General features: G+C 44.8%; 2 protein-coding genes and 2 long non-coding RNA genes across 6 annotated transcripts; 3 read left to right on the top strand and 1 right to left on the bottom strand.

Annotated features, from left to right (window-relative positions):
• The first annotated feature begins 4,735 nt into the window (after window positions 1-4,735).
• LOC125760210 (uncharacterized) lies at window positions 4,736-6,323 on the top strand. Its single transcript, XR_007417840.1, has 2 exons — window positions 4,736-4,987; window positions 6,165-6,323. It is a non-coding gene; the product is annotated as an uncharacterized LOC125760210 (long non-coding RNA).
• A 5,252-nt stretch (window positions 6,324-11,575) lies between these two features.
• On the top strand, window positions 11,576-74,741 carry LOC119372260 (cytochrome P450 3A41). 3 transcript variants are annotated; one of them, XM_037642738.2, is made up of 14 exons: window positions 11,576-11,632; window positions 12,440-12,539; window positions 18,192-18,244; window positions 19,734-19,830; window positions 24,067-24,183; window positions 24,933-25,021; window positions 29,636-29,781; window positions 29,833-29,960; window positions 32,223-32,358; window positions 34,761-34,921; window positions 41,679-41,770; window positions 49,314-49,457; window positions 58,974-59,136; window positions 74,592-74,741. In XM_037642738.2, the coding sequence occupies exons 2-14, from the start codon at window positions 12,528-12,530 to the stop codon at window positions 74,670-74,672; spliced, it is 1,419 nt and encodes a 472-aa protein (XP_037498666.1). In that variant the 5' UTR covers window positions 11,576-11,632; window positions 12,440-12,527; the 3' UTR covers window positions 74,673-74,741. The 3 variants fall into 3 exon arrangements, with proteins under 3 accessions (XP_037498666.1, XP_037498664.1, XP_049275938.1); XM_037642736.2 differs by having other exon boundaries at window positions 11,593-11,820; XM_049419981.1 differs by having other exon boundaries at window positions 11,594-11,738; window positions 12,444-12,539.
• Window positions 74,742-90,437: 15,696 nt separating this feature from the next.
• Window positions 90,438-111,749, bottom strand: LOC119372259 (uncharacterized). The gene is made up of 3 exons (XR_005179493.2): window positions 111,331-111,749; window positions 92,202-92,292; window positions 90,438-91,402 (listed from the first exon to the last, which is right to left on the bottom strand). It is a non-coding gene; the product is annotated as an uncharacterized LOC119372259 (long non-coding RNA).
• An 11,005-nt stretch (window positions 111,750-122,754) lies between these two features.
• On the top strand, window positions 122,755-129,916 carry LOC119372258 (uncharacterized). The gene is made up of 2 exons (XM_037642735.2): window positions 122,755-122,935; window positions 127,839-129,916. The coding sequence occupies exons 1-2, from the start codon at window positions 122,870-122,872 to the stop codon at window positions 129,294-129,296; spliced, it is 1,524 nt and encodes a 507-aa protein (XP_037498663.1). The 5' UTR covers window positions 122,755-122,869; the 3' UTR covers window positions 129,297-129,916.
• The last annotated feature ends 1,802 nt before the right edge of the window (window positions 129,917-131,718 follow it).

Here is a 131,718-nt window from a genome sequence, read left to right as displayed (position 1 = left end):
CCCTTCCGGACGCCCATGACAAGGAGCATTAAGCGGAAGGTCAGAGAGGCGGAGAGGACTTATTGGATGGCAGCGATGGAAAAGAAGCCGGCTCTGAGTAACTACCGAAAGGGAAAAAACGAAATAAGGAGGGAAAGGTTTTATGATAATTCAAGGGGAAGCGCTTTACTGTTTGAAGCAAGGTCGGGCTGCCTTAGAACGCGTAGTTATAAAGCGAGATTCAGTAACGAAGAAGAACAATGTACATGCTGCGGGGGAACTAAGGAAACGATGGAACATGTACTGATTGAATGTGGCAGACATGTCACCGCCCCGTTTTAAAGGGGACGCTCATAGCATCCATCCATCCATCCGTGGAGAAAAAGAACTAGGAGGCTCACTAGTAGTGTAAGCAGTATGTCAACAAAGAGCGTTAAGCGAAAGGTCAGAGAGGCGGAGAGGATTTACTGGATGGCAGCTATGGAGAAAAAACCGGCTTTGAGTAACTACCGAAAGGGCAAAAATGAAATAAGGAGGGAGGCATATTTTACGACAATTCAGTGGGAAGCGCTTTACTGTTTGAAGCGAGATCGGGTTGCCTTAGAACGGGTAGTTATAAAGCGAGATTCAGTAAAGAAGAAGAACAATGCACGTGCTGCGGGGAAGATCAGGTAACGGCGGAGCATGTTCTGATTGAATGTGAAGACATCCACCCAGGTGTACTTTTGGGCACGAGCCTACATAACGCCTTGGGTTTTAGAGACAATGGAAAGCTGAACACACCCGCGATTGAAATAAGTAAGAGACGGTTAGAGTATTGGTGGCAGAAAACTAGAGAGAAAGGACAAAAATAAATATTGGGGAAAAAAATAAGGACATTCTGCCGTAAAGGGCACAGAACGGAGCTGAAAACTTAAGTTTTTTTTTTTTCTGGAGTAAAATAGTTTTAATTGAAGTAAAGACTCTAGGCCAACGCTAAGAAAAAAAAGAGTAAAGGTTTTTTTTTTTTTTTTTTCGAGCCTGGTGGCACACTTGTCCCCGCCCCGTTACAAAGGGGACGCTCATAGCATCCATCCATCCATCCATGCAATGCGCCGCCATGTTTTAGTACCGCCCCCCAACACCAGGCATTCGTCCGGCGCTGCGAGCGAATATCGCGTTCCATGGACGTATAGGAAGTTTCACTCCCCTGGCTAGCTAAGACCCATGACAGCCCATGAGCAGCCTTCTATGAAAGCTTTAGAGATGGGCAAAGCGGCTCACTTGAGTGAGCGGCTCCGAACGGCTCAGCTCACTGAAGTGAACCGGCTCATTTGAACGGCTCACCGGTATCACCGATTCACGGTTCACCTAAATCGACGGAGGAAGGGAAAACAGTAGGAGGGAGAGGAGGCAAGAAGGAGGCTGCCTTCCCCCTCCAGGAAATTCGCGGCGTGCGCTGGTCACTGCTGGATGTCTCCGCTCCCTCGCTTATGCAACCCTCCGCAAAATGTTCTGGAGACGCAATTGAGTGTCACGTGCTTCCTCGTGACTCGGGAAGCCTAGAGTTATATAGAATTTCCGATGGAATCCCAATGATAATGCTTGCTGGGCATATGAACCACGCTCGTACAAGCAATGCTAGCGTTCTCGTCTTCACAGAGTAAATTTGTCAGAAGGGTTATTGTTCGGGCTTGCTTCTCCAATGTATCAAAAATAGTCATGGTGCAACAGAGTAGGCGCCAGTTTTCAGGCACACGTTACTCGCCTGTATCGCGACAGATTACTAATCTCAGTGGCTAAAATAATCCGCAGAAAAAGAAGGGTTTCCCGGGCATACATTGTAGCGCATGCTGCTGTACCCCTGGGTTTGCTATGACCAATTTGATTTTCTCCCACCCGGAACCGCACGTGCGTCATTGTGGAAGCAGCCCCCATGGCATGTGGAGAATGTGCATGCATTAAAAGTCATCGTTAACCTAGTCTAGAGTCACTGTATGTGCTACCTTTAGGTCGCAGAGTAGCGCATTTGCTTTCCAAGTTGGAAGACGCTAGCATGGATGGTGGGCGATTAGGGGGCCTTTCTCTAAGTACCGTTTCGCATTCGTTGCGTCTCTTCCTTCCTTTTTTCTCTAGTCCTGCAAAATCCCTTGTCCTCTTCGCGCTGCGGCATCTTAACGAAAAATTTTGACAGCTGTTCAGCCGCAAGTTCGAAAGCACACCTGGCAGGAATGTCTAAAAATAAGATCAGTTGTAAGTCGGCGCTGGTCCCTTGTTAATTCGTCCCTGTTGCAGCAGTAAACACCCCTTTTGTTACTCCGAAACCCCTTGACTTTTCGAGTAATTGCATTACTGCTAAAGAGTAAAAGAGATTCCTGAGGTGTAAGAAAATACTACGGGGAACCGTTGTATTGTCCCAGATTTTCTTTATTAAAGGAAAAAGAGAAACGCCTCTTTCCAGTACTTGCGTGCTTCGATCACTGTCTTGTGTCGGTACTTGTCTTAAATCAAGCCCTTAATTTTGTCGTGTGTCACTGTGAGTGGACGCCGTCCTCGAAGACGTCCTTGTACCCATTGAAAGCAACAAAGACGTCGAAAAATATCTGTGTGGCCCATTTAAACAGATCAAAACTCAACGTAGTGCGATTATGCCATGATAATTTGTCATCATGCGCCAGGACGAAATAAAATGAATTCCTGTTTCAGGCCAGCATATTATTCGTTTTATTGACGTGCTAATAATGCACGCTCAGAAATGCACTGGAGTGGATTTTATGGGTGACATTTTCGTGACTACCATAAAATCCCGAGCAAGCGCCCCTGCCTGAGCAAGCGCCCCCCTCCCTTCTTCGTGAGATTACAAATATGCGACCTCTTCTACCCTGCCACCATTTTCCCTGTTTCATTGATTGTTTTTATTCGCCCGACAAGGGCGAATGAAAACAGTGAATGCATTCGTATTTAATGAAGCATTGCATTAGCAGCACCGGTGTGCATTCTTTATTTTTATCGGCTCTTCCGCCGCCACCTTGAACTTTAATCCATGACTATCCATGACCGAGCAAGGGCCCCCCACTCCCCTCCGAATCTTGTCGGATTATCCTTCACCGTAGGGGGGTACTTGCTCGGGATTTTACGGTACAGTAAAACGAGGACGTAAACTACGTTCATCTGTTGGTCTTCGACGAGTTGCACCAGCTCACGATGAACTGCCACGTGCACCGCACACAGCTGAAGCCAGGGCTTTACACACAGCGAGCAAGTAGCGCGAGTCTGCCCGCAGCGGCCAACACTCGTCGGCCAGTAAGTGAAAGTGAAACCAATGACGAAACTTCCGTGCACGCCTCTGGATAACAACATGAAGCGGCCGGTGGGCACCCGCGGAGGAAGCCGAAGGCGAGGATGCTGCGACTACGTTGATTGTCCCTTCTCCAATGTTGTTGGCTGCTACCATGGCTGCGACCATGAGGAAGTTATTTCCTTCCTCCATGGCTGCGACTGTTGTAAGCAAGCCCAGGTGAAAATGTGCAACTGGGAATCCAACTGGTTTCAACTGGTATTAACTGGGATCAAATGGTCCCAGTTGCAGTCCAACTGGCCCCAGTTGGAAACGAATGGGTCCCAGTTGATTCCAGTTGCAACTGGTTCCAGTTAGCAGCTGGTCCCAGTTACAACTCAACTGGTTCCAGTTGATTCCAGTTGCAACTGGTTCCAGTTAGCAGCTGTCCCAGTTACAACTCAACTGGTCCCAGTTGATTCCAGTTGCAACTGGTTCCAGTTAGCAGCTGTCCCAGTTACAACTCAACTGGCCACCAATGGGAACCATGACCAGTTGAACTGGAAGCAGCTGGTCCCAGTTGGAAACCCTAACCAGTTACATTGGAAGCAAGTGGTCCCAATTGTGCGCTGCCTAATGGGGTGTTTTACCGAAAATAATGAAAATAGGTGTCTTTCTCGAATAGTCAGGCCTTCACCAAGTGCCCCCCCCCCCAAAAAAAAAAAAAAAAGATTCCTGGCTACGGGCCTGCCTGATATCCAGGCTCCAAATAAACAGTGATTCCGCTTCATTAACCGCGGTTGAGCAGAGCACTCGATCGGCTTCTCATGTTGAAACGAAGATCATGATCGAGCGAGGGTGACGAGACACACGTGGCGCAACGAAAGGGTTTTTCAGCGCCGCTTTATATTTACCGTCGTGGTTAGCACGTAGCTTTTCTAATCATGCCACTTTGATAATCTAATCACGTTAACGTACGCTGTCAGCAACTCGCGCGGCTATAATGTTATAGAAAAACTGCGTGTCGACCACGACAGTACAGTGTCTCCGTACCTGCCCTGCGGTAAACAGGCACTGGTAAAGCACGCTAAAGAAAAATGTGCAAACGCACGATGCTTGCGAATGAATCGACAACACAGCAGCGCCTAAATAGCGAAGGCGTTGTTAAACACCATAGAATAATAACATAGAAACTGCCATGAGACCGCAACCGGCATAGAAACAGCCGATTGACCAAAAAAGTGAACCGGTGCGCGACGTGGCGCCAGAGATGCTGCGTGGTAATTGTTATGAACTTTTTTTTTTCACGTTCCTTGCTTCTACAGAATGTCCTAACCTTAAAAAGAAGCTTTGAATAATATTTAAATTTTACAGCAATTTATGCTAAGCAAGACAAGTAGCGCTATAAAAATACAGGCGAAAATAATGTGGTGCAAACCAGGTGCAAAACGTCGTGCGTCCGGCGCGCCATCCGCGCTCGCCCGATACGAAGACAAGCCGAGCTTGCGGCCAAGCCAGCCAAGCTAAGCCAAATAGTTAACTCGGCGCACGCTTTGTGTAATCTCGGCACGTAAGCCTGCTTACACGGTGTTTGCTTTAGTGTATTTCCGCGACGAGAACGTGAAGGCTATGTTCAACGTGCACCATAAGAACTCAGCCACAAATGTCTTGGATTATGACTCTACAAAGTGGCACCAAGAATAATGGCAAGACGACAAGCTTACGTCAAGGCCCATGTGCTCCGATTGTTCGGTGAGTTGAGTGCATGGTATTTACTCTTATTTAGTCTGTTTGATATTGCCCTTATTTTTTGTATTAAAAACGTGGGACGAAGCAGAAAGATCGGGAAAACAAGTCCCTCGTCCTCCGTCTCTGGTATCTGATGACAGCGAGACCAGCGACGCTTCAGTTCAGACGCTTTAATGGAGGTTGAATTATTGCACACATATATTGTTGCAGTTTGTTGTTGTGTTTGACTCTATGCACAAAGAAACATAAGCGTAGATCAGGGCTGAAGGACCGGTGCCCTGCTCGTGAGTGTAGTTGAAGTCTCGCAAACCCTTTGTGTACTTTATGCTCAGCGTGTGTGTTTTGAGCCAAAAACGCGTTTATCGCCTCTTAATAAAACGCTCTAGTCGATGCGGTGTGTGCGTTGGCGTGCGCACCAATCGGCTTATCAAACTTGTTCAACATAACATCATAAGAACGATATAATTCGTTACAAAATGTGCGTAACATATGTTCATTGGTGCGGTTTATTAATGCTGTTGGCTTAATTGCATAAGCATGTAACATGCAGCACGTGTTTTAGCCAACTCATTGCAGCCTGACTGCTGTGTTGGGCTTGCAACGATATGGAAACTAGGCTGCCTTGACTACAGTCTGTTATATCTTTCTGACTGCCTCATCGTGAATCTACCATAGCTTAATTTAATTACTTCATGCCATCTTTAAGTTGACATTTAGTGGCATGCTCTATGCATAATAGTCACCACCATCCCGAAAAAGATAACCATACAGATTGTAAGTGATTATTGAAATAGTTTGCAGTAATTCAGTGTTAACCACACAATGTATAAGCTTGGGCGAGTTTGCAGTTCATGCTTGGGTGAATCTCAAAGAACACAGGACGCAAGCATGTAGACAGGATAAGGCACCACTCATTTTTTTTCTTTTGCCCTCTCTTCTAATTTCCTTCCTCGGTTGCCGCAAAATTTTGCAGATATGCTGTGTTCTTTTACGCAATAAGCCATAGTTGGGTGTGTAATATTTCACTCAGCCTTTCACAACATTGTGAACATGTGCGGTGAATCACAGGTCTGGATAATTTTTCACTGTACCCCCAACATTGTACACATTGCTATCAAAGTTAAAGTTCAATAAAGAAGTGTTACGGTTTTTCTGATTTCATGGCTCTGTTTATTTTCAGAATTTTGAAGGCATTTCCTCGAGTGCCGCTGCAGCTGCCCGGAAGAAAGTGACACAAGACATAGTTGCCTTGGCAAAATGGTCGCCGACATCATGAAGGGCCAGCATAAGCATTTGTAGTTTTGATTATGAAAATATATTTGAACGTATGCCTCATTCATCCACTGTGATTATCATTGCATGGGCGCTGCTATATTGCAGGCCTTCTGCATGATGACGGGACACCCATGAAACACTTACTCAAGGCTAATTCTAATAGGGCAGAAAAGGACAATAGGACAAGCGGGCAAAAAACAATGACAAGCTGGGACCAGCTGCAGTGGGGAAACAACTGGGACCAGCTACAGTGGGGAAGCAACTGGGACCAGTTGCAGTGGGGACCCAACTGGGATCAGCTGGGACCAGTTGCAGTGGGGACCCAACTGGTCCCCACTGGGAATTGTTCCATAAACCATTTGAACTGGGACCAGTTGGGACCATTTGCATTCCCAGTTGCAAATTTTCACCTGGGAGGAGGTTGTAAGCAAGAACGAAAGGGCAGTTGCTTTCTGTCATCCCCAATAGATGGCGTGAAAGCCAGCGTAGCGTTAAAGTACCTTACGCAGCGTACCACTCTCAAGGAACGCGAACTCGAACGAAGCGGCTCGACCGGTTCAAAGAACAACACCTAGTGGCGTTGGTTCAGCACGGCTCACTGAGCGAGAGAGAACCGGCTACCGACAAATGCACTACTGTACCGCCACCTTAACCCGGCTCATGCGCTCACTGGCTCACCGCTCATCCCCGGCTCTCTGAGCAGTTCGGTACAGCACGGCTCACATTCTGGAGTGGAAGCTCTCGAAACGCCTTGCGAGAGAAAGTGAAGCCGGCTTTTGCCCACCAAAGAGCTCGGAAACATGCTCTTTTCTGGTGGTGCCTTCTTAGAGATCAAGTGGTTTTAATCTGTTGGTGTAAGAGCTACGTTAATTATGAAATAAAAGATCGTTGTTGCTTGGCGATTGATATCCAATAAAATTTGCCACGACTTTCAGGCTTATTTAAGAAAACTAGTAGCACAAAGACACACTTGCTGCAGTATCTGACCCGCAAAAGTTGCCACATTAAACTTCTCTGGCGTGCGTGGAGAACGCTCGCTTTCCTTCGCCAAACGCAACGCCGATGGCTTATCGTGCCCCTACTAAGATGGCGGGTGCAGCCGCCATCTTTTGGTGGGCACGGCTTCACTATTGCGCAATAATCGCCGCTCCAGCAATTTTTTTTTGGGCTCACTGAACAAGCGAGAACCGGCTTTCCCCCTTTCCCAAAGAACCGCCGCTCACTTTTACTGAGCCGCGGATCACCCGCTCTTTAAAAAAAGAGCCGGCTCGCTCCTGAGCGACCCATCTCTAGAAAGCTTGGCAACCAGCTACATTTACCTTGCGCTTTGCTCTGTTGAAGTGGTTGATCGCCCCTACACCATACAGAAAGAAAACTTTCTCTATGCCTTCACTGATAACTGCACAATGCAAACAACCGCACGAGCCGTGTTAGTGGTCTTGGTGCTTATCGCCCAACCACAGTGACCACAGGACAAGACTCCCACGCCAGTCATGAGAAGGTCCATCATTGCTCAGATATGCGACGCAATCATTCGTGCAGCGATCACTCCGACCCATTCCAGAGTTCTCGACTGCCCTCACGGCAACGCAGTTTCCTCATTGCAATGAAACATTCCATGGAGGGTGGAATACTCACCGACAGCAGTGCTCGTCACCTCAACGACAGCAGTGCTCATAGAGATTCAAGTGACGACCACAAATGCAGATAAAATAGAAGCACAATCACTGCAGCAAGAATAGGTTTGATAACGTTACTCAGCAGCCCTTCCTTTGTCGCGTACACCTTTATGTCCGGAACTCAAATTTTCAACTTTACTAATACACAAAGAACAAAAAACTGTGATGGTAACGTCGTCCGCCTAATGTAGCTGTGTCAAGCGCGGCACGGGAACCGGTTTTTGGCGGCGCTCGGCTCGGTTGAGTTGTCAGATAGAGATGGGAAAAGCGGCTCACTTGAGTGAGCGGCTCCGAACGGCTCAGCTCACTTAAGTGAACCGGCTCACTTGAACTATACTTGAACGGCTCACCGGTTCACGGTTCACCCTAAATCGACGAAGGAAGGGAAAACACTAGGAGGGAGAGGAGGCAAAAAGGAGGCTGCCTTCCCCTTCCTGGAATTTCGCGGCGTGCGCTGGTCGTTGCTGGATGCCTCCGCCCCCCCCCCCCCCTTCGCATATGCACCCCTCTGCAAAATGTTCTGGAGACGCACTCTGTCTTGGCAGTCACAAAGTGCCTCCGGGTGCCGAGTCTCCTCCCGGGATCTGACCGTGTTGCCAATGGACGTGCATGGCGTGTCCACGACAGGCGAGGATGCTGCGACTACTAAGCCACCATACGACTACGTTGATTGTCCCTTCTCCAATGTTGTTGGCTGCGACCACTGTAGCTGCGACTGTTGTGAGCAAGGACAAAAGGGCAGTTGCTTTCTGTCATCCCCAATAGATGGCGTGAAAGCCAGCGTAGCGTTAGAGTCACTGGAAAACTTCAGAGTACCGCAAAGGTAGGCTGCACGCGGGCAACATTGGGCGGCGGCGGCCATATCCCTTCCGGACCGTCCGGCGCGTTGGTAGCGTGTGTTGAGAAGTGACCGATCTTTTCGCCTCGATGCCGTGTTACGCTCGGTGTAACTGCAATATGTGTGTGTGTGTTTCTTCAAAAGGATATCAGAAGTGATTTCGAGTCATCGACAGTCATGAATCGACTGCGCGGTAAGCTGTGCGGCGAATGTTGCCATGTGCTCGCGAACTCTCTTCGTGGCTTCATCGGTCTCTTTTCGTTTCACGGCCGGGTGTGTTCGCAAGGTCCGGAGCTGTATAGTTGCATTAGCGTAATGACCGTACGAGATGCCCTTTATTTCGACACTTGGTGAACGTTGACTCTTTGCGCTAGCTTTGCATTCGGTGTTGAGATTCACTTCATAGCGCATTCGAGAACATTATCGAACATCGAGAACATTCAGTATTGTGTCCTTCGACTGATCGCTGACGCATACCTTACTTGCACACCATGCTTGCTGTTCAGCTGGGTGTTATCTGTAATAGAAGTGGTGTGTGTACGGTAAGTGGAAGTTGTGCGTGAAGTATTTGTCTCAGTTCGGAACGCCAGCAGCCGAACGCACGGGCGAATCGGCGTGCGGTAGGTAAGGTGCATTTTATTTTGCGAATACATTGTCATTTCCTAACAGATACATAGAGAATAGGCCATCAAAAATGATTGACGTCACTACTCAGTTGTTTCATTTCCTATTTTTTGTCTCCTTAATATTTCCAACGTTACAGTGCATTTGCAAATATTTTGCTGTGTTCCGACAAAGTTTTTTTTTTTTTTTTTTGGCGTTGCCAGCGCGTAAACAGCTAGGTTTCGGTTGCTGCACTGCTTTTAATTTCAACTTTTTTTTTTCGTAATGCACTCTTGTTAAAACTTCCTCGGCGCAGTGCTTTATCTTATTTTGATCAGAAATAGCACATCCCGAAAATTTTTAACGCGCATGCTACTGCAACACAGTATGTGTATACGAGCTAGGTCTCGCATGAAATCGATTCCCTCAATGCGTGGGAGGATAAGCCGTTTTTTTTTTTTCTTTTTTGCTGTGACCATTTCTCACCCACTAAACAGTATTGTAAGGGTGCGCTCGGCGCAATGCTGCATTAGCAACATTTAAAAAAAATAAAATACGCTGAATAACATTGCCTTATATCAAGTTTATCAACAGAGTTCCACGCTTCAGTTTTGCGCAGTCGCAAATGATCACGCGACAACAATTGCCTTCAAGGTATACAGGAAACAGTTATTATTTTAATAAGTCTTCGATTTCGCTCTCGTGCGTGACACATAACTCGAAATGCACGCACAATCTGTTCAACAGATCGAGATATAAACAGCCGAGCAAATAGAAAGGTATGGATCATGCGAGTATGTAGTTTTCAATATCGCTGAACATAGCGAACCGTAAAGGTGAAGTATCCTGTTGCATGACATCTTTTCCAGCAAGGTTTGTGTAGTTCACTGCAGAAAGCAGTGTTCTTCGAGGGGTGCGAATTCATTCCGCGGCCAACTATGCTGCCACGTACAACGCTCTTTGAGGTTAATGTTTTCCACACGGAATCAGGGGCGTAGCCACGTTAGGGCACACCGGGCCCGTGCCCCCCCCCCCCCGAATTTTTTTTTACCATAGCATACAGAGCAGAAAATGACACTCGACCACATCTACCTGCTCATCCCCACTACAGATCAAGGAGGTGCCCCCCCCCGAAAAAAATTTCTGCCTACGCCCCTGCACGGAATTAAAAAAATATACGAAATTCCCGGAGTAGCTCAGCAACGTTCGGTTACTGGTGAGCTACTCTGTCATCTGCATGACGCGTTTAAAAAAGCGACGAAGTACTTCTAGGGACCGTGGTACTGCTAAATGTCCGGCCGCGCTCTGCATTCAACGCGCCTGCACCCAAAGCGCTTGGAAGGGATATGGCGGCGAGAGGTCTCGTGATGCGAGTAAGCCAATCGCGTCGGCGGCGGCGCGCGGAAAACAGATGCGATACTCTGAAATTTTTCTAGTGACTCTACGTAGCGTACCTCTATCAAGGAACGCGAACGCGAACTCGAACGAAGCGGCTCGACCGGTTCAACGAACAACAGGTTCAACACGGCTCACTGAGCGAGAGAGAACCGGCTACCGACAATGCACTACTGTACCGCCACCTCAACCCGGCTCATGCGTTCACCGGCTCACCGCTCATCCCCGGCTCTCTGAGCATCTGAGCAGATCGGTTCAGCACGGCTCACTGAACGAGAGAGAACTGCGAGAACCGGCTCTCACCCTTTCCCAAAGAACCGCCGCTCACTTTTACTGAGCCGCGGATCACCCGCTCTTTTAAAAGAGCCGCTCAAAAGAGCCGGCTCGCTCCTGAGCGACCCATCTCCATTGTCAGAGTTGATGGGGAAACTGTAGTGACTGTAGGACAAAGAAACAAAACAAAAAGAATACGCGAGGCCTGAGACGTAACGTAGGGGAATCTGACGTGTCATGTCACGTGAGGCGCGGGTGTTTTGAAAACAAATAGCACGCCGAAAACTGCGAACGTGTTCTGTGCTCTACGCCGATGTCGGCGTGCAAACTTCAAGATGACCGAAGCGACACATGCCGTTGCTGTGCTGGTCAGAGCGAAGCGAATGTGTTATGCTTTTCTCCCCCAATTGCAATATGTTTCGTGTGGAGGGGATACGCGCATCTCCCTTCAAATCCGGCCATGAACCGAGAAACGTGATCACATGATCTGAGCCCCGCCTCAACGTTGCCCCGCCTGTCTCCTGGGTTTGTTTTGAAAGCTCGTTGCTTCCTTCGCGCGCGATTGCCGTGCGCATATGAAATAGTGTATGTATGTGTGCGCTCAACTGATTGCCGAGATAGTTGTCTCGCGACTGTGTCGTCGTCCTGTTGTTCTCTGATTCGGGAGACCGTACGCTGGCCTAAATGATGAGTACTACTGCGTCAGTAACGGACTATCTTGGACTGCGAGAAGCTCTATTTTGTGCTTTATTATGTGCCACGGTTATATACTTGTAAGCTTTCCTTTTATCAGATATGTCACAACGTGGCGTGGGGTGAGCCAGGGGCGTAGCCAGTTTTTTGGGTGATGGTGGATATGTGTCCGACATCCTTTATGAATGTTCGTGCGTGTGTTTGTATGTGCGCGCGCAGGGGCGTAGCCAGAAATTTTTTTCGGGGGGGGTTCAACCATACTTTATGTATGTTCGTGCGTGCGTCTGAAAAATTTCGGGGGGGGGGGGGTTGAACCCCCCCAACCCCCCCCTTGGCTACGCCCCTGTGCACGCGTATACATAATGTAAAGATTTGGTGTGTGTGCGCGCGGGGGGGGGGGGGTACCGCTCCCCTGCATGCTACGCCAGTGGTGTGCCGTGTTACATACGCTTAAATATTTCAGAAGCGGCTGCTTTTTCTTTTTACTGCTAGATTGAGGCGCCAGCTGTGATAAATAGGATCTTCGACTAGCAGAAAAATTTTCATGTGGGCTGCTTTCAGCGTGCGGCCATGCATAGCACGCGTTATAATTGATGTCGCATTCTGCGTGAATGAGACTGACGTAGAGGCAGAAAGGTGGATCACTAAAATATAGGGCCTTCTTGCGTGGCATTGTCTTGACTGTGATTGCATTTGCAGGAAGCATCTTCGAAGGTACAATGATTATTGGAAAAAGCAGAATGTCGTGCACGAGGAGTTTGACCTTTCCTGGGCTCCAATTTCCAAGATGCTTGCAAAGGTAATAGCCATATATCCTGTATATCGATGACATTAATGCTCAAACCTTTTGGAAACAGCATTTGCGCTATACATATATATAGTGTTGCTTCGAAATGGGCACCACACTTTGACATGTGCATAAGGTCCGCATGTGGAGTTGTTGATGTTGATCAGGTAGATAATTGCAGGAATAGAATTGCACAAGCAAGCATTAACAATATAGGAATTATAGTTTGTACGGTGTTAAATATGTCTGTATCAGATTATAGCATTTACTTATATTTAATTGGTGTAACAATTGTTTAGCCCACAGCATGCATGCGTACAGTACATCATGCAGCCATTTTATGCTCGTGTTATGTGAATGCGCGCCATTGTATTTATGCACTGAGGAACGTGTTATGTGTGGCACAAATTCAGGTAGGAAACAGAAAGAATGTCTGAAAATCGCGCTAGCTGAAGTTGGTGGGGATTCATCGCAGAAACATTTACAGGCATCCAGACATATAGGTGGCTTGCACGTGATGTCATGGACGTAGCTTCTGAAAGGAACTGGGACTCCACGATGGCGGCTTTGATGACAAACAAGTTGCGTCTGTGTGAGAACGACGCGGCAGCAACATCTCTGTGCGTGATTAAAAAACCTGCATGTGATGTTTTGATAACATTAATGTGACATCGGATGCTTCACGTCCCCACACGCTGGTGCTCCAACATGGCGCTTTTAGTGACGTCAGTGCAAGCCATCTATAGCATAGAGACAGAAAACTCATAGTCTACATTGGTGTTTTCTGTTATCACTTTCTTGTGTGCATGTCTGCACACTTTCTTTTTATTAAGACGCAGCAAGATACGCACAGTGGGCAAATGGCGAACTTCAGCTGAAATTTATTACGCGACTAAACACAAGTGATTGTTGCTATGTGAGCGTGAGCAACTAGGCGCATTATCAAGCATGTTCACCGCACTCTGACAGTGATGATGTGTGCATCGTTACGTGAGGAATGATTCACGAACGCTTCAGCTGCTTGATGGCAACTGCATGGCACAGTACATTTTCATAGTATGGTTGTCGTCCACTTATCATTTATATTAGCAGCTATCGCGGTGTAAGCAGTGCTGATGCAATCTTTGAGACATTATACATGACGCAATACTGTGGGTATATTTCACACTGCATGTAGGCCATGTTAGAGTCATATGTATGTGACAGGGCTGGGCAGCATCGCGATACAAGGATATCGCGATAGTATTTCAGAGATACATTTGAGTATCTGTATTTCTGTATCGAGATACATTTGAAAAATGTATTTGTATCTCAGTAGTGAAATACATTTACAATGTATCGTTTGTATCGTGATACAACGCAGGACACGGGTATCCCGTTACATTTTTTTTTTTTTTGTCGGGAATGAGTTGAGGCGTGTTTCCAAGGGGGCAATGATGTCTTTTTTTTTTATTGTGCCAAGACAAGCAAAGGCGCGCTGCCGGTCGCCGACAGAAAGGGCGCCGATGGTTTCCCCTCATGCGCAGAATGGCCCATATGTGGTAAAGTGCGCGACGCCACAGACGGCAGAATCGCGGAGGCAGTGTTGTCGGCCTCTGCCGACGAAAGTCGCTGTCTTTCAAGGCCAGTGCAGCACGCCTAATTTTTTTCGGGTGGCAAGCCATTACTTCGTGACCCTCCCGCGCAGATACCGCCTTGCAACCGAGGGTTTGCAATGCTTCGTGTGCGTTCAGTTCTCAAAGCGGCGGCACTTCGAAAAGCAGTTCCCGTAGTCGGAAGTGACTAGAAGATGGCTATCTTTGTCGCGCTTTCAGCCACCTCTCCAGCGTGTCGGGGTGCGTTCCTAATTGATCACAAGCGTGAAACTGTCTTTTGTGGTACCTACCAGGCTCCCCCACCGTCGGAGCCGACTTCGCCTGTGGCGGCTTGCTGAAATGGGTGCTGGTAGCGTCGGTGGTGGTGATAGCTTTATTGAAGAGTGACCCTTTCGGCCCAGGCGATGAGTGCTTGCTGTAGTTTCTGATGGGGCGCTCTGAGCAGCTGTACCTGTTTCCACGTCTTTTTAGAAAGCTGGCAGGAGCGACTTGGGAGGGCTTAAACTCTCTCACTCCCAAACAACGTGATTTTAGGAAGCCAATGTATGAATTGTGCAGTTTTGACGTATTGGGTTCCATTGCGCGTAGGTAATTATGGCCAGCGGAATCCTCAGCCGTCTGACTTGGCGCTGACCGGACCAGACGGCTGAGGATCCGAGGATAGAGACCGACTTCAGCTTCTGAACAGACAGAACAACCCACGTGAGGGCGGAAGTGTTTCGGTATCCAGATGACCCGAGAAGAGATATCGCCACGCTGCAGGGCTATCCGGCTATGAAGGCGGAATTTATTCACTATAATACGAATTTGTGCTCGTCTGCAGCGGTAGAGAGACATTTATTCTTTCGCGAGTCTTGTGCTAAGGTCGAACCAACGCTGTCTAGAAGACAGCCTATTTGAGAGGCTCACACAGCAACCTTCTCAGCAAAGCAGATCTTATGTGCAAAATGTAGGCATACTTTTTTCAATTCACTGGAGTTCATTAGTGATTCGAGTGATTTGCTTAGACTGTGCTATTTCTAGCTTAGCTCATTTTGTTGTCACCAAGTATGTCGATTTCGGTGTTTAATGCTTGTTACTCCTGCTGTGAAATAGCGTACTTTTTTATTGCAATTGATACGTGTAACTATGTCATTATTACTAATTATGTACTTTGTAACCCCCTCCCTCTGCAATGTCTTATTGGGGCTGAGGGTACTGTAATAAATTAATAAATAAATAAATAAACTGAAAGTATCAATGCGTTGCAACTTTACTAACAACATTATGGTGCACTTATAGATGTCTTTGCGGAGTATGAGCATCCTTGAAATAAAAAAAAGTATTCCAGTATCTGTATTGCTGTATCTGTATTCCGGAATACTTTTGTCGTCCTATTGCGAAAGTATCTCCGAAATATCCCGTTACGCTAAAGGCAAATGTATCTCAGTATCTGTATTTTAGGCTTCCAGTCCATGTATTTCGATATCTGTATTCCGGAATACTTTTCCGAGTATCTCTGCCCAGCCCTGGTATGTGATAAACAAAGCAACAAAATGCAACGTGAGGCTAAATGTTGTATTGATGCCCCATTAGTCGCTCGATACGGCGCTTTTTGCTTGGACAACTCTGACAAACAGCCGCAACAGAAATTCATGCACAGGAAACAAGCAGTAATTGCTGATCACTAATGTCTGTCTTGTGGATATCTTGGTTGATATCTCGCTCAAGCTTCCATTCTTATGCAGTCTTGTGGATCTTAAGTTGTCAATGCAAAAAAATAAAATGCCAGGCATTGTTCATAGGCTATTATGCCACAGAATTGCTAAAATAGCTTCTTTACAGATTTTTTCTAGCATTTAATTTATTACAAAGCTATTTAAGAGAGATAGAGAGAAGGCATGATGCACACATGTGCATGTTTAAAGGAGATTTTGTGAATCACTCTTTTAGTGAAAATAAACAGCAGAAATCTCTGGAAGTTCCAAATCTATTGCAGCATCTGCATAGTGATAGTTTTGAATAAAACCTTGTACTGATATGGTGGTCAAAGACACTAGGTGCTACCGCTTGTGCACAGCATGTGACATACAGGGTGTTTCAGCTAAAAAGCACCAAGTAATAAAAAAATTAATGTAGGTGATATGCATCTTGAATTGGTGCAATATTGTTCTGAGCCATGTAGAGCACGTCAGGATATTTTTTCCAATCCGCCAAGCTCGGTAATTAACAAGGATTGCTTAATGAACTTTTTAAGTAGTAACTCTGGCAAAAAATCTTCAATACAAAAGTTGTAGCACTTATTGAGAAACATCAGATTTTTTAATCTATTCTAAGAGAACTCCCCTGCTTAATTTTTTCCAGCCTTTCTTTAAAGCACGCGAATTTAGAATACCATGTGATTGCACCGCCTAACGTGCGGTGCTTTTAGTGCCCTCAAATGTAAGTTGAACGAATTATCAAAGGCTGCTCCGCATGGAGGTCGACTGAACAGGCTATCGGTTACTGTTATGGATGTTACGTGATGGCTGGGACGTACTGTCTCAAAAAAAAAAAAATCTTCGAGGATAAAGCGGCCGCCACGTGTGAGTGAATCTTTTATCTCGCTCCTTCGTCACGCTGTGTTTCTTCATTGGTGCGAAAGGAAAAGAAAACAAATGCCTACGCTGTACCGCACGCTGCCTATGGTCTCGTATAAGGCATTTGCACGTGGCGGCCACTTATTCGTTTAGGAAATTTTTTTTTCTTAAAACGGTACGCCCCTTTTCTCGCTTAACGTCCATGCCACAGTCACCGACAGCCCATTCAATCGACCTCTGTGCGTGGAGCAGCTTTTGATAATTCGTTCAACTCACATTTGAGGGCACTGAAAACGCCGCGCGTTATGCGGGCAATCATGTGTTTTTTTTTTTTTTTTTTTTTAAATTCACGCGCTTTAAAGAAAGGCTTGAAAAAAATTAAGCAGCGGAGTTATCTTTGCATAGATTAAAAAATCTGACGTTTCTCAACAAGTGCCACAACTTTTCTATTGAAGATTTTCGCTAGAGTTACTATTTAAAAAGTTCAATAAGTAATCTTTGTTAATTATCGAGCTTGGCGGCTCGGAAGAAATATCCTGATGAGCTCTATATGGCTCAGAAGAACACTGCATCATTTCGAGATGCGTAGCACCTATGTTTGTTTTTAATACTTGGTGCTTTTTAGCTGAAACGCCCTGTATAAGTGCGAGTTGTTCTAAATTATGTGGAGTGTGCATTTTCTTAAATACACGTACGTGAGGAACGTCAGGCCATGCAGTATGTTCATTATGTGCATGCAACACTCAGTGTTAGAGAGAAGGGAGAAATGATGACAATAATTGCGCATGAAGCACAGGAAATAACCATGTGCAAATAGTGTTGAGCACATTTGAAGTGTGCCTGTACACAATCTTGAAGTTAAGGCTGCCAGTTTCAATGATACGACACGCAGCACCTAAGACGGCTAATAAAGCTTCAGTATGAGAAGGTGATGTCGCTTCTTCATGATGGCACATTCACAGTGTTTGACTGTCAGTGCTCACCGGCTGAGCAGCTTTTATGTGCAGCCCTTCAACATCTGCTGCTCCATCCTCACCATGGTGTAAAAATGTACGCTATCAAAATTCAGTCTGAGCACTATGACTACTGTTAAGTGCACATGCTCTAGGTGCAGTCATCGTCAGAATTTTTTTATCTACGAGAGCATTTTCATCGGATTCATAAATTTGCACTTTGCTTTCAGAGACTTATACATGCGCGTAATTTCACAGCACTACGGCTTTATCATGTGTGGTTAGCCGAAGGAAGAACTTGGTAAAATGCTGCTTGTGTTAGTCGATTCCGACCCGCTAACTTTTTGACTTCTCTAAAGAAAAGTATGCTGTCGTGCCTCCCTTGCTTTCGTGTTTATGGAATTTTTACAGATTTTAGAGTTAGCAGGTGGCAGGTATGGCGAGACAGTTCTGCCATGCCAACAGATACTGGCAGTAATTTATGAACTCACTTCATTGCATGTCATTGTTATAGCGAGAACATTGTGCCTTCATACCCTCTCTCTTTTTTTTTTCCAGCCTATACATGAGATTGATATGGACAGGCACAGGAAACATGGAAATATTTTTGGGTATGTATTAGTCTTTATAGTAGCACCAAATAATGCTTACCTGTACTACAGAGAACAGGGCGAAAATAGGGCAAGGATTGGAATCAGTGCTGAAATCCACTTGTTCAATAGCTAATTCTCGTTATAGGAACTATGCTTCTAAAGTATGGTTAAATTTGACCTTCTTGCAACCTCCTTGCTCCGAAAATTTTGGCAGTCGGCTGCACATGCTGCCGATACCTGTTCATCAACTTTTACTCGCGCAGATGTTTTGTTGTCAATGTCCTCACACGCAGTTTGCAAAAGGAGACCCGTTTCATATCTGCATACTCATCAGCAAACTGCCCTCCTCTAATAACAGCCGTTCAAGTTAAAAACAGGTAAAAGCACCGGGCCACTTAATCACACTGGCTAACACTGCAAAACGCTCTTGCGTGTATCACTACTATAGTCGGATACAACTTTAGAAGTCCACGGCAGTTCCTCCTCAAGGGCGGATGCACATGAGCCTGCAGCAATGGGCTGGCACTCTAACGACGAACGTCATGAGCCGGGCACCCGGTAACACCGCCTTCGGAGAACACTATGAGCAAGACTATTTCTTTAGCTGATCAGCTGCCACGCTTCGGTCGTCTGGGCGGGGCCTCTCCAGACTTCTTAAGTTGTATGCGACTGTAGTCACTCTTGCTGGTGGTCTAGGCTTGAATGAATTATAGAATGAACGAACGAATGATTGAATGAAACTTCATTCCATGTTTCAAAAGGAGGAAAGGCGGGAAAAAAACTAGTTTGTAACTTGATAGCTAGTTGGTTTGTTCTGAACTTATAAATGTACTGTGCAATGCAATCACCAAAAAGTGCAGAAAAAAATGATGAAATAAGAAGGACACTATAGGAAATGACTGTATGTCTTTCCTATCACGTTCTTTTTTTTTTTTCTGCACCTTTCAGTGATTGTGTCCCACAGGTCCTTTATGAGTAGTAGCTTGAGTGTGCCAGAAACTTGTGTTGATGCGATTGGAGTTGCCATAATGCATTCACTATGTTCCAATTCACCTGTAGTAAGCTGCACGAGTCGTGTGCACATTAGCTGGCCCCTTCCCCTGAAAATTTTCAATTTTGGATATGTATCCAAACCGTGCATACAAAAACATGCATGAACATACTTGAAGTATGGTTGAAGCCCCCCTCGAAAAAATTTTCTGGCTATGCCACTGTTAGCTGCTATGAATATTGATGGTATTAGTGAAAGTAACAAGCGAGTGAGGACACTGAACCACACAAACAGCCTGTGTTTCAATAGTGGCAATTCCCTGGAACTTAAGGAGGAGTCTCCGCTTGTCTTTTCTTGATTCGTTAACCTTGTCATTCTTTAAAGCTCATGTCGCCGCTTCATTCATACTGTACTTAGCCATCTGTGCTCCTTTCTGTATGTTAAAATATGCCAATGGCACAACATCGCCCCTGTGTTCTGCTGCTTGCATGTTCAACCTGGTCTCTCTTGTTACAGTGCATTTGAAGGACTTCATCCCACGCTATTTTTGTCAGATCCTGATTTAATAAAGCTTGTGCTTGTCAAGCATTTCGATGACTTTCCTGATCGCAGGGTGAGTGCGTCTGGACATTCACAAGGCTTTTGTAGTATATCATGCTTTCAGAAATATTGCTCAGATTAACTAAATTTCGATATCAAACCTTGTTTCCTTGCACTCCTGTCGAAGAACCTTATTTATTAGGTCACATAATTGACGTTCTCAATCAGAATGGTCTGTTGTTCATTTTTCTTACTAAAAATATATTCTCTTCTGTAGGTGTTTGCCACTGTGTTTTCTTATAATAGAGGGGCTTACATAGAGCTCAGAATGCTCCAGAAAAAAAAATTTGTGGATGCTTGTTCAGGTATAAGCAAAGCACTCTGTATGGACATAGCAGTAGCTCATTTCACACATGCGCACATACATACCGTTAACAGGAAAGTCACAGGGCAACACGAGAAAAGAGGAAGATGAAGTGAAAGAATGCATTTGAATGAACGGACTTCCTGTCTCATCAATACGTGTCACTTGTGTAAAAATGTTGAGCGCCACGCAGCTGCATAGGACAGAGGTTGTTTGCCTTTGCTCGGAATAAGCACGACTATTTTTTGTGTGTAGCCTGATTGCATACCCCCACTGGCCTGTGTAGGGACCTCCTGCTTGGCAGTCCACGATATTGAAAAAAAAAAAGGTTTTGATGGCAGAGGGCAGCCACGAAATGGTGCCTACTGGACGAATGCCTGCCGCTTATTTGTTTGAGGATCCTAAGTACATAGCATGCACTGTTACCTGAAGTAATTGTGAAGAGATTTAAAGTAACGAGAAATGGCATTGAAAATGACATGGTCGATGAATATGCTTGCCAACCATGTGTAAGCAGCAGTGACGGTGAGTGAAGATGAGCAGCGAAGTGCGTGGCATGCATAAATGAATAGAACTATTGTGGAATGGACAACATTCGCTATTGTGGTGGTAAGCAGGCGCAGGGGATTATGGTAGATTTTGTGCTTGTAGTCTGAAAAAAAATTTAGACCAAAAGGTTAAGTTTCATGCACGGGCCACACCTCATCAAAATCTTGAAAAAAAAAATGTATACCTTTACACAGGCCTATATGATAATTAGTCATGCTTAATTAATAAACTCAGCTGCATTGATGCAGTGTAAACCAAAAGATGGGAAGCATATGGTTGAGGAGGGTAAGGGATAGGTGGAGAGATGAAATGAAATTTTCAGGTATGTGCAGGACAGGTTTGGTTAGTGATCATTCGGAGAGGAAATTACCCTGTAGTGAACACTGACAGACTGACAATGATGATGTGATGAAACTTCTCAAATATTTTAATCAGAGCAAAAGTAATAAATAACAATAATTGTTGGCATTTAACATCCCAAAACCATATGATATGATTATGAGAGGCGCCATAGTGGAGGACTCTGGAAATTTCAACCACCTGGGTTTCTTTAACGTACACCTAAATCTAATTACACGGGCATCAAGCATTATCGCCTCCATTGAAAACGCGGCTGCTGTGGCTGGTATTCGATCCCACGACCATTGGGTCAGCAGTCGAGCACCGTAACCAACCACCGGGGCAGGTTCAGAGCAAAAGTGTGCGAGAAAATTTAAACCATCCTGAAAAATTCTCAATTGTGCTTTCTGTTGCTCCATTCATGCTGCATGATCAATTTTTCTCAGCTTGAAAGAAAACTCGTCAAGTGTAGAAAGCTTGTCTAGCAACCCAGCGTGTTTTCACATTGGAGGTGAATGCGAGGAGGCGAGTGAGCGCACCTTCTGTTCTGGCGACAACCTTCTGTCGCAGCACAGCCAAAGCTACGAGGGCGGAGCTTCTGCTCATGTGCCAAGTAGTCCGTTCGCGGGCGATTTCGGTTTTGGTTTTGCAAGTGCATCCGACGTGTGTTTTCATGCAAATATTTATGGCTTATGATGTTATTTATGAGATAGTGCTATGAAAGATAGGTTATTATATACTTTAATCGAAAGCCACCACTAGCCCAGATATACTTCTTTGCAGCACTGAAGGAACAAATACCTGGAATCATGGCTCATCCCTTCTGTGAATCACATTATATAACACTAATCTGCTAGCGGTTCAAGTCTGCGTGCAAAGCGAGCACCGTATAGTAATGTGTACATTTTTCTGGGAAAGCTATAGAATATTGTGCATTGTAAAGGAACGCAGGAAGCAGCTTTATTGAAGTGGTTGGTTTTATTTTTGAAAGAAAAAAAGGGTACGGCCAAGCAGGAACTGCGCAATTGGAAATCCTACGCAAAGGCAAGAAACCATTCCCTAAATTTCAGTGCATACAGGGGTCATTTTTCTTCTTTTGGAAATGCAAGAACTTTCTGTATTTCGTCAGGGGACGCGAAGGCGTCGACGGGAAGCAGAAATCTTGGCCATGACTGATCGGGAGTGGGTGTCTCACGTTAGTAATTCCAACCTGGTGAAACGCGCTCCTTACCCCATAGAGTTTCCTACAATTACCTAGAGGGAACTCTGGCGCTGCGATCCTTCAGCCACCATGGGAATGATGGGTAGTACACGGATTTGCGTAATCTTCATGCTTACGGCTTCGAACGCGCTTGTGGCTTTGTTTATTGCTGTGTTTTGGCATTCCTTTCGGACAAAAGAATGGACCGTTGTGAACTTCGTGACCAGATTGGAATTGGTAAGCCTAAAAAGGTTAAAGTGGTGAAGTGGAACTGCTGATTTTGCTGAACTTTGTTTTGCGACAAAGCGGATGTAGGCGACGCGGAAGCAAACGGAGCCGAAAGAACGAAGTTTAGACAAATCCGTGTAATACCCATCATTCCCATGTTGGCTGAAGCGCCCTGCGTTGCAGCTCCCATAGACACTAGTGCCAGAGTTCCCTCTAGTAAATATTGTAGGAAACTCTGTGCCTTACCCGCCATGGTCAAGAATGCTGTTTTGCATAGTCAACCGCACACTAGACATGAACGTGTCTGTTGCCCAGGCCAGCGCCTTGAGAAAAAATAGAGGAGGCGTTGCCCAGGTTACACTGGAAATTTTATCATCATTAATCGCTCTCATCGCCAAGTGCCAAAAACTCCTCCCACTGTAGACGCTGATGGGCAGAGTGTTACGGTACCTGATCTTCAGCGCGATCGTATCAGCAATAGTATGCAACCGAAATACCGACCACGTATGCGATGCAACTTAGGAAATGGGTCATTTACTTTATGTACTGTTTCCAATTGCAGTTTTGCTTTCAAGCAGCTGGTCTTTCTGAAGACTGGCAGGTTGTCGGCGTCACATTCAAGGTGGCTATTGTGATGAGAGACACAGTTGCACTGGTGGTGTCACTTGCACACAACTTCTTTCCCGGTCATTGTATACGGGCAACAAAATATTTCACAACGCACTGCTGTCTTTCTTCCTTTCTGATCAATGAATATGGATCATCTAACGAACATTAGAATAGAAAAAGGACTTACGGTTCGAGCTGAAACCAGCTGGCACGACTGTCATTCACAGGTGAAAGGAAAGTGCAGCACACTTCTGTGGGCAGAGCTTACATGTCTTCTGAGGTTGTAATTGACTATAAGCACATAGGTGGCTCCATGCACTCTGTCTCATGGGTAACCTACAGTGGATGCGAAGACTGGGCAAGACGCAATGATTGATGGCCTTCAAAAATCTGGATTGATGCTCATTGCATGTGATAGTGGTGCATGTGTTCGCTGCTATGGTGAATAAAGTACAGCAGGAAAAGCTGCATGTACACAACATTCACAACGCTCTGCCATTCCCTTCTTTTTCATTTTTTTTGCACAATCCTCTTATAACAATGTCGACTATAACAATGGAATTGTCATGGCACCTAAATATTGTCATGATTGGGTTCAACTGTACCAAGTTATATTGTGCAAGTAACAGTGGCAGATATATGCTTAGTACTTCCAGCTTATGGGGTGAGCCCCCCATACAGCTGGTGCGTCAGTCTAGCTCAAATTCCAGCACTACACTGTCCCCTTGCTTTGTGTCCACACATGTACTGCTGCAAACACGGTAAGCTCAGTTCTGTACGTTGATGGTTTCTCTCCCCAAAATTGGCACTAAGTGAAAGGTTGGCTTTTGCACAAACTGTCGAGGAGGGCAAGCCATTGTAATATAGCACATAATAGTGCCTGTCCATTCGTCTTCGTCCCTTTCTATTGATAATAGCATATGCAAATTAACTATAAAGAAAGTCATCAGAGAAGGAGGTTTAATAAATAATTTTTTTTTCATTGTTCTCATAGTTAATACTTTGTTATAATATTGCAGACTGTCACACTAAACGATCCCATCTTGGACAACATGATGACTGTAGTTTGCGCAAAATGTTGGAGGAAGATTTGCCCGGCTTCAAGTCCTGCCTTCACTGCTGGCAAGCTTCGAAAGGTATTTCCCACTGCACAGGTTTGACGATGTTAGACCTGATCACGAGTCTTATTGTGAACACCGCAATATCAGTGCCACTTATTTATGCACACAAAGAAAGTTATTATTGTGACATTTATTTCGTCTTTCAAATCATGAAACACATGTAGCTGCAGATCAGTTAAAGCATCAGTTAAAGTTTTGAAGTTTTGTCAAGTTTATGGAGCATAGACTCCGTTCGAGAACTTTCTATAGAAACACGCTATTTCATGTCTGGCACAGTTTGAAAAGTGGTTATCCAGCCACTTAAACAACATGGATGGTGTTAAGCAATGTGAAAGAGTATGAAAGATATGAACCTCCTACATGCAACATATTGACACTAAGAACAAAACTCCTGATCATCTACTTTTTAACTAAATTTTCTAAAAAGCCTTACGTATACCCTTTCCACTTGTGACATGGGTCCAATCAGAAGTGCTTCAAGATGTGTCCAATGTGTTTTAAATTGATATGTTCATCAGTGTGTTTGCTTTTGGTGTGCACAATTGCACATACTATATCGTACTGCTGCATCTGGAGGGGGCATTGTTGTGCATATGGGTACAAACAAACCCAATGCCCTGAGAAGGGATGGAGAGAGGTAAAACTCGCTCAGTAAATCAAGGCCCTGTCGCTACTATTACAAAACCCCATGAGACCAGGGTTTACACCACGTTTAACTCAACTCACTCATGGAGGCATTTCACTGACACCTGTTATCATTGCAGATGAGCGCCATAATTCATGACTGTGCCCAAGTTACGTCAGAACACCTGGTGGGACTGGCCAAAGAAGGAAGAGACTTGCACCCTAAAGAGTGAGCGTATTTACCCTTGTTCCTGCTGCAGAATATCGATCGTAGTTAATCCAAGGCAAACTGTAGGCCATTGTGCCAAGTGGGTAGCGCGTGAATTTGTCATTGAAGTATGCATGCCTTGCACGTGACGTCACAGACAGGTGCTCTGCGCTGGAGCCCCAACATGGCGGCCACCGTGACTTTTTTACCTCATTAGAGTGTGTCAGTGCGGAGGCGGACACCCAGGTGTTCGGTCCCCGCGTTCGCTTTCTTTTGTTCGCCAGCTGCGCCAAGGGGATCCCCCAAGATGGCGGCCACGGTGACGTCAGTGCAAGCTATGTATAGAGTGCACACTTTGTAGTGAAACATGAAGTTTGAATGAAACGCATAAGTTAAGACTGGAGTATAGTTGCATTTCCACATATATCGGTGAATGTGGCACTCACTGCCCAAGTTATGGGACTGTGATGTGTTTGCCGATTAGAACATTCCTGTGCTTAGATTTCGGTGCACGTTAAAGAACCATATGTGGTAAAAATTTATCCGGAGTCCCCCATCATGAAGTGCCTCATGACCATATCGTGGTTTTGGCGCGTAAAACCCTGGTAATGATTATTATTATTATTATTATTATTATGCGTCTGCTGGTTCGCCATATTAAGTTGATGTTGCCATACTTACAAGTGCATCATGGTCACCACATTTTGAGTGTCACATATTTAAAGTGTGATAAAGTTTTGCAGTCTCTTAATCACAATTTGCCCGGCAGTAATTTAATATTGTGCCATAAAAAAGGTGTTGGGTTTCTTCAAAAGTGCATAGCAACAACCTAGACTAAGTCAGCGTTTGTCACTAGGACCTACATTGCAACTATTGCAGGAAGTCACCATTTTTCCAATTGGTGCAGATCAAGGTTAGTTACACCCAGCTAGACAAAGCCAATTTTTATTAAAAAGGTGTAGCAATGTGAACTTTCTACACAGCAGTTTGGCAGCTCGTGGCAGGTTCAAAGCCACGAGTGTGCAAATGCTGAAACGGGTATGTGTTGGGTCTGAGTTATGTTTTAGTTCCGGTAAGTGTAGGCAGCAGGTGACAGACAAACAAGTGGTCACTGCAAATGCACCATGCAATTTTGATGCAACTGCTGTTGATGACAGGGAAGGCTCACTGCCAGGATGGCAGCAAAGTGCTGGCAGGATCGTGCCCCTTAGAGGAAAGTAACATTAGGGTTCAATAAAACTTGCTGCTGGGCGAGTTGGTTCATACTTGCAAGGAAAGAATACTGATGCGCACACACATAAAAACACGGACTCAGGAGACTCGGACTAACTTTATTTTTATATAAAGTTAGTTGAAAGTTTGCGCTCGTCAGAGTCTCCTGAGTCCGTGTTTTTATGTGTGTGCGCATCAGTATTCTTTCCTTGCAAGTAACATTAGGGCTTGTGCGTATACTTTTTAACGTTACCGTGTTACTGGAATACCGGATTGCGTTTACCATGTTACCGGAACGCATGTTTTAGAAAAGTTTTAGCTCGCCATATGTAAACGTTTACGTTTGTACGTAAACTTACACCTTTACCATCCCTGCCAACTCTCCCGAATTGTCCGGGAGACTCCCGAATTTGGACCTAATCTCCCAATTGTACAAATGTCATCTCGAATCTCCCGAAAAGTGGCCACCACAGCAGAGGCGGGTTCTTTTCTCTCTTTTTTTTTAAAATCATGCGCGTACGTCAGCCTTTCCTGCTGTAGCGGTGCTGCGGAAGAGCACTCGCCACCACACTTCTATTTCATTGTAACCGTATCGTAGAGTACCGCTGAGTACATTCTAGGCACTGCGCATCTGGGCGAAGGCTGGCCGGCTGGCCGTGAGAAGCGCTCGCCACCGTACCGAAAAAAGGCGAGGGAAAAGGTACAGTCTCAACGGAAAAAGATTGCCAAAATTGCACGGTGGCCGAAGCCGCGGCGCTGCACGAGCGCTCCGATAACGAGACGGCGAGTCTGTCGAACACATTCCATTTTCCAAAGGAGGGGTGGCCGGCAGACCGATGGTAGGTAAGCGGCCCCCATTGTGCTTTGCACTCTCGCTATCGGCGTGCTTGGGAGAAACAGTGCCGCATGTCGCTATCTTGCCGCTCCGGCCACCGTTCAGTTCATTTGCGGCAATCGTTTCCGTTGAGCCTAGCCAGAACTTTTGCGTCTCCATCTTGGCCTCCGCATTTTGTACGCTACGCCGTCTGCCGTGGGGGTTGCGTGTTTCCAGAGTTCAGTTAGAAGGTCGATGACGGCGTCAAAATCAAAGTACTTGCAAGTGTTTCTGGACTCATACACAGCTGGGTTTCCGTGCTTTGTGACTTCGCGGAAAGGTGACAAGTACAGATTCTGTGCCGCGTGCGCCTGTGAACTAATTGCCTGGGCGCCTTCGCAAGTAAAGAAGTTTGGTTCAAGCAGTTCAAAACAAACATCCTTACCCCTTTCTGACGTCGGTCTCCAGTCTCAGTAATTTCTACTATGCAAAAAGAAAAAAACACCTGCCCCCCCGCTGCGGTCTCCCGAATTTTCATGCTGTGAGGTTGGCAGGTATGCTTTACGTTTGTGCAAACCATTAAATAGTGATGATAACTGCATTTAAACTGAATTTAATTTAGATAATATTGAATTACCACTGCGGCAAAATCATAAGAGAGGTTTTTAGCATGTGCAGTATCCCAGTATATGCAAAAGGGTGTAAGAATACTGGGTTACCGGATGATGGTGTCGACATCTTGTGACGCTTCATGCAACAACAGTCATGGACACGTTTGTTTTCATCTGGTGTTTTTGAGGGAAAAAAATGATTAAAAAGCAACTCATTCGTAAGTATGCCGCTGCAAGGCATTTACACTGGAAGTAGAATACACGACGTTTCTGCAATAACAATTTTGTGCTTGCCTGGTTCATCTTAGCCCGGCTAGATGGCACCACCTATCCAGCCTGTCAGGGGCCTCTCATGTTTATGGATTCTGTATTCTAGGTCACTCTAGCTTCGGTAATCTGGCTGAAACAAGGTGGTCACAATTGGCGCGTGCACTTCGGCTTATTTTGACTAGGCAGCTGGAGTCTCCACAAAGCGGATATCGAGAGTAGCCACAAACGAAGGTGGATTTGCGAGATAGGGCCGTAAACATAAAGCCTATCCGGCGAGTAGTTTACGTTCCGTAAAAGTCTACGTTCCGTAAAGGCCCGTGCATGTGCAGATTCCTTCCGGTATCCGGTAACACGGTAACATAAAGAAGTATACGTACAAGCTAAAAGCCCCTATTATCTTCTGAGATAATGAAGTTATCTCATTCACAAATGGCGCACTAGTGGTACAGACGGTTTGCTCCCCTTGTTGAGTTACGCATAGTGAACTTTGTCTATGCTGGCTGCACTTTAGCAGGGTATTCAGTTGCAATTTATCTGGATTTGTAGCTGAACGAAAACCAGTACATAAGTTTTCAAAGAGACACTAATGAGAAAAGTGATTTTTCTTGTAGTATTAGTAAATTACTCTTTAATGATTTGATACCAAAAACACCACGCTTGGTGTGAGAAGGCGCTTGGTAGGCGAGGAAAAGCGCGAAAAGAAACTGCGGGTGGCAATGCCACCTTGAAGTTCCCACACCAGTCGACGCGACGCCATAGATTTTGGGAGTGTCGACTAAACTCAATGTGGTTCCTAATCGGTAAAAATGAAGTACATTGTCTTCTGGGGGAGCCACAGACTTAACATATACCAAGTTTCAGGAAATTTCATTGCGACAATGTGACCAAAATACGAGAAAAGTACTTTGAAATCCGTGCATTCGGCATAGAAAATTTCGGCGGAAAATTTAAAAGTGAAATAGCGACATTGATTTCCTCATCTAATAATAAATCTGTGGTTGTGAGATTAATGATACTAGAGTTTTCAGAGTATACTTTATCAGTCTAAACTGATTTATTATTTCACTTTAGTATCCCTTTAATGTTTGGGAAAGGATGTATATGCACTCAGGTGAGGTGCAAAGTCAGCCACTTTTCACATGAAAAGGCTGAAGACAGTGTGCAGCCTGCTCTGATTGGCTACCATTCAGTCATTCGAGTCAGGCACAAATCATAGTAGCCTCTACACTTCAGTGCATTCATCTGCATAAAAATGCATTAAGCAAAGATTTTAAAAAATGCCCTGTGTTCCTTTAAATGGTTATTTTGAAAGAACTATGCAGTCACTACCATTCCAGCTTTATGAAGGCGGATTGGTTTAGTGATAAACACTGTGAATTTGCAACAAGGCTACTTTAAAATAATGTTTATAGTGGCTGGCCCGTAACATGGTCGAAGTTAAACATTAGAACGGCCACCAACTTCAAATTTGAGCCAACATTCAAATTACAAGAAATTTTTGTTCCTCAATGGACACCTTTTGGGTGATATGAACAATGAACCATAAGTCATGTTGGAATGATTGAGGTCAGATTAATGAGTGTACTGCTGTTTTAGCTTCAAATCATCAGTAGTTTTTCTGCATAAAAAGTGGATACACATTCTTTATCTCTGTATTTTTCTCGTAAAACATTTTGGTAGACCATAGGTAGGCTGATAATACCAATGGTGGTGAATTTGCTTTGACAGATTCTTTGGCCACTACGCCCTCGACGTCATCACAAGATGTGTCCTGAGGGCACGGCTGGGATCTCACACCCCAGAGGCAGATGAGTTTGTTGCCAAGTCACAGGCAGCATTTGCTGTGAAACCTATGCCAGCTCTCGTATTTTTCTGTAAGTACTCGGGTCAGCACACCACAATGCATAACCCATCTCTTCTTGCAGTTTACATCTGGACATTGTTTCCATTCATGACAACGCTGCTCAGGCTGCAAGTCTTCATTCCTGAAACATTCGTCTTCCTTAAAAATTTTTGTGTAAGTGTGATCGAGAAGAGGCAACTGTCATCTGGGGTAAGTCCTTGTTAATGTTGTAAGCAAGTATTGATTGATTGATTGATTGATTGATTGATTGATTGATTGATTGATTGATATAATCAGTTAGTAAGTGAATGAATAAGCCAGTGAGTGAGTGACTGACTGACTGAGTGCTTCTTGTTGATCAGTGCTTAAAGTCAGAGGGGTCTCAGTCAGGGACACCCCCCCCCCCCCCAGTATTGACAAGGGATCTGAGAACCTCCTCCCCCTTTAGGGTTTTGTTTGGGGTTTTGTGATGAAGGGTTTTATGTTTGCTGCATAAATTCCTATTAATATACAGGCTGCTATGTGCACCACAGACAGGTGTTAAAGTCCTTTCATAATAATTAAATGTCATGTTTCTTTGAATAGAGTGTAATCAAAGCATTTTTTCCAAAAATTTCATTTACGTTTACTTAATTTACCACATCTCCATCACACCAGGCTGTCGAGACTGTTCAGAAATCCCACCTTTGTCCTTAACATCATGATTACTATAAAATAGTAGTTTTGCAAATAATACTATACATGCGCTACAAGTGCCGATGTTTCCTTTCACTGTGAGCTGTTTTACTGTAGGTATCCTCATGCACACTGGCAGAGTGTTGGGATTGCTTGTTTCAGAACTGCTTCATGAATTGAGAAAAAAAAGAAAAACGAAATCATCTCCAGAAGTTGTTACGACCATTTGTACAAAAATATTTGTAAAACAAGCTACCTGTTGCCTTTTCTCTCTCCCTTTCCCTCGACACGTTTGCTCAAATTACCCCTTTTCGATGGAGCCAGACTTTGGTGTTGCTGGAACAATGCCAAACAAGGGGACACCTCTCGGTCCTTAATTTTGAAGCAGCAACGTTTTTCAATCTTCGTTGGCTTACTTCTTCAATTGCTGAAAGCTTGGTGGTTCCATGCGCAGTGGGTCTCTGCACTGCATACGGCATAACATTGTTGTGTGATGCAAGAGACACTTAAGCTGGCAGCTGCAAGGAAGACAAAGAGGTGCCTTTGGGTTTTCGGCAAGCCATTTTCCATCTTTGTCTTTCGCAAGCGTGCACATGGAAATACATCATAGCTGGCCTTTTTACACCTGTATTTCTCCATGCTCAATAAAAAGGAAAGCGATTCCTGTTTTTTGCCATAGAGCTCAACATGCTGCATGTTGCACAAGTAACGACACGAAGGGTGAAACTGAGAGTAAGAGCTAGGAGCAACATTTTTAAAACAGCGGCGAACAAACTCGCTTGTAAGATTGAGTCACAGCTGTGTTTTTGCTGTTGTTTTTGACAGCCTGTGAATGGGCTATCAGTAGCAGAGACTGTAGCCAAACCATGCTTGTGGTTTAGAAGGCTGCCAACACTGTTTGAGTTTATTGAGTTTATTGGTGACATAAGGGTTAGTTACATAATAAGTGTATAGAGATGAGGGTCCCAGAATATAAATACTGAAAATGGGACCCTCATCCCGTTTATGTGTGTGATAGCATGTGATAGCATGTGCGTGAGTATGCATGATAGCATGTGTGTGATAGCATGTGTGTGAGTATAGCACATGCATGATAGCATGTGTGTGAGTATGCCATCATTTCTTCAGTACCAGAAAAATAGATTTGCTTCATCGTGTCATTATTTTAAAAGATGAATAATTTTTTTACTTTAAGATCTTGATCTGTCGGTTTTCTCTGGTGTGTAGTCAGGATGAAGCAATGGACGATCTGGATTTCACGCTTTTCTTATTCATTTTTCTATACTTATTCCACATTCCTGAAAATATTCTTCAGTTACAAATCAGCACTTTATGTGCCTGTTTATTTTTTCGGTGTGTGTCCTGTGGCTTATTGGATTCCTGTACTCCCCGCAAGTATGTTTTACCATCTCATCTAATCATTGTCAGCTATTCTGCTGAAGCATGTTTTCGAGGTGTGGACATGCAGGAAATGAGATAGCTGAATGTCTACAGAGAGAATTTTCACCTTGATGGAATGTTATAATGTGGCTTACATGTTTACACGCATGAAATAGTGTGAATGCGATGACCGAGTCCTTTTCTTGCTGATATGCTGCGAATTGCTCCAGCACAGTGAGTTGCATACTGTATGTTCCTTCCTGGGAAAGGTTGAATTTAAGTGTTTCATGTCCTTTTCAATTGATAGCCCTGTGTATAACATTTCTGCGCTCTCCTCGTTATTGTCTTAACCACTGTCATGGAACGGAGCCTTGCGAGATTCATGAAAAAAATAAATGCCACCTTTATTTCTTGCAGAAGCGTCAAGATTTTCTGCAGATGATGGTCGATGCCCAAGGTGTCAAAATGCAAGTGCCAGCTGAGGACCCACTGGATTCTGAAGAGAAGCTGTACAGCCCAGGCACAGTCCAAACTGTCGAGAACAGCACTAAAGGTCGGCAGGATTTGGCAAACTTCTTTATTCATACCTTACAGGCTTATCATATAACATAGCGTGGAGCAAGGGGTGACCACTTCACACACATAAAAGAAGGAAAATGCTGCTATACTACCGTTCTACAGTTTCAACAACATGCAAGGACAAGAGGGACAATGTGTGGCATAAAATAGAGAAACAAGCTGGCACAAGAGAAAAAAAAAGTCGGTTTATTATTGAGAAAGATGCTGCTCATATAAATGTTCATGAAAAAGAGTGTGATTTGTAATGTGCACAATGGCACTAGGAAGGTCGTCCCAAAGTCAATGACACAAGCCAGTCTGATGAGTTTAACGCATTAATTTTTCCAAAAAAACGTAATGTCTCGGTGAAATGTGTCAGCATACATTAGCAGAGTGTAATGTTGGCTGAGTTGGTGCATAGCTTAAGGAAAGATTTGTGGCGCAAACAGAGACTGAGGAGAAAGGTGCTGTCGTCTCTCTGTTTTTCCTTGTCCTCAGTTTACGCCACAAATCTTTTGTTAAGTCAGCTTACTTGGTTCGGAACAAGCTGGTGCTTATAGGAGGCGGCAGGTAATCTTGCAGAGCCTATAAATTCATGCCTTAAATTAAGACGAGAGCAAACAGCGCTAAACACGGGACGGAGAAGAACGACAGACACAAGCGCTGAACTAACAACCACTGGTTTATTGCTTGGATATGCAATATATACGGAAGCACTGCGCAGAATAACAACAAAAACACAGTAACTGTGCAATGCGCAAAGAGGGGTGAGAAGTCATCATAACAGATGCGTCGGCAAAACAGGCTGTCATGTTTTGGACAAGTAATTGAGTTCACACTTATGTAGATAAATGGAAGGAACACTGACGCACGCATTTCCGTGTGTTTGAATGATCGGTTACGAGAGCATGCGTACTCGCTTAATGGATCAGTGCCCAGTCATTTAGCCCAGCACTGCAAAGCACGTGGCTGTCAGCCAATTCTTGAGCGGTGCACCGTTTTGGAAGTGTACAATCAACAAAGAACACATGAGACTAGTGAAGCGCACCATATCCATGCACATGGAAATGTGTGCGTCAGTGTTCCTTCCACTGATCTACATAAGTGTGAACTCAATTACTTGTCCAAAACATGAGAGCCTGTTTTGCCGACGCATCTATTATGATGACTTCTCACCCCTCTTTGAGCATTGCGCAGTTACTGTGTTTTTGTTGTTGTTATTCTGCGCAGTGCTTCCGTATATATTGCATATCCAAGCAATAAACCAGTGGTTGTTAGTTCAGTGCTTGTGTCTGTCGTTCTTCTCCGTCTCGTGTTTAGCGCTGTTTGCTCTCGCCTTAATCGTGTACCAACCAGCCAAGTTAAGCGCACTCATACCTTAAATTGCATGCCAATACGTTGACCTCGCCATAATCAAATGTGGTATCCTTGTTTATGAAATTACGTGTGCCTCGTTTAATCGTGTCACGTAAATGTGTTATGGGGAGGCATCAGAAAATAGTTTAATGCACGATATCTGTGCTGAGACAGCGAACGGTGCCACCACAACATTAATGTTGAACCAGGCAACATCTTGACCTCTTTGTCTGCAAGATAAGTGACTTGTAACATTATCCCCTTGTGTCAAAAGCACTGATCCGATGACAAAAGACTGGATGACAAAAGTTCATTGAGCGCGGGGATGAGTGATGTCCAATTAGTACATGGTAGGGTTTCAGGCAGGCATTGTGAACGGTGTCAGTGCAGGGTTGAGTTGACAGGCATGAAAACAATAGCAGCGGAATGCATAGAATGCAGTTTTGTTTGAAAATGTCATCAAGAGCTTCAAGGTGGTGGAAATTTCAAACAGAATGGATGGCACGGAGAACAACAAGCTTTGGGAACCCACTGATGAGGTGAGCTTGATGATTGACGAGGCCATGAAGGAGGCTGTGAAAGTCACAAGGATGATTGGTCAAACGTATTCATAGCTGGCTAATGAGAGTGTCACATCGTGATAATAAAGTGCATACATATTTAAGAAGGGTAGCAGGTTGTTTCATATTGAATGTAACTCGAATTAATTCACCCTGCTTCGAGTTTTCTATTAATTTGCCCTCACGCTGCAATCTGCTAGCCTACTTGTTAGCTAGGATGGTGCAGAGACCACTGTGGAAAGGAATTGGTCTCAGGTTTGACTCCCAAACCATCGAAAATTTTTCACTAACTGGAAAGCTTTCTTTCTGCGAGATACTTCCTTTGTAGCTTTGTGCGACAAACAGGTGGATGACAATTAATTTTTCCTTTTCGTCAACCTTCTTCCACTTTGTGGGCTTTCACAGAACTGATTTTCCCTATAAGAAATGCATGGAAATGTGTGGCTTTGTCTCACTTTTACATTGCACTCATGCTTTTCAGGGCTCACGGAAGAGGAGGCACTGTCTCAATGCATCGCATTCTTCATCGCTGGCCTAGACACAATCTCTTCAGTCCTGGCGTTCACATCCTACCTCTTGGCCCTGCACCCTGATGTTCAAAAGAAGCTGAGGGCAGAAGTGGATCGCTGCTTCAATGAAAACGTGAGGACCATTGTAGAGAGAAGCTTTCGTTGCCTTTTTCTCAATGTATGACATCCATTGTTCTTTCTTTTCGGGATACATTTATAGTATACAGTAGACTCTCAGTAAACGGAAATCTGTTAAACGGAACTGCTGCTTAAACGGAACAACTGCATCTAATATAATTGGTTTCATATTTGGATTCTGCACTCCTGTTCGTCTCTCAGTAAACGGAACTCCTGTTAAACGGAACACATTTCCTTGGTCCCTTCAGGTTCCATTTAACGAGAGTCTACTGTATATACAGTATGCTAACTCTAGCCAGAGTTTAAAAACATGTCCACGCACTCTCTGATGACGCAACCAAATGCATGTTTCTCACTATTGCATGGAGTAAGTCACACTATTTTTTGTGTGCTGCTTAATTTTCTAATTAGGCAAGTATGATTAATTAAGTCTTGAAGCAACAAAGCTAAAGTTCCAGTGAGAAAGTTGTAGATCGGTTGGTGAAACGTCCAATTAGACAGTTTCTAACTTTCTATTTATTAAGCATTAGTGTTTTTCTGCTTAGTACAGATGCCCGTGAGATAAAATAAAAAAATACCACGTGACATGGCCACGTGACATGCCATGACTCCAATGCTTCCAATGTTCCGCACCCAGAAAACCATAGCATTTGTTCGGGTTGGTTGTGTTGTGTTTTCTGGTGCAAAAGCAACCATGGCTATATTGCGCCAAATGTGCATTTGTTCAGGTGTACTGCTGCTTAAAATGCGACAGCGCAGCGATAGTGGTAGTGGCTGAGAATGCTACGGAGCACTGCAATCATGGCACACAAGTGAGCATGTCATATTGTATATTTTTGTATATTGCGGGCATTTGCAGTAAGCAGGAAAACACTAATATACTTAATAGATAGAAAGTTAGAAACTGTCTAATCGGAAGTCTTGCAGATCGATCTACAGCTTTCCCACTGGAATTTCTTACCCAGGTTTGTTGCTTCGAAAGGTGTTGATTAATCTTGCCTAATTAAGCAATTAGGAAGAACACAAAAAATAGTGTGACTTACTCCATGCAATAGCGAGCAACATGCATTTGGTGGCATTGTCATAGACAGCATCGGTGCATTTTTAAACCCTAATTAGAGTTAGCTGGGGTGCCCTGTATATTGCAGTTACTTAGAAATACTATGAGCACGTAACTAAACAAGACACAAGAAAACAGGGCCAGGCTCATACTACCAACTGAGACTTTGTTGAGAAACAACCACATATATATATACCGTATTTAAACGAATATAGGCCGCCCTCGATTGTAGGCTGACCCCTGAAATTCGTAAGGCCAGAAAAAAAAAGCTTAATTATGGTACTCGAATCTAAGCCGACCCCCCCCACTTTTGCACATCGTGTTTTCGAAAAAAAACATCAGCTTAGATTCGAGTAAATATGGTATACAGATAGATAAAAATTTTGAAAAATAATCGCAATGAGTAAACAGTAACTGCCACGCTTTGCCAAAGCCTGCATCACCTAGCGCACCATGGTTGATCAGTGCCACCTGCAGCATGTGCCAATTCCCAATAACACGAGCTCTTTATCTGACAGGACAATGGAGAGTTTACTAACACAGTACTGGTACTCTCGCGCCATATGTGCAGCTTAAATGATTATTCCAGTGCATTCATCTTTATGTTTATTTAACATACTTGTGCTTCCAAACTCGGCTTTGCATCCACACCTGCTCATGTGTTGCACCGGAAAACCGTCGTTGTGGTCACGTAATTTGCAAGCATGCTCATGCAACCAGTCACTGGTACATCTCCCGGTCTGACTGATAAACAGGCGCCACATGAAAGCGGGATCTTGTAGAGTACGCTGCAAGCACAATTTAAAAAACTGCATTCCATGCTTTTCTTGTGTCTTACAGCACACGTCAACTTTGCCCGCTAAGAAAGCTAATGTGGTACTACATGCACACCCATGTGCTTCCCAACCTTTTTCAAGTGACCCACTGTATGTACGGGACGACAGCAATTTTTTCACGGTTGCTGTTCTCCCATTTTTCAGCTTTGCTGCTTTCACTGCCTTTGGCCTTACATTTCTTACGAGTGGTCTCAGCCACAGAGGCCCATATCCATGCCACAAGAGTTCGAGAAATGATATTCAGTATTTAAGGCATTAAGTTCCTGAATGATATTTTTGGCTGAGCTGCCGCACGTCTAAACTAAAGCCCCTCCATCGCGTCTACTGCCGCTTTTTTAAGTACCGCCATCTATTGTTCGACGATGACGCCCACTTCCGGTTCCGGAGCTTCTGGAAGGAAGTTCTTGAGCCACTTCCTTCTGCTTTTTCCTTCCATCTTGTTTCTGCGCACGCATGTGCACACGCGAGAAAGCACATATTTGCTTCTCCGTTTCGCAAGTGTTGTTGTTTTAAGGTTCGTCGTAAACTGCCTGCTGCCGAGCGAGTTTTCGCTCGGTGTTTCTGCGTCGCGAGGGCGTGGGCGGGCATGGGGCAGGTGCATCAGCCGGAAAAGCAGCAGAAACATCATGGCGGCACTTTGGCTTTCGCTAGGCGGGGAACCGGTGTAAAGGGAGAGGGGGCGGACGAGTTGGCGCTACTTAACCTAGCCGGCGGAAAACACATGGAGGGGCTTTAGTCTAAACTTGATGTCACTTGACCTGATGACGTCGATAACAGCGACTTTTGAAGTGAGCATTTTTAGGGTAATGCACTAAAACCTCGATACAACGAACATGGACATAACGAATTATCAGTTATAACGAATTAAATGACAAATATAGTCTTGTCATAGATACAGTGTGAGGAATGCACGTTTATAACGAATTTTCAGGTATAACGAAGTTATTGTCGTGTCAGATGTGACTTTGTTATAACGAGGTTATAGTGTAATAAAATATAAACACTCCTTTTAACAACACTCTGCTTCAGGGGTAGTGAAATGCATAAGTAAGCGTACGTGGGCCATTAGCTTGAGTTTGGTGCTGTCTTTTACAATGCTGCAACTGACCACAACAACTTCGGCCATTGCATGTTGAATCCGAAGCTCAGAATCAGATATGGCGCCTGTCATGTCGAAGCCGCCGCCATTCTGAATTGAATTTCGCTATAGTGCAAGAAGGACTAACGTGAGGTTTGTTAAAAATTGTCTATAAAATATTTTTGACATGATAGATGCTATTTCACATGTTTTGTGTATTGCGGTGAGCAAGCTTTGGTGTCGAGAGTATGCATTTCTCAGTTGAATGAGTTCTAGCGAAGGCACTTGGTGACGAATGAAATTAAGGCAAATGCCACCTTATCTGCCTACGTGGCATCGCACGAATGGCATTAAATATTAAGGCATTAAGGAGCTATGCCATTTTCTGTGCTGTGTGGCACGGGGGCAAGATCGGTTCCTGATATCCAGCTGACTTGAGCCTAGTAACTCGATTGTGGAAGCTGGCTTCCATCAAATGGACATAAGTACAGTCAGTTACATTAGTCAAACAGATATTCACAATGTGTATTTTGACAAGTTTGCTGTGAGGAGACCTAAATATAGACAAAGGTTTACCCGCGTGAGCCTCATATGTCCAACAGGTATCATCTGCATGAAACGTTAGCATGACATCGAGGAACTGGAGAAGTTTGTTGGCACTTCATGGGTCAAACTGAGAGGACTCAGACATCTTCTAAAAATGGACAGCAGCTGACTTGCATTGTGACAGGAAACTTTGTGAGTCACACTCAAATACAACTAAATAATCATCTACAAACATGAAGACCTTCTTGACGGCAGTAATCATTCTTCTGTTGTCCTGTCTAGCTTTGCTTACAACAAATCACTTAAAATCGGTGCAATAGGCAACCCTATTGACACACCCTTTTTTGCAGGTACACTCCGACATTCCACTGTACATATGTAGGCATGAGATACATGGCCAGTAGGTAAAGGAACTCGCTGCCTGATGGGAAATCAGCCTGAAGAGGCTCTAAAGCACAGCTCTACCAGCCGCTAGCAGTTGTAACAAAATACTCCTGTGCATTTCCAAGCATAAATAATATCCTCCATAAGTCTGCTATCCAATATTAGCAAGCAACGAGCACTTTAGAAAAACATTTTCCAAAGTACCAAGGCTCAGCTGTTGCCGTAATAGAACGTGTTAGTGCAAGCAAAAGTAAATCCTTAATTCTACTGCCAACACCACTGCTTGTTCTCATCCCAGATGTAAGACTTGCAAATGCCTTCAAAATGACATTATAGTTAAAAGCACTGGAAGTGTTTACTTTACTATGTGAAACCTAGTTTTACCTGTACTAGTTCAAACATTATTTAAATGCTCGAATGTTTACTTTATCACAGGCAGTACATCGGGGAAACAGGACAGCCTGTTAATGCTAGATTGGACAGGTATCGCACAGACATGGCAAAGAAATTACTGAAAGCTGTGGCACATTGTTTTGATGTGGTAGGGCACAACATCGATAAGCTCTAACTTTGCTCGTCTGGTCTCTGCGAGACAGAAAATATGTAGAATCGTATCTCATTCACAAGTTTAATACTGTCCAACCAATAGGTATAAACATTTCAAAGGGGGCTTCTGAATCTCTCGGATTTAGTAGGTACGCAACATCAACCAGTGATAATTAGGCCTTTTATCTAAGCATCTTTAAACCTTCTGACTGTGAACTTGTCATGTTTTAGTTGCTGCTCACTTAAAATTTTTTCAAATTTGTTTATTTATTATGAAAATGCTGATTCACGACTCAGCCCCACACCCCATTTTTATACCCTTTGACTGGGAACAAAACCCCTATAGAAAGCCTGTACCGAAGTAGGATGGCAGACTGCAGGCGAGTTATTTGCAATGCACGGTACTTGAACAACAGTGCAAAAGACGGGATCACGCGTGTCTTTTGCGCTTGTGGTTTAAAGTACCAAAGCCTGTCCACCCCCTCCCCTCTTCTCCCCTTGCTTGTCACACCAGCCGATCTCCACTGCTCTCTCCTCCACTTTTGTGGTTGGGGGACAGTGTATGAAGCATGCACGCTGCTAGGATAGCTGCCTTGAAGAAGATCAGTCCACTTGTCGGAATGTTGGCTCCAGTGACACCACAGTTTTCTCATCTCTTCCTCGCCTGAGCTTCTCTCTTGTTTGGTTCTCCAGTATGTGACAGACGTAGAGCAACAGCTATCGAGTTTCAATGGAAATGCTGTGCTTTACACTGCTCGACATCACATAAAACTAGGAAATTGTGGCTGCGGCTTTAAATGGGGAAACTGTACTTTTAAATATTTTTTGAAATTCTTGATCAATTTTGAGCACAATTGCTGAGTTTGTGTATATTTGTGTGCTGATTTCAATTCTCGTATTATTTTTCTGGCACATTATGTCGATTTTAAGATAAACATTTAACGTGCCTTGTTGGGAGCATGATTTTTTTCTCAACTGAGAGTGTTGCAGTGTGAATCAACATATTGCAGTAACCTGGAATACGAACTGTGTGCAAAGAAACAAGAATGGATCTTCTAAGCTCATTTGAACTAAAGTTATGGTATGATGAACATTTGCGAGCGAAACCTCAGTTTGACAACTCATGCATGAATTTTCGACATACCATAACTTTCGTTCAGTAGGGTGGAAAACTGAGCTAGCTAGTACGGTTGCATATCTAATGAACAGCACACAGAAAACGAGAGATGAAAACAAGGTAATGTGTTCTTCTTCCTTTCGTGTCTTCACGCTGTTCATCAAGTTTAGTATACTTTTTTCAAATGGGTTGATCAAAAAGACGTGATCACGCTGAGGGCTAATGACAATTCAAACCAGTGTGCTTGGGAGTCGCTTGTGTTCAACACGACGGCGGTGCCTGAGTGTAGCTCCAGGTAGAATGGACTATGAGTTGAGCACAGGGGTTGATGAAGTCTTCCACCTTCTCCACTTGAACTAGATCATAGTATTTATTGGGTTAAGTCCTAGAAACAAACCCACCAAGAAAAATACGAACGGATAGAGAAGAAGGTGCATCAAAACTGCTTACAGTACGGTAGAACCCTCCTGATATGTTTTTCACGGACACAAGAAACACAAGAGCCAAGGAAGTGAAAATATGAAATATAAAAGCAGTTGTGAGCTGCACACAATATTATATTTTAATATTTACTCGTCCACTACTGCTGCTACCACACTAAAGCATCGCTTCACCAGCATCGTGTTGTGTTTGTGGGTTCTTGTACGGAGTACCGGCCAGAACACTATCAAAAGCAAGGAATTACAGTAATCAAAATATACAACTGTTTTTTAGCTCAACACAGCAAGCACCTAGTTCGACAAAGCTAGCGTTGAGCTGAATATTCTATGGCAGTCCCATTATGGGACATGTCTTCTTAGTGTTTCGCCGACGCTTTGCTCTATAAGCAAGGAGCTGCAACTGACCGGGTTTTAACTCTGCCCTGCAGCATGCATGGGTTGCTTTTGTGTCATCAAAAGACTGCGCAGGCAGTCTTTTGATGACAGTGGGGTCACTGACGTTGGGGTCACTTAGTGGGGTCACTGATGTCCTGTCTGTTACCTCGGTCCTGCAATGACGAGCAGTCGCAGTAAGGTTGTCAAGTGACCTCAACAAATTGCTGATATAGATTACAGTTGAAGCAGAAATTGCATAATTTTTAAAGTTCACATGCAATTTGCTCAGCCCTAATTTCCTTGCGCTTTCGCAAAAACAACAAAGCAGTGCAAATTTGACCAGAGCGCTTTCTTTTCTCACAACTGTCAGGGCGAAGTGCCAAGCCTTGATGATGTTTCCAAATTGAAGTACCTCAACTGCGTCATCTCGGAAAGCTTGAGGCTGTACCCGCCAGCTGTACGGCAAGTGTCACTTGTGTAGCGAAGTTTATGGATTGACTGCCGATTTGTATGTGCATTTGATTGAAGCTTGTGCCTTTTAACGCTATTACACTTAGTTTTTGAGCTCTCTATAGATGGCACTGAAGTAGTATGTCCTAACCGAGTGTAGCTCATAGTTGGCCTTAGTAATACAGTGAATTAGCAAGTAAATAAGGAAACAAGCACCATTTGTTTCAGCAGTGTTAAGCAAATTTAGTTAATGTAAACAGGGCTTCAGGTTGCTGTGTGGCTCACAGTGTTGCCAGAAATCAACATAAGTATTTAAGATTTTTAGCCACTATGAGTGCTGAATAACTTTCCCTCTCACCTAAAATGTGCGCAGGTGAGCGTTCATTTGTTATTGTCATTTACATGCTGAACTAGTGTTTAGAGACATTCTATTGGTACCTACATGTCACTTGAGTTGGAATAACATCTGTATGAGTTGATGCCCAAAGCCAAGTAAACCATGATGTGAGGACATGGATTTGAAACATGCAAAGAATGTAAGTTTGGCTCCTGCTGGTGACAGGCATTTTTTTTTGTCCACTTTTTAGTTTCATTTACGTTATAATTTCAACACTTCATTTATGAACCATAAATGATTTCCCCTATGTTTTTCTTGGCATCATTATCTGGTTTCGTATGGTTTTGATTAAGGAGATCATAGCTGCTTATACTTGTATCTCCCTGTTTTTCTTGTACATTATGATTTTACGTTGTTTGTCATAGGCCGTGAGTGCCACTGTTGTTTCTCTGTGTAACATTAAACATGAGGCAAATCTCATTATAAATACATGGCGTCTGTCGCCACTTTGTGTGGTCATGTGTTCCGTTGTGTTTACAAGAAAACCAATGTGGTCCCGCCTCTCTCGACACTCCCTGAAATCAAAACTGCGACTGAGCACTATGAAAATGTCTCCAAATAATTAATTGTTGCACGCTCGGACAGACGAGGTTTCCAGCTGTGATAAACAGGTCACTAGCTATGTATCGGAAACAAGATTTTTGTGTCATTACTCCTTTAAGAAAAATAAGTGGAGTTGGGTAGGACATGTAATGCATAGGGAAGGTAAGCACAGTCCATTAAACTTGCAGATTTGGCGCCAAGGGAAGTGCAGCAGTTGAGGTTTGTGCATTAACTCGATGCTGCGCCGAGGTTGCAGAACTTGAAGGCAAAAGATGATGTCACCAGGTGCTTGGAGATTTGCCAAGAGAGGTTGTCATCTAGCACTCGATATAGGCAGTCAGATAATGATAATGTTGAGTAAGGCAGCCCCCAGAGTTGTCAGATTGAAAAGAAAAAAACGGCCAGAAAATTGGAAAAATTAGCCAGAAAGTAGCCAACTTGAGCCAAGGGCAGTAAAAGTAACCAGAAAAGTAGCCACGCACGTGCGCAAACCACTCCCACATTTTTATTTAAACGATTAAATGGAAAAGCCTTTCAGCAGAAATGTAAATATGTGCAGCACGAACACTTCAAAATCATAATTAACAAGAATCCAGCATAAATTGTTGACTTTAGCAATCATTTCATGCATGATGACGTAGTGTTTGCGCTGTTGAAGAAATGACTCTTTACGCATCTTGCATGAATTTTTTTGAAATGACTACAAGTTGTGACAATAAAAATGAGCCTACGGCACGATGAGTGCACTCAAAGTCGCAGTTGCTGGCATGAAGCATAAATTGTAGCCACTTCCACAATAATTTCTTCTGTGATGACGAATCCAGTGTCGCAGTCTGTACCTAAGCCTAAGAAATGACACAAGTAGTTCGTCGGATATCCTATAGCAGTGATGGAAGTGCTGCTCCAATTGCTCCAAACGGCTCCAATACAGAAGTGCTGCTCCATGCTGCTCCAGAGTGTAATATTTTTTAGTAAATGCTCCGAACCTGCTCTGAAAAGGCACTGGGAAACTGAAAACAGTGAACTTTAACCGTGTGACCATCCACCAAGCCTAAATGAAAACAGGCTGTATACTATCATCTAGTATGCAGCCTGTATGCTAGCTGTATATACTACCATATTGACAATGCTACATGTACTGGCATTGTCGATGTATATCTGATTTAGTTGTATATTTTGGTGAAATGTGTGTGAGATTAGTTCGATATCATACTGATTACTAACTGCTGCTGTGACGACTTTGATGTGTGACTGATTACATTTAGCACTTTATCAACCTTGACCTCATTTATGCCACAAGAATTGGCATTTTAAGTGTATAGCACATTTAGCTTATCTTATTTTTAAAATTCTCAATGCTGGCTACTTTGGCGAAATATGAAAATAACATCTGGAACTCGTACCGATCATAAACTGCTGCTTTGGAATAGTTACATGTGATTGTGGCTACTTTTGTAATTTGGTGCTCAGCTTTATCAGTTTTATATCGTCTTTGGCAAAAATACTGGTATTTTAAATATATGTTGCTCATATTGTTTGTGTTCAGTGGCTATCCATCTGCTTAATTATTTGTTTCTCGCAATTTGAAGTGATTATTATATGTTCAATATGTTTAATAATAAATACTAATATTTATGAGAGGCTTAAAGGAGCACTGACACAAAATTTCGAAGGCGAGATAATGAGTGAAATAGATATGTGGAGCCATACACAACGTCAAGGGTCAATATGGCCTAGAACATATTTAATATCAATTTTAAAGTGTGTGCCACGCGAGTGAGCGAGATGCAAGCACCTCGCGACGCCGACATCAACGCGATGGCTGTGTAAACAAACCTACGTCACGAGTTTATGTTGGCTGGTTGCTGGTTGTGCCCGTGCGCTTGTGCCATGCTACCTGCCATTTCTTCCTCCGTGCCTGCGGCTTTGCGTGTGCTAGTTGTGTTCTCTTCCGCTGTTCGCTCGTTGTGCCCGTTGGCAGATGTTATGGCCCGCTCACGCTAGCGGCAAGCCTGCCACAACGGCGCGGCGCCGCACGCGCGAGAGCTGTCCAACGTGCACGGCAAGCATCGCCGGCGAGGTATTCGTGCCTCTGAAAAACATGGCCGCACAGCCAAAAGCGGTTGTCGTCCACTTCGAATCTATCAAGTGGCCGCCGTGCGCTCTGTAACGTGTAAGCTCCGAACTGATGCTTCCATTTGCTTTAGATTCATGTCCTTAAGCTTCAACAGCAATGTATTCGTCCTGATTCGGCGCCTTTTTTGAGAGCCATAGTCAAATAATCAATGCTGTAGGCTTAGTGAGTCGAGATGGGCGCTTCCAAATGCTCGGAGGACATAGGTTACGCGTTTGTTAGTTGTTTCTAATCCTCCATAGCTGGCGCCACTTCACCTGGTGAGAGCTTGTGGACCCGCTCTCGCGCGCCGCCTACGTCACAATTTCGCGTGGTTACGTGGCCAGCTGCGTTAACCCGGCCACCGGAAGTAGTGCTGCCTAGCCTGGTGCTCTTTGAAACCGAAACTGCGACTGGGCGCTCTAAAAACGTCTCTAAATAAATAACCGTCACGCACTCGTGCAAACGCGGTTTGCAGCCGTGATAAGTGGATCATAAGCTATCTATTGCAACAAAAAAATAGAAGGTGCAAAATTTTTGTGTCAGTGCTCCTTTAAAGGGCCCCTCACCAGGTTTGACAATTTTGAGCTAACGAGCGCAATGCATACACTGGGCGTTCACGATCACGTCTGCCAAGATTTGCAATGCTACACGCCACGGAAATGGGTCAAATTTCAAGGTGAACGCTGCTTGCCCTTCCTCTCGCGGGCGCGCGCCCAGAGAATGAGGGGATGATGTACATGAGAAAATGGCCCTACGTAGATGGTAGTGCTGTGACGTCGCTCCTCTACGTAGACTACTGTGCTCTGACGTTGCCAACAGTAGCACGTGACACTGCGATAATTATTTGACACGACATGTGTAGTTTGTGTAATTTGCTGCTTGAATAGATTAATAAAACTTGAGAGAAATAATGAGACACACTAAGGGAATGTTTCGTCTTTTTCATTTTTTTTTTCGTGAATTGCAGCGAGATGTGGGGCTAATGTGCCTCCGTTTCCCATGCGTTCGTGTCCCCGCGGTTAGCGCATCGAGCAGACGCCAGCCCTGGAAGCCAAAGTAATGTTCTGGCGCATTCGAGCACTCATTATGCTAATTTATTCTACCGCGTCCAAGTAAACATTAATGCGGCACTGGCTCGTGATACCGCCACCCTCGTGCCCATACAAATGTTGCAGCTTTCATGCCCGTCCCACAGAAACAGGCAGTACACCACAGAGAACGCCGGCACAACGCCCATGGCCGCTACAATTAAAAAAGGTAGCGGCCTTGCAACGCCGCTCGCGTGCTTGGGCTGGCTCAGGCACGTCATGCGCACGTGACCATGCATGCGCATGACGTGTTCATGCATATGTGTCAAGTGAAGAGGGCAGGGAAGAGATTTGGCTTGCGAAGGCTACACGGGGCGAGTGGCAAGGGTTTGAAACTCGCCTCCTCGCATCATGGTTTCGCGCCGCTACAAATTATTGTTTTTCTCAGCTCGTAATGAACCGATTGGAAAAATTCTTGCGGCATACTGCTCTTCATTTGGCACACAACATCTTCCAGCGTCTAACTAAAATTTGCTATGTGGCCTGGCGAGGGGCCCTTTAAGTGATGCTTTAAACTCCAGGAATCGTTTGGAATATTTTGCCATCTGCTCCAAAAACACCAATAGCTGCTCCAAACAAGCATTTTTTCTGCTGCAAAAACACTTATCCAAAGCATCATTTTTTCTGCTCCGGAATGTGCTCCAAAAATAAAAATGTCGCTTTCATCACTGCTATAGTCCAGTGGCATAGCTAGGGGGTGGCACACCGGGCATGTGTCCCTCTCGAAATGCCTTTCTGCCATGGGAGCACATAATGACACTCGACCACTCTTGTGTGCCTGGCCCCCACTTCAGAAACAAATGTCTGCCTACGCCACTGCTATAGTCAGATACAACTTTAGAAGTCTTCCTCCTCAAAGGCAGATGCACAGAAGCCTGCACCAATGGGCGCACACTCCGGACTGACGTAATGAGCTGGTCTGGCGGTGAGCTCCCCTTCGGAGAACATTGCCGAGTGCACAAGCGGGACTATTTCCTTATGCTTCCATGTTACTAGGGAACTAGTAATGTGGACTACAGAGAACTACAGAGAAAGGACTACAGAGGACTACAGAGAAAGACACAGGACAACCGCTAGGCTTCAACTGTCACGGAGGCAATCGGCTGCCGCTCTTCGGCTGTATCGGCGGATCCTCTCCGGACTTCTTTAGTGATATCTGACTATAGAAGGGCTGATTGTTGGGCGAGTTGGTACGACGTTCTAAAGGGAGCGCTGAAAAACCAGGACACAAGAAGCAAAAGCGGCAACACAAATGCTTACTAACAACTGTTGTTAGTGAGCGATTGTGTTGCCGCCTTTGCCTCTTGTGTCCTGATTTTTTAGTGTTCACATGAAATGATGGATATCTGATTTCTAATGTCGATGAGCACAGAGTGCTCTGAATGCGGAGCGCTTTCGATTCCTATTCACTTCCAACTGTGGTTTAAAGCCACGATCAGCAATGGGTGATCTACAAAATGAGGCCCCATGCAACTAAAGCCACTCTACTTCGTAAAAGTACCACCATCTGCTCTCCCCTACGCCGCCTCCTCTCTTGCGCGTCTTTCGCGTGCGACAGCGGCGCCCCCTCGAACGCACCAAGTGAACGCGTGAAGCTTTCAGGCCGGTTGCGTGTCGCCAATGCCACATTAGCCAAAACCTCTCCAGTCCAGCCATGGCCGCGTGCCCTGTCTCGCATATGGCTGTGTGTAATGATTCACTCTTCATTTCTGCATTCATCCTCTCAGTTGGTGTGGGTGTGCGCACCATCTGATTCCCTTAATGATATAGCGCGCCAGAAGAGCTGCTGCAAGGCATGCACAATTCGTAACGAATGGCACGTCGTTTACGCTTCTTTTTGGAGCGTAGCGTATCCCTGTGTATCTGGCATGGATATCGGTGACTAGGTTTACTTAAAAAAGGTTGAAATAAGGTTCTGTAAGCATGGTGTGCTATTTAATGCATTAGTAAGAAATATTTACATGTCAGCTGTGGTGTCAAGCCATGCCATTTGGGAAGGAAGTTTCCGTGCGCATAAACTATCTCTATCGTATATAACTGCAGCAATGCCTGCAATGCCATGAAGGTGCTCAATGAAAACTTTGTGACATTTCACTTATGTTGCTTCTCCTCGGCCTGCCCGCCGTGGTGATGTAGTGGTTCCGGCGCCCGACTGATGACCCAAAGGTCACGTGTTCGATTCCGGTCACATCGGTCCCATTTCGATAGAGGCGAAATGCTAGAGGCCCTTCCCAGCCACAAAATTTACTTGCCGAGCAAGTGACTGTCTTGGTGCATGACAAATTACTCAAAATATCGCGTGACACTGAGGGAGTAGTACACCACATGAGTCGCACGGCAAAGCAAGACACCGGTCAAGAGTGAAAACGCACAAGCACTTCCCTCACAAAGCCGCACCGATCTGTGCTCAAAGTTGGCTTGATCTATTTTGTGGAGCCAGACTTTACATGACCTTCGCTCTCTTTTCCGCGCGGAATGGCAAAAAGCATTTTCCCTTGGGTGTCGTGGTTATGGCAGCCAAACGGACAGCTACCCGGCATCGCAACAAAACGAGCTAGACACACGCGTGCACTTCATACTTCGTGCACTTCGCATGCGGCGAACACACAGCACATGGCATGTTGATGTTGGAGCTTCCAACATGGCGCTGAGAGGCGGAGGACACAAAATACCGAGAAAAAAGGACGCGCGCTACCACGTGACCGCAGCAGCCCTATCAGAGGCGTGGAGAGGAGGAAGCAGCGTAGATCAAGAGAAAGCTCTACTTTTCCGAAGGTAGAGGGGCTTTACATGCAACAGGTCTCGCTGAGTTCCAGCCAGGTATCCAAAACAATTTTTTTTTTCTGCGCGAGGCCTGCTTGATTGGCAGGTTATAAACACTTAGTTTTTTATATTTATGTTATTATCGCCACCTGCTTAGACCACTGCGCCGTCCTTTTCATTAAAGTTCACTATCTGCGCAATCAAAGTGCCAAATTCAATTTTTGGAGCTGGAACCATGCTTTGACTGGCATGTTTTGGCACCATATACTCAAACACAGGCGGCTGCGACTTCACCAGATATTGATTATTTTCCTCAAACTGAGGGGACAAGAAAGCAGCCAAAAAGGAGCCAACTAGACAAGACGATTTTTCTGTCGCCACCGGCCTAAAAAAGTAGCCAAATTGGCACAAAATAGCCAAACCTGGCAACCCTGGCAGCCACAGCCTAAAGTTGAATATTCACAAGTCCTGTGCACATTACATAGTATACCAAATAATAAGCAGATGCTTGAGAAAGGAAGCATTCCTATTCCCACTTCTTTTTTTGGTGTCATAGGCAAAAATATTCGTTTATACATTGCTTTGTAGCGACAACTTTATAACTTGTTTTATGACTACAGTCGCATTTATTGTACATTTCTTCCACAGGGTTGAAAGAACAGCCTGCCGAGATGTCACCCTCGGCAACTCTGGGATCAAGCTCTGCAGAGGCTGTGCCGTGGTAATCCCAGTCTACGCAATGCATCATGATCCTGAGTACTTTCCCGACCCTGAAAAGTTTGACCCTGAAAGGTAAGTTAAGCTCAAAACACATCAAAGGAATTTTTATTTCAGTCTTAAAGGTTTGTACACATTTTGATAGCCCGAATTGAATGGTATTCAAGGACTTCCTTGTCCCTATTGAAGGTTTGAAAGCAGTATCCAAAGTAAAAATTTTTTGCTAAACCATGTTTCCAAAACAATATGCAGAACTTTATGGATTAAGAATACAAAGATCTGATGAGAGATGTCCAGCCTTGATCACGTTATGTTCCTAACGTGCACTGAACTTCACAGCATTAATGCAGCCACTGGGACATCTCTTGCATTAGACAGGTAATTTTTTTTTCAATTCTCCCATTTTAGTTCCTTTTCTGTCTTGGAAAACTGTTCAGTGTCACTATGAAAGTGACGTACAAATGACACTCCCACTTTTTCTGAGTACTGATTTGCTGGAGCAGCAAAATGTCACTTGATCATCGAGTACATTTTTTAATGCCTAGAGTCATCAAGCTTCTCCTGTTTTTTAGCTTTGATATGGAAGGAATTGAATATGAACTGGATTTGCGCCATACGCCAAGCAAATAAGCAAATACCCACTACGTATTCAGTCAGGGGTTGTGTTCAGATAAGGACAGACCTAGGGGGGACCCGACTATTTTTTCTTTTGCACGAAATTTTTATATGAGCTGCGCAAATGTCTCTATAGAAAGGAATGAACCTTCGTTTTGCGGAAATTGTCACGGATTTCTAGGAAAAAATTCGCGTTTCACAACAGGTGGAAAAAGGCAATTCTGCAACTTTCAGATTTCACAACTTTGGAGGCCTATCACTAAAAACTTAACGCATTGTGGACATCAGTGTTAATTTTTCGTAAATCTTCAGCAATAGTACGATCGGCCTACGGAAATTTAAGTTTGTGTGACTGACAGTACATTTTTGAAAAATTGCCAAACTTTGATTTTTGAGCGGCTGCCTCTGGCTGACCCCAAATTCAAGGGTCTTTTTTCGCAGTTTTCGCTAAAGCGCTGAAGCTGAAAATATTTCTCGCAAGTCTGCGAAAGGTTTTTCGCTAATTAAGCAAAACGTTATGCGACTACACTGCATATTTATTTCGTTATAAAATCCCAAAAATGCCATAATCCCAAAACTAGCGAAAATTGCAACATTTTAGGGTCGTTTTAAAAAAAATAATCATCACCGATTTTTATGAAAATGATGGACTATACTCGGCCATGACTGCTAAATATTGTGCTGCAAAAATATGTTGCATTATTTTGTTTGAAGTGAGAAAATTGAGCTTATTTTAATACCCTTGTATGGTCTTAACATCAATGTGTGGCGTTCTTATAATAAAATAAATTTAATAGACATATTTAGTTCGTAGCTCGCTTTTCTGGTTTTAATAATGACAATTGACCCAGCTTGTGCCTTTTTGACCGTTTCGAGTCACAGAAAAGCTGAGCTTGAATTTTCAGAGCTCCTCTGTCTGTGTCCCTACCAGTACATTGAGGCAGCCGGCGCCCGAGAGCGCGTACAAATGAGAGCTCGTGGTGTAGAGTGCAAATTTTTCTGCACGTCAACCATTTTAGTTCACATCATACCACCTGTCTAACGCAAAAGAGATTTAACTAGTATTTCCCTAACAGTACGGGAAAGTGTTATTGTTGCGTTAGTGTGCCCAATTGCTCGCTGCTGGGTGGTAGAGAAAGGGGGCCCGAAATGTGAGGTTCGCGTTTGTTTCTTTAAGGAAAATGATTATAACTTGCCCTAAGACTACTTGAGGGCCATATTTCGATGAAAATCCTGCAAAAATATCTTCCTATACTTTATTAATAATAAAAGCCTTCGTGTTACCATCTTCAACTGCGTACTTACCCTGATTTTCTTCCATCAAGCAACGAAATTTATGGACTAGAGTTGGTTACAATAATGTACAGGTGGCTCGAGCATTACCATTGTATGGAAATATTAAGACCGTTGCGGTCTTAATATTTCGATGAATTTATCATTCGCAGAAACGGGTTGAGATGGTGGGAATGAGGGAGTTATGAATCTACGAGAAGCACGTTCATGTTGCGCATTAAATAGTTTATTCACGTCACCTAGAATGAGTAATATCCATTCGGGCAATCAAATTTTGCACACTGCAGATTCACAACTCCTTCCACTCTGTGTCTGCGCACCGCGCTACGTACAGGAAATTCCCTTGGTCCGATTTCATGTGTTTGCACATGTGGGTTGCCTGAATACCTTGAACCCGTCTGGCAAGTTTCCATTCCTCCTTCTTCAGTTCTCTGAAGGCTTCCACTTCACTCTTCTCCATATGCAGTAAGAAAACCTTTTTAAGTTTACTGGCTACAATAGTAACAAAATCACTTGCGCACTGAATGACCTCGGTGGCGGGTGAACGCAGGTTATGTAGTGTGGCTTGTTGTTTCACAAGGCCACCGACGCCGTCGCAGGCATTTTTGCCGTGCCCCGTTGCCGAAAAAAGCCACTTGGTTGTCTGCATTGCAATTCGTGCAGTTGGAAGCGGTTCTTAAAATGGGCAGCTGCTCTATCACTATTAGTTTCGTGTAAATTGGAGCATAATCTTCAATGTGATCCTTGATTTTTCTCAGGGCCTAGCAAGCATGTGCGGAGTCGTGGCAAACGACATCGCTAATTATTGCGTAGTTCCATGTCGACTTTCTTGTCGATACAACGCAAGTAAAGATGCTAACTTGCGTACTTTGCAAATGGTAAGGTTGTACTTCATCTGGGAGTACGATGGACCAATTTTCGGCAAAATCAAAGTGGAACACAGTGGAACCCTTTTCACAACACTGTTTTTCCTTGTGTATGGTATTTGCTTGCGTGCGCGTGAGGTAGTTATGAGGGATCCATTTTATGGTCACATTTTGAAATTCCTTTAGGAATGCTGGAGGCATCATGGTCTTCTTTATTAGTTCTCCTGATTCCCAATTAAGTAGCAAATACAATTTCTTCGTCCGGTGCTATGCCAAGAGTTCCCAGGCTGAGACCATTCTTCACAGGACATTGTTCGCACTCGCCTAAGAAGCATTTGGTGCTAGGCTGCGTGCACACACAGAGCGCCTGCACATCATCAGTCGACATCAAAGACCCCGACGCATTTTTGATCCCAGTGGCATAGTTCGAAATTTGCACAATATTCCCATACACACACCGCCCGATGCGGTGAGCATTTGACCCATTCTGGGCGCAAAGATATGAATTTTGTCAGACCAACCGCTGACAGTGGATTAGCAAGTTTGTAGACTGAGTATGTCTCTCGTAGCGACCGCGTCATGAAACGCTTCGAAATGAATTCGGCTTTTCCATCGATGCGCACGCGCACCACATCTTTCTTGTTTGGACTCTGTCTTGAACAGTCCAGCTCATCTTTTGTGTAGTATTCAAAGATTTTGTTGGTGTCTGTTTCACTCAATTTTTCTTTGCAGTACGGCTCCAAAAGGCTCCACACACCTTGTTCTGCAGCTATCTTCCTGGCCTTTAGAATCGCGTGCTTCGTTGCCTCTGGAATGAAGCGTTGCACCTCTTTTATTGTTAGGCTCAGATGTATCAAGGATAGCAGAAGGCAGCGCTCTCGAAAAGATGTGCACTTGATGTACGCTGTGTGTAGGTTTTTCTTCCAGTTGGCACAGGCGCAGCAACTGAATTGTGATGGAATGTCTTTAATACCGTATGCTGTGCGAATTCCGCATCGAATGTTTCTTACAGCAGCTCTAGTAATTTCATTTGCCTTGCGCTTTGCGTACGAGAGTCTCTTCCATTTCTTTACACTCCGAGGAGGCTTTAGTGACGACACTGCTGATGGGGCACCAACGACTGCCTTAATGCTTTCCATAACTTCCTCTGTAGTCTGGAAACCCTCATTGGACTGACTGGATTCCTCTTCCATATGCTCAATGTCTTCCTTAATGTTCCTAAAGCAATTCTGGCACACAAAGTGCGATTCATGCACTCTGAGTGCTGTGTCAGCTTCCAACACTTTCTTTAGATTGTCAATTCCCAAGTCTTTGACACTGCGGAAATTCCTTTGAAACCTGATCTTCCGCTTGTGTCTCTTTAAGTAGTCGGCGCAGCAATTTCGTTCAGGAAACTTCGCCATCAGAACTGTGCCACAGTGAGGTCTCTCGGTGACACAGTAGGTTACAGTGAGTATAAGGTACAATCACTATGGGGTGAAGGTAGCGTCCAAGGAAGTTCTTAGTGCAATAACGAAAGTTCAGTAGCCGGATCGCAGCTGATGTCTTGACACCAGGGTTTACGGGAAGAGAGCTGCTTGCAGTGGGCTTCTTACTTACTCCGCAATCTCTATTTTATCTGCTTACGAAATAACTTATTATTAATAATAGAGGACGACACTAGAGTAACTACAATGTGATGAAAAAACTGTATCATTGACACACGTAGAAAACAACACGACTTCTTTGTTAGAGTTCACTATCCAGACTGACATATATGGTCTACACCCAAAAAACTGCTTTTCAGGTGTGAGGGGAACGCTCTCTCCTGTCTGGGTCCGACAGTTGCAGGCGCACCGCGGTGCGTCTCGCATTTCACAACGGTCATGTGTTCTCCGTCACAGGTTCTCGGAGTGCTTGGCTGTTATACGTACTTTTGTTTCCCTCTCTTGCGGGTGGCATTCAATTACGCTCTGGTCTTGCTGTACGCGCTCTCGCGTGCCTGCTGCCTCAATGTGCCGTAGTATGGATACAGACAGAGGAGCTCTGAAAAATTCAAGCTCAGCTTTTCTGTGTCTCAAAACAGTCAAAAAGACACAAGCTGGGTCCATCGTCATTATTAAAACCAAAAAAGCGAGCTACGAACTAAATATGTCTACTAAATTTATTTTATCATTAGAACGCCGCACATTGATGTTAAGACTATACATGGGTATTAAAACAAGCTCAATTTTCTCACTTCAAACAAAATAATGCAACATATTTTTGCAGCACAATATTTAGCAGTCATGGCCGGGTATAGTCCATCATTTTCATAAAAATCGGTGATGATTATTTTTTTTAAACGACCCTAAAATGTTGCAATTTTCGCTAGTTTTGGAATTATGGCATTTTTGGGACTTTATAACGAAATAAATATGCTGTGTAGTCGCATAACGTTTTGCTTAATTAGCGAAAAACCTTTCGTAGACTTGCGAGAGATATTTTCAGCTTCAGCGCTTTAGCGAAAACTGCGAAAAAAGACCCTTGAATTTGGGGTCAGCCAGAGGCAGCCGCTCAAAAATCAAAGTTTGGCAATTTTTCAAAAATGTACTGTCAGTCACACAAATTTAAATTTCTGTAGGCCGATAGCACTATTGCTGAAGATTTACGAAAAATTAACACTGATGTCAACAATGCGTTAAGTTTTTAGTGATAGGCCTCCAAAGTTGTGAAATCTGAAAGTTGCAGAATTTCCTTTTTCCACCTGTTGTGAAACGGGAATTTTTTCCTAGTAATCCGTGATAATTTCCGCAAAACGAAGGTTCATTCCTTTCTATAGAGACATTTGCCCAGCTCATATAGAAATTTCGTGCAAAACAAAAAATAGTCGGGACCCCCCTTCGTCTGTCCTTATCTGAACACACCCCAGGGTCTTTGTATACACAAAAGGTTAATAAAACACACTGCGTCGGAGCCACTCGCTGAGCATCAGCAGCATAGTCAGTGACTGTAATTAGAACTTCTTACTTTTTGGTATCTGGCTCGCACACAGCACTCTTTTTAAAGCATAAAGGCAGTGGATATTGTTTGAGCTAGAAGATTTCACTGAGTGTGCTGCTCGCATGACAGAGTGAGGTGTGGAGGAGGAGAAGATCGCATGACTGCTGGAGGCATAGTTGAGTCACCAGGACGGAAGGCACGTGAGGAAATGAAATGAATGGTGGGACAAGGTGCGATGAAGGCAGGTTAAACACGAGACGGGGGCCATCACCGAGAGTGGCATGTGCCCTCGGAGTTGGCCTGATGAAAGCTTACTTACATAGACTGCGGCTCCCAGAGTCAATATTAGAAATTCAAGTGTTTTCTGGGAAAGAAAACAACTGCAGGACTATCAAGGGCCTTGAAAGTGTGCAGGGTTGTCAAGGGTATCAAGGGCACCTTGGGTCTTGCTGTACGTGGTGTACATGTGCTTGTGCAACTTTTACTGCGCAGCTAGAAAGTTTAGCTAGAATGTGCAGGTGCTGTTTGTCTGTACATTTTGCAGGGGCTTTTGCAATGTATCCATGTCACATTACAAGCATAATGATTATGATAAGAACTAAGAAAACAGTGTGCAAGCCTCTGCTTTTTACTGTTAATTTTGTGCAGTTGGCTTTATGAGATTTCATGTTGGTTGCATGTGGCTCTTTGTGTGAGCCATGCACACTTTTTTCGGCAGGTGAATATGGCTACGAGTTAGGTGTTGTTTGTATGCTTGTAAATATGGCAACTTCTGCTTCAACGATGTGCGATGGTCGTGGTAACGAATCTGCGAACCGAAACAGTGGTTGGCGGCAGTGAGATCTGGAGACCTGGCTGTGCTAGTTGCTAAACTATATTCTGGATACTTGGATATGCTATACGAAATACAAACCAATTACTTTCCAAATGACACGTGCCATGTATGTGGGGAAAGATTCGAAGGTACGAATGGGCCTTTCCAAAATGTCAACATGTGACAGTACTAAAAACTGTATAGAATTGACTTGCAAGCAATTCTCACTTGTCAATTAGACAGGCTGGGCACAACTGAAGTTGCCGAGGATCATTTAATTATCTCCCCGAAAACCACAACCACAACGCTTAGCGCTCCTAAACCATGTGCTTGTACGTCATCCACAATTGTTTGGAATGTCCATCAACTCTCTAATCTAACCAAAAATAGCTATTTGTTAATTGCTCTCTAAATGCATGAATTCAGCAAACGTGTGCCACAACAAAAGGGCACAATGCCATTATATGTAGTGATAACAAATAGAATTGAAAATCAAACTCGTGCATATGATATAAAATAAGCTTGCAAACTAAATTCCACAATGATGCTTGCACTAACAAGTACTACTGCACAGTGAACGTCCCAGTTTAAGTTGAGCAGGAGCTTTTAATATCCAGCCTCTTAAGACAACAAAGAAAACAAAAACACTGACATTTACTCTACTTGACTGTATTATGTAGTCACACTTCAGAACATTGAAAATAAACAACAAACTCAAAATGTCTGACTATCATGAACAGCAAAGTAACAATTTACAAAATAGTTTTGGTCTTTCTTGTTCATCAACATGTGGACGAGCATTATTGCAAAAAATTCAGAATTGAATTTTATTGTAATTCCTCTTTACTGTGTTTTTTTCTTAGGTGTCCAAAAATGGACTCTTTCAAACGAGTTCGAGGGGGCTTGCCCATTATATGTTTTCGTGATGCACGATTGCAACAAAGGGGCAAGACTCACTTACTCAAGAGAATATGTTGCTGGGCTCATAATGCTAAACTTCAGAGCGCAAATTCGGTGCGGGGCAGAGAAGAGCACACACACCACAGGACTATGCTGATTGTGAAAAAACTTTCCTACATCTACACACTGTACAACCCGCATGCGCAAGTGCACTGCGCATCATAACCACACAAAAAGTGTGAAAACTCCCTTCCTTTGTTGTGCAACACCACAGAGGTGTCACTTTCTTTCTTTCTGACATAAAACGCTTGCATAAGGTCTCTGGCCTCCAAATTCCCACTCTTTCATAAAATTAGAATACTGGTAAGCTTTGGCTCACAGGCACAGGACCTACAGTGCATAGGTAAATGGAATGATGCATTACTGGAAACAGAGCACTCATGCTGTTGTGCACAGGACTAGCGCTTGTCCTCTGCTGTGTGTGTTCTTCCATGTCCCTTACTGAATTTGCTCTCTGAAGCTTTACACTCGACTCACCTAGTAGCTCACCTAGTAGACTCACCTAGCAGCACCTTTAACCCACAGCCTCCAAATGCCAAGAAAGCAGCCTATGCACGGTAGTGGGTGACCAGTGCCCTTTCTTGTTAATTGCAGAGAGGGGTGGCCTTTGCAACTATCCAGATGTATGAAACACATTCCTGCATCTCTTGCTCAGAAGATGAGAGCAGGTAGTGTCTTCGGCACCTGAATTTTCTCAAGATTCTTTCTGTCACGACACACATCACGCCTAACCTAGATCTTGGCAATCACGTGAACTTCGGATTTACCCCGCATTTCCTTTTCAGGCCCTCTTGCTGACCCTCGATCTTCACAGTTTGTGCCCTTCTCCTTCGAAATCGCCTTCTTGCCAAGTTTTCACTTTCGTCTTTTGCCCTTGGCACGGCGTTTGATGCTTCCAGTTTACTTGTCCTACAATATGACAAGTAAATGCTGGGCATTCACTTAGCCGAAGTTGCTGACGCCAGTTGGTTTTGTAGCTGCCTTCAAGCAGTATTGCTGGTGTCTTGGGGGCCTGTAGCATGTCATACCTTGCTAGCCATTGTAGCCATGAAAGAACTGAAGCATGTGAATATGAGGCTATACATGAAGGTTCTCTCTGCTACAGTTGCTAGAATTTGGCTTTCTCTATCAAGTGCAATGAATTTCTTTCAGTTTAGTGCAGCACTTGTTCCATAAGTGAATTTTCATTTCATACCTATTTATTTTACATACTTTTGAAATACGTGCAGTGTGACCTGGATGGAGGACTAAAAGGAACGGACACACACGAGCGCTGACTGACAACTGGTTTTGTTTCTTTCACACATGTGGTTAATAAACACAAAATTTTTTTTTATTTTAATGAGATAACTGGTTGGTCACTAGTTAACACTTTCTCTCGAGACAAAATATGTGGCTATGTCAAGGTGCTCGATTTTTTTCATTCCTTGCTCGGCATGTCAGTGCTGCATGGCATTTTTAAAGAGCATTTTACAGGACCACAACCCCACTTAAAGGGGCCGTGACTCGGTCACCAAACAACTTGCGGTTTTCTGCAAAAAATAGAAGTAGAAGGTCTTTTGTACCTGTACATATATGAAAAATGCGCTGTAAAAGAATATTTCAGAACAAAATAAGCCCCTAGAAGTCGCCGGCTATAAACATCCCGCCCACCACCGGCGACCGTCATTTTGCCATGGCGTGCGTGATGCAACATGCTGCATGGAGCGGAGCTGTCGTCTTCTACCAAAGTTTCAGCCGCTGCAAATTGTCCAATTTTGATGCCAAGCTGAAGAAAGCTGAAATAGCTTGACTGTATGTGCAGCTGACCAGGGAACAAAATCATTTGCCGAAATGCAGATTGCGATGTTCACACAGCAAGTAGCTTGCTACGTCGCGGCTCGCGAGTTCGCCGGCGTTGCCCGACTCGCAGGCTGCTTGCGTCTTTATGAAAATATTCAATTATAAATTAAGTGCTGGACCAAATGCGCTAAAATTTCTCCAGCTTGTTTCTGAACCCACAAGGATTAACCCACATAACACAGATTATGATTGAAAATTGTATGCCATGGACCCTTTAAATGTGGACTTTACATAATGCAGATTCAGTGACGAGAACGTAGGCTCCGTGCGACCCTATTCCTACCTGCCGTTTGGTGCTGGCCCCAGGAACTGCATCGGGATGCGATTTGCCCTGCAAGCCCTGAAGACATGCCTGCTCCACGTTGTCCACACTGTGGAACTAGTGCAGACCGAGAACACCAAGGTGGGTTCACCGACCGTACCTCGTGCGTTTTGAGAGCCCATTTCTTCTCTGAAGAGGTATTTGTGTCTCAGCCCTTCTGGCTGCCTGAACATTCGGGCACTGATCACAAGGACCTCCAAGTGTGCATAAAATTTTGCAGAATGTTGCAGCGCCTGTTAGGGTGTGTCGGCTGAAAGAAAAATGGTAGGTGTAACATTAAGGGACTAGAAGAGAGAAGAGTGGGTCAGGGAACAAACGGGTGTCAAGGACGTCTTAGTCAAAATCAAGAAGAAATGGACACGGGCAGGGCATGTAGCGCGTGGGAAAAATAATCAGTGGTCATTAATAGTAACAGATTGAATTCCAAGAGGAGGCAAGCACGTGATGGGGGTAGAGAGTTAAGTGGGCAGATGATAATAGTATGTAGTTTGTGGGGATAATGTGACTGCGGCAAGCACAGGACTATGCTTATCGGAGTAACATGGGGGAGGCCTTTATGCTGCAGTGGGCCTAGGCAGGCCGAGGATGATGATGAAAATCACACTGATCAACAATACGGCACCTCGCACACATCTCTCTGCCAACGTTCATCAAGTAGATGCTACACTGTCCTTAGCATGAGTGCCAGCATGGCCTGTGTTATAATATTACTGAAAATGCGTCGTGGGAAGAGCAGAGACGTTCCACATGCATTCTATTAAGGAAGCTTAGTCAGGCAACTCATTAGCGACATTTATGCTGTTTCTAATTGGTGTAATCTCTGGAAGGTGGAACTAAATATTTCAAAATGTAAAGTGTGTGCCATCCTTGTGTGCCTCCGTCTCATTATGTTTGTGGATTTCCCTTGCTGATTCTGTCATGTGCTATTGTTATTGTTGCAAACGCGGGCGGCCATGCCGCACCGCAATGAACGGACAGGCGTCGACCAGCAAAAGATGTGCGTTTATTCGAAGCACGCTAACTTAAAGGAAGCGGGGTGGGGAAGAAGGAACAAAGAAAGATACGAGGCATGCGCAGTGTTCGACTGTGCATCAGCAACTGGTGGCTTGCAAGTTGCAGCATTTCCCTTTTCATAGAATCCATAACGTTCCACGGGTTTTCTTTCACGGGTGGAACGACGTAGCCGGGGTTGAACATCTGCTGCGATGTCTGGCGGTGCTGACTGAAGGGTTGCCGTTCTGTCACTGGGCTGCGCACCAGTTCCCTCGGAGTCATTGCTTGACATTGTAGCGGGTTTTGTGTCTGGCATTCGTTTGCGAACTTGGTTGGCCTAATGGTTGGCTTAATGTCAACGAAATAATTAACAAAAGAGGGAACGAGTCGAGGGCTCATTTCTTTGCTAGACACAACCTAATTAAAGTAACAGATAATCAAGCCAAGGGAGGCACAGGGGACATTATTTGTAGTTTTTAGCTGTAGTATAGTAATTATGACAAAATAATTAGTCAAGGTAACTGCCTTCTAGGACGCTTCTACTTCACACAATTTTTCTTTTGCATCAACTTCATTAAAACTCCTGCTGTTCAAATATTCAATCTGCAGTAAACTTGATACAGTGCTCAAGCTTACCCAAAATAACTTGGATTGCTTTATATTTCATTAATACACCGCTACCACCAGTATAAGAGCACTGAAGCATTAACTACAACTTTTATTCTTTGCCAGCTGTTGCAAGTGTTTTAGTCATTTTTCCGGAAGATATTACAATTTTGGCCAGTAAAACAATGCTTATATCAAAAGCCTTGTCTGACTCATTACTAAAAAAATCCGGCGTCTGGCAGCATGAACGTGGGTGCTACCAAAAATCATGTTGGCCAAACGAGAGGTAGCGCAAGACCAAGTGACCTGAAGATAGCTTCAGGAAGGCCCTTAATGTAGTAGTAAGTGTATGCCAAGTGCAATTAGTGCATAAGGCAGAGTGAAAGGTGAATTAAAGTAATAGGGGTATGTAAGCTAATCAATTGTGAATTATCAGTGAATCAAATGTTAAAGCGAGCTAAAGGTGAATCAAACAGTACGACTCAACACCTGTGCAACTGAAAGAAAACAACAGGAAGTAACAATGCAGTCAACTGGGAACCTCGAAGCAAAATAATTAGGCATAGGCGAATATTCAAGCGCTTTGATTATTTGAATGAATATTACAGTACTTGAATTCGCTTTGATGTGAATTTAAAATTTCCAAAACTTGGAAGTATTCAAAACGAACAAATACATGTATACACGTATATTTTACCGCCTGTAAACCCCCTGAAAAGGTGGTTTCACTGCAGCATGGAGCTGCAGTGCATGAAACCACCTATTCAGGGGAAACTCGCACAGGTTAAATTTACGTATTACCTGCACCTTCATTAACTTTTTAAATGCGAAGCATTTCTTAGCGAACTTCAGGCACTTTGGGTGTTTCTATCTACGTATCTACGTATCTGTCTGTCTGTCCGTCCGTCCGTCCGCCCACGTCTGGGCGCTCTCCCGTTCGTCTCCATAGGCTGTAATATACCAAAATTTGCATAGCATAGTGTGAGTGTGTGACGAACACGATTCCCTGGGGATGACAAGAATAATGCAAAATACCTGTCGCGTACGTCATGAAACCCTTTCGCTCAGTCACGTGCAGCACATACCCGCATACCAGAGTTCATGTTATGCGGGTATGTGCCACAGGTGATAACAGTCTCAACAATGCAGTAACCGCGAACACACACATTGACACGGAAGGAAAGTGATAATAATAGTAATTGTTGGGGTTATACGTCCCAAAACCACGATATGATTATGAGGCACGCCGTAGTGGGAGGCTCCGGAAACTTTGACCATCTGGTGTTTATTACCCTCCACTGACATCGCACAGTACACGGGCCTCTAGCATTTCACCTCCATCGAAATGCAACCACCACGGCCGGGATCGAACCTGCGACCTTAGGTCAGCAACGGAGCACCGTAACCACCACAGCGGCTGACGCAAGGAAAGTTAGGGAGCTGAAGCCAGAGCACCCCTGGAAGACGCTGGGCTACCATCCACTCATCCACGTGGTACACAACGTTGACCACGTGGATTATGCAAAAATCGGGGTCAATGCTTCCTACAATTACTCTGCCAAATGGACCATGTCCTTCATGATTACGGGTGACTTCAGCATTGATTTATCAAAACCCAATAACGCCTGGTTCTTCGATGGCATGAAAGACGGCTTGCATGTGGACAGGGCATCACAAGACCTCGTTGCCACGTCCAGGACAGAAGGCATCATAGATCATTTCTTCTTAAAAGTCATCTGCGGTTTCCACCAGCTGTACTATACCTCGCACTTGACTACACTTAGACCGTTCGTAGCCGCGATCACAAACGGATCCGATAACAAGTCCTGTCCAGCTGCTGTTGCTCACTGATCACAGTGATGATGACCTTATTCAAGAACTGCCAAGAACCCCTTCCACATAGGCACACAGGTTCGTGAAACGTGCGTGCATTCTCCGTCATAATGAATAAGTATAAGCATAACAACTGTAACTCAACTCTAACAACTGCAACTGTGACTGTAACGTACGTGGTGTGCCTGCGCATGCCACTCGGCTGTGTATATATCTAGGGAAACTTTTCTGAATAAAGCTTAGTTGCGAGTAGTGCCTTCATTGTCCTATTCGAATTTGCGCTATCCAGTATTGAAGAATATAAGCACTACATATCAGCTTACTGCGTTTGGTGTTGGTAACACCTATGTTGCTGTTGGCATCGTTAAGCAACTGTGAACAACTGGTTATATAATACATGTGCGACTCTTCAAAATATGTGTGTGCGTATGCAATTTGCACATTTCTCTAGCATCGTTCCGTAACGTTTCGCTCAATGTGAAAAATTGCGACACAGTCCCCTTCCTGCGCATGCTTCGCATAACATTTATTCCCACAGTACGTGGGATCTGTCGAATTTTTTCTTTAAACTTTAATAGCGTGTTATACAGGGTTATATGTGCTAAGTAGAGCACATTTTACTTTACTATTATTCAAGTCCTGCTACTACTTAAGATTGTTTCCACATTGCTTTGAACCAAAAAAGTGACATTTGCTCAAGCCTAGTTCTAATTCTTAAATATATTGTGTAAGTTAGTGGGGCCATGACGAAAATGCCCATTTTTTTTTACCATATGCGATATATATACTATCCAAACTAATCGATTTGTATTTATTCAACCAAGTTACTATTTGGTCCGAATTCGCTTCGAACCTCAATTTTACTACTCACCCATCCCTAAATCTAGTAGGTGTATCATGAGAGCATAGGTGAAAGCCTATGCTTTCCTCAGCATTGCCTAAAGGGACTGTCACTTTCCCCCTCTTTGTCGTGTCCCTCCCTGCAGTAATCATGCACATAATGTCATGCAAGACACACACACTGACAATCCCTTTGTATCCCAGCGTCCACACATGTGGACAGAACATATTAGTGAATCATGATTAAGCTAGCCAATGCCTTGCCTTAAAATCGATTTGAAACAGTGGCGTTGCTCCTGCGTGGGGTTATGCCACCGTTCACAAACCAACTGCCTCAACTCTTAAATGCACCCATTCCAGCAGTGCCTTGGCAAACTTTGTATTTGCAGAGGCCTGTAGTTCTTTTACTTTTCATCATTTTCATATTATACTCGAGAGAAAGCCTAAAAAGTAAATAAATACATAAATGCAGCAAGTAAACACCCGCCGTTATGGTTTACTTATTGTGTCGCATTGCTCAGCATGAGCACAAAGGCTTACTGCATTTGTTTGAATCTAAGCCGATGTTTTTTTTTTTTTTTTCAAAAAAACGATGTGCGAAAGTGGGGGGGTCGGCTTAGATTCGAGTACAATGATTAAGCTTTCTTTTTTTTTGGCCTTGCCTGTTTTGGGGGTCGGCTTAGAATTGGGGCCGGCCTAGATTCAAGTAAATATGGTAATACCAGGCCACGGCAGCTGCATTTCGCTGCGGGCAAAATAGAAGAGCACCAGTGTACTTAGATTTACGTGCACATTAAGGAACCCCAGGTGGTCAAAATGAATCCAAAGTGCCCCCATCACACCATGCCTTTTCATAGTAACTTTCAGTGTAACACAACGACACAGCGCTACTCTCAACTGACCAGTTGACAGTAGTGCCCTGTCCTGCCATCTTTCTCGTGTCACTGTGTTGCGCTACAAGTTACTATAGAGGAGCACCAACTAGCCCATCAGTGCGTTCTGTTAAACCATGACTTAACGGTATCGTGGTTATTGAACATAAAATGCCATATGTTATGGCAATAGCAATAATATGGGCACTCTCAGCGGGTTTTTCTCATTGGCGTCGTTGTGTCATCTGTATCTGTATGAGTATGTATATACAGTAGACTCTCATTATAAATGGAACCTGAAGGGACCAGGAAAATCTGTTCCATTCAACGGGAGTTCCGTTTACCGAGAGTTGAACAGGATTCCAATCATATAAGAGTCATTTGTTCCACTTAAACCTTTGTGGGTTTGCCTATACTTTTGACGTGATCATATAAAAACCGGCTGTGGTATATTCATATAAGCTACAAAGAAATAGTATAAAACAAATTTCATCAAAATCAAGCCAGTAGATTACTGAAAAAAAGTGGGACATATATGTCCCACTGACTCATGAGAGTGTTTTCAAAAAGTGGGAAAACACTGTCTCATGAAGGCACCATCTCGAGATTGCATCAACGGGTATTTGGGATGGAAACTGTTGAAGCAAGTGGTACAGGGTGTCACTTCTCAAGTTGTGCTAAGCAAAGTTGCGCGGACCTCATTTCCAGCAGTAGAACACAACCTGCAACTGCGCCTCTTGTGAGCTTTCATAGCGTCGTGGTCTGTTCCTGTAAAGCTTACTTCACCGCATGCACCAACGATTTTTTTGTCCATTTGCCTGTCCTTGCTTTGGCTGTCGAAATTTTCGAGTATGGCTGTTGTCCCTGAATATGTGCCTACTTTTCAAGAGTTATATGATATCAAGAAAAATATTACCACGCACGAATATCCGCAATTACGCTGAGGGATGAGCGTGGCAATTTCGCAGGGGATTGTGTTTCGATGCAATTATCGGTCAAGTAATTGCTCAAATTTACAAAAACACCTGATGATTGGAATATAAATCGCCTCTCTGAAAAACCAGAAAAAGAGGAAATTATCCGGCATTTAGATTGGTAGGTTCTTTCTATCTGAAGAAGAGGAACATTCAGAACCTATAATAAAAAAATTGTTGAAATTCAGCGCCATTTTAACACTTCTACCCTCCGAAAGCGTGATAAAAGATTTTTCCTCGAGAACACGAATAGGCTTGTGCGAATATTCGAGCACTTCGAATATTCGAACGAATATTACAGTATTCGAATTCGCTTCGAAACGAATTTAAGTTCTAGAAATTTCGAAGTATTCGAAATCAACGAATAAACATATATAAACCAAATGTAACCCCCTGTAAAGGTGGTTTCACTGCATTGGAGGTGTGCTGTATCGTGAATACACCTTCCCAGGAGAAATCCGCACTGCCGCGAAGCCCCACTGCTAGGTTAAATAAACATACAGTAAAACCTCGTTCATTCAAAGTCACTGGGACTGTGAAAAATCCAATTAAGTGGGTTTTCAAATTAACCACATACAAACAAACAAAAAGCGGGATGCAAGGAACTTTGAATAACTGGAAGCAATCAGAGGTAGTCGTTTGCTGTGCCTGCTAATTTGCGGCTCCAAGGGTTATTTTTTCCAGCAATACCCGGTCCCAATTTTGCCGCTAAACCGGAGAAACGGCAGGCATCGCTGCTGCCAGCGCAAGGAAAAAAAAAGAGGAAAAAAAAACGGTCTCGTGGTCAACTGAAATGCGCGCCTGCGGAAAAAGACATGCTTTGCTGCAACACAGTGGTGGCACGCGGGCAGCGTGTCACCTGCTCGTCGCAGCGTCAGCGCGTCATGATGCGACCATTCGCCCATTCTTTCTGTTAAAATAAATAATTTAATAATGACCAGCGTGACGGAATTCGCGATGTGTTCTGGGTGGAAAAGATGACCATTGAAGTTTTCGAAGTAGGCGTTGCAGGCAAGTACTCCGCCAGCAGTGCAAGTGCGCAAATTGCCGAAACAACCGCCAATTGGAGGTTCGCATACATCGCGAATTCCGTCAGACCGCCCTTTGTTAATTTCTCAATTTTCCCAGAAAGAATGGGTAAATCATGACGCGCTGACGTTGAGAGAAGCATGCGTCATGCTGCCCACGTGTCACCGCTGTGTTGCAGTGAAGCACGTCTTCTTTTCCGCAGGCGCACAATTCAGCTGACCACGAGGCCGCCTTTTGTTTTGTTTTTTTTTCTTGTGCTGGCAGCAGCGAGGCTGGGGTGCTTCACTTGCCACCCATTAGTATCGCTACATTGCATTGCCTTGTGGCTTCTAAGGATTATCGTTTCTGCGGATTTGCGGCTAAATCAGGATCGGGAATTGGCGATCAAAATTTTCGAATTAACCGGGCTGGTACTGACCTCCGCTTCAAATTATCCACTCAAATTTACATTGCAAAATACGGGGCCGCAGAAATTCTTCTAATTATGCGGGATTTCGAAATAACTGAGTTCGAATTAATGAGGTTGTACTGTGTTATCCTCACATCGATTCATCATTTTTTGAGTTTAAAAGCTTGTTATACCGGCTTATATGCTATAAGTGTAGTATATTTTAAAACATAACATAATTTACAGGTTATCACTTGCATTCTACTGTAAGTAAAATCCTGCTACTACTCAAAGTTGCTTCCACTTGCCTTTGAACCAAATAAGAATGACATATGCATGTGCCTTGTTTCAACTTTAAAAATATTGCGCTGGTTAGTTGGGTCGTGACAAATATGCTCATTTTTCTTTATAATATGTGATATAAACTATTCGAATTCACTTCGAAATTCGCTTCGAATTCGCGTCAGACATAAAATGTACTATTCGCACAAGCCTAAATACGAAGACTTAGGGAAGATATAAGTGACTTATTGTTGCGCTAATTGCAACGGGTGATATGAGAGAAAATTTTTCCTGCAGACGGAAAAGTGAGACGTATGTGTCCCACCGTCGCACAAAGGGTTAAGCAGCAGTTCCATTTCAGATATATATAAAACTCACAAAGAAAAATAGTTCAGAAGAAAATTTCAGAATCGCACGACTAAGGATTTGAACCTGTGACCCCTCGCTCTGCAGCGTGATGGATGCGTTAAGCCGCCCGGCCACCAGGTGTACAACCTCCAGCATACTAACGGCAAGCTATTTACAGTTGAAACTCGATTTAACAAAGTGACCAGGACCCTCGAATTAACTCGTTAAATCTGGAACTTCGTAAAACCGAGATAACGACAAATTTCGTTTGAGAGAACGAAAAATTTATTGCCTAGTGAAAAAGCTCGTAATTTTTGCTGGGCAACAGTTTCTTCAATAATTTCTTCAATAGCTTTTGTTTCTTCAACTGCACTTCGTGAGCAGCGGGAGCACACAATTTTCGTAGCTGGCCAGTGAAATCAAGGCGTCCTCAGCACCCTCATGTTCCCCAGCAAACTGCCTCAGAATGTCGACGGTGTCCATAACCTTGCTTGCTGTGGGGACGGGAGCTTCGACAGTATCCGGATCATTTGGATCTCCTCTTGTGCTCCGGAAACAAGCTGCACTATCTCCTTCTTGTCGAGAACTTCTGTTGTGTCAGTGTCCACGTCTGCGATCACGAAGTGGTCAAAATTATGATCTGCGGCCACCTCGTCACTCCGACAAAGCTCTTCTCAACAACTAGGCGATGCCTCTTCCTGCTTGTGTTGCGGGCTTGTGAAGCCCGACGTAGCCACGATGCAGCTGGGTAGCACACTGCCAGGCTGCGTCTAGAATGTCTGGCAGCACAGTGCCAGACATTCTAGACACCACAAATTTGGAAAAGCCTCTTTTTTTTTATGCATATTTTTTGCCGGAATGCTTCGATAAATCGGGTTTGATGGCCAAGTTTGTTTCGTTATTTCGAGTTCGTAAAAGCATTAAGCCTATGGGCAACTGTGGAATCCGAATTTGTTCGTTAAATCGGGAAATTCATGAAATCATGTTTCGTAAAATCGAGTTTCAACTGTATATACGCCGTTTACCATTGGTGGCACGCACATCTCAGAGGTGCTTCAGCGTGGCAGAGGCTTGTTCACTATCACCTGCAAGGCCACGCCAAGCGCTCAAGGGCGTGCTTTATATGACATCGCCCACCACATGGATGTAGGAGCTGTGCTTCTCGAGAGGGAGGCAAATGGTTCATAGTTTTGTATGTGCTTTGCTCTCATGGTGACAGTTTGTGTTGAACCCATAGAAAGCATGCAGGTCACTGCAGTGGCCACGCTTGCTAAAGGAGCAGAGAGGAAATGCCCCACCCATTTTTCATCGGGCATGAATGGGCGCCGGTGGCGGGGGAGAACTGCATCGCTGAAGCAGCAACTGCGAACTTAGCTCATGAAGGAGGTCACCCCCCTAGTGCGCATGCTGTGCTCTCACCACCTACTTCACGTTCAGACGACAGACAGCACGAAACCGCTTCGCTCCCTTGAGTGGCTGTATTCACTTAAACTAGCATTTTGTAGAGTTGTGCGAAAAGAGTTAGCTGCTAGCCCTAATTCATATAACATTACAATTTCTTGCTATCACATGCGGTGCTTCGCCCTTGCTGTGGAACTAAGAGTTTTTTAAAAGAACTATTGAGTATTAAGCTTCACATAGGCTTTATGTAGATGTTATTACAGACGAAACCAAGAAGCTTGTGCAGTAGCTGTGCCTTGTGCTGTATAGTGCTCGATTACACACGTTTGCAGCTGCTCCACTGCAATCATTGGTCATGTTTCACAGCCATATTATGTTGGCTTATTAAGCAGCCTTTATAGAAGCCTCGGTGCCAAAAGACTGATTGCTTCAACATTGATTTCTTCCAACCGCCCTTTGTGGAACCGACATGTCTGCCAGGTTGATGCAATAGACAAAGGGAAAAATTCCGATGGCTTCTCACACCAATACGACTCGAACACCTTAGTGGTGACACATTTGGGAGTGAAACGTCACATCAGAATCTGTTTGGCTCCTTGTGTCTCATTTCACGATTGTCCAGCCTCTTCTGGTGTTGCATACCACTTTGGTCTACCACATTGTCCACTAGGCCCTAGCTGAGAGTCTTTCAAAGCTTGCCATTTCTACTCCAGAGCCACCAGTGGGCCGAATCACGTGAATGCTGCTTTTTAAATTTCTGTAGTCACGCATAGACCGCAGAGATAAACTGAACATGTAGCTCATTTGCCTCGAGCCACGCTCGGGAGGAACGCCACTTTTAAAACTTTTGTAGCCACGCAAATCCCGCAATGTCAAAGTGAATCTAAAGCTCACACACCTTTTGAGAGGAACACCGCTTCTTCAATTTTTTGTCATGCAAGCGCTGCAAAGATGAAGCAAACGTGCAGCTCATGCACATGCCACACTTGAGCGGTCATGTGACTTCTTGTACTATTTCATGTTAGCATCAGCTTTTCACTCAAGGCCACCTTCACATGAGGCATACAAGTACAACTCCTTAAAAGTGTGTTGTACTGTTATAATGCTATGTCAACTTGCATGTTTAGAAGTGGAAATTTATACATCAGGCCAGGCTATGTTTTCTCTGTGTGTGGTCATCACCATCAGCCTGTTTTTTTGCTCACTTCAAGCAAAACCCCTAGCTGATTCCAAGTTATGCCTGCAAATTATCCAATTCTCCCCCACTTTCAATTGGTACTTATTCTGTCATTCTCTTGCACCACCAGTTGTCAATACTATGCTACACAGTTCCACTTTTTCCATGTCCATGCGAACAAGAATATTGACTACTGCTATTTGCTTTCTGTATAATTATGTATAACATGTACAAAACATGCAGTAGACTCTCAAAATTCAAACTTTTGGTTAATTCAAACAAATTTTAAATTTTTGGTTGGCCCACTGTGTTTTCAATTTATTTTAAAGCCACTTAATTCAAACTGCTCCACTGCATAATTTCGGTTAATTCATACTTTTTGCTTGTCCATGCCTGAAAAATGTCTGCTGCCTTTGTTGCTTCTAGCTTAAACCTTCTACCTAAAGTGAGCCCACACTTGCATGTTGATGGAGGACGAAAGACAAAAGCTTACAGGGTCCCTTATGCATTCACGTAAGACAACTTGAAGGCGAAAGCCTTCTTTTTCTTCTCAGTTGATGTATTGATCCTGCCCCGCCCCCCCCTGCGGAAGCTTACCTAGCGTGGTTTTGCACTGCCTCCGTGATCGGCCCACATTTGACGAATCTACAATGTCATGTGATGACAACATCATGTGACATTACGTCGCGCGACGTCACGACAAAAATTGTGACATCATGATACGTCACAAATTTTAGCGATCTGTGGCGTCATTATGACGTCATCACGTGGTGATTTTTTGCATCACTCGTGCTGTGCCCGATGCTGCGGGAGGCTGATGCCGCCGATGTGGGACGCCGACGGTCAATTTTCGCATTTGATGGGGCATCTAATGCTTCCGCCTTAAAAAAACGAGACTTGTGTGGCCTTTGTCTATCACATGATGAACGCTTAAGTCACTTTCAATGTGGTACACTTGTGTCATGTGGAAAAGCTTACTAAGATTTGGAAGGGGCTGTCACTGGACACTGCACATTTTGGCCCTCTAATTACAGTTGTGTGCATGCGCTGTATAATGACGAATACTAGTGTGATCGATCTAAAAATGTTACTGGCAATCATTCACAAGTGTATGACGTTGCTGTGGCCCTAAGAAACTGTAAACATCACAGCACAAGCCGGTATGTCGCCCCGAATTATATTTATGAGAACGTTTCGCAATGCAAACATCTGATAATTCAAATGGAATTCTGGGGTCCCTTCGAGTTTGAATAATGGGGGCCTACTGTACAAGTTTCTCTCCAAAGAAACACCAAAGAAGAGTATCTATTTTATACCTCCGGTCTCGATCAACAATCTGCTTATTGTTCTTTCTCCTGCATTCATGCGAGGCCACATGCGTCGCTCTTTCAAACACCACGTGCCTGAGTCGATCACCTGTCTCATGTTGACAGTCCTTACTGTTGCACAGTCATTTGCAAGACCACCAGTACACACGCCAGCATACTCTTGCTCTTTCCTGTGTGCTTAGCAACTTAGACACCTTGGCGGACATTACTCGTCGTTTAGCTAGTAGAAACTGCTTGAAAATGTGCTATCAATATTTAGCTACTGTCCATAAGTCAAGCTAATGCGGTTTGTGCGGAGCATGAAGTAATGTGTGCCGACAGGTTTGCATTTTCCTGCCACATCAAAGACAACACTAAAGCGCAATGCCACTGGCGATTCCTCTCGTCACGCCAGAGAGGCCTGGAAGCTCTCAGGGCTGTTCCTTCTACCTACTCTAAGAAGTAAAGGAAGAAAAGGGGTATCGAGGTTGCTCCTTTAGGGCAACAACTGATCCGCCACAGTTATTCCTCAATTTAGGGGGTAACTGCGAAGAGACGAACTGTTACTCCCCCGCGCAGTTACTCCTTACCAATCCTCCTCAAGGGAGCAACGGATGCTTCCTCCCAATACTCAAGGGAGCAACAGTTACTTTTCTGCGCAAAAAATTCAGTTATTCGATCATTTATCGAGAAATTTGAGGTCTATACAGGCATGTGATTAGATGTACAATCGATATACAGACATCACATTCAGAAATAAGTTTAAGAAAATTTGCAGCAAACACACAAGATTCGAACTCGCGACCACTGAATCACCAAGCGTACGCTAACCACTACACCATGGCACGCTATGGCACCGCGTGAACGGAAATGGGGTTATGTAGGCCCCAATGGGTCGTTGCGCATTCTGAAAGGCGTAACGAGCATAGACGTTATAGATAACTATGAAAGGAGGGGGGGGGGGCGCCCCCCACACTTTTTCTCAGTTAGGCCTGTGACGTCATTTTTTAATGCTCAGGGTTATGGCCACGCAAGTTTTTTGACGATAAGAGCGGTAGAGAAACCTTGATGTTGCAGTCCACGGCAGTGGCATAGCATGGGTTGGCACACAGCGCCCCCCCCCCCCCCGAAATTTTTTTATACAAAGCACAAAATGACACTCGACCACACTTACCTGCCAGGACCCCATGCGGGATCATGGGTGCGCACCCCCCCCCCCTCAGAAACAAATTTCTGCCTACTCCATTGTTCCAAGGGCTGTTTACTTCGAACCTTTACGCCCGGAATGTTGGGGACCGGTGGCACGCCGCGGTGAAAAGCACGTCATCACTTCATTTATTTTTTTGCATCCATTCCGGACCTTGTTTTCTTTCGGACTTGACCACCTACATAGGAGGGGAGTGCACTGCGATAAAACTTGTCCCCCCCTTCTTCCCGCAGAACACTACGCATGCCTATGGTAACAAGATATTACATGCCAGCCTTTACCGATTCTTCATGAAGTGTTTTTCATGAGGTTCATGAAAATCTGGTGAAGTTTAAAGTCATGCAGCAGGCTTCCAGAAGTGGTATGCCGTCGTTGTATCCGATAATTGGTCTTACTCCATAATTACAGTGATTATGCTTACATGAGGTCTGTGTGTAATAGGCCCGCGTAACCATGCAGAGGGAGGGCTACGGTGTCCTCACATCTGCAGATTCAACCACAGCATACAGTGGCGGTCAAAATTTTGCGGACCACGGGAGCGCGTTGCAGACAGCACCGAGGCACCTTCTCACGGCTGCTTGCGGAGCTCTATAGCGCGCGCTGCTCACGCGCATCCTTGTTTACCTGCCGGCCTGCTTGTTCGCTCGCTTAGAGTTCGCGCGCACCAGAACGCCAGAGAAAGTGCAAGATGCCGCTTCTGCAGTCATCGCGGAAGCCCCGAGCGATTTGCCTAAAAGAAAACTTTTCTACTTGGCCAAAACTTCGTCCTTGTCTGGACAAATTTTTCGTCAGCTTTCAAGATTTTTCTTCATTTTTTAACCCATTTGGGTTTTTCTTGTAGGTTTGTGCTACAAAGCGGTCGAGGCAAAGTTTTTTTTCTTTCATAGTGCATATGAACGGGCGCATGATAGTTGCACCGAGCACCACAAAAAAAAAATTGCAGCATGCATGAGTTCCGTGAATGGAAGCTGCTGGGTAGTCTTATCACACATGTCGATTTGAGACAAACTGACGCATAGCGTATTTTCCACGCTGCGGAGCGTCTGGGAACAAAGCGTAGAGTGCGGCGCGCACCGAGCACTGCCAGTACAAGTTACATATTTTCGTCGGGATATCATCGCTCGGCGCTTCCGCGGCGACTGCAGAAGCGGCACCTTGCGATTTCTCTGGCTTTCCGGCGCGCGCGCACTTGAAGCGAGCGAACGAGCAGGCCGGCAGGTAAATAAGAATGCGCGTGCGCAGTGCGCGCTCTAGAGCTTCGCAGGCAGCTGTGAGAAGGCGCCTTGGTGCTGTCTGCCATGCGCTCCCGTGGTCCGCAACATTTTGACCGCCACTGTACATGTCAATACGTAGACTTGTAGTAAATGTTTATACAATCATATGTCGGCGATGTGCTCGGTTCACATGCAAAAATAATTAGTGAAGAGAAATATTTCAAAATGCCCGCGTGGTTGTCTCTATCCCACCTCTTTGGAAAATAGTTGCTGCTTCTTGCTGCCTACAGCCTCCCCCCCCCCCCTACTATACTTGGACCCGCCAAACTCTTCGATCGCTTTACCCGTTCTTCTTTTTACGACATGGGACAAAGCATTCACCGTCGAAAATTTGCACACAGCGCGTACATTTCTGCAGTTCATCCGCAAAAGGGCGCTTTCCTCCCCACAAGGGAGGAAAGCGCCCTTGTTGCCGTGCCATGTGCAAACCTTTGCACACAGTTCGTCCCTTGTGGGAGGAAAGTGCCCTTTTTGGGGTTAACTGTGCAGTTACTCTCGAAAACTTCTTAGAGTGTAGTCGGGATTGCCTTGTGCACTGCATCCTGCCAAAAGGACGCACCCATAGAGAACACCACCTAATGATGGCAAGTGCAACATTCAACTGTGTATCTTCGGTTAGCAGCATGATGATCAACACAAGAAATGCGAATGGAGACAGACAATCTCTCACTTCTTATGTTGATCGTTGTGCTGCAGACCAGAGATGCAACATTAACAGTATGCCTGCTAGTCCACTCTGTGCATCACTTTGTACTCATTTGCTCCAAAGGAACAAATGAGTTTGTTTCATTGGTGTGATGGAAAATCCGGAATAAGCGTCATATGGCAGCACTTCTGCTTCCATAGGTCGTAGAAGAGCTGGAAGAGGGGAAGAGGAGAGCAAGCTAGCAATATTATCTAGGTTGCAAAAAATACAAGTGTGTAGGGGCTTTAGTATCAGCCATTCTCTGCAGAACCATGCATTAAATATTGGTTTCGTGGCAATTTTGGTCTTTCTCATTTCAGGTGCCATTAAAGATGGTGACCACATTTTCCTTGTTGACTGCCGAAGACATTACCATTGGTGTAAGGAACCGAAACATGTGAACGTCTGGCTCCCTACAAACAGCTGCACTAATGTTACACTAATGCACTAATAAAGCCACCAGCTTTATTGTGTACATTCAAATTGTGCTCCTTTGCTCGTTCATTAAGACATCTGCCCATTTGCCCTATGTAATGATGGCCACAGCTTAGGGGAATGTCATAAACAACATTTGCAACACACTTCCTGAACCTGTTTCTGTGCTGTGTCGTGCACTGAGGTAACCTTTGCCGATTAGTCATGCTGCACAATTTCGACAACTTACACGGGGCTGAAAACACTACTGGAACATCATGTTTGGCGCTACCCTCTTGATGTTATGTGAAATTTTATGAATGTAAGGAATCACCTGCACCTGCCTCTTTCTCTTCTCTCGTTGCTTTCCCACATCAGACCGCTTCATCTTTTGAAGCAATGACTCGCACACTTCAGATACTAAGAATGACGGATACCCTGCGCTGTTCATACGTTTCACCTGATCTCTGAAGCTTTCATTTATGTAGTGTTCACACGATTTTATTAGGGCGGACTGAAGACAATTCATTACTATTCCCCTCTTGACGAGTTTGGAATGGGCGCTTCCAAAGGGAAGTAGGCCTTTCTTTGACCTTGGCGAGAACTTCCAGCATATCTTATTGGAAGTGAACATTAAGCTTAACTACAGAAATTGTAGCCTGTGAACTTAAGCCCGGCGCCATTGCTATAGTGAACACATCAACAATGTTCTTCGCAACACTTCCTAGGTCTTCGATATATACACCTTTTACAGTTACAAGGAAGTCGTCTAGATACCTGCAGATTTTTGCGGCGCGCGAGTCCTGAATTTGGTATTGAATACGCTTTTCTATGACCGACCAGAAAATGTTGCAAAGAACTGTAGCAACTGACAACCCAATGCAAATACTACGTTTTTGAATATATACTGACCTCACTATCTGAGTTTACTGCCTCATTAATAGACTTCCACAAAAATTTTTACAATCCGTCAAGTATGAGCGGTTTTACAGGAATTTCTCGCACACTTCAAGCACCTTCTCTCTACTTTCGTACCAGCGAGTGTGCTATCAGCTACACGAGGGGGACTATAAGGGGGCAAGAATTGCAACGTCCATATTTTATAGCACGTGGTATGACCTTGAGCTTTTTCTTTGTTTTTTCTTTAGAATGCACAGCTCCCTTTCAGTGTGATCCCAAGTGCACTGGCATGAACCTTTTCACAGGACAGAAAAAACGCCGCCATGTTGGGCAGTGGCACGGGAGTACAAAGGCCGACATCACAGCCTCGGCAGTGCAATTTTGGGGGGTCATGCCTATTTAACACAGCCTAGATAGGATTATGGTGGTGCCCAGGGTCTGTGCAAAGCACAGCGTTGCCTATAAATACTCTAGAGGGAACTCTAGCACTAGTGTCTATGGGAGCTGCAATGCATGGCGCTTCAGCCAACATAGGAATGATGTATAGTGTACAAGAATAATTTCCTAGTGACGCGTCCAGGAGGCAGGGACAATAGGCCAGTTGAAGCAAACGCCAGTAGACGCCACTGGTGGCGTTGCTGCGCTTTTTTCTAGTCGCGGAGCCAGTTAGCGCCGGTTTGGGCCGGTTCAGACACGCTTTGCAGCTGCCTGCCTCATGCGCGTCTCCTGCGACGTTACGTTCAACGTCGTAGTTCTTGTGAAAAAAATGGTGGATGACTTTTTTTCCCCGGACGCTTTCATGTGGGATGCTTCCATCTAGTTCATTGCACGCCGTGAAATGGGGTAAGGAAACGCCGGAATAATCTTGTTTAGCTGTGTTTCTGTAACCAACAATAAACTGCGAAAAGTTTACCACCATCAATATGCGTCTGTCGAGGCCGTGATTTCATTGTACGCCTTCTGGCATAGCAACGCAGCGTAGACGTTGCTGTGCACTTTTGTGTAGTTTGTGATAAGCACATGATTTAAATGTAGTGCTAGATATTGCACAATAGAAGCAAATCATGCAGAGTTACTCGTGCGCTGGGTTTGTGCAAATGGATGATAAAAAAATGCGGATACTGCTGCAGGCAATGTCCTGAACTGCAATGAATCCGCCGGTCTGCAGTATTTACGCTAGCAGACGACATAGATACTAGTATGTTGATGTGGTTTTCACAAAATTTCTTTACACTATACTATAGTAAATGCAGTCCTTTTGTGCAGCAATCAAAGAGTCCGGCGCTTAAGGAACGCCTACAAACGCGGAGAAGGACAGCGTTAAACGCAGCAGTGGAGAGAATGACCGGTCTACTAGAAAAAGGCAAACGGGCACGCGTGCTCCTTCTCAGACGCGTCACTACATGCGTCACTAAGAAATGTACACGGATTTGTCTAAACTTCGTTCTTTCGGCTCTGTTTGGCTCCGTGTAGCCTGCAGCGCCACTCTGTCACAAGACGAAGTTCAGCAAACGTTCCGCAGTTCCACTTCACCACCTTTACGTATTTATATAGGCTCACTAATTCAAATCTGGTTCCGAAGTTCACAACGATCCATTCTTTTATCCGAAGCAAACTCCAAAACACAACAATAAACAAAGCCACAAGTACGTTCGAAGCCGCAAGCACGAAGATTAGGCAAATCTGTGTACTACATCATTCCCATGGTGGCTGGACGATTGCAGTGCCAGAGATCCCTCTAGTTAATATTGGGAAACTCTATGGTGAAAAGGTCTAGATAGAGCTTGGCACGGGCACTTCACAGCATGCCGCGGTGGCCGCGGTAGCTATGCAGCTCTCAATGCTCAAATCGGCCAATGGCTGCAACCTGCAAGCCAAATTGAGCTTACGACATCATTTTCAAGAGAAGAGCAATTTCTAGCTGACTTTGAAGCTTAATTGTAAATTTGGCTCACATATTTGCAGGAGCCTCGACTGCCGATGGGCAGCATTTGCTGACCTTGTTCAAAATGTGTTGCAAGAGCTCGTGCCATAGGTGTCGGTGGTTCTGAGTGGTGTAGTCTGTGAACGAAAAATCCCAGTGGATGCGAATAAAAATTACACCATCTCCCACTAAAGGGAACCATATGGGGATGTGAAGCAGCGCATGGGTCAACTTAATGCTCCGTGATTGCTGAGAGAGTGTAAGGGGGAGAGGCCTCAGCGTCTTACCCAGCCCCTTACACAGGCCCGAACGCGCTAGCGTGTGCCAGCACACACGGTTCCCGAGCGGACGGTCGCCAATGGAAGGACGGACACAGCCCCGAGCAAAAGCTGCTTCGCATCTAAAAAGTCAGGGTTCAAGCCGGAATTGAACGTAACAACCGGGCCACCTGTATCACTAGCGGTAGGGGCGATTCATTGCTGCCATCCATCACCTGGTTTGGTACCCTTAAAGTCCCTAGATTTTTCCGAAATCCAGGGACTTCAGGTACCCTGTGCTTTTAGCCTGGTAATTCGCCTCGAGATCTTTCAGTGGCGCCCTCTCGCGTGTGACGTCAAAGAGGGGACTCGGGTGCCGCTCTTTGCGCGCGCGCCTGCTATGTGAAAGCTGCTCGATGCTGCTGGCCAGTCTGTCCTGCTCCAGTTTTTGAAACATTAGTGAGCAAGTTCATAAAGCAATTTGTACTGAATGTTCGAGCAAAATGCCCAGCGAAATCGAGCGGAGTTGCCGTCAGGAGCACGTTCAGTGTCGATTGCCCCTGGTGTCGTCTGCTAGCCATCAACACATACGTGCACATCTGCATGTACGGCGACGATTTCTTTTCGTGACTGTTCTATGGCCGTGGCACACTCAAAATGACTTTCCGACTAGTTTCCCATCACTAACTTCAGCGTTCGGGCTTCGGCTACCGTGTCTGCATTAAAGCGCATCCAGTTGTTTCTCAGTCTTGTGTTTGGTTTCATGATGGCAATAAAGATGCATTGCCGATACCGCTCTGTGCCTACGTTGCCGCGTCGTACGACACACAATTTTTGTGCTACAGAAAGAATTGTTTCTCTATATGTGTCTATGCATTTCCCATTATTGTCTTTATATCGCTACACTGAAAGCATAATGATGTAACAGAATACTAGAATAAACTTATTCACCAGATAACATTTCCAGTCAGTTGCACAAGACCACGCATGGATAGACGGATATTACACTTTATTGCTATATATAAGCGATTATCCTGAATGAATACGATGGCTTAACATGGATCACACATTTCGAAAGTCATCTTAACAAACATGAATGATCACGGCACTTTGAATGTGCTACACTGCACAAGGTGATAATCAACTTAAGAAAACAGCACATGCACTCTGGGGATCAATGTATTCATATAATGAGCACACCTAATGGAGCAATTGATATCTAAACATAAGAACATGTTTATTTTGCTACAGCATGACAAAGACTACGAGAAAGCTAAGGCACACAAACAGCGCTGTGTCCTGCCATTTGTGTGCTTTTAACACGAAAGTGTTTTATGCCGGGGTCCACCAAGTACATCCGTCACGGATATGACGTTGATAAAATGGACGCCAACGGGTGAGAAAGAAAAAAACCAAGAAAAAGATACCACCCGCTGGGAATCGAACCCACGACGTTGCGGCCGCGACGGCAAGCGCCCGACGCTCTACCGACTAAGCCAACTCGGGAGATGCTAGGCAGGGCGCGAACGCGCCTTATATCTTTCACACCTTCTCTTTCGCGGCGGGCGGAGCGGGGCGGTGCCGCCGTCTGTGAGAGGTGAAAAGAAGTAATGCTTCACGATCGACACTTACTAGCGCTTACTCCGAGATTGCACGTGATCTCGGAGGTCATGGTTAAAGCGTCTCGATACCAGAGAGGTAGACTGGCCGCGCTGGCGTCGCCGAGGCACCCTTGACGCAGTTACGTTCTTTGCCTTTGGATTCGTGTTAGCGTGCGTCGCCTCATCGGAGTAGTGCAGCTGCCACGTGCACGAACGGGATTTCTCTGCCGCCGACTGCTTCAATTGCGAGAGCACCGACTAACAAAACTGCTGCAATATGCGTTGCAGAAATGACGCTATTTCGACAGGCGAATGTCGTGCCTTGGTGGAGCGAGAGCAGGGCCTGCGAGACAGATGCCAGCGGGACGCACGCGTTTGCGGCTCAGGCTACGAACCTCTACCTCCCGCGTTGCTGAAGTGCAGTGTGTGTTATGTATGCATGAGCACAGGCGTCGGCTACCCATTACTAGAAAGCGCACACCGTGCCGTTTCTCTTCTTAATTGACGACGCTTTGGAGAAGCGCATACCGGGTACCAGTGTTGATTATGAGCTTGTTGATATCATCCTTACGCGGGATTCACGATTCGCTGTGTCCAAATATATGTTCGCACCGTCAGCTACCACAATGGTTTAATCATGATCATGGGCGTTAGTCGTCGCGATAGAGACATGCTGTCAACATGGGTGCATCCACGTCAAACGGTGCTATAGCTGCCAAACACGAATAGACATTGTACAAGCTCTCATATATCATAAGCACTACTTCTGTGAAGACACGTTTCACTTTCGTGTTATACCGATTCCTATGACGGAGGGATCAGCCATGTTTTTTCATAGTCTTTGTCACACTCTACAAAATGAACCAGTACCAGCTAGCCCAGTTCTTTGTACTCCATGAGAACATGAATTAAGTAAACATGACAAAGTATGAAAGGTATAGAAAAATGTTTTTAAATAGTGGGTCCCATTTAGTGGTAAAGAATACAACCACATTTAAGTTATTCCGGAAACAATGAAGTGTTCCTCATTCAGTGGCACTTCAAGGAGAAAATAAATGAAGAGTTAGTTTGTTCCCGGAGCTTAAAGTCAGGGGGGGGCTGGCCCCCCGTCCATTTTTTAAGAAGGAGATCGGCCCCCCCTCGGCAGTCCAACTGTGGCACTGCGGCACCTACCGTATTTACCCGCATAATTTGCGCCCTCGCATAATTTGCGCACCCCTAATATTTAGCCAGCTTTGCTAAAAAAAAATATTTACTCGCATATTTTGCGCTCCCCGCCCCGCTCGAGCCAGCTCGCCGGCGCGCGCGCACGGGGCGAACTTTGGACGGCCGCGCCGCCGCGCCCCGCGGCCCTCACCGAGCAGGCGAGCGCAGTCATACACAAGACAGGCTGCGAGTGCGAAGTCCCTTCTTCCGATTACTTCGTTCTATTCTCTGGAAACCGCCGAGACCGTACCAACCGTTAATTTGTTCACCGGTTGTCGGAACTGTTCGAACGTTCTCCCGCCGTGAGAATGCATGCACGCGACACGGCACGGACTACTTTCTGCATCGGAGGCGTGCGAGGGCCAGTCGCGCCAACATTTTCCCTCGCTGACCCTCCTCCTCTACGTCCGCGCTGCGACGCAGCCTTCGTTGATTTCGGAAGTTTAGGTTTCGCTGGTTTCGCGATCAGCCAGTTGCGTTTTCACTGTTCTCTTGCGCTGAGCTACAATACCTATTCGGCAAAATTCAAGCTCACTGTTATAGAATTTGCCTAAGGAAACGGGAACCGTGCCGCAGAAGAATTCGCTTTTTAATACAAGACCGGGAAGGAGACCGTTCCGAGGACCGAAGCATGGAAAGTTTCCTGCCGTTGGAGAATACCTTTTCAAATATGTGCGAGAGCTTAGGCCCACCGGTATCGCCGTGCCGTGGCACCTCGTTACTCCCAGAATTGTCGCGAAGAGCTTCAACAAGACGCCTCAACGCACTCGACGGAACCAAGGACGACGCGCTTTGGGAAAGCGGTGACAGCGGCCGCGGCGATGATTCTCAGTCGGACTTCTCAACCAGTGATTCTGACTAGACCGCGCATGACCGAATCTGGCTGGTTAAAGTACGTGCTAATTCTGTTAAAAACCCTTCGTTTGCGCTATAATTTATTTTCTTCTTTAATGTATTATATCGCGCGTGTTAGGACTATATATTGCGCGTTATTTCAGAAATCTCCGCGTAATTTGCGCACCCCCTTTTCGGAGCTCCAAATTCGCGAAAAAAAGTGCGCAAATTATGCGAGTAAATACGGTATTTGACAAGTGCTGGAGTTTATTCTTTTTTTTTGGCAGTAGTGTTTTGCGATGGGGAAATTATACTTTGTGATTTTCCGAATAATGATTTAATCGCGATTATTTGGTTGATGGGGCACCAACAAAACAGAAGAAAACAGGTATCTTACTGCTGAATGCAATCCATTGAGACACTGAACACCACGCGCAATGCCCCCAGAAGCCCCGGGTCACACCACCCGTTCGACAAAGCTTCTTGGCATAACATACTGTTTCACAAGGCACCTGAGGGTGAAGCTACCTGCTCGTGAATCAGTAATGGTTCACGTTGGTCTCTTTAGTTTACCACTCCATTTTCTTTTAGTTGTGCATTACAAGTCTGCTGTAATGCCAAAGACGCATGTATTTTGCCTACTTTTTTAGGCAAGTAGTAGTGAAAATAAAATATAGCATTGTCGTGCCTGAGGTTCTCAATCCAGTGGGTCAACTAATGTTATTTACTTTGAGCTCACATATCTTTAAGCCTTTTAATCCCGAGTTATTTCTGAAAAATCGTTCCCAAAATAACTTCATTTAATGCTTGATTGGATTGGCACATTGAATAAATTTCCGACATACATTCTTAATAATATATGTATTTGTATAGCATCCATAAGCATTTCTTCAGTCCTAGAGACAGTTGGCTTCACTGTACTGTGATCGTCTCAAACACCTCTCTTAACGCTCAATCTCTAGCATATAAATATATACAGTGGAATCTCGTTGATACTTCTGCATAATACATTTTTTTTGTTTATAATACCAGCTCACATATATATATATATATATATATATACACACACACACATATGTTGTCGCCTTGTGAGGGCCCCCTCCAATGAGGGGAGACTTTTTAAACCCTGGTTGTTCCAAATTAATTTTGAGAGTCTGCTGATATGTAAGCACAACACCAGGTTGATTTCAAAGCACAATACAAAAACACAAAGGTGTACAAAGCTAAATATACTGCAATGAGGTAACACAAGTTATCTACTGTAAACTTATTTCAGTACCATTGTTAACATACTGCAGTGCAAAACCAAGTCACAGAAATTACAAAAATTACAAAATTATTTCTCTGAGCTACACTTGCACAAACATGTGCATTGTTGAACACGCTTGTAAATACAAGAGTATACATTACCAAGGACAATACCTGAACCAATTTTTTTTTAAGACAGGCACAATTAAATTTTTTTCTCTCTTACTGAAACTTAAGACACTGCAATGACATCCATTCTTTGATTCACAATTTAAATAAACTAAGAGGGCCGACAACAAATATCTGATTTAACTTGTTCCAATATCTCATCAGAGGCAACAGTAATTAACTCATTCATACAATCCAAGCAAAAAAGAGCACCAACAGACAGCCTTTGGGACCATGTTAGCCAGCATGGACGGTGTGAATAACAATACCACAGCAGATGCCGACGCGAGTATGCATGGAATACAAAACTCTATTGGTTGCAGATTGTGAAAAAAGAAGGAAGTGAAAAGACTACTGTTTCTAGATACCTAAGTACCCACTGTATCAAGTGTCAGGTCGAGGTGAGTCTCACCCGATTGGAAAAACCAGTGTGTGCCCTTGCAGCACTGAGAATCGAAAGCAGTACTTCCAGAAGGTTGGACATTTCACCGCTTCCCCCCCCCTCCTTGTCCCCGACTGCTGCCAAGAAAGACGTTGTGCTCTGTGGCTCCTCCCTGTTACGCGGCACATTGTAAGGGAAATGTGCTAGAAAAAAAAACGCACGTAGCCCTTTGACTACAGGCACAAGCAGAAGCCAGATATTATATTCTCTGACTTCCTTTGTAGAAGCAGTGAAAGTGTTATCTTGAACATGAGAATAAACTTGCTTCCCTATGTTGTGGTTAAAAATAGCAGGACTTCCACAGACATAGTCATAAAAGGTTAAATACTTTGTTTTATCAAGAAACGAAAAAATGGGAATGGTTCAAGGGGCTCATTTCTTCCTTGCTGGACACAACCTACTGAAGCCAACAAACAATGAAACCGAGGAAAGTACAGGGGACATTATTTGTGATTCTTAACTGCAGTATAATAATTGTGATACAAGTGGGAATGAATTAGCATGGAAAGAAAAAGTGTTTCACACTCGCCACCTTAGCTATGTGCGAGTAGCACTGACTGAATTTCCTAGGATTACACACGCAGCCGAAATTACAGTTAACTACAGCTACTATGCTCGTCTTCGGATCATGGGTATGCGGATTCGAATCCCGCCTCGCCAAGAAATTTTTTTGCCAAGAATTTCTCTCTATCTCTTTCTTTCTCTTTCTCTGTACTCGCTCTCTCACCCATCAGAGTTATTGCATCCCACGCCGGACAAATCAGCACACATATTCTGGAAGCGAAGCAGAAGACGAAAAAGAGGATGAAGAGAACGCGTGCCGGTTCCTGATGATGATAACTTATCGCTACTAACGGTGCTTCTCCGAGCTTAAACAGCTCCGCTATGAAGACTACAAGTAATACCCCTACACTTCCCTTGGCTTCATTAGGTTTTATCAAGAGCTTAATTATGCTGAAGGTCGCTTTAAACAGGTATAACTGTAAACTAATATCAAATGTGAACTAAAACACTCCTGTGCTGATAAACTTGTAACAGGAAAGGGAAAATTTGGCACATACTACTGTGGCCTGGCCTTAATTGAACACCTGTCTATGCTTTCCTTGATATTTAATGTGCAACTTCCACAAGGTTCTAGTCATATGAACACAATTTTAACCAATCCACATTTCAACCAAGACAAAGCTCCATCATCACAGCATAGCTATAATGTCACCTGAAGGAACTCCTTCAGAACTTTTCATTAACAATGACAGATTTCTCTCCAAGCACTGTAAGAATTTCCATGCCTTTAAAAACCATATTGTCACGTGGTTGTGACGTCGACAAAGACAGCAGTCAGCACGTCCGAGATGAAACTGTTTATTTGGCCGAACTTGTGGCCGGGAAACTGAAAGTCAATCTACAGCAATACACTGATAGCGGCGGACAGAGCGTCGACCGTCGATCAACTGACAAGCAGTCAAGCGCGTCGGCTTTTATACAGGCGCTATCGAACTTTCCAGCGATATCGCTGTTGGCGGCGTTATCTCTCGACAAAGCTGGAACATTCTCGTGCGGCGCGCAATCTTAACGGATTGTTCCAAAACAATCGCGAAGCTTCCTACACATCACGGCGAGGCCTGCGCAGCGCGTTGCCCACAGTCTTTGTGGGTGAAGCTTCAACTCATGAAATATAAGACTCGCGGCAATATGATGCACTGTGAAAGATACCTTCCTCATAAAATTTAAATAATTAACCTTCCTTATCCTCTCCCCTTCCCGCACCCAAAGAAAAGAGTCTTACACCGCTGACCAGGACTTCCTTCCATCATGATAGGACACGTGTTTCATGAGGTGGCCTTTCAGCAAACAGGACACATCGCATGTAGACACAGGAAAAAGGACTCCGTCTTGTGTGGGTCTGCTTGTGATGCATGAGAGTGGCTCACTGTGAAAAAAATGCACTGCACAGGGAAAGGGTCACTTTGTTGTGGGCGTACGCCTGTGGTACATGAGGGCGGCTCGCTGTGAACAGGATGCACTGCAGTGAACACAGGAAAAAGGATGTCACCTTCTGTGGGTGCGCATGTGGTACATGAGGGTGGCTAGGTGTGAAAACTATGCACTGCAGTGGCCACAGGAAAAGGGTCACTCTCCTTTGTGGGTGTGCATGTGGTGACGGAGGGTGGTGTTATGTGAAAACGATGCATTGCAGTGGACACAAGAATAGGGTCGCTCTCCTGTGTGGGTGCGCATGTGGTTACGAAGGGTGGTGTTATGTGAAAACGATGCATTGCAGTGGACACAAGAAAAGGGTCGCTCTCCTGTGTGGGTGCGCAAGTGGTTCTTGAGGGTGGCACTATTCGAAAAGGATGCACTGCAGTATACACATGAAAAGGGTCGCTCTCCTGTGTGGGTGCGCAAGTGGCTCTTCAGGGCAGTGTTATTTGAAAAGGATGCATTGCAGTGGACACAGGAAAAGGGCCGCTCTCCTGTATGGGTGCGCAAGTGAGTAACCAGCTTGTCATTCTGGATGAATGCAGCCGGACACAGGTGGCACTGGAAGGGACGCTCGCCCGTATGTTTGCAGAGGTGTCTTTTCATGTTCGTGATGTGCTTGGTCACATAGGTGCACTGCCGGCAGGAATGCAGCTGGCCTTGTACAGACACAAGTGTGCGGTAATGTTCCAGGCGCGCTGAAGACAAGGAGGCTGCGAAGCCACAGGGAGAACAGAAGGGTGTAATGTAAACCAGGCGTCACACACTGCACGTGACTGTACTTCAGCACCACAGAATCAAGAAGGGTTGCAGCGCATGTAAGTGAAGTACATGAGAACATTTGTCTACCAAAACTACATTTCACTGACTCAGTGCATGTCTCAGATAGGCTGCCATTTCTCCGTGAATAAATACTATACCTAATACATGCAAAAAGCTGTTGCCAATACGTGGGGCCTGATTTAGGTGCAATTTTGGCACCATTCCTAAACGGAAAAGTATTGTTCTAGATGTGCCACTGCATTAAGCACAAACCAACTGACTGCCGAATTATTGCGCATTTTTTGCACAAAAACATTTAAAGGATGATTCACTGCAAAAGCATAACTTCACATGAGTCAAAGCTCACGTGAACGACCTGTTCACGTGAGCTTTGACTGATCGGCGACAAATCACCCATTCTCGAAGAAAGCAATGAGTGACCACGAACTTAAAGCAGCCATCGCGCATACTGCATAGGAAAGAGTGCTGCATAGCCAAACTCGCAAAAAAGGACAGAGCCTTCACTGAGACAGACATCGCTTTAAGAAGGAACGATATTTTAATAATAATAATACTTTAATAATAATACTTTCTTCTGGCAAGATATAATCAAGTTACAGGAAGAGAACAGCAAGCGGCAACAACATCTGTTGGAGATTATAATGCACACAGGCCTTGACAGATCTCTGAAAGCACCAATATAATTAATTAAGACAGAGATCTACGATGGATCATCATCAATGAGTGCTCAGGCCTGGCTTGACTTCTGTGAATACGCATGAGATCGGAATTTTTGGCAACATGATCGTGATAAAGTAATGAACATGCGGTTCTACCCGGGAGGCGTTGCGAAGACCTGGCATGAGATACGAGCAAGAGAAAACGCATGAGATCCTTGGGCGGAATGGAGGCACAGCTTTCTAGCGACATTTTGTGAAAGCAAGTTTCAAAGTTGGGACCGTGCAGTAGCCTTGAACTACCTCTCTGGTGCCGTTACGGACTACTTTTTCGAGCAATGGAGGCTACTGCATGCAGCGGACTCTGCACTCTCTGACTCGTCACTTGTGTGCTTCATCACATTGGGACTTCCTAAATGCATGCAGTGCCATCTTAAGCTGGGAACACCACAAACACCACAGGAGCTATTGCCGTTTATAAAGCTGTTGTTCGTTCAACATCCAACAGTCTGCAGCGACAGAAGTGACCACTGCTGAAACGCTTCCAGCACCTGGATGGCGAGACACATTCCGCGAACCCGACCCATATCTACGGGAAACAACACCAGGCAGAAGAAGAGACGGAAATGTATCCAAGGAAGTTCTGAAGACCACTCGTCCCAAGTACAACAAACTATTTTTCTCACTGACCATGCCAAGCCGGTATACATGCTTGCACAAGTCAGTGGGAAGGACGTCAAAGCTCTTGTTGACAACGGAGCGCGACAATGAATATCAGGAAAGATTGTCCCGTAATTGTGCACGGATATGATCAAAAGAAACATCTGTATGATGAATCGGCAGAGATCTTCATTACGTGTCAGGGCGAGAATATACGACTGTAAAAGCACTGGTCTTCCACGGAGTGAAATGTCAACTTCTTGTGTCCCGCCCGGTTATACAGGAATTACGTTTGAATCGCTATTGGGATGGGCAAGTTATGACGCAAGATGACCGGCGGCTGGGTACCTTCACAGCCGTCTACGAAAATCCCCATAAGCCCACTGCAGCAGAAGACGACATTCATGTGTATCCTGAATTATTTTGCATAGGCGGATACCCAAAGGCAACGACAAGGTTTCAAGTTCCATTTGAGCTCCGAGACACGACAGTAGTGAAGCGGAAGGCCTACAACATGTCGAGAGAAAAGAAGCTGTGGCTGAAGGGAGAGTTACAGAAAATGCTTGATGCCGGCATCATACGCCCTTCTACATCTCATTTTGCTTCACCAATAACCATCGCACCTAAAGAGGGCCGAATATTTTGTCTCTGCACAGACTACCGACAGATAAACAAACAAACTGACCACTTCTCGTTTCCGATGCCGCATATTGACGAAATAACTAATGAAACCGGAGGCTGCAAAGTTTTTTCTCGTCTCGACCTTTGCAAAGGCTTCTGGCAAGTGCCTCTGCAAGAAGAAACAAAGAAGTTCTCCGCGTTCATTACGCTGTTTGACGTGTATGAGCACAATCGGCTCCTATTTGGCTGGAAAAATTCTCCAGCCTGGTTTCAGAAGATGATGAACAGTATTTTGAAGCCACACTTGGGAATCTTCTGCAACGTTTACACTGACAACATCCTCATGTACTCACGGTCAGAAGAGGAGCACTCGGAACATCTTCTCGGAACACCTTGGAAAAGTGTTACACGCCCCTAGTGACGTGGACCTCAAGATCAATGAGAAGAAGAGTGAATTCTTTAAGTCAAAAGTTGTTTTCCTTGGAAGAGTGTTCGATGGAACTACCAAGAGTACAAAGCAGGAGTCTGTCCAAAGGATCACAAAGCTTACCAAGATGCACCACATTCACTCACTCCAACTTTTCTTAGGACTCGTAGGCCACTTCAGAGGTTTCATTAAAGATTTCTCTAAGGTGACGAAGTGCTTGACAGAGCTCACGAAGAAAGAAGTGCCTTTTGTTAGGACCAAAGAATGCGAAAGGGCTTATCAAGAACTTGTACAATGCATTTCATCGGACCTTGCCATGCAGACTATAATTTACCTTTTTGAGATGAATACGGACGCCTCCAGTTACGGCACGGGTGCTGTTTTGTGCCAAAACGAAGTCAGTTTACCTCCAGCTCAGTAGCTGAGGGTCATAGTATACTACTCCTAGAGCTCCAACCGCACTCAGAATTATTCAACAACTGAGAAGGAGGCTCTCGTCGTTTTAATGGATGTCCACTACTTCCGATCATACATCGATGGATGAAAGTTTGCATTGTACACGGACTTCAATAATGCATGTTGCTCGGCGAGTCGGCCGTACATCAATATAAACAAGGTGCTGCGCAAAGGAAGTGCGCCTGTCCTCGTTCACTTCCTTGTCCGTGTTTCCTTTGCGCAGCACCTTGTTTAATGATGTACACGGTCCATCAAGCACTAATTCACCTTTTAAATATGTCAGAGCCTAGAGAGAAATTGGCCCGGTGGGTAAATGAACTTCGGCAGTACGACTTTGACATCTTCCATCATGCAGGTAGTCGTCTCACAGATGCTGATGCCCCGTCTCGATTGGCAGTCGAGGTCCCGCATGGAACCGTAAACCTGACGAGATTATGGGAGGGTTATGAAAGTCTGAACTTCAAGGATAGAAAGTTCATTGTCCACAGACACTGATTACAAAAGTGCTTTGCTTGTACCACGACAGTCCGGAATCAGGTGGTCATGATGGTTTCTTGCGAACGCATGACAAACTTCTCAAATGATTCACATGGAAAAACATGAAAAATGACATCGAAGACTATGTCAAGTCATGCCACTTGTGTCAATACCGGCCTTGACCCGACGAGCTTGTCTTGCCAAATCACTCGGACAAACCCTTTGAGGTCGTGCACGTGGATTTTGCGGAATTGAAAAAGAAGAGTCCTGGAGTTCGCAAGACACAGGCTTTCCTGGTTGCAAGAGATCAGTGCACCAGAATGGTAGTGTGCGTCCTGTACGAGAAGACACTCACAGCGTTATGGCTTTGCTTGACAGAGTGGTCTTCTTGCAGCTAAAAGTTGATATCAGACAACGGACCAGCATTCTTAAGCAAGAAGCTTCAGCATTGGGCAGATAGACGTGGTATTACGCTACGCCATTGTGCTCCATTTCACCCGCAGGCAAATGGAATGGCTGAAAGAGTTACCCATGACATTAAGCAATTCATGCCCATGTATCCAACGCTTAAAGGCGGACAGAAATGCTGTCTAGAAGCGGCTGTGGCTCACCACAGCAGAACACACACTACGAGTCTTGGCTGCAGCCCACATTTTGCTGCTTATGGCGAAGTTCCGATATTGCCAGCTGACGAAGAACTTGGGATCGATGACAAACTGCAACTGTGTGAACACCAGAAAACCAAGCAGGAACAAAGCAAGTACCGAAAGGCGATGAAGCTCCAATTTGACAAGCGACACCAAGCGACCAGGCCAGATATTGGACTGAACAATCTTGTACTTGTGCGGAAGGGTTTACCGGGTAGCGACACAAGAGTTCTTGGACCTTTTAAAGTCGTGAAAATATTGGTACAGCAAGGTGTGCTAAAGACCATAGACTAGCTCAATGATGGACAACAAGAATTTGCAGCTACAAGCAACGTTCTTCGGTACAACCCCAGGAGGGGCAAAGAAAAAAAAGGGGGAGTGTAAGGAAGAAGACAATAAAGAATACACCAGGGTACAGTTCGCAGAGGGAGAGGAAGAACTGAAATAAACAGTAATGGCGACTGCATTGGCTTTATGATTCTTGGTGTCGTTACATTAACATGCACGAATGATCAAAGTAGTTTGAGTGTGTTACACTGCACAATGTGCTAATCAACTCAACAAAGCAATACAAGTATTTTAGGTATCACTGTATTCACATCATGAGCAAACCGAATGTAGCAACTGACATAAACTACATTACAACATGAACAAAATAAACATGAAATAACATGAAAGGTATAGGGAAATACTTTATAGGAAGTGGTAATGGTGCCCTATTTGGTAGTGGAAAAGAATCTAACTACATTTAAGTACATTTAGGAAACAATCATTCCTCAGTTAGTAGCAGATACTGTAAGGAAAAAAAAACAGATGAAGTTGGTTGGTTAATATTAATTTCAAGATTTAGCTGAATTGAAACCACAACAAAAAAAAACACAAACACGAAGGTTTACAGGGCCAAATATGCTGTAATGAGGTAAGACATTTTCTGCAGTAAACTCATTTCAATATCATTGTTAAGATACTGCAGAGCAAAATGAAATCACCACTTCAAGGTGTTGTGTAAACTTATCTACAAAATTATTTTTCTCAGCTACACTTGCATGAACATGAGTATTGTTGAACAGACTTGTACAGACAAGAACTTGCATTTACAACTAGAAGGCTTGAACCAGTGATTTGTAAGGAGAGGCACAATTCTTTTATTGTTATGACTGAATCTTAAACACTGCCATGCCCTTCTTCACAATTTCAATAGACTAACAGGGCCAGCAACAAATAACTGATATCACTTTTTCCAATATAGCTAATCAAAGGCAGCAGTCAGTAAACATGGTGACGTCACTGTCACAAAATTCATAACACACTAAACTGCTACAAAACAGTGCTAACAAACCAATAACTTTTGAAGAACTTGGTGCAACTGATTTGTGGCAATGCATGTAGCACGCAACTTCTTGGATGCTCTGTAGGATGAATGGGCAAATCTGCAAAATAGTATATAACGCTGTTAAAACAGGTATGAACATTCACAGTACACCGAAATATACTTTTACCCATGGCAATGACCAAACTGGTGTCTAATAAATTACTGGCAATCAATTACATTTAATGGTAGTCAGGGGCAGATCCAGGTGCCGACATTGGGGGGGGGGGGGGGTAAGGATGAGGAGAGAAGTGGAAGGCGGGGACAAAATTCTCCTTCCCCCTTTTGGGTAGTGGTAGCCGAAGCAACCTGACAAAGGAGGTGAACGACAGGCACTGAAGGGAGGGGGGTAGGGCTGACACAGGCTTTGGAGGGGCTTTTTGGGTGTAGCGCCGCGTACGAATTGGTAAGAAAGAAGATGACAGGAAAAGGGCGATCACCTCAACCACCCCTCCCCCCCCTGGATCTGCCACTGGTGGTAGTCTTGTCAATGAGCGATTATGTTTTAGAAACTAATTACGTGAAACTAGATTCATTTTTGAATACCCCAGCTCTAGCGAGCAATTCAAATTTCAGCACTTGAATTTCGTGGGAACAATAGTATAGTTATAAGGACATCTGTGGTCATGCCATACAGCATGATATGTCAATGTTCAGACAAGCAAACATAATGTGGATTCTCATTGTCTCGCAGATATTTTTTCCAATGAAACAAGATGATTGACACAAAGTATAAAAAGCAATTTGCAGTGCAGATCAAATGCCCATCAACAGCTGAATAGCATGCACTTAAATAGACAAGGTAGATTATTTCATTTGCTGGAACATTGGCATTAAATAATGCAAGTTCAATTGGTTACCTTTTGGTACTTGCTCAATGACTCAAAGCAGTAATTTTTAACTTGACTCAGTTACATCTTGAAGGAAGCAATTTGTGTGGTTAATTACTTTCTGTAAGGCAAACAAATATAGTATAAACATATTTAATTTCACTTATTGACATAGGCATGCGCAGGGGGGGCAAAGGTTCATCGCAGCGCATCCCCGTCCCTACTAAGTCAATGTATAGAGCAGACTTTGCGCCACCCCCCCCCCCCCCCCCTGTGCGCACACCTATGCTGATTGACACCCTCAATGCCAATGACATTACAGAGGAGAGTGAGTAGACACATAATACAAGTATAAACAAGTAAAAAAAACGCAGCAAATAAGCGAAAAAAATCTCGGAGGATGCTTGAGCTTCGCCTTCCAGAGTAGAACGTGATAGCGTAATCGGGCCCCCGTGCGCATCGCCTGCTCAATTGCTAGCCTAGCTTCGATTCTCGGTGCATGCCTCAACCACGCCCTAAGGGAACGAATGACTGTGCACATAACATTGGCCATTTCAAACTATCCTAGAATGCCTTGTGTAAGTACAGTTGTTAAGTGCCCATTATGACATAATTCTTCCTTTTGCAAATCAGCGAAGGGCCCACTATGTGTCCGTAAGGCAACACACGAACCTACGCAGCTGCTTACTCTTGATGCTTTTGTAGTTGATGATGATTAAATATGTCTGAGCACTTTGTAATGGGTGGGCCTTTAAAACATCCACTCATTGCGCAATGCACGTGTTTTGACGCCTGGCACAATTCTACGCTTCTGCCACGCAATATTACATGCGTTAAGGAGACTCCTTCCACTACACGACATTCATATAGCCAGAATAAAAGGACTTTCCAGCCATGTTTTGTCTTTAGTTCCTTAATTTTAAAAAACTGACCCTACGTTTCGAGACCCGTTTGGTCTCTTCTTCAGGGGGTGACTGCCCGGCCGGGCCGGCTCCGAAGCTAGCGCTTTTTAGTGTCTCCCTCTCCACCGTCGCTCTCCCCACCGCTCTTGTTAGTGGTTGTCTTCTCCATTGGTTCCGGAGACCGTGTACATACACACTCTCTAGTGTCCCTGTTGACCGATTGATGTTTTCAGCTGTCGTTTGAATATGCCAAGATTCCAAAAATTGTGTTTTGCTGCTGCTACATTACAGTTTGATGACCTGGGCAGCGTCGAAGTTGATGCAATGGTCCAGCTTCTCGCTGTGTTCTGTGAGAGCGTTTCGTGCTTCACTGAAGCTACGTACGTTGTTTCAGTGTTTCCATGTCCTTTCCAGAAAGTTTTTTGTCTCGCCGATGTAAGTGACGTGGCAATCAGTGCAGGAAATTTTGTAGACTAGCCCAGGGGATCTTTGTTTTGGGTGCCGATCTTTTGGCCGCGGAAAGAGTCGCCCAAGTGTTGACGCAGGTTTGTGTGCCACCCGGATGCCCTCCTTCTCCAACACCCTCGCCAGTTGCCCACTGATTCCCCGTATGTATGGGACCCGACGCGGTAGGGTTGTTTGGGGGAGGCTTCCTTGTTGGCGCCACTCTTTTGCAGAAACGTGCATGAGGGGGGAATTCCTCCAGTCGTCACATCATCGGCATACTCGGCGGATGAAGCTCCTCGTGTACCTATTGTTCAAGAGGTCGGTAGTGACCGCTTCTTCTTCTTTTGTTGGCTTTTCTTTGGAGCTGCAGATGGTCTTTGCACGGGTCAAGAGCGTTGCAACAACCGATGCTTTGTGGGCGGTGGGTGGTTAGAGTTTAACTGTAGATATCAGCCTATGTGCGTTGGTTTTCGGTAAACCAAAAAGCTCAAACGTCCTTCCACCCCCTTCCACTCGTCTCACTAGCACGTTGAACATTGTTCTTTTCACGGTCCACAGTGAATTGAATCGCCGGCTCGATTGAATTTAGGTGTGCTAGGAAGCTGTCGACATTAGACTCCCTGATCACGCAAAAGGCGTCATCCACATATCTCAAAAACGTTTTTGGTGGTTCGATGAACGTGTCCATTGCTTGTTTCTCAATGTGTTCAACCGTCAAGTTCGCCGCTGTGGCTGAAATGATGGCACCCATCGTGGTTCCACTGGCTTAGTTTGTAGAATTTGCCCCCAAAGGAGAAATATGTAGTGTTGAGGCAAAACTCCATCAGTCGGCACAGCTCATCCATGCTGAGGTTGGCTCTTTCGCTGAGTTTCTTATCTTTTTCCAGGGCGGTTCGGGCAACAGAGACCGCGAGGGGCACGGGCACACTCGTGAACAGCGAAATGACATCGAAGGGCATGAGCCTCTCATCACTGCCTATTGTCACTTCCGACATATGCTCATCAAAATGGGTGGCATTTCTCACGTGGCGATTGTCTTTCCTACTAATGGTGACAGAGTCCTGTGCAGATATTCGGACAGCATGCGGAGTGGGGAGGTTCTGAAGTCCACTATCGGACGTAGTGGTATCTCTGGTTTGTGGATCTTTGGAAGGCCATAGAATCCCGGCACAGAGCCATTTCTGCATATGAGGTGTAAGTAGAGCAGTCTTGACTCTGGGTGGTTTTTGAAAATGTCAGCTAAGAGCTTGTTTAGCTCTCGTTGGATCCTGGAAAACTTTCCGGAAAGGATACGGCAACACCAAAATGGCGTACGTAGCTTCAATGAAGCACGAAACGCTGTTGCAGAACACAGCGAGAAGCTGGACCATCGCATCAACTTCGACGCTGCCCGGGTCATCGAAACAGAAGGTAGCCGCACCAAAATATAATTCTTGGAATCTTGGCATATTCAAATGACCCCTGGAAACATTAACTGGTCAACAGCGACGCTGTTGAGCGTGTATGTACACGGTCTCCGGAACCAATGGAGAAGACAACCCATTAACAAGAGCGGTGGGGAGAGCGATGGTGGAGAAGGAGACTAAAAAGCGGTAGCTTCGGAGCCAGCCTGGCCGGGCAGTCACCCGCTCAAGAAGAGACCAAACGGGTCTTGAAAAGTTGGGTCAGTTTTTCAACATTAAAAAACCAAAGACACAATGTGGCTGGAGAGTCCTTTTATTCTGATAATTTCACCCAGCCAGACAGATTGCTGTCGAATATGTTTACATTCATATAGCTTTTTTTTGGAGCAGTTTCAAGCAATAGCGTGGCTCTGTGATAGAACACCTGCTTGCTATGCAGACGGCCTGGGTTCAATTCTGACTCGAACCGAAGTTCTTTATTATTTTATTTGCATCTTTCTCGATTTTTTAGTCACAGGCAAGATGACGATTTTTCGCACACAACCAACGACACCGACACCGTAATTTCTGTAAAACGAGCTCTGTAAGGCTGCCGCGTTAAAATATACAAGTCGTCAGGCTCCTAGAGGATTAGCTAGTGTTGCTTTGCAAAGTTTATGGTCTTCAGTGCTTCCAGGAAGGCTGTTCCAATCCTTCGATGTGCGAGGAATAAGCCTACGGTTACAGTAATTAGTATGACAAGAAATAATTCCAACTTTGTGGGAGTGGGCAACACGAGCAGAATGATAGGACAGTTTAGAGATTAGTTCATTATGCAGATGACTGTTGCGGAAGCAAATTTTGTGAAAAGGGCAGAGGTTAGAAAGATGATGAGAAATATATACCATAGACACGTAGCTAAACCCAGCAATGTGCGACCTCATACATTCATATGAAAATATTGTTCAATTCTGCCAAACTTACTTCAGCATGCTGCACTATCTCTTTTCTTTTTCAAAACAGAAATCTTTATCGGTGCATCGCATTCATCCCAAAAGGACTTTTCTTTGGGCGAGTTCGTGCTTAGATTGCTGTGGCACAAAATACATTTCGTGAAAAGGGGGAACAACACTTTCCTCTCTGCTTTTCCCCTTTTCACTAAATGTATTTTGCGCCACATCCAAGCATACCTGAGCAATGCATTCATCACCATGTCCCCACCTTGAAATACCACTTCCCTAAACATTCTTATCCCAGCATTCATTCAGTGGATTGAAGGTGTGAGGCACAAAGTCTGCCCATTACAATGACCCCCGCTAGTCACCTAAGAGGGGATGGGGGCGCAAAATCCGCCTCGTAATTGACTTAGTAGGGGAGGGGGAGCGCTGCGATGAACCTTCGCCCCCCCTGGTGGGGAACCCTGCATACGCCTATGGTGATGGGTGAGAAGTCTTGAAGGCATTGCAATAGCAGCTGAATGTGACATTTAATAATAAATATTTCACGCGGTCTTCAAGAAAGAAAAGACATTGAAATGAGAACAAACTGCTGACGCTCACACTGGAGTCTACACGAAGGTCTCATTCAGAGATCAATATGTCTGCATTCATTGTTTAAACTATGTGTTCTCTGACTTTTTTTTATTTCTCAAAAGCTGCAAAACAATGAATTGAAATGTTGTAATGGTAGGAGATTGCAATAGTAGGTACAGCTCAATATCGGGTAAAAGCTCTACATCATACGATGCTTGCAGATTGGCATCCATTTAACAAGACCAGGTTTGAATCATTCCTGGATTTTCAAAGTACAGCACTGCGTGAACCACATTACATTGACGTATACATGTAGGTGTGGTGATCACAAGGCTACAAGGAGCAGCCAATAGAACAAATGAGTGCACCTGAACACATCATGAAATAGACATTGAAAGGGGACAGGACAGCACTCATGACCTGAACACTCACACAAGGGGTTACACCAGGGCAGGCAATGGACAAAATTCTGCCCACTGTTCATCTTTGCTATACACCACCACAACTAAAGACACTATAGGCAAAAATGAGGTCGATGTGGATTGTTAAAAACCTCACAGAGCATCATCCATGCCTTTTCTTCCTGCAAACTGAAGGGTTATGAGCACACGACGGTCACCCTTTTTCAAATGTTCTTCACCCTGTAATGAACATCAATTGCCAGTGCTGTGTGTTGACCACTACTTTTTCTTTGTGCACGTCAAGTCTTGCAGCCATGAACCTACAGCAAACTTAAGCTTACACACACATCTGTAATTTAAAAATGGCACAAAAAAATGGAGACCAGAAGAAGAATGACTAGCAACAGCACTAGTCAGTCCTTCTTCCACTTGTGTCCCATCTTATGTGCTGTTTTAAATTCAAACGTACACAAACGTGCCCTATTTGCTGTCCTGAACTTCCAAGTGTACTGCCTAGCAGTACTTGTTGTATTAGCAGTCAGACCGGGATACATATGTGAAAATTATTTTACAAAACTTTGCACACTTCATCTTGTCATTTGATTTCTCAGCTGCTACTGTGGCAGATGAATGCCTGTCAAATGTGACAAGTGAGGATATGGGTAACAGTGCTCGGATGTGGACAGGCATGCGGGCAGGCATGTGGACAGTGGTACGACTTATCGCCCGAGTGTAGGTCGATCATCATGCTGGAGGAGCTCTTCACAGCAGATATGCACAGAAAAGAGCAAAGGGCAATGTGGTCCCAGTCTTTCTTGATGCTGGAAGAATAACACACACAGCATCAACGGCATGAAAGGCTATGCACCTTGACAGAGATTAGAAAATGGAACGATGCGCAATGGACATCTAAGGTTTGCACTTCACTTTAGGTGCACATGCCCTCTGTGTGCTGTTCTGGCACAACAGTCCAATAGTAAATGCCCCCGACAGAGTAGGAACATCTCTGTACATTATGGCCTCTACACTCCATCCTTGACGACATGAAAGATAGGAAGAAAACCGTATAAATGTTTCAAAGCGGCCTTTAAATGGTTATCAGAAATAAAATATGTAAGACTACAACTAGAGTAAATCATTCACACTGCAATTCAAGCAGAGCACTTTGTGTCAAGGGAGCTCCCTGCGATTAATGAATACCCTTTTCTGAAGTTGTGTGGCAGTCTGGGCATGTTGGTACTACATTTTTAAGAAAGGCAAAAGCACAAGGAAAACAGGGACGAACGAAGGCAAACATACACACACGTGTGTGTGTGTGTGCCTTTCTTTTCCATGTTTTCCTTGCACTCTTACCTTAATTAAACACTAAAGCCATGCTTTTTCTCACCTTATTCACCAAGTGGTTGGGGCTAAGCTCCATCTCCCATGATGCTCTGCCAGCACACCATAGATTGTGGAGGGCATGCTTCATATGTAATTGTCTCATTGATCTCTGCATGCCACCACATACCCGGCCACTCACATTTTTTTTAAAGCCTATGTCAGTCCAAGCACTAAGACGACAACCAGACTGGTCACACATGTGATATCCCAAATGTCACGTCCAAGCAGGGAAAAAGAAAAAAAAAACGCCAGGCCTGCGGGGGACACGGTCAGAGTGAAAGCTGGAGGAGCGGCCTTTCTAGAGCCCCTGGTAAACTCTCTTGGGGTGACTACGGCAAGTACAGCTGGAAGGTACCCAAAGCGCCATAAATCATCATCATTCCGCTGAGCTGCGACAAGGTATACATCGGATGTATACCTTGTCGCAGCTCAGCGGAATTTTACACACAACACCAAAAGGAGTTTCTGCCATTTCACTCTACCCATTCAAAAACTGAAGAGAGCGATAGCCACTGCTAGTTTGCAGATGGCGCTGAATGGGTCCTGCCCCCATGCTGTTCAAAAAGGCTTCAAATTACAAATTTCTAGGCTTGTTTCGGCGGGTTTCCCTTCCTTCCTTTTAGGTTCTGTCTGTGAAGCTTTACTAAGGAAAGTTCGGCAGGAAGTGAATGAGTGTGATGATTAGGACGGTTCGAGCACTTCCCCTATTGTGCAGCAGCGCAGGAAACAGACAGGGAGACGTATTTAAACATTTATGTACAAAATATAAGGATATGAGAAGTCGGTGGTGTCGGTGCCGTCGGGACGACCACCCAGCCCACGAGGAGGAAGAGTCCCGTGGTCTCACGGCTTGCGAGCAGCGGTGGCGTCGTCTAGAAGATGCCGGGACCAGTGCGACCTCGGACCTTGTTTCCGACGTCCTGATCACCACCCGGGCGTAGCGGTTCCACGTGCGGGTTCTGGCCAGCACAGCACCGTCTGTGCCGTGCTGGAATGCTGCTCGCCACAGCTGCGGTGCGGCAGCTCATTCACCGGCGTTCCACGCCTTGGGCACCGCCAGGTACAGTTCGGGTACACAGCTCATGGGCTCGCGGCCCACGTCCGAGTCTGGCGCGTCGCTCGGTACGGCTCGGCACCGCTCGGTTCAGTCAGCAGCTCCGCCCCTGGCACCTGGACCCTCGGACACCCCGGACCTCGCCCGGCTCCGTGGTCCTCCGTGCACACGCGTCTCGGCCGGCAGAACGTCCCGCTCGTCCGAGCTCAGAATTGCACGCCCTGGCCCGAACACTGCGAGCGCGCCTCGTGCTACCGTGCCACCGCGCTCTTCTTTTTTCTCCCTCCGTGCTCGGTGGTCCGCGCCGACGTTTTCGCGCTATTTACACATGACATTTTTACCCCCCACTTTAGAAAGTTGTTTCCCTTCAACAACTTTTCTAAGAATGAGGATGGAGAATGTTCACAGCGTGAAAGGCGGAAAGTGTTCGCATGTTAACAGTTTTTTTTTTTTCACACGCATTCACAGATTGTTTCACCCGCAGTTCACGGAGTGTTCCGCATGGAGTTCACAGTGTTCACAAAGAAAAAATTGGCCGTGTATCTGCGTGCTTCGCTGCAAATGTCGTCTAAAGACGACAGAAGAGGCGCTGCGTGAGATATGGATGCCATCTGGCAATACGTCGGGAAACATGAGTGCTGTGTTGCGGGCTGGTAGCGCTGGTAGTCCCGGCGCAGCGGCAGGCGAAGACCGGCGGTGACCAACGCGACCGGTGGGGACGCCGGCCAGCCCAAACAGGCTGTTTGGCGCGATGCGCCGAAGGAGAAGAAACGTCCGCACTCAACGAGTACTCTCCACAAACTCTCTTACTTACACGTCGCCTGGGTAAAACAGGAATGCCAGAGCGGCGCCCCCTGTCATTCGTACAATGCAATACTGAACCGAAACCGAAACACAACGAGCTTGTGCAGAGGGCACGGAGGAAGACAAGTTTCAGCGCAGTCGCATTTTCAGCGCACCTTAAGAAACTAGGGTTGTAACATTGTAGGGCGTGTAGGGCCAGAAGGACCGTCACGACGAAAACCTGCCTCCTCAGTCGTATTCGCCTGGAACGTTGGTGTGGCTTCGCGTTCCCTCCTCCGCTCCTGGCCTTTCCACAAAGCTACTGCCTAAGTACGAAGGCCCCTACCGCGTCCTACGTCAAGCATCCCCAATTAACTATATGATTGAGCCTGTTCAATCATCTACGGACCGCCGTCGTCGCGGCCGCGAGACTGTTCACGTCGATCGACTGAAGCCGCATTATGACCCACCAGTTGTACCTGTTCCTTAGGTCGCCAGGATGGCTCCTTTTCCGCGGGGGAGTGATTTGTAACATGGTAGGGCGCAGACAAGAACGCCTGCGAAAGAAGAAGACGAAGACGGTTGTTGTTGGCGCTCGCGCTTGCTCGGCTTGGACCGCTGATCGCTTCAGCGTTACTGTCTCAACGTTAAACGCATACCATCAAGGTCTTTAAAATTGCGTATCTATGTATTTTCTATTAAACGAACACACCACCTAATACTTGCCTAATGATGTTACGCCTCAGATATGCGTAATATGTACTTTTTGATCGACAACGTTCACTAGTATGAACAGCCATACCAGTTCAAGATGGGTGGACGGTAAGCAAGTGGTTCAACTTTGGCCGGGTGGCTGAATCGAGGGACGTGCCGACAAACAGAAAGACAGACAGACAGACCAAAATTTAGGCGTTTAGGTTCCCCAAGAAAGACTATCGTCTTTAATAAAAGCCTAAATGTGCGTGACGTTTCAAGTCTACACTCGGCTCATGTAGTCAGCTCCGACGTTGCCACTTCCTTTGATGTACTCCAGAGTGAAGTCGTACTCCATAAGTGTCAGACTCCAACGCAGAATTCGGCTGTTTGTGTGCTTGGCCGAGTTGATGTAGGCCAGCGGCTGGTGATCGCTCTGCAGTACAAACTGCTTGCCGAAGAGATAAATGTGGAATTTTTGGACAGCCCACACGAGCGCAAGCCCTTCTCGCTCTACGGTTGAGTATCGGGTATCGGCGTACGTTCACCGGCACAGTAGATGTTGTCGTGATCTTGCACTCTACCAAGTTCGTCTTCCCCGGAACGTCCGAGAAAATATCTTGGTATCCGGATAGAAGCTTCTCGATCTGAGCCTTCTGGCTCGCGTCCAAGTTGTTAGCGACTTTGACGTCATGGTAGGTCTCGTTCTGTTGAAGCGCGAGCAACGGTAGTTCCGGTTCTTCCGGATTCTTCTGTTTGTACCGTTACAGCCGCGCGGCCCACCGTGTCTGTCGAAGGTGGTCTCTCCTCGTACTTTTTAAGGAGGTTGATGTGGAACAAACTGGTTCGGGTTCCCAGATCAACGACATAGTCGATTTCGCTCCGCTTCTCTAGTACCGTGAAGGGGCCTTTCCAAGTTAAAATCAGTTTGTTGCTGTCGGTAGGTAGTAGTAGTAACACCTTGTCTCCGACGCAGAGTTGACGAGGCTTCGCTTTGCGATCGTAGTATTTCTTTTGTGTCAGCTTGGCTTTCTGCAGCTCTTCGTGCGCAATTTGACACGTCTCGTACAAACGATCGCGAAGCTCCGTGACATAGCCGTATGTAGTCTTCGTTTGGGCATCCAAGGTTTTTCGCGTCCATAATTCCTTCAGTATGGACATTGGGCCTCTAATGTATCGACCATACAGGAGGTCGAAAGGCGAAAAGCCGATACTTGACTGAGGCACCTCTCTGTATGCAAATAATAATGGTGCCAAGTATCTGTCCCAGTTCTTTGGACTTTCGTGGCACATATGCGCCGTATCATTTGCTTTAACGTACCGTTAAAGCGCTCAACAAGGCCATTTGCCATAGGGTGGTATGGGGTAGTTGGCAACTGTCGGAAAGACAGTAGTCTGCTAACTTCCTGCATTAAGCGTGACGTAAATGATCTTCCGCGGTCGCTCACGATTTCTCGTGGTATTCCAACGCGCGAGAACATTTCCACCAACGCTTCTGCTATCTTCTCCGTGTCTATGCTTGGTAATGCAACTGCGTCAGGATATCGCGTTGCGCAGTCCACCATCGTTAGAATGAAACGATTTCCTTTTGCCGATGTCGGTGATAGTGGACCGATGATGTCGATCGCCACACGTTGGAAGGGCACGTCAATCACCGGCATTTTTCCAAGGGGAACACGTCCGACTAAGTGCTTTGGCACAGTGCGCTGGCAGATGTCACAAGAGCGCACAAATCGTGTCACCTCAGCCTGCACGCCCGGCCAATAGAATTCTTCTAGAATCCTATCAGTTGTTCGTTTAATACCTTGGTGGCCTGCCATAACTCCCTCATGTGCCATCCTAAGGACAAACTGGCGGAGGCTTTGCGGAACAACCAGTTGGTCAACTTCCTTCCTCGTGAGCGATCTGTAGTGACGGTGCAGTATTCCCTTAAGCAAGACGTACTCTATGGTTGCTGATCGCTTCGTCATCGTCTTCCCGATCGCCGAAAAACAGCTGTCCAAGGTGCGATCTTCTTTCTGCAACTTTTCAAGAACTTGTGGGGTCACATCTATTGGATGCCGCCACAGGTAACTTCATGTCCCTGGTACCTCGTGTTGTCGCTGCACTCAGAGTCGGTGAGTCTGGTGACACGCTTGGATATGGAACAGGCTCCCCTGCTGGTGCCGACTCCTTATGCAGTCTTGCGACATCCGACAGGTGATGTGACGTGGTAGAACCAGAAGAGAAGACTACCCCGTTGATGTTGCCGAGAACGACATCATAGAGTGGCTTTTCCATGCAGAGTGCCAGTGTCGGTCCTCGGAAGAACGGAGAGTCGATGTACACCTTTGCCTCGGGAAGCTGTCTCGACGAGCCGTCGAGAAGGTGCACAGTACGTGTGATACCGGTGAAATTCTTCTCCGGTACCAGCGAACGCTTGACCACCACGGTATTGCAGCCCGAGTCTAGCTCTTAGCACCGTCACAGGCTTCCCATCGAGATATCCGGTTGCCGTTGGCATCTCTTGTCTTAGCAGACCAAGACAAATATCTCCTTTTGCCGATGGTGCATTTTTATCTGCTGGTGAAGGGGTGCAATCCAAGTTCTCCTTGTTTCGGGCAACAGGCGCACGGTCATAGTCGGCAACAGCACTTGACACCTCCTTGTTGCGGCTCTTTACATTCGGACACTCGTCAGCTTGGTGGCCGTGTTTCCTGCACTTCCAGCAAGACGAGGGCTTCGGCCCTTTTGACCGCGTCCAACAGTCTGCAGCGCGATGACCTTGCTTGCCACATAAAAAGCACTGCACTTTTGCTTTTCCGGCCTCTTTTTCTCGGATCTTGCTCGGCAAGCCTGCTTTTTCACTTAGACTTTCCTGTTTCCCTTTGGCGATATTTGTCAGGCCTTGCGCTTCCAGATAATGGTCAGCCGTTTCGGCTAGTTGATCGAGCGTTCGGCATCCTCGCTCTTTCAAGAAGATGGCGAGTTTCTCATCGCATCTCACCAAAAACTGTTCGGATACAATGCTATCCCTCTATGCGTCATACGTTTTATCTGTTTTTGCCATCTGCTGCCAATGATCGAAGTAACCGAGCAGCCGACCAGCAAATTGTCGCCCTGTCTCGGAATTCTCCGGCTTAGCTTCGCGAAACTTTTGCCGATATCCTTCTTCGGTGTAACGAAACCGTTGCAACGTTTGCTTCAGCTTCTCGTAATCTGTGGCATCCTCTGCAGCCATACGACCGACAATACTCAAAGCTTCTCCTGAGAGGCATAAGCTTAATGAGAGCGCCCACTTGTCGCTTGGCCATCCCTGGCTGGTGGCTACTCGCTCGAAGCGCTGAATGTACGCGTCGAGTTCGTCGCGGCCCTCATTGTAGGGAGGAATAAGCTTGTGGGGGCTCCTGAAAGCTTCGCTGCTGGCTTCCACGCGCTCTCCACCGGTTCCAACCGTCCCAGCCGTGCGCTCAGCAAGACGACACTTAGCCTCCAGCAGACTTTGTTCCGCCGCCAGACGAGCAATCTCCTGTTCGTGCGCTATTCGCGACGCGTCCCTATCCTCAGCACGTCTGTCACGCTCTTTCTTCTGCTGCTCCTCAATCCACTCTTTCAATTCATTACCCAACAAGCCAAGTTCCTTGCCAATCGGTATATACTTTTCCCAATCCATTTCCGCCCACTGCACAAAAGAGAAGTGCGGCTCTGAAAGTTGGAGCTAGAGCTAGGTCCTACGTCGCGGACGCCAGAAAATTGTGATGATTAGGACGGTTCGAGCACTTCCCCTATTGTGCAGCAGCGCAGGAAACAGACAGGGAGACGTATTTAAACATTTATGTACAAAATATAAGGATATGAAAAGTCGGTGGTGTCGGTGCCGTCGGGACGACCACCCAGCCCACGAGGAGGAAGAGTCCCGTGGTCTCACGGCTTGCGAGCAGCGGTGGCGTCGTCTAGAAGATGCCGGGACCAGTGCGACCTCGGACCTTGTTTCCGACGTCCTGATCACCACCCGGGCGTAGCGGTTCCACGTGCGGGTTCTGGCCAGCACAGCACCGTCTGTGCCGTGCTGGAATGCTGCTCGCCACAGCTGCGGTGCGGCAGCTCATTCACCGGCGTTCCACGCCTTGGGCACCGCCAGGTACAGCTCGGGTACACAGCTCATGGGCTCGCGGCCCACGTCCGAGTCTGGCGCGTCGCTCGGTACGGCTCGGCACCGCTCGGTTCAGTCAGCAGCTCCGCCCCTGGCACCTGGACCCTCGGACACCCCGGACCTCGCCCGGCTCCGTGGTCCTCCGTGCACACGCGTCTCGGCCGGCAGAACGTCCCGCTCGTCCGAGCTCAGAATTGCACGCCCTGGCCCGAACACTGCGAGCGCGCCTCGTGCTACCGTAGTAGTAGTAGTAGTAGTAGTAGTAGTAGCCTCTACTGCATGGCTCCTACCCACTCAGGGGGATTGGCCAAGAAGTTGTCTTACAAAAAAATTTTTTAATAATATTTTGAGTATTGAATGCTGATGCCAATAAAAAGAATAAATAAATAAATACGCGCTGCGCGGGAAGTGGAAGAGGCCGCTGCACGGTTCTCGCTCGCCTGCTCTTGGGGTTTAGCCCAAGGATTAAGTAGCTGTTTTTGGTTTTTTCTTGTCCTTTCATTATTTCTCATAGTGCAATAGTTGTTTTATAAGTGTTTTTTGTGCAGATCAGACCAGACAGGATGCCTTTTTCTTCGCCTGGGCCAGGGACTTTCCTCTGGTCTGCTTCTATTCCTCCGCAGGAGTTACCAGTAGATCTTTTCTTGCGCAACGGCATCTCATCCGTTCCAGTGGCTCTAGTCCCTACCAATGACGGCTTCATTCGGATGAAGAACCCGAAAGCCATTCAGACGGAACTGCGGTCGGCAACGGCCCGTTTCCAGTGCATAACAGAGGTCCGCCAGTTCGGCAGAGGGGGTATACTCTGCTTTTCCCCAGACCAGTCCTGTGTGCAAGATCTTCTAAAGTGCACGATGTTTGCATCCAACCCGGTGAGCGCGTTCATACCGCCACACTTAGCATGCACCAGAGGTCTAGTCCGTGGCGTTGATGCCAACATGACACCATCTGAAGTACTAGAATTGTTTTCTCCAGCAGGTGTTATTTCAGTGTACCGATGCGGACGTATGGTTGACAAGAACAAAATACCAACGGAGTCCGTCATAGTGACATTTGCAGGGTCAGTGCGGCCATCAGAAATTAAGGCATGGCCTCTAATTTACAGAGTCGAACCTCTTTCCCCTCGCCCTCTCCAATGCGTAAAGTGCTGGCGTTATGGGCACACCATAAAAGGTTGCAGGTCCGCTGTCAGGTGTAGAGTATGTGGGGAGGATCATAATGCTAGTGAGTGTCAAAGCAAGGAAGAAAGGTGTTGCCTATGTAACGAACCTCATGCTGCAGATTGTTCAAGCTGTTCTGCAAAGGCACGTGAGCTGCAAGTTCTCGAGATAACTGAACGAAGACGCTGTTCTCGTAAGGAAGCAATAGCTGAAATACAGACACGCACACAAGGTTATGCTGGTGTTACAGCCCGCCATATTCCATCAATGGAAGCGTCTCTCTCCGTTTCAATGGCGGAAGCTATCGAGAAGGCAATGGAAAAGGCAATGGAAAAGGCAATGGAACGTCTCGCTGGGAACCTTTGTGAGTCATTAGCCCAAATACTAACGAACCAGATGGCCCAAATATTAGGCTCAGCGGATAATTTGAGCCTCACACCTCAAAATAGTGAGCGTTCAGGACCTTCAAAGGAGGCAGTCTCTGATGTCTCCTCTCAAGGTGTTCAGTCTGTAGGTGCATCTGCTGAAGCCAGACCGTATCAAAGGGAGGTTATCGGAGATGACGGGCAGGACTCAGATGAGATGGAGACGGATCCCCGATCGCTAAAGCGCCCTCGATCCCCTTTAGCTAAAAAAGGTACTACACCAATCAACTCAAAGACTAAAAAGTACCAGAAAGATACCCTGTCTAAAGCCGATTTTCTAAAAGAAAGTATCTTAAGCAAGGCAGTAGCCGAGTCCATCTTAGCGAAACCATAGGGTCACTTAAAATTCTTCACTGGAATTGCCGATCCATTCACTCAGCTGTAACTGATTTGATATATTTGGCATCGAAATTCACTCCAGATATCATTGCTCTACAAGAAACCTGGCTTTCAATGAATCAGTCTTTTCGATTAAATAGATTCAGATCTTTCCGGCTAGATCGCCCTTCGAAAGGCGGAGGTCTGGCATTTTTTATCAATAATAGAATAAGTCTCAAGGCGAAAATTGCATATAAGCATATGTCACCTGAAAGCGAAATTTTTGCTCTGGAAATAACGTTGCCAGGATGCCAGCCCCTCTTGTTAGTCAATGCGTACTTCCCTACAGGTGTGCAAGAAACTCGATGCTTGGACGCCGCAGTAACATCTATTTGTAAGGATAAAATTGTGGTGGGCGATTTTAACTCGCACCATACGTGCTGGGGTTTTCGCACTGATCGGTGTGGTAAACGATTGTGGGAGTGGGCAGCAGATAACAATCTGCGTTGCCTGAATTCGCGAACGCCTACATTTATTAGTCATCGATCTCGCTCAGCCTTGGATGTAAGCTTTGTGAGTTCGTCACTCACTAGTGTATCATGGACAGCCTTGGAGTGTGCCACCAACAGCGATCACTTGCCAGTGATGTTTGAGATTGTTTGCACAATAACACCGTCATGTTCTCAGACTCGAGTATTTATTAATTATAGCAAATTTAAAAAAGATCTAGAAACTGCTTTGACCACCCATACTGAAGAACGAGAAGACACAAAAGCTATGAGACTAAGTGCACTGATAAAAAGAGCGTACAAAAAGGCAGAATTTGTTGTCGAAACTGTAAAGAGTACCGCCCATAGTCCTTGGTGGAATTCAGATTGTGCACGTGATTTCCGACGACGACAGGCAGCTTGGAAAAAACTTCTGTATAACCAGTGCCCCCAAAATTGGTCTGATTACAAGTTTTACGCTGCAAATTTTAAACGCACAGTTTCTTTAGCTAAAGAGGAATATGATAGGAAACACTATGATTACCTGTCAAAACCTAAGAATAAAAATGCGCTGTTTAGATTTATGAGATTACGTAAAATTCTGCCATCCCCAACTAACATAGATTATGAAATTATGTCGTCAGAGGAAATGAAGAAATCTTTGGAAGTTATAGGTAGAGGACTGGAGTGTCGATTTACATCAACTAAGCCGTACAGTTTGCAAATACCAGCGTTAATGACAGATTTTGCCAAAGTTACATTGGAAGAATTGGCTCAGGTGATTCAAGATTTGCCCTCGTCAGCTCCAGGTCCGGACGGAATTACAGTTAATATGATAAAAATACTATTCAAATTGTCACCATGTGACCTCCTAAACACTGTGAATTATTCGTTAAATTACACCTGGATTCCGTACGATTGGAAACTAGCTAAAATAATTCCGATAGAAAAACGACCAGGATTAGGCTATAACATAGAAAATATACGACCTATTTCTCTTACATCGAATATGGTAAAACTCATAGAAAGGGTGTTACATAAAAGAATTACAGTCTGGCTGGCAGAAAACGTAGTACTAAATCCAAATCAAATCGGTTTTAGAGCAGAGTGCTCAATATGGTGCGCACACGCAGATTTAGAAAGCCGCATTCAACTTGCTCGAAAAAGAAGGCAACACGCTGCTCTAGTGACACTAGATATAGCCAAAGCATATGACAGTGTGGAACATTCAGTATTATTAGACATCTTACAGAGCCACAATCTACCACAATATATGATTGCATGGCTGAGGGAATTTTTGAAGGCTAGAGAATTTTATTGTTTTAAGGATGGAAGCGCATCGTCAAAGTTTAAACAGACTCGCGGAGTCCCCCAAGGAGCAGTCTTGTCTCCTGTATTATTTAACATATTAATGAGCTCAATCCCCACTTGCCAGGACGTGCAAACATATATTTATGCAGACGATATTGCATTCTTCGCGGCAGATAGTGACATTCATTCTTTATATCAAAAATTGCAGACATATATAAATATGCTAGAGATATGGCTAGAGGCAATTTGCATGACCTTAAATGTAAATAAAAGCGCACTGTTAATATTTCCATTAACAGACCCCATCTCAATTTCAATATGTTATAAACAAGAGCCCATTCCACAGGTTGAGTCGCTTAAATATTTGGGGATAATTTATAATGGCAAGCTAAACTGGACTCCTCACATAGAAAGTATTGCATCTAAGGCACAAAGTGCCTTAGGCATACTACGCAGACTGAGCAGCAGACGATATGGATTACGTAGGGACACAATGGTGATGATATATAAAATGTACATGCGTCCAATATTAGAATTTGGGTGTGTATTGTTCTCAGGTGGCCCTGCTTACAAAATTAAGCCTTTGATTCTGCTGGAGCGAGAAGCCTTGCGATTATGTCTAGGGCTCCCTAGGTTTGTAGCTAACAATGTTATGTACCAGGAAGCTAGATTGCCAACATTGCCTTGTCGATTCCGCATCCTAACGGTGCAGGCATTTTTAAAATTTTATAGCTATCCATTAAGACGATCTGAATATGCTTTTATAAAAAACCAAGACTCCTTTTTTCTTGCTCATTGGCCACGTTTTCATACACCACAGATTATTTTTGTTCAGAAGCAGCTAGACCGGATAAACGTGAAAATTCGAGATGTGCCTGCAGCAAATGTGTCCAATCAGAATCTAAAGATAGAATATGATGAGATTTTCCCCCCTAAACCTAAATTTCAACCATACAGGGTATTAAATAGCCGGCTACAAGATTACCTTGCACACGTGGAAACAAATAATGTAGTAGCCACAGACGCTTCAGTAATAGACGAAAAGGCAGGAGTAGGCATTTACTCCCCTTCGCTTGGTTGGTCATTTTCATTAAGACTACCCGACTTCACCCCCATTTTTGAAGCTGAACTCTTGGCAATTATTCTAGCCCTGCGTAAATTAGATTTGAACGCCCATAGCGCAATAATAATAACAGACTCCATGTCAGTATGCACTTCCCTTACAGCTTCATCAAAATCAACTGCCCTAAAGACGTTCCTGACGCTAATTCCTCCACAGCTGAAGCTCTTAAAATTATTATGGGTGCCTGGCCACTCCGGATTAGAATTAAATGAAATGGCCGACTCACTAGCGCGAGCTGCATTGAATGGCCCAGTTGTTCCTGTCCTTCCTGTAGTGGCCAGTATAACTGCGATTAGATATAGAAAATTTTCACTTCGTGCAGACGCCATAGAATCAATAACAGCTAGGACAGAATTTAGTCATTTAAAATTTCCGTGGAAGATCCAATGGTGTCCTACTAGACAATTGGAAGTATTAGTAACTAGACTACGATGTCGTGTGCCCCCGTTAAATCTATATTCACACAGGGCTGGTCTGGCGGTATCGCCCCTATGTCACTTTTGTTTAGAAATAGAATCAATAGAGCACTACTTTTTATCATGTCGCAGATACAGATTACTCAGAAAAAGACTTCTTGATAGCCCATTCGCTAACCTGGGGCTGCAATTCACAATTGACAATGTTCTTACCTTCGGTGCTTCAACTCTGGGCTTCAGCCACAGAAATGCGTTTGATGCCGTGTCTAGCTACCTTCAAGAAACAAAACGAATACGGCTTTAAATTTCCGCTTGTATAAGTATTATTATAACAAAAAAAAGTTTTGATATTATTTTCATTATTATTGTGCTTCTTCTTCTTATTATTTTTATTCTAATTCCTATTCGGAACAATGATTAAAGTGTCTGATCTGTATGTTTAAAAAACTATTATTGCACTCTTTCATTGATGCGTACGTGTTTTTTTTTTTTTTTTTTCGTGCTACCGTGCCACCGCGCTCTTCTTTTTTCTCCCTCCGTGCTCGGTGGTCCGCGCCGACGTTTTCGCGCTATTTACACATGACAATGAGGCTTTCCAAGGAAGCGTTAAGAAGATGCGTCCTGTCGTCATTCCCTACATACACAGAGTAGCCCATTCCTTGAAAAATGTGGCTTCTAGGTATAACGTACCAGTAGTATTTTCGGCTCCTAGAAAACGTTCTCGTAATTATGCTCGAGTTTTGTCTGCTCAGAGGCCCAATTGCAAAAAAGTACACACAAAGAAAACGCGTTTTGTGAAATCTTCAACTGGTGTTGTGTATAAATTTCTGCTGAGCTGCGGCAAGGTACACATCGGCCAAACTGGCCGGTGTAATGATCGCTTAGCAGAGCACGCCTTGTCTATCAGAAGGGGGACAGGATCTCATTTGCCGTATCACTGTAAGGAATGCACGTGTGAACCATTGCTGGGCGACGCATGCATTCCGCGGAAGATCGAGTAGACAAGGTGGCTATGGCTTCCTCCATAGGCGTGACCCCCCAAAAATGCACTGCCACGGCTGTGACGTCAGCCTTTATACTCCCGCGCGCAGCCCAGCATGACGGCGTTTATCTCCACACCAGAATCTAACGATGCGCACACCATAGGAATAATTAGCATGCCTCAGTTCTTTGCAGTTTTGACAAAGAAAACAAATGCCCGTACGTTACCTTCGCAGGATGCAGTTCTTATTTGCCGCCTCAGTATTTTCGCCAACGGCCGCCAGGGATACGAAGTAAATGAGGCGCTCGCAGAACACATCACGCGCGCTCAAGCGTCTGCTTTTATGCACGTTTCCAACGAAGGCTCCCTGGGTGAGGCCATAATCCTCTCTGGGTAGCTGTAAATGCAGTTCTGTTAGCTGTAAATGTTCGTGACTCCTCAAAAAAGTCACTGCCTGGACCGATTTAGCTGCTTCTACTCGCTAGGTTGTGCGTTCTCGCGCTCCTCGTGAACTCCATTGGCGGCGCGGGTGCCTATCCAAAGCGGTGGCATATCGATACTTCGCATGCGGCTGAGAAGCAGCTCGTGTGGAACACTGTCATACGCTTTCGCCACATCCAAAAAGCAGGCCACGATACCACGGGACTAATTTCTAGTAATCTCGATGCATCGCACCACTTTAGGACGCACTGACGGCATCGCCATCACGCGTTGCACGCACCGCGAGCACGCACCATTAAAGCCCCTTGATGTTGGAAAGTAGCGACGCTCCTTTATCCACGCCGGCTCATCCTCGCCGCGCCGCCAACCTCCTCTTTTTTCACCCTCTGTTTCGCGGATCCGGCACATCCGCAACGCTGAATGGCTGCGACGCGCGATAGCTCCCAGTCAGGTGACCCTGACGTCACGAGAAGCGAGCGCAAGCAAACTTCGCGCGCTTTCAGCTGCTCACGCCCGCCATGAACCCTCCAGGCGCCTGTGTACGGGTGTGTGCAGCTGTATGCGTGTTTGTATGTGCGCATATCCCAGACAACACGAAAAGTCCTAAGGATGTCCCAAACAAGTACCTAAGTCCCACATCCAATAAAGGAAGTCATATGGGTGTCCCGTAGACTTCAGCGAACGGATGTCCATTAAACATCCCAAAAGAGGACATGAATGGGTGGATGCTTGCATGCCTCATATCAACACACGCGTTTTAATCTACTTACTCCTATTAGCACACATATATGCATGTTGTCTTCATGAATTAATAATGTACATTTCCAGCGATCATTGCTTAAAATCGCACCAATACATATATGAGACTTGCGCAACCCTTCACAAATAATTAACATGTATTAATTAAACAGGCGAGAACACATAACGGCTCTTGTTTGCTGAAGTTTTGCATACTAATTATTCTTTCGTGCAGGCCTTAATTAAAGCACGTCCGCCTTGAGCAACGACATAGTATATTGCGTGATGTGCTGATGTGCTGCGCGTTTTTCGGAACCACATATATACATGCGATCAACCTTGCTCACTAAACTGTTTCAACGTACTTAGCCCCGATGGCACACGAAAAAGTCCAATATAGTTAAACATTAATGGGGATTGAAACCGTCCCATCTAAAACTAACCTTCCTGTGTGCTCCTTTCGAGAAGCGGCGATCAGTTTCGGTTTCAGCTCTTCGAATGTATCGTTTTACATGTACACTGCTTTTAAGTGGGCAGGCGAAAAATTATGAAAACAAAAGATTTGTAATTCGTAATTGAAGTGCGCTGTAGTTTCTTAACTTTTTCTTTTATTTTATGCTCATTATATGTACGACAGCATTACGACAACACGGCTGTGGCTGCGATTTGTTTCTATAGTTCCGCATTTGAAGCGTGTTCTCTGCGTGCGGTGCGTGCGGTTACAACAGTTACAATTCGCGCGCAATCTGAAATTTGGGTTCGCGAAGCTGGTTGTAATCGAAGGTAAGTGTTGTTTTCCTACTGTTTTTTGATCTGTCAAGCGTGAAGATACACGTGTGTTGGCCCTGTTTTTTTATCTTTAGAGCTTGCATACGCTTGGCGGGAAGCGCGCGCCATGGAAAGCGAATACGAGAGTAAGTCATCGTTGCATTTATCATTATTCCACGTTTGTTGTGTGCATCTGCCTTTTGTAATGTGCAGTGCGATGCTATATTTTAGACGTCACCCGCTTAAACAGCACGACACAAGGGAGTTTACCGGTTACCACGTTGTTTACCAAGTGGTTTACTACGCTTATAGTCACCTAAACATGGCTTCCATGTCGAGATCGACTGCTGATCAGTCACGCCGTGCAGGCCAATGTGCGCGCAATATTGGTAGCTGCTGGCGAATGTTTTAACGCGGAGGAGAATCTTTCACGTGTCGCTTTTACCTCCAATCAGCCAGAAGTTCCCGAACCATCTCTGAACCGTTCGCTCGGCCAAGTTGCGAGTGCCGGCATTTATGGCGGCATGCTGGAATCTTGCGACTAGGGGCACCATACTGGTGACAACATGCACAGCGTTCCCGTGGAACCCGACGGGTGCCACAGATGCCTTACACAGCAGGACACTGCAACGGATTCTAACTCAAGTATATTGAAAGAACTGGATATAGCATCGTTGAGAGAAGACCTATGACAATGAAGCTTAGAGTCAAGTGTGCCTCACGATGCCGTCACAAATCTGTTAAAGGTTCCTCGCTCGTATTCTTGCCTTTGTGAGCTACCAAGTAGCGCCAGGGCGCTTTTGTCCACACCAAGAGTGGCAAATGTCACACTACTGCTGGATTCTGGACATTATTGTCATTTTGGTTTGTGTGAAGGGCTTCAATCTGCTCTCGGACATGTTTACCATGTGCCCAATGACTGTGGTCTGTTTTATGTTCAGGCTCATCGCACATACCAGTATCCTCAACTCTTGCTGCGGCTGCAAGGCCACACACGGAACCACGCATGCTTGGTATGTCATTCTGCAGTTTCACATAGCAATGTTTTATCTTGCTGCGGTTGGGTATGTGCTTTTTGCTTTTGCATTGTGCGGCAAGGTGGAGTGAAAACTATCCGGGGCGTAGCCAGAAATCTTTTCGGGGGGGGGTTCAACCATACTTTATGTATGTTCGTGCGTGCGTTTGTATGTGTGCGTGTATATATACGCAAGCAAAACTGAAAAATTTCGGGGGCGGGGGGGGGGGGGTTCAACCCCCCCAACCCCCCCTGGCTACGCCCCTGCAAACTATGGTTTCTATGTTTTAGGTGCTTTGCACATGTTGGAAGCTGCCAACTCTTTTACGGAATTGCAATCCCATGGTATGTCATTTATGGGGTATACATCAATACGTTGCTGTTATGCAATGTTTCCAGTTTTTACCTTGTTTTGTTGTACAGTCATTGTGCTATAACTCTTGCTGTGGCTGCATGACCACACATGGAACCGAGCATGCTTGGTATGTCATTCTGATGTCTTATTGCATGTTGCTGTAGTTTATTTACATTTACTCGTTAAATTGAGAATTCTTTGCCCACTTCAGGTGTTTTGAGCCTGCCTATCTGTCTCTGTATCTATTTTATCTCTGTCTGCCTGTCTGTGTAACTCTAGATGTTAACTTGTGGTGTCAATTATGTTCAGATTCACCGTACAGTCCAGGACCCGCATATCTGACCGGGGCTACAAGGTCACAAACAGACCCACAAGTGCTCGGTATGTCATTCACCTTCTTTAATGGTTACAGTTCATACTGTTCAGTGTCCTTGGGTCCTATTAATACTAAGGGAAAAATTGCACTCTTGTTTATGTGTTTTTTTTTGCTTCATGTTTACTTGAGGCAAATGTTTCCTTTGTACTGTAGATGGACTATTCACATATGTGATAATGCATGCCCAGAAGAGTGAAATTAATTCCACTAGCATTGTTTTTTATTGTAACGTGTTGGAAACGGAAGGCGATATTCTTAGCACTAAATCAGCTTAGTTTTTTTAGTTGGGTTGCTGGCCTCATGATGGAAAAAATTATGGCAGAACCCATCTTACAATGACTGTCACCAGTAATACGATTTGTTTTCAAGCAATGTAACAGCCTGCTGTATTGCTCCACCTCGATCTCTTGAGCTCGTGTATCTGGGCAGTGTCCTATTTTCTTCATATATGCTATGTATCAGCATAAATAGAAACGCAAACAGCATAGCTTCTGCACAGTCTGCCTCACCTTGCTCTGGTTTCATGATAATAGTATTAGTGTGAGCATTCATTACCCTCCCTTATGCCGCAGCCACGTAGCACAAATGAAAAAAAATTTTATGTTGCTGCTGACATAACATACTTTCCCATTGTCGTTGTGACACAGTGACACACTACCATGAGTCATGTTGAAGAGACAGGGCGTGCAAACATGAACACAAGAGGGAACTCAAGACACCACAAACGCCTTGACATCTTGGCTTCTCTCTTGTGTCCGCGTTCGCACGCCCTGTCTCTTTAATATGAGTACCTACAAACTAGCTCAGCTTTCTGTCAGTCTAACCATAAGTCAGTGGTGCAGTTTATCCCTTCTTTCTTCTTTAGGGGGGGGGGGGGGGGAGCATGCTTCGGCATTTGAGCAACGATGGTTGCTAGTGTGCAAGCGGTGACTTATAAAACTTTGCTAAAACGGCTGCTTGGGCGAGTTGGTTCATGATTAAGATCGATTTACCAGAGTACAAAAGACAGGACACAGCAACGCTATATGTGTCTGTCCTTCCTAAATGTCCTGTCTTTTTTGCGCTGGTAAATCTAACTTATAAAACATTTGTACTCGTGGTGCTGCTGCAGCATTGATAAAATCGTAGATCCTCACTTACACTGTTATCACCAAGCCAGTGTCGCAAAAACTGCAAAGAAGGCTGTACGTAGATTTCAGTGCATGTTAAAGAACTCCAGGTGGTCAAAATTTTTGGCTACGATAATCATGTCATGGTATGGAACGTAAAACCCTAACAATTCTTATTGCAAAGAAGACTCATGCTTTGCTGTTAGCGCTCCTACGAGTAACTCTCAGCAATGTTCATGACCGTTTTTTTTTCCATGTGTTGCCATATAATGCACTGAAAAGTTTTAAAGCTATAGGCTGACCTATAGCTACCTGGAAAAGCAAACCACTTTGAACATTACATACCTATAGTTACCTTAAGCCTGGCTATGTTCGAATCATTGCGGTAGTTTTTCATCTTAGACATAGTGCTGAACTGAAAACTTTCATAACACTGATGCCATCACTTCTTTTTCAGCCTTCATGGAAAAGATACTACAAATGTTAAATAGCATGAAGCACACCCAGCAAGCCCATTCGCAATATTTCAACGAGCTGCTAAGTAATGCCGACAGTGCAGCTCCGCACCCTCATGGCCTCCCAGACCTGCCTTTCTCGAATGTGGCGGATGTTCTTGCGTATGAGGAGAAGCTCGAGACAGACAGCCAAGCTCATGATCAAATGGTAATTTCTCTGCTTCATGGCCTAAGCTCAGTATAATGTTGCCTGTCTTGTAACTACAGCATGCTAGAGTGACTAGGCATTTATAAATTCATGGGAATATTACTTATGACAGTCTGATTAATGACGTACTGTTGAATTTTTACATAGCTAGCTGCGTATGACAGTTCTAAAGAATTTAAGTAAAGCTAGAAGCCAGCTTGTATTTCTTTATTACCACAAGATTATTTAGGTTGCAAAACATTCAAAGCAAACTGGATCCCAATGTATCTTTCTGGCTGTATATCTTCTTGTTTCCTTTTAACAGAAAAAGCGCATGGCTGTACAAGGGGGAGATTCGACGAAACAGAAAAGAACATGTGTACTGCAGTCCCTCCTCAGCTGGAATGCTGCAGTGGGCTTCAGTTGGTTTGGCACAAAGGGAAAAAAATTTTGTGAACTGCACCTCTGCAAGCTGATGTGCGGTGAGTCAGGTGTAGCAAGCTTGATATAACTTAGCTTTTTTTGAAATCTTCTGTCAAGCAGTATACTCAATATAGCTAGGTTGTCTATTTATACTTTGCTGCAATTAGTCCTGGTATTTACTGTCAGTTTTTAAGTGTGTAGTACTTTTGAGGCCAGGGCTGCCGTATGCTGTCATCGCTTGGCATAATGCAGGCAAAACCGCGTATAGCATAGCCATCTGTAGCGTAATGAGCGCGTGCTCGCACCAAGGAGGTCTTCTTGTTCTTCGAGCGCCTTGATGATGATATTAAGTGTGGAGCACATTAGGGCCCGGGCTGTCATATGCTGCCGTTGCTTGGCATTACGCAGGCAGAACCATGTAAAAGAATAGAAAAAAAGAGGAAGCAAGCGAGAAATAGACAAAGAGAAAGAACAGGAAAAAGAAAGAAAATTAGAAAGAGAAAGAAATAGAGAGGAACGAATAAATAAAAATAAAAAGAGAAGAAAAGACAGCAAGACGTAAAAGGAGAAAAAAAAAAGAGAGGCGGAAAGAAAGAGAAAACCGAAAAGAAACAAAGAAGGCTGCCCAGCTCCGCACTTCCTACAGGCTTGGCACCACACATGCGCAGCTGCCTTAACTTCTAGAAGAGTGCCATACCCACCCAAGTTTTGTGTGGTGTACAAAACTTATAGGAACGATAGTTTCGCTTCTATGCATGCAGGCGTGTTGACTAATGACATCCGAAACCCGAATGCGACCTTGAAGGATGTGGAGAAGGCCGTGATGACCTGGTTCTGTCATGCTGCTGAGCGAAATAAGAGAAAGCGGTTATTCGCTAAATTCAAACGAACTAAACGGACTAGCCACTATCAAAAGTTATTTCAGATTACGCAAGAGTACAAAAAAGGTATAAAAAATGCCAGAGGCGTCTATTTTAAAAATTTGAACGACACGCTGAGAGCAAATCCTAAGCATTTCTGGCAATATATCAAGAGTTGCGGTTCTGAGAGTGTCGGTATAAATGAAATTGTTTATAATAACAAAACTATCACAGATGATGGAGAGAAGGCGAATTATTTGAACAACTATTTTAAATCTATCTTGTTGCCAATACAGGACTTTGCCTATTCGTTCGACGCCAGTAGCATACCTCCAATGAACCCAATTGAGTTCAGCGTAAGTGGCATTGAAAAGCTATTAAAGCAAACAGACGAAACGAAAGCAACTGGCCCAGATGCGATTTCTCCGCGTATTCTGAGACGGTGCGCCGAACCAATCTCTCTTTACTTGCACATAATTTATAAACAATCTTTGAAATCAGGCCTCCTACCTGTTGATTGGAAAACTGCCCATGTTGTTCCAATCCACAGGGGAGGATCGAAAAAGGATGCTGGGAATTACAGACCAATCTCTCTAACATCAATAGTGTGCAAGGTAATGGAACACATTCTCTACTCTGGAATCATGAAACACCTCACTGAAAACAATATATTAACTAATGTTCAACATGGGTTCCGAAAGGGGTTGTCGTGCACCACACAACTAGTTGAATTTTATCATGATCTGGTATCCACCATTGATTCAGGGGGGCAAACTGACTGCATCTTCTTAGATTTCCGCAAGGCATTCGACACGGTAACACATTCACTCCTCTGCAACAAACTTAAATTACTAAATATATATTCTGCTGTCCTAAATTGGATTGAAAATTATTTGTGCCAGCGCCGGCAATGCGTCATCTTAAACGGCAAAAGCTCTGATTATGTTGATGTGACATCGGGAGTTCCACAGGGTTCAGTTTTAGGGCCACTTTTATTTTTAGTTTACATAAATGATATTTCAGCAGGTATTTCATCACATATTAGATTGTTTGCAGACGATTGTGTTGTGTATAGACAAGTAAAGAATGACAGAGACCTTACCCAACTGCAAACTGATTTGGAACATGTTCAAGATTGGTGCTCTACGTGGAAAATGAACCTAAATAATAAAAAGTGTGTCCATGTCTCTTTTACAAGGAAGCGGAAACCAATGGAAACAGAGTATACTTTAAACAATGAACGTCTAAAAAGAGCAGATAGTTATAAATACCTAGGGGTAGTCTTGTCATCCGACTGCTCGTGGAATGCGCATGTAGATGATGTGGTTTATAAAGCTGGAAAGGCGCTAAACTTTATCCAACGTAATTTAAAAACTTCGGAACTGCACTTAAAAAAGACAGCCTATTTAACATGTATACGACCTATACTGGAATACGCTTGTGCCGTGTGGGATCCTTCGCAAGCCACATTGATTGATAAAATTGAAAAAATTCAAAACCGGGCGGCCAGGTTCGTCTTGGGACGGTACAAGAGAGGGGAGAGCTGCACTCAGATGAAAAATGAACTTGGGTGGGAACTGCTTTCCTCGCGTCGGCAAAAGCTGCGACTGAAGTTCTTTTTTCAGATATATAATGATAAAACAGGAATTAATAAAGAAAAATACTTTAAGGAACCTCATTACCGTTCATCTAGAACTGACCATGTTTTTAAAATAAGAGAATTACGCACCAGGACGAACCTGTTCGCGAACTCTTTTTTTGTTAGAACTGTTCAAGAGTGGAATGGATTGTCTGCCATGCAAGTGTGCTGTAAGAACGAAGAATTGTTTATGTCGTTTCTGTAACCCCCCTGCTGTAACGCCTTTGGGCAATGCGGGGTAACCTTTGAATAAAGAATAAAGCAACAAAAATAGTTTCTTTCTTTTTTTTTTCAACTAATAAGATAATCCTGAAGGTCAGTTATTTGTTGCAAATTCTCTGCATTGCGTGTATTAAAATTTGTGTTTTTTTTTCACCACTGTTTCATTCCTTCTTTGTCGTTTCTTGTTTATGTACGCCATATTCAGTGCCATCATTTTTCTGGTGCATTGTTTCCTGTGCTGAACTGAACTTTTTGTTTCCTAAGACTTAATTTTCTTACTTGCACGCTGCCTGTAGATTTAAGAGCAAAGAGTAATTAACTGCACCAATAGTATAATGCTAAAATCAGGTCCACTACATAGTACATTGTTCATAAAGTGCCCATGCAGTAATCGCAAAAGCATCCGAGCAAGCAAATACAACCCTGAATTCAGCATTAGTAGATGAGAATTAAGCAAGTTGAGTGTGCTAGTAAAGATATTGTGTTTCAGGAAATCAAAACTTCAGTTAGGCTAAGGGAACATCAGAGAAAGAAAATGATTACTTTAAGCTGTGTATTAACAGTTCCAGTGAGGAGAATGTTTCCTAATTATATATATGCGTGCCCTTTATGCATGGCAAATGTGCAGTAAAATAAAGAATTCAAACTTCTATTCGCATGAACTATATATTGTCTAAGTTATAGTGTGACAATTAACAAGTGTCATACATTTACAACAAATCCAGAAATACTCGGAGTATTTTAAAAATTCATTTTTCTGTCTGAACACGCTTAACTTTAGCCATCTTCAGAAAAGTATGGGATGTGTTGCACTTATCCTACTCCTTTTTCTGTACTCATCTCTGTTCTAGAACTGTTGCAGGATCATGGAATTCAGAGCTTTTATCATTGGCTCCTTTACCTGTGCTTGAAAGCGTCTTCAAGCTGTTCTTTAATTCAGGCTTGAAAGTGAAACACATAGGGCAAGATCTGTTGTTCTTCTATTTTACATTGGGAACTTCTACATGCAAAGTGCTCTGTAGGCAGATGTGTGGGGTTCTGCCCTTGCAGCAGTGTTTGCAGTGTTTTCAAGATTTGGAAAATAAGCAAAGAAGAAAGCAACAGAACCACTGAACATATTATAGGCCTACAGTCACATGAAAAAGCAGGAGTGAATTGCATTGCTGCAGGGGTTTTAAGAACATTGAAAGAAATGTAAGACTTTCAAAAAAACAGTTCTTTCTATTAACTAGCATGTGCCCTTTAAATGCCGCATGTACTGATAATGGAATGTGCAACATCCAAATCTAATCCCAACAAAATCCCGAGATGTCCTATGGGGAGGAAGTCCTATGGATCCCGTTTTTTGTCTCATTTTGGAGGCTTCCAGGAGGTTTCCGGGAATTATTTGGGACATCCTTTGAACTTCCCACACATCCTAGGCAGCGCATCCTAGGTGTATCCAAAGGACGTCATTGCGTTGTCTGGGATGTGCGCCTGCGTTTGTATGTGCGTGTGCGCACGTGTTATCGTGTGAGTGCATGTGCGTGCGTTTGTGTATTCGCGGTGTTTGTGCGTGTACGCACGTATGTGTATGCGTGCGCCTGCGCGTGCGTGTCTGTATACTCTGTATCACTTGTGCATGCGCGTGCGTTTCTGTATCGCTGTGTATGTGCGTGTGTGTCTGTATCGCGTGTGTATGTATGTGACTGCGTGTCAGTATCGCGTGTGTATTTATGCGCGTGCGTGTCTGCATTGCGTGTGTATGTATGTGCGTGCGTGTCTATCGCGTGTGTATGTATGTATGTGCGTGTCTGTATCGCGTGTGTATGTATGTGCGTGCGTGTCTGTATCGCGTGTGTATGTATGTGCGCGCGTGTCTGTATCGCGTGTGTATGTATATGCATGCGTGTCTGTATCGCGAGTGTATGTATGAGCGTGCGTGTCTGTATCGCGTGTGTATGTATGTATGTGCGTGCGTGTCTGTATCGCGTGTGTATGTATGTATGAGCGTGCGTGTCTGTATCGCGCGTATGTATGTATGCGTGCGTGTCTATATCGCGTGTGTATGCACATGTGTATGTAAGTGCGTGCGTGTCTGTTCGCATGTCCACGCACGTGTGTCTGTAACACGTGTGTACGCGCGTGTGTATGTATGTGCGTATCTATATTGCGTGTGCATGAGCGTGCGTGCCTGTATCCCGTGCGTATGATCGTGTGTATCTATGTGTGTGCGTGTCTGTATCGCGTGTGTATGCATGTCCGTGTGTGTACGTATGTGCGTGTCCTTATCACGTGTGTATAAGCGTGTGTGTGTGCCTGCGTGCATGCATCGTGTGCGTGCGTGCGTGTCTGACAGCGGCATTGACACAAAAAGGCTTCGGGCTCAGTCATTTGGCCCAATTTAAGTAAACCACCACATTCCTTCTTGGGTGCCTTCTTTTAGCTCATCAAGACCACAATTATGAAAAAAATTCTCGCCTATACTTTTATGCTGGTTACATTATATGCGCTTAATACACCTCCGCGTTACGCACAGCCGAGGCGGCGACGGGAAGGTAAACCGCTCAGCCGCCAGTTGATATACTCATTTTTTTTTTTTCGAATATACGTAAGCGTCTTTAAAAATATATTTGTCACTTTGTTCTATCGGAAGCCCACTTTCGTCATGACTATTGCTTAAGAAACAGGTTCTCATTTGACGCTTCAAGGGGCCGTTTAAACAAGCGCGCCCAGTGATTTTAATGCGGCTGCGGCGAGCCGGTGGAGGGTTCAGCGTGCCGTGCGCAGCGCGCCGGCCAGGGGAGGGGAGAAATCCGAGGAGAATTGAGGAGGAAAACGCGCGCGCGGAGGAGAGTGTCGCTACTTTCTAGATCAAGGGGCTTTACGCACCATGCGCTTTTTGCGCCGTCTCGCGATGAGTTTCTGTTTTGTATTCGGTTCGGATAGATAGTTATTCTTTCTTTTTTTCTTTCTTATATAATACAAGCATGTATATTTTATCCCACGAACAGTCACTTAAACTTCTCCTAGTAAGCTCGGTCCGCCATCTTTTGCTGGGCGTGAAAACGAAACTGTACGTCGCGCGCCTCGGCATGCATCTCGACATTTAGTTGGTTTAGTTAGCACAGGTTAGCACAGGCTCTGGTTGCGTCTATTCCAACGTTTTTGTCTATGCCATCTATGCCGTAGTCCTGCGATGCCTGCTGACTGCTGCGTGCCGTTGTGCACGCAACGAGGTTGTCGCGACAACGCCGGGAACAAGGTAACAGTGTTTTTAACCACATGAATTATTGGTATTGTGCGTGTTCAGAGCTGTTGTTGGCGCGTGGAAAAGCGCCGTTTAGCTTCGTTTCTCATTTTGCCGCGCATTTTAGTTGGCTGCCTCCTTCGGCAGGGTTCTGTTTGGTGTCGCAGAAGTCCGTGGTATGCCCGTGTCACTGTGGCGCACGTAACCCACGAGCCGCTTCGCCCTTCTCAGTATTTTGCCAGCGTCCGTGGTGTGCCCGTGTCTTTGGGGCGCACGTAACCCACGAGCCGCTTCGCCCTCCTCAGTATTTTGCCAGCGTCCGTGGTGTGCCCGTGTCACTGGGGCGCGACCCACGAGCCGCTTCGCGCTTCTCAATCTGGCAACAGACTTCTGCGACACCAAACAGAACCCTGCCTCCTTCCCTGCCAAAAAAGCTACACTTAGCGAACAACCACTGACAAAGAGTCTGCCTGCGTATTTCTAAAGGATTTTTAGCGTACATCTGACCACGGTGGTTTGGTGGCCAAACGAGTGCCGCAAGCTCCTAGCCGAACCTCAAGAGTTTCTCGGAACAGTCAACAGGTGACGGAACGATTTAATGGGCCAGACCAACGCCTCCTCTAGAAAGATGCCTGCGGCGTCGCTGGCTATCCCATTGTAGCCGTCCTGCCTTGAGTTGTGGTCGCTTGTCGAGAGATGGCGCCGCGTACTGCCCTATTGTTTTCAATGGGGCTGGTGTAGTGTGACCACTGGGTGTGACGTCGAGGGGGGGTAATGTGCGCATGCGCAAATGTGTGTTGCAAGCGGCCACCGCAAGGATCGCCAGCTACTGCCCTCATTATTATTATTCAATGATCACGAAGACCATGCGGTCTTCATACAGGGCCAAAAAATACCGAGGGTAAGCGAGTACAAGTACCTCGGAGTATGGGTAAATGAGGGGGATAGATATATGGAGGTACAAGAGAAAGCAGCGGTAGCAAAGGGAAAGAGGAATGCTGCAATTATGAAGCACAGAGCTTTATGGGGATACCATAGGTACGAGGTGCTTCAAGGGCTGTGGAAGGGTGTGATGGTCCCGGGGCTTACATTTGGGAACTCAGTGGTTTGCATGAAGTCAGAGGTACAATCAGGATTGGATGTAAATCAAAGGACGGTGGGCCGCCTCGCGTTGGGCGCTCACAGGAGGACGACAATTGAGGCTGTAAAGGGTGATATGGGATGGACAGGCTTTGAAGTGAGGGAAGCTCAGAGCAAAATGAGATTCGAAGAGAGGCTGAGGAAAATGAAGAAGAGTAGATGGGCAGAGAAGGTTTTCAGGTATTTGTATAGAAAAAGCGTTGACACGCAGTGGAGAAAGAGAACTAGGAGGCTCACCAGTAAATATACGGCTAGCAGTGCGGGTGATATGGCAACAGGGAGCATTGAGCGGAAGGTCAGGGAGGCGGAGAGGACTTATTGGATGACAGCGATGGAAAAGAAGCCGACTCTGAGTAACTACCGAAAGGGAAAAAACGAAATAAGGAGGGAAAGGTTTTATGATAATTCAAGGGGAAGCGCTTTACTGTTTGAAGCAAGGTCGGGCTGCCTTAGAACGCGAAGTTATAAAGCGAGATTCAGTAACGAAGACGAACACTGTACATGCTGCGGGGGAACTAAGGAAACGATGGAACATGTACTGATTGAATGTGGCGATATTCACCCAGGTATACTTGTGGGCACGAGTCTACAGGAAGCCTTGGGTTTTAGGGACAACAATGGAAAGCTGAACACGTCCACGATAGAAATAAGTAAGAGACGGTTAGAGTATTGGTGGCAGAAGAGTAGAGATAAAGTACAAAAATAAATAATGGGGGGGGGGGGGAATAAGGTCATTCTGCCTTAAGAGGCAGAGAGATAGACCGTGAATTTATAAATTTTTTTGGTATAATAAGATAGATTTAATCAATGTAGACAAGGTATTAGGCCAGCATGAAACAAGGAAGTTTTTCTTTTTTCTTCGAGCATGGTGGCAGACATGTCACCGCCCCGTTATAAAGGGGACGCTCATAGCATCCATCCATTATCTTGCATAGGGGAGCGCGGATTTGGTTTGAAAGGAAGACAACACGACAGAAAGGATGCTCACTTGCAACTAAGTTTATTCTAACAAAACTTCTCACCAAGAAAGCATTCACAACAGCCACTCTCACACTCAAAATTTTGTGTGTGTGTGTGTGCGTGTGTGTGTGACAGTGGCTGTTGTGAAGTCGCCTGTGCCTTAGCTTTCTTGGTGAGAAATTTTTTTAGAATAAACTAAGTTGCAAGTGAGCGTCCTTTCTGTCGTGTTGTCTTCCTTTCAAACCAAATCCGCGCTCCCCTATGCAAGATGTCAAACCAACTAGCCCAAGAACTGACCATTTTGCCCTCATTAGAAACGGTGAAGGAGGGAAAGGGTAGGGCAGGAGCTACGTGGCAGGCATCTTTCTAGAGGAGGCGTTGGCCAGATGCGCATCGCAAGTTTTCGTTGTGCAAAAAAAGACCCTTTTATCATAGCAGTATTTTCTGGTTTTATAACGTTTGTGTTTTTATTAGCTTTTAGTGGCTGTCTACCGACTTTGCGCTGAAAAATGAGTGTACCAGGCTCAGTGAAGCTTAAAACTTTCTAATTGCCCCTGTAATATCGACGCGAGCGACACAGCGCCGATCACAAAGGACGCGCGTGTACAGGATGACCAAAATATACTGTAAAGTGCTTTAAATTTTATTTATATTTCAGTATATTGTTCTCATGTTTAGCAAATACTTTATTCAAATTGTGTTCCTTGTTTTTATATAATATAGAACTAGCGTTTTTACTGTTCGCGGTGTCCCATCTTCGAGCCGACTCGAAGGTGAAAGCCATCTTGTTTTTCTTAGTCGATTGTGTACCAATCTGTATGCAGCAAAATAAATAAATAGTGAAATAAACAAGGAATAGACGACATGTCTGAAGTCGTGCTACAAGCTTACATCAACACGAAATATTCGTTTTTAGCGACGGTGCTATTCATTGTTGTTGAAGACCTCTCGTATGAACGGCACTACAACGCGAAGCTCGTTCTCACATGATCTAAAGGTACAGTTGGTATGCTCGCGACGCCCACTGGCTACGTATTACGTAGAAATGGGCCCGGGGTACCCCTGTTGCCATCATATGCAAAGCAACGGCAGCTCGACAGCTTTCACGTAATGCGCAGCACATTGGTCAAGCAGCAAAGCGGCACCATTTGGCCACCTCTCCTAATCTATCACCATGATACGGATGTCACACAGGAGCGAGCATCGATCACATGCTTGCTTCTCGTTGCTGCTCACGGACGAAACTAAGCGACGTTTCGGGAGAATAAACATGCATACTTGGATGGCCTAAAATGAGCCTAATCTTGAGAATAGTTGTGCCGCATTTGGCACATACGTCGCTTTAATTGCAGCGAAGTTTAATGTATATCCTGTGCCAGCGTCTAGCCGCATGTCTCTGTAAAATTGCATCGTGCAGCATTCACTCAGAACATAAACTTACAAACAGAAGAAACATATGCAACCTCCTATATACGTTGAATAGCATAACCACCTATCCCCAATGCTGTACACATATGCAATGCTGTCAGCGTAAAAGCGCAGCCCTCCACCAGTTTTGCAGTGTAGAGTATGCGCGGCCTACATATATCGTCCGCACATACCGCGTATGGTCATAACCCCCCACACACGCGCACTTTTTTCTTGCGTTCCTCAACAAGCGTACGCTGCGAACATGCGCTTATGGTTCGGTGGATTACTTTATCGCCATCCCACAGAGCAATATGCTGCAACTCTAGTACACAAAGGAAAAAGGCACACACTATGGAAACACGTGTAAACAGCAGTAAGTGCAGCCAGATTGTCAAACACAATCTTGTGTTGGCACGGCGTTTTTAGACTGCTGGACTGTAGAGTCATCTTCACCGATGATTCTTCGTGTTATGCTGTGAAGATGCATTATGCTGTGACTTTTTGGAAATTTTATAACCTCTTCACAACGCGTTTAGCAAAATTACCTTTTGTGAAATTGACTGAGGTATCTGTGATGCATGATAAATATATCCAAAAATTCGCACATCTTATTATTAACGGTTCAATGCATTAGTATGGCACCACTTCAAGGTAATACTGGATGTGCACGAAAAAAAAAGGCTAAATGTGTATATCACCATTGCAATAATGCTGTTTCTTACATATGAACAAAAATGCAAGCCTTTATGTTTTCCTTAGAAAATTTAACGCATGCATTATCATAAAAACTAGTCAGCCATAGCACATACAGGAATATCATTATATGAAATATATTACTGGTTCTTGTGGTCATTTTTGTTTCAAGGGCACATCTAGATAAAAATAAATGTTTTGGCAATAAAACGTCAAACAGAAGTATTTTGGTACGAGTGGATTTTCAGCATATGTGCAAGGTACCTTCGACCAGCATATAGCATATTGGGAGTTACATGTCTGACATTGTGAAACAGCTCATGCAATGATAAACACAAAAAATCTGAATTAAGAATTATTTATTTTACATTGTTTCGTCTCACTTGAGTGCAAAACTCATGACAAAAAGCTGTGAAAACAACTTAATTTATACTAATTTATACCTGTATTTTACATCTTGTCGATTTAAGAATGCTTAGTAACAGTGATAGTCTACGGGAGCATTTTGAATCGTTTTCGTGAAATGTCTTGCATGTATGAGAAAAAACAAAAGAGAAACTTTTCAGGCAATATATATGGTGTAATAAAATGGCACCACTGCCTTCACATGGTTTCTTTCTGCGCATACTATAGGGAATCAGCTCTGAATGAAACTATACTCACAATACAATTTCTTGAATAAGTTCTTATAAATATATATATACTTGCCCTCCAGGTATCCTTTCATGCATTTCCAAGAGATCCACAGCTCCGCAAGAGATGGCTCATTGCAATCAAGCGGGATGAGGAACCTTTGTTCACTATCAACAAGAACAAAAAAGTGTGCAGCAAGCACTTCAAAGCATGCGATTTCATACCCCATGTCGTAAGTGGGTGGCACATTCTCCGTGATACAGCTGTGCCTTCGGTGTTTGCATTTTCATCGTCTAACAAGAAGCCACCGAAGAAGCGAGAACCTTTGCCCAAGAGGGTGAAAAAGTGCCCAGTGCAGCCACATTCAATGCAAAAACGTGAACCTGAAGTTTCAGACCGTGAAGGTGCGGATATTGCTCAATCTACAGACATGCTGTCACCTGAAGAGGACTGCGAGACACATACTGGGCAAGAGACTACCAAGGAACTTGCAGAGGCATCGGAGATCAGCGTACTAAAGCAGCAGTGCAGCCGTCTAAGAGAAGAGCTTGCCAAAGAAAGAGCCATATTAACTAAAGTGATTGAGGAAGAAAAAAGAAAGCATGTTCCATTTTGTTTGAGCAGATTTAGGGAGAGCAGTGAGGAATTTATGTTTTATACTGGCCTCCCTGATTATGACCATTTCGTTGCATTGTTTGAGTATGCTTGTCCCAATGGCCACAGTGATACAGCCCTCTCTGAAAAGCTTGAGACAGCAAGTTATGGAAGAGAAAGAAAACTAAGTAAAGGGAATGAACTATTTCTAGTTCTTGTCAGGCTTCGGCTAGGTCTCTTTGAGCAGGATCTAGCGCATAGGTTCAACATCTCACAGGCAACCGTGTCAAGCATATGCTCATCATGGATTAACAGGCTGTATTTTAAACTAGTGAAGTTGCCTCTCTGGGCACCACGACACATGATAGACGAAACAATGCCTGCTACATTTCTGGGAAAGCACTCGGCAACGAGAGTTATTTTGGAAGCAACAGAAGTCTTGTGCACAGTGCCTAGTTCCCTGGCATTGCAGTCCAGCACATACTCTGCATACAAATCAACAAACACCTTCAAAGGACTAGTCGGCACTACGCCAAACGGTCTGGTCTCATATGTATCAGAGTTATTCGCAGGTTCTATGTCAGACAGGGAATGTGTCATACAAAGTGGCTTTCTTAACCTTGAATTTGGTCAAGGAGACGTAGTCATGGCAGACAAGGGATTCAGAATTGATGATCTCCTAGAAGAGAAAGGTGTCGATTTAAACCTGCCTCCTTTTCTGCATGAGGGAAAGCTACCTAAAGTGAAGGTGGACGAGACTCGGGAGATAGCCTCACTGAGGATTCACGCTGAAAGAAGTATTAACCGCATTAAATCCTTTCACATTTTCGACCGCCCCATTCCTCTAACATTGGCACCACTCATTAATCAAATATGGACTGTAGCAGCAATACTGACAAACTTTCAATCTGACCTTCTTGCTGGGCTGGAGCCAAGTAACCTTTAAGTGACATAGGACAGGGGAAAAAAAACAAAAAACAACTGATTGCCCTACACTGAATTGTCATTTGTTACTGTTGATACAGCTCATTTTGTTTTCAATTCAATAACAAGTCATTTTGTATTCAATGACGTGACATTGTTTGCTCTTGTGAAATAAGCATACTTGAGTTTGTAATAATGACACTTTTCACTTATTCTTTTTATTGTGTTGTTCTTGAGTGGAACAACCTAGGTGTGTTGCAGTCTGATTTTTAAAGTTATTGGAAGATGTAATAAATAGTTAAGAAAATAGTTTACTTATTTATAATTCTGAAAACTTCCAGTTTTCTGAACGATAGCTAATATTTACTTCTTGTGTTTTCTTTGTTTTTATGACACTGTATTGATCTGTAATGAAATGCAAACATTAGGTGCACTACTTATGTGACTTGCTCATTTATTAACGGGATTATTGTTGTAAACATGTGCATTGAACCTGTTTGTTGGATTTCCATATTGAAAAACTTGTACATGCTTAAGACATTTTTACTGTTATTATAAAACTGGTACTGTGTGTGTAATTATATGCTGACGTGCTGTGGTGTTGATGTGCAACTGCCTGTATTGTAAATAAATGAGTTTTATTTATTTTTTATTTATTTATTTAATACTGCCAACTTGTTTTACAAGCCATAGGCAGGAGTGGATTGTACACAAAAGAAAAATGTTGAACAATCTGTGAGAACGGTTCCAAACAAATCTGTGAAATAAAACTAAAAACAGTGTTGAACAATCTTTTCAGTATGTGAAACAAGAAACAACAGGTTCCAGTAAAACACACACGATAATACAGTTGAAAATACTGGTAAGAAAATACATGGACCACAGGGTGAAAAAATGTTTCAGTTTAGGACAAATAAAATAACTACAAGGGGAAAAAAAAGAGAAGAATGTGCAAAAGAGCGCATGTTCACGCAGTAGTCTGCTCGACAACGATAAGAAGGGTGTAATGGCTTTTGTTTCAATGTCGCACGCCATCTGGAAAGCGACAGACGCCACAGGAAACATCTCGGTCATAGATGAGCGAGAGCGTGCATAAACGACGACATGGTTGGGCTCTGTAATACATTTTCAGGCAATGCGTTCCATTCATGGATTGTACGAGGGAAGAACGATTTTTTGAACATGTTGGTTCGGCACGAGTATTCGATTAACTTGAACGAATGAGATGAACGGGTTGGGCGCCTACTACACGGTTTAATATACAATTCCCTATCTATTTTGACATGTTGTCGATAAATCAGGTATAACATCTTGAGCCTGTCTCGATAGCGTCGTATCTCTAGAGTTTCGAGGTTCGCGTCCTGTAAAAGAGCACTGACGGATGTATGACGACGGTAAGAATTAAAGATAAATCTGACTGCTTTCCGCTGTATGTTTTCGATTTCGCTTACGTTTGATTGGGTGTAAGGGCCCCAGACAGGAGTAGCGTATTCTAGTAATGGTCTTATGAATGTCTTGTAGGCCAACAATTTTATATTGCTCGTAGATTTAGCCAAGGTTCTTCTCAGGTATCCAAGTTTCTTCATGGCCTTTTTTTTAATGTGAGCTACATGGTTACTCCACCTAAGGTCCGACGTGATCACTAAACCGAGGTATTTATATTGCGTGACAGACGATAAGTTATGGCCATTAATGCTGTACACAAAAGGTAACGACTTCTGTTTGCGTGTTATGGTCATCGATACTGTTTTTCTGAGGTTAATGCTCATTTGCCATTCTAAGCACCAAGTAGCTATAACTGATAAAGATGAATTTAGGATAGCCTGATCTGCCTCGCTGTGGATTTCATTGTAGAGTATGCAGTCGTCTGCAAACAACCGAATTTTAACTGGTATGTGTTGCACTATGTCATTAATGAACAGTAGAAAAAACAGGGGACCCAAGACTGATCCCTGTGGTATTCCAGACCGCACATCAGATGAGTCCGACTTTGCGTCGTCGACAACGACTGTTTGTCGCCTGTTTGTCATATCTTTATTAGATAGATAGTTTACATATCTTTATTCAATTGCATCATGCGTGTGACACAAGAACGGTAGTTTAATGTATGACCCATTTCTTTTGAGATGAATGAATGCTCAATACCCTACTATCAACAGTGAAAAATAGAAAAGAATACAATATAAGCGTTCTCTCTATTGCCTGTTAACATACCTGCGCAATTCAACAGATATCGCATGAAGTAGCAGGACATAAACAAGACCCGACAAGCGCAATATACTTTTGCAAGCTTTTCAGACAAGAGCAGGTGTTAATTTTGGATCAAGCAAACAAACATACACAAGTATTTTAGCACTTTCTGTGGGAGATAATGAACCATAGTGACAATTTACATGTGGCAAACAAACACATTTGTATTTGTGCACACACTTCGCAAAAAACAA

This window comes from Rhipicephalus sanguineus, chromosome 10, assembly GCF_013339695.2.
Source record: "Rhipicephalus sanguineus isolate Rsan-2018 chromosome 10, BIME_Rsan_1.4, whole genome shotgun sequence".
NCBI lineage: Eukaryota > Metazoa > Arthropoda > Arachnida > Ixodida > Ixodidae > Rhipicephalus > Rhipicephalus sanguineus.
This window is presented reverse-complemented; position numbering and strand designations above follow the sequence as displayed.

Excerpts from the sequence above, each read along its gene's own strand:
- LOC119372258 (XM_037642735.2), top strand. The coding sequence starts at position 122,870 with ATGCCTGCTGACTGCTGCGTGCCGTTGTGCACGCAACGAGGTTGTCGC. Across the intron at positions 122,936-127,838 it reads GCGACAACGCCGGGAACAAG|GTATCCTTTCATGCATTTCC; the intron begins GTAACAGTGTTT and ends CTTGCCCTCCAG.
- LOC119372260 (XM_037642736.2), top strand. The coding sequence starts at position 11,732 with ATGATGAGTACTACTGCGTCAGTAACGGACTATCTTGGACTGCGAGAA. Across the intron at positions 18,245-19,733 it reads AAACATGGAAATATTTTTGG|TGCATTTGAAGGACTTCATC; the intron begins GTATGTATTAGT and ends CTCTTGTTACAG. Across the intron at positions 24,184-24,932 it reads CTGCTGGCAAGCTTCGAAAG|ATGAGCGCCATAATTCATGA; the intron begins GTATTTCCCACT and ends TTATCATTGCAG.